The 126,915-nt window shown below is 56.0% G+C and overlaps 2 protein-coding genes across 6 annotated transcripts; one reads left to right on the top strand and one right to left on the bottom strand.

The window, feature by feature from the left end:
• The first annotated feature begins 265 nt into the window (after window positions 1-265).
• Window positions 266-28,723, top strand: MAP3K14 (mitogen-activated protein kinase kinase kinase 14). Of its 2 annotated transcripts, none has more exons than XM_044999553.1 (16): window positions 266-319; window positions 8,134-8,406; window positions 9,350-9,419; window positions 12,033-12,243; window positions 12,341-12,916; window positions 13,918-14,055; window positions 17,472-17,601; window positions 18,368-18,499; window positions 18,915-19,019; window positions 19,202-19,365; window positions 19,801-19,951; window positions 22,809-23,150; window positions 24,432-24,538; window positions 24,892-25,036; window positions 25,560-25,660; window positions 26,499-28,723. In XM_044999553.1, exons 2-16 carry the CDS (start codon window positions 8,154-8,156, stop codon window positions 26,661-26,663), a joined length of 2,790 nt encoding a protein of 929 aa, XP_044855488.1. In that variant the 5' UTR covers window positions 266-319; window positions 8,134-8,153; the 3' UTR covers window positions 26,664-28,723. The 2 variants fall into 2 exon arrangements, with proteins under 2 accessions (XP_044855488.1, XP_044855489.1); XM_044999554.1 differs by lacking the exon at window positions 266-319 and adding an exon at window positions 3,694-3,824.
• A 9,497-nt stretch (window positions 28,724-38,220) lies between these two features.
• Window positions 38,221-100,287, bottom strand: FMNL1 (formin like 1). 4 transcript variants are annotated; one of them, XM_044999549.1, is made up of 26 exons: window positions 100,057-100,287; window positions 76,488-76,571; window positions 70,092-70,175; window positions 68,519-68,592; window positions 66,861-66,944; window positions 64,742-64,882; window positions 61,669-61,777; window positions 60,558-60,634; window positions 60,026-60,119; window positions 54,721-54,795; window positions 53,376-53,486; window positions 52,584-52,733; window positions 51,942-52,043; window positions 51,245-51,491; window positions 50,397-50,723; window positions 49,605-49,729; window positions 49,027-49,229; window positions 47,325-47,559; window positions 46,015-46,083; window positions 45,450-45,530; window positions 43,354-43,483; window positions 42,989-43,152; window positions 42,475-42,576; window positions 41,997-42,086; window positions 41,484-41,607; window positions 38,222-39,983 (listed from the first exon to the last, which is right to left on the bottom strand). In XM_044999549.1, exons 1-26 carry the CDS (start codon window positions 100,207-100,209, stop codon window positions 39,880-39,882), a joined length of 3,339 nt encoding a protein of 1,112 aa, XP_044855484.1. In that variant the 5' UTR covers window positions 100,210-100,287; the 3' UTR covers window positions 38,222-39,879. The 4 variants fall into 4 exon arrangements, with proteins under 4 accessions (XP_044855485.1, XP_044855484.1, XP_044855486.1 ...); XM_044999550.1 differs by lacking the exon at window positions 64,742-64,882 and having other exon boundaries at window positions 38,221-39,983; XM_044999551.1 differs by lacking the exons at window positions 76,488-76,571; window positions 100,057-100,287 and adding an exon at window positions 72,081-72,135 and having other exon boundaries at window positions 38,223-39,983.
• Between the last annotated feature and the right edge of the window lie 26,628 nt (window positions 100,288-126,915).

The raw sequence follows: 126,915 nt of genomic DNA, 5'->3' as shown, positions 1-126,915 counted from the left end.
TGGGCCTCGTAGCGCCAGGGGGCGGGAGCGGTCATCGCTTCCGAACCGGCGGAGTGGGGCTAGAAGAAGTGGGCGCGCTGATTGGTTCCTGGGCTGGAGGGGGCGTGACTAGGAGGCGGGGCCGGGCGGCTGGGCGGGGCCGCATCAGAGAAGGGGCGTGGGCAGCAGGCTATAATCCGCGGCTATTGGGCGGCAGGCCTGGGGGCGTGGCCAGGCAGGTGCCGTGGCAGATACGGCCCCCGGCCCCGAACTTCTCAGGCGCCGTGGAGGGAGCCTGAGGGGCCGCGCCGCGCTCGAGGCCCCCGCGCGGACCGGAGCGGTAGGTGAGCACGGAGCGTGCCGGCCGCCGGGCCCCTCCCCCCGCGGCGCGGCCCCGTGACTCCCCCGGCCGGGCGGGGGCCCCGCCGCTCCCCCCTCAGCACCCAGCGGCCGGGCCGGGCCGGGCCCCGCCAGGCGGCCAGGTCCTGCCCAGGCGGGGCGCTTCCCTCGGGCCCCGCGCCCCGCCTCGGGGAGCCCAGCGCTCGCTGCCCGCGGGGGCGGGGGCCGCCGCCTGGCTGGCGTGAGGGGCCCCGGGCCCGCGCAGCTTCCCGAGCGGTTCCTCCCCGCCGGGCGGGCGGGCGGGCGCACGCTGCCGTCGGGAAGTCCGCCCGCTGGCCGGCCGGCGCCTGCAGGGGGCGCTGGTTCCCCACGCGGCTTGCGGGGCCGTGGCGGGGGGGCCATGCGGGTGGCCGGGCTGTGAAATGGGGGGCTCGGGGCAGGGCTCCCCGCAAGGGCGGGTGTCCTAGTTACCGCGCCGCCGGCTGGAGACCAAGGCAAGGAACCGTAGCGGCCCCGTGTCAGTCTTCGTGATCAGGCTCCCAGCCTTAGAATATTGAGTTCAGTCTGTTCAACATGCTAAACAGCAAAACCGCGGTTAAAGTAACTCGCTTGTATAAAAAAAAAAGTTCCTATACCAGAAATCCGAGCTGTTTCCTGTAATAAACTGACTTCCTCAGTTTGAACCCTCGGTCGGGAAGCGTCAGCAAAGGCTGTTTGATTGAACTTGGTAAATTAAACTCTCTCTTATTTTAGTCTGTTACAATTTGACATGAATGGCTTTGCCAGTGATCTCTGATATCCAGAATGTTTTGAGAGTAACAGCAAAACATCAACTTCGTTCAGTGGGGTGCTGAAAGAGTGGCAGATACCTAATAGCTCTGAAATTTGTGTGTATGTATTTATTTAGTCAAGGTATATATAGCTGAATGTTGTTCTGTTCCTTTGGAATCCACCCCTGTGTTGTCCAACCCTAAACACCTTCACATTTATTATCAACTTTATGTGAAATATTTTTAGCAAATGAACAATTGTTTCATGAAACATTCTTTGGGAGGGGGAAGCATAGTATTCCTAAGTGATCTCATTGACTAATATATATTTTCATTCTACAAATACTGGAGCCTTGAATTCAATTGAACCTGCTCTTTCTTTTCCATGTGTTCTGGTGAGAGCTTCAGATGAGGTCGAAAGAGACATTTTTAGCTTAGATGGTATTTTTCTACTAGTGAGCAGACTTTCCCTTTTGATTTTTGAAATACCTTGCTTCCTGCCTGCTCTCTGCTTTTCACAGCAAAGAAACACACTCCTAATAAATTAGGAGATTAAATTGCAGACTTTGCTGTTTTGATTGGGAGTTGTTAGGTGCAGATCTACAAAAGCTATCCTTTACAATGGGGAGGAGAGAATGAGGCAGAGACCTTGAGATCAGCCAATCAAAATATACAAGTGAATAAGATCTGAAGTTCAGTTTAACTGTCTGTTTACTCACCACTCATTATCTGACCATATCACTTCTCTTTAAAACAACTTTTTTTGACAAAAGGTTAAAATACTACTTTGCTGATTAATAAGTCACTGGTGCGGTTGATTTCAGATGCTTCCTGTCTGCTTCATCTTAATATCAGTTAAGCTGGAAACATACATGCGCTACCATGCACGAATTGAAAGTGGCAGCATGAAATTGGTGTCCATAAACAACTTGCAAATTGCTTTTTAAATCGGATTTCTGAGCCCTCATACAAGTGATATTTCCTCTTTGTCTATGCACAGTGTGAGTCTGCATATGGATGTCTCCAAATCCTAATTTCAAATTAATCTGAGCATCAAAAGTGCTATAAATTTTTATATTAACATTTAACTCTCTTAAATCTAATGGCTGTGCAATTATAACTGACAGCTCAGTCAAAAAAATTGAGCTACTAAGTGACAGCTGTCACAAGAAGCCCAGTCTCTGAATAGTATACTGTTACTTTAATCTTTTTAGTAGCAACAGCTATGTAAATGGCTCTCAATCTAAAAGTTGAAATTGTAGATACTATACATCTTTTCAATATATCTGTTTGACTAATAGTATTTTTCTCAGATTGGACGGTGAAACTAAATGAGTCAGTTTGACTTTCTGGGTCTCATTCACCATTATGATGTTGTGTTTGGGTTCACAAGATTAAAGGGGAATATTTAAATGACGTTTATATGGAAATGGTTTGATCTCTACTAAGTTTAGTAAAATCATGTAAGTGAAAGCTGATTTCCTGTGATATTACAAAATATGTCATGTAAGGGTCTGGGGGAGAAGTAGCATGGTTGGTGTAGATGGGACCAAACCATTTTAGTGTGTCTTCTGGCATTGGATTTTACAATATTTATAATATTTGGTGACACTTTCGTCCTGTCTACACAGAAAACATTGAATTATTGTAATACTGCAAAAAAAACAGGAGTACTTGTGGCACCTTAAAGACTAACAAATTTATTTTAGCATGAGCTTTCGTGAGCTAAAGCTCACTTCTTCGGATGCATAGAATGGAACACACAGACAGGAGATATTTATACATACAGAGAACATGAAAAGGTGGAAGTATGCATACCAAGTTTTTTGTAGTGTAGATAGGACCTAGATGGGATTGTCCCTTTTAAATACCATCTTATTTTAAGCTGGGGCTATAATATTAGCAAATAAGCTTGCCTAAGAAGTGACTTTTAAAAAAAATGAGGTTAGGATGTTGTGTTGGATTACTGGATCATGAAGGTTGATGGAGATGTACAAACAACTAAACGTCATTGAAAATAAAACCTTGTCTAGATTGCTTACTAAATTAATAATTGCAGCTTCTGTGAGAGTTGTTTGCAAAGCATTTTGTAAATATTAACTCAACTAACGTGAATGAAATGGGTAAACATGAAGGTATGTCACATTTGGGCAAATAGCTTTTGCTAATCTCATCCTATTTCAATAATATGGAAAGAATGTCATTCAGAGGTAGTTTGGGCCCTAGACGTACACGTGTGTGTGTGTGTGGTGGTGGGGGAATTAAAGAGAGACATGTTTAAGCATTTTTAAAAATTCACTGAAGTTTTAAATCCCAACAAATATTTCCCTGCAGCATTGTAGTGGTGCATGACCCTACTGTTTCTTATTACTATTCTAGTTCATTAGTCACTCTGAAGTGTAAAAAGTAAGCAGTATAAATGACACAAACTTACATTTTGAAAACTTTTGGGGCTTAATTGAAGATATTAACATGAGGAAAGCTGTTTTAATATGACTCTTCTAGCCTGATGATAATTCATTAGAATACACTGTTTTGCATAGGAGCACTTGCCAATCCATTATGGACCAATTAACCTTCTCTGGTGCTTATAGATACACTTGTCTGTGGAAGGAGAAGTGTAGTGCAAGAAGTGGGGGAAACCTTCTGTGGAAGGATAACAAGTCATTTAACCCACGCTGCTTTCAGCCATCAAACACCAAGTCTCTGCACAAAGCCTACATTTAACTCCATCAGGTACCCAAGATTTCCAGAAATCATCTTTTTGCGGATACCTTAAAATTGCGATAAATTGTGGAGGGAATGTTCTTTGTGTTCTAAATATTTCTTTAATCAATTCTGGGACAAACTGAAACTTCCTCGTGCTGACTCTGCTAGTTAACAAACAACCCCAGAGCTATGCTGCCATAATATGGCTTGAACTGACAAGGAAAAAACAGAACTATCTTAATTTCAATTTCATTGAAACATGGGCAGTGGAGGAGGTCTATGTATACCAGCCAAATGGAGGAAGGAAAAGATGGCAGAAAAACATTTCTAAGCTTTAAAGAAGGCCTAATAAACTTTTAAGAACTGTCAGAGTTGATAATGCACTTTTTACATGATGGAATTGGCATCTTGTAGTTCTGTAAGAAATTCTCAGCTTCACAGAATATAGACTGCTCTAAGGTTTTTCTCTGGGCCTATAACTGACCTATAACTTTCCACAAGTGCTGTTCTCCTTGTGGAAGCTATGATGTAGGTAAGAGATCATACAGGCTCAAGTATCTTTTTTACCATCATGTTGTCTAACTTCTCAGACATTTGAGAGTTGGACTACTCTTTGCTTCCTCAGTTGCTGCCTGTGGTGGGAGTACACTTGTTGGGAATTAGAGGTCCCAAAAACCCCTCAGTCTAGGGGATGGGAACGTAGCATTCCCTGTTGGTGTGATGTGTAAATTCCTGGCTCCATCCTGTAGTTGTGAACCTTCATTTTTGGTAGCCAGGTATAGGTCAGCAAAGTAATGTTGCTAAGACTTTAATTGCATGTTCTAATAAACCAAAAGCAGCTTATGGGTGACCTGAGTTAAATGCATTGCTCATAAAACTCATGTCCCAGAGGCAGCTATTTATTTCAAACAATGTCAGTCTGAAACAGTTGTTGAACATTGTAGCTATACATTTCTTCTAATAGCCTTAGATTTTTTTTTAAAGTAGCCCTCTTAAATGTATAAATTGACTTAAGGCAGAACTCCCAAATGGCAAAATATAAGTTGCCTGACTGCCCTGACAAAATGCTGACTAGAACCCTTCCAAAATAGCAATTGGCAGGGGAGATTTGGTCTTAACAGCAACTGATTAGGAGCAGATATAATGTGCTTTAGACTTTCAGACTTTGAAATACTCTGATCTGCTTCACCCTTGTCCAGCTATAAATCTAGCTCTTGTATAAAGTTTTTATTTAAAATCACAGTGAAAGTGTGCTTGTCTGAAGAGACAAAGTCCCTGCCCCAAAGAGCTTCCAATCGAAGTAGACAATGTTCAGACAAAGAACTGGAGTGGATGAGTGGTGCATCAAAAAAGCGCAGTGATCAAGGCTGGGGTTTTAATGGAGCTGAAGGGATTTGAGCACATTGTTCCCTTTGAACTTCAGTGGCATTTGGGTGCCTAATTCCTTTAGGCTCTGTGTGTGAGGTTATTTGGGGAAAGAGCCCCTGAAGCCATCAGACCAATGGCTGTACGTCTTCAGTAGTGCTGTACGGTAATTTTCAGTTTGCTGCTCCTGTGAGGGAAGGTAGGCTATGGCTATGTCTTTGCTGCCAAAAAAGGTGTGGCTTTTACAGTGAGATAACTGATGCATGTTAGCTATCTCACTGTAAGATCTTAAAGGAGACAAGGTGCAGTTAGTTTTTTAACTACGATGGAGCTAAGTGAGGTCAACTGCAGATAGGTGGTATAGCATTTGCCTCTCCTAACTCTGTTGCTCCGTGGCTGCCTCCCTCTGGTTTTCTTCTTTTTCATGGGCCTGTTTTTTCAGAGCAAGTCTTCTTGGTCAGGCAGGGAAGAAATCTGGAAGTGTTTTAAATTTAGCTTAATCCTTGAGGTTTGAAATTAAAGAAGCAATTTCATTAATGAAACTGGGAACCCCTGGCTTAACTGCAGAATATAGTCATAATAAATGTTGCATTTCTGTATCATTTTTCTTTCTCACCAGCTAGAGTATGTATTGACCGCCTCATGAGAATGTGATTGCTGCTGCAGTGGTAGGGTGTCAGCCTGATGGATAACCAGCAATGCAGCCCCATAATGGGGAGCCCTGGAACAAACTTCTTGTGAATAGTGCTATGAAATCTTGAATGTCTGTTCAGAGCCCACAGGACCTTGGCCCAGATCCTCAAAGGTATTTAGGCACCTAACTCCCATTGATTTCAATTAGTTAGGTGCCAAAATACCTTTTCTGTAAAATCTAACTGAAAAAAGCTGTATGCCAAGACGTGGTAAATGCCTGCAACCAAATCAGTAAGAGTTGTGGATACTTGGCACCTTTTGGGATTAACACCTCCAATTGTGCGTGGAACAGAGTTTACATATGTGGGAAGGGCAGAATCTCCTCTGCGGGGATTGGAACCTGTGGTTCCAGAGAATGTTGTGGTTATAAACATGATGGCCAGTCCTTTTTATTCAATCTCCCATTTCCAACTCTGTACCTGTGAGAATTCCCACAATTTAGTTGTCCTTAATTGGAAACTGAAATGAGCATTACAGTATAATTTGAGGTAACAGGTAAACTCATCCAAATTTATTTTTTACTCCTTCACAGCCCCATTGACTCGAATCACTTGTTGACTCTACAGTGTATTTAATAAAGAGCCTTGTTTATACTAGCTACCTGGGATTCCTATTGTTAAGACTGGTATTCCTCCTTTTTAATTTACACACAAAATAAGTCTTCCTTGCACTGACTTTAAGTGTCAGTATATCTGTGTGATTCCCTTCCATTTCAAGGGAACCAGAAGTTGATGTGATGGTTCAGTCTCCCTAAATGTATTTAACAAAACTGAGGTGCAGTTTTTGGGAATGATACTGATGTTTTAGCTTGTAGTTTTTGGGGGATAGGGTTCAGATATATCCCTGGGTCTTGGGAGGGTGAGGGGAAGGTAAGGGGAGAGTCTGAAGTAAGCTTATTACAAATTAGGAGAATGTGAATTCGAAACTAGCTCTGAACTTGTCTACTAGGTCACTGGTGGCTTGAGTCAGTTGTTTGGCAGGCTGACTCTCTGCTGCTCCGGGAAATTAGTTCACAGCACTTGGACTTGACATTATTTATAAAGAGGCAGAGGGGAGTTAGTGTAGTGAGAAGGATTCTGTCACCAGCACATCTTTCTCACAGCAGCTGTTCTGTGTTCAATTAGCCTCTGAATGTGGTCGTTGTTGACTTATCTTATATACCTGCCAGGCTGTTAGGTGGCTTATTTGCTAACCACACAAAAGTATGTGCACTTGGGTCCAAACGATTCGTTTCTTTCCTAAGGTGGCCCTTTAGGCATGGATCCTGAGAGGTCCTAAGCACCCTTAGTGCTCGTTTGAGGATCATACCTGCAGTCACCAGGGGCAAGTTTAGATTAAGTTCTGTTACCCCAGGCAGCGACCAGCAGAAGCAGAGTCTGAGCTCTGTGTGATACTCAATAAGCTGATGAGCATGCACTTGGGATAGTCCTGAGTTTCTGCTTTTACTGGTTTTATTTCAAACATCACCTTTCCCTGTCTTACATTTTGTGGAGGGGGTGGCATGGGACTTGTATTCATCTGTCTACACTTACTGTAGGAATCTGCATTTTCACAAGCTGTTTAATAAAAGAAGCATTTGCTTTAAGATCTTGCTTTTACTGGTGGAGGGATTGGAATGAGGAAATGACTCATGACAGGCAAGGAATAGCTAGAACATACTTTCCTCTTTAATATACAAAACCCAACAAACTAAAACTCCCACCCCCTCCAAAACAAGCCAACCACTCTTAACACAAAAACTGTAAGAGGAAAAATTCAAAGATGGTAGGGAGTGCAGGGCAGAGAACAGCCGGGAATATTGACCATTTCAAAGATACAGGTTGTAAGGGGATGTGCAGAGAATATGGAAGCTGCAGATCCATCTGATAAATCATTCAGGAAACAGTGGAGATGAGTGACCATTCCCTCTTTAAAAGGATGTGGCTTTTAAATGATAATACTTGATTACTGTTTGTAGTTAGGCCACATGAATATGAAATGAAGGAAAAATCTTCAGTCTTATCCTAGATTAGTCTCTTCTCTTTCTTTTTAGTACCCAAAATAATGTTCGTTATTTAGATCTGATCTAGTGGTAAGAGCAGGGGACTGGGACCCAGGATGCCAGAGTTCTATTCACTGCTCCCAGGTTGTTCTGTGAGACCTGAGGGAACATATGGTGCCACCAAAATTTAAGTTATCCCTTGCTTCATGTGGATGTTCAAACTTAATTGTTTGAGACTCTTGAGTGAAAGAATCTACAGAAGGATAAAATATTATAACAAGGGTTGTTTTTATGCAGTGTCTTTGTGAACCTATGAAATGGCCGTGATGGAAATTGCATGCCAAGGAGCTCCTGACCCCACCATCGGGCACCAAAAGGAGCTTTCTGCTACTAAAGGGCTGGGTGAAACAGTGAGTGAGAAGCAGAGCAGTGTTTGCAAAGTAGAAGATTCGGAGAAAGTTGCCTTCCACAGTCAATGGAAAATCCTGAAAGATGTGATCACCAAAGGAACAGCAAAAGAAGAGACGGAAGGGGGTTCTGCATCCATTTCCATCATCGCCCAGGCTGAATGTAAGTTGCACAGTGTGATGCTTTCTGTTGAGGGGAGTAGGTAGTGCAGTGGGGCATTTCACCAGCTTTGCATCTCTGGAGAGCTGGGTTCAAATCTGTCTTTGTGACTGCAGGCAGGGTGAATTTGGTGATCACTTTCCAGTTCCCATTTAGCCAGATCACCAAACCTTTGATTATTGTGACAGTCTCTGCTGAATAAAGGCCAAGTAATGGAATAGCAGGGTTGTTACAGGCCATGACTAAGGGGTATTCTCAGAGCTGCAAAAGGTTGCTCCTATAGCAGCACCTACTCACACTATAGTCCCAAGCCAGGGCCATTGGTCCCTGATTTTAAGACCAGCAATGAACATTCTATGGCAGAAAGTCCTGAATTTCTTGAGAAAATTCCAGGAGATGCAAGTGGAGGAAAGAACTGGAGGGAAGATTCCTAGTGTTTGGGGGAGTGTTTGATGTCAGAAAAAATACTGTCATAACCAAGGATCCTAGTGTTCCATGATGACCCCCTCTCTCTCCCCCTCCCCCCCTTCTCCAATTAAAAAACAGATACAAATCTGTGTGAGTGGGGGAGTGGTTGGTGGTTTTTTTTCTTAAGATTAAAATGAAATCTGTCAGCAGGAACCCTGATGCCCAGAGCTGTCAGTGTTAATTGCCCATATTCCTGTGTGCACACTGATGGTGCAGGGTTCTACTATAGATGCTTTTTATTTATTTTTTTCAGAAAATGTAAAAACGAAATTTTCTGTAAAAATGCAAATTCTGTATTTTTCTGTGGTAAACTGATTTCTAAGATCCCTGGTCATGACCAATATGGTGGCTTATTTTCCTGGATTACTGTTTGGTTCAGCAAGATGTTACCACCATCTCCTTGTTCCGACACTTTCTGCCATCAGTGGAGACTGTCTGGTATTTAAGCTTTATGGTGATCTTGTTTTCTCTCATACAGGTGAGAACAGCCAGGAGTTCAGCCCCACCTTTTCAGAGAGGCCTTTCATAGCTGATAGTAAACGTTACAGGTGAGAGGCCTTTAAAATAAAGTTATATATCCATGTAGTATTTACTGGTCTCACATCACTCTACTTCAGTGGTGCCCCTTTATATACTGCTACAGTTTATTTAAAGAAACTCTGTTTAGAATTGATTAACTCTTTTTTTCCTAAGGAGTGTGGGGAACTTGCAACGCTTTTTTACCCAGGTAACTTTCCCAACCTCTTTGTTTGCATCACATCCTGTCCTGTGACATGCTGCCCCACAAAGCATGTTGAGGGATGTGTATTTTGCTATCTTGCAGTCATCCTTGCAGGACCGCCCAGAAGATTCCGGGGGCCTGGGGTCTTCGGCAGCGGGTCCAGGAACGGAAGGGCCCCCCGCTGCTGAAGTGCCCCGAAGACCCACGGCGGGGACCCCCACCACCGAAGTGCAGCCCAGTCTTCGGTGGTAATTCGGCGGCGGGGGGGGGCCCCCACCGCGGGTCTTCGGGGCACTTCGGCTGCGGGTCCCGGAACGGAAGGGCCCCCACCGCCGAATTACTGCTGAAGACCGAGCTGAACTTCGGCGGCGGGTCCTGCTTCGGCGGTAATTCGCCAGTGGGGGGTCCTTCTGCCCCGGAGCGGAAGGACCCCCCGCCGGTGAAGACCAGGAGCGAAGAAGCTCCTGGGCCCGGCCCCGCAAGTGTTTTCCGGGCCCCCCGGAGTGAGTGAAGGACCCCGCTCCAGGGGCCCTGAAAAACTCTCGTGGGGGGCCCCTGTGGGGCCTGGGGCAAATTTGCCCCTCTCACCCCCCCACCTCTGGGCGGCCCTGCATCCTTGTTTGTTCCTAGAATCTTGATTCTTTCCCAGTGAACATTTACACCACAATCACCCTGAGGTGGAAGCTGAAAGACCCTTTCAGTTTAGGTCCATGTGTTGGAGGAACAAAGTTCATGGTAAGGGACATCTTTCAGTCTTCTCTGACTGAAGAATGTCTCTTCAGCCAGGTTCATGCATCCTTCCCCACGTCTTTCTCTGGAAAGCTGTGGGAGGCTGGATTGACTGGTGGGGGCAATGATGGCAGCAGGAGCGGGTCTGCATCCTGTTCCCTAGAAACAGCAGCGGGAAGAGCAAGGCGGGAGGAGAAGGACCCACACCTATAAGTCTGGTGTTGCAGGACTCAGTAGCAGTGCCAGGAATCCAGAGAGAGGGACAGAAAAGAAGGGTGGCAGGGAAAGGCAGGAGAGGGAAATCGAAGGGCAGTGACCAGCAGCCACAGGAGTGGGAAGTGGAACTTTGGGGCCCTTCTGCCTTGGCTGGGATGGGGAGCAGCAGCGGCTTAATGGGGAGCTTGGAAGCAGAGCTCAGTGCTGATGGTGTCAGCGAAAAGAGTTGTTGCTCTGGAGTAAGAGATGGTGGGGCTTGATTACCTGTGGCCAATCAGGCATAAGCTTCCTCATTTTCAGCAAGTGCCCAGCTTTCTCCTAGCCCTGCAGAACACGTTCCAGTCTGGATTGCTTTGATATGGGTTTAAGGGCACCACAGACCAGATGAAAGCTTCCAGGGGAGTGGATCTGATTCACGGGGCTGTAAGCTTGACACTTCTGTTTTATACCCACTGCTGCCTTCCACTGGTACAGTAGATGTTTTCCTCTATGCCAGCAACTGTTGAAAAAGTGCAAATTATGCAGTCACATCATGTAATCCCTTAAGTGTGTAAGAAGTACAATAAAACATGCACAGTGCTTAGTGCTACCATCTTGTCATGAGCGTAGCACTCACAACCCAGCTGCTAAATCAGCTAAAAGTGCAGTGATAGAGATTTCTGGGAATGATTGAAAAAGCTGTGGAAAAACTCTACGGGTACTGCATAAAGAGTAATAAGGGCAGATGGCTACAATGCTTGGACCAATACATGATACTTGCCTAAAATTGGAAATTCTTCATGTGAGAAGCAGTCTCGCCTCTTCTCCTGCCACTGCTGGTTCCAGGGAACAGGACACAGACCTGTTAGATGAAAACAAACCACTTCTGATGGCCGGTGACTAATGAATGACTAATAAAGTAAATATTTGTCTTCTGAAAGATAAATCTCTGGGTGGTGCTGGTTTGCATAGTTTTACTAGGAAAGCATAGCTATCTTAGTTTTACTGTAGCAGTCATCACAGACTAGAGGTTTTTTGGCTTAAATTTTGACTACTCTGTTAAACAATTGGTCCAGATCCTTTCTTTAACTCTTACATTTTAAAAAGCAAATTTAAAGGTCTTTGTTCTAAGCACACTTACAGATTTCTTTTAATTAAGATAGATCATGAACTTAATAATTAAACATACATGCAATACACAGTTAGTCTGTGCCAATAAAGCAACTTGCCAATGATTTTTACTGCCAGTGGCTCCAGTAGTCTCCCCTCCAGGGCCTTGCTAAATACACTGACAGTGTCTTCTAGTGGGCCCAGTGCTGTCTACCGTCTTTCACGATGTCTTTGTCCTGTGTAATGCTAAATATGCTCCTGCATTTGTAACTTCCCTACTGAGAAAGCAGTATTGGTAATGTCCATTCCTGTCTCATTTGGTTTCATTGGCAGTGGTCAGCCAGGGAAGATGTGCTCCTGTTGTTTTGTCTCATTAAAATGTGTCCTTTGCTTTTCTTGTTGGTAGTCGGTCAGACAGTCTTGATCAAATCCCGAACAATGTGGCCCATGCTACCGAAGGGAAAATGGCACCAGCCTGCTGGAGGGCAAGGCATCGCGGTAAAGGCAAGAAGAAACGTCGCAAGAAAAGATCCAGGGTCAGAATACAAACACTGGCCTCTGCTAAGCAAGGGCCCAGAACTCCAGAACAGGAAAGTTGTACACCGATCCCAGTCCAGGTGAGAGAGACAAGCTCAGCCTCATGGGTTGGGAAGGGAAATCATAGGATTAATATAATTAGAGTTCCTGCCTAACTCTCTTCCTCTTGTGTTCCAGGAGGATGAAACGCACCAAAACACTCTCTTCAGTAACAGCTCCTGTTTTTCAGAACCTTGCAAGGACTCAATTTGTGATCAGATACCATTTGAGAAACCTAGAAAAGTTCTACTCACAGGCAAACTCCATTCGCTAAGGAACCTGCACAGACCAGAACTGCACAAGTTGATAAGCCCAGTACAGTGCCTGAACCATGTTTGGAAGCTACACTGTCAGGGTGATTTTGTGCCTCAGCCAGAGACCCTCCATCCCTTCCCTTACAGTCCTCTTTGTGCCATGAAACATAATCCTCTGGAGATTAATCTCCTCGATGATCGGGCCTGTGTGAATGGTGAGCGTCACTTTTCTGGCCTAAGCTTAGAATGCAGCTTCCCAAAATGTGTCAGCCCGTCCCTGGAAACCAACTTGGACAAACTTTCTGTGGAAGAATATTTGGTGGATGCTCTTAAGGGGAGCGTGAGTCTCGGTGAGCCGCAGAACTTAGCCAGCCTGGCCAAGACGTGGAGAGGAGGCGGTCTGGATTTGAAGGAGCAGTTTCAAGAGACAGATGACAATGAGGGGGTGCTGCTTACTGAGGTGATACTTTTGGACTAGTACTTGGGCCGACATGGTGGCAGGCAGTGCGCCCGTCTCTGTTTAATAGGACTGTGAATTTACACATCTAAATGCCTCTTAGTGATGCAGAGAAAAGACTCCAGTAGAGTTAACTCGGAGATTGTCATATCTGTAGTGCTTAAATTCACACACACACTCTATGGGAGAATTTACATCAATACTCTAACTCTTGCAATCTGCAATGTCCTTCATAGTTCCATGTAGCTTAAAATGCCTCAGTGAGAGCCATCAACAGCTCAGTATAGTGGGTGTTTATAGTAGGAAGAAGTTTGGCACATAGCCAGTCTTCAAAGATTTCTTTTGTTTAATTTTTCAATGGTAAAGGGGCCACATGGGTGAATGGGTCAAGCTTTTATTTGCCATAGGCAATTTGCAGTTTATTTTGAATCCAGTAGTCAGAGGGTTGATAAGCTGCACCTGCAAGATTTTTTTTCCCTTGCGCCTGCAGACCCCACTCTTGTTCCACATACCAGCAAGCTGAGTGATTATACAGCTAAATACCCATTGCATAGGCAGGGCTTCCTGGGACAATGGAAGCACATGTAAATTGTGCAGGCACAAAATATCCACCTACTTCAACTTCTGGATCTTGTTGCACTAGCAGTTACAGCAGTGTCCAGTTGCATTGCTCAGCCTGTGGAAAGGACAGCCTTTAAAAGATGGACTAGTTGTTGTTTAGAAATCTTTAGGTCTCCAGGGGATGGCTCATTTTCTCGTTGGGATGGAGGGATAGTCATTTTGACCCAGTGACCCAAGAAATCTAGAGGGAGGGGAGGGCTTGTTGAAGGCAATAATTGAAAATCCCATCTCAGAGGTACTTCTGAGTGATTCTGGGACCCTTAACTCTTCTAGTTTATTTTGAAAATCCTCGCTCTTTGCTCTCCTTCTTAGACTTGACACAGCAGATTGGCAGCCATGTTCCTGCATGCTTGCTTCATCTTGTCTTTACTTCTGATCCTTAGAAACTAAAGCCAGTGGACTATGAATACCGGGAAGAGGTTCACTGGACCAAGTGCCAGGACTCTCTGGGTGTTGGCTCTTTTGGGGAAGTCTACAAAATAGAGGACAAACAGACGGGATTTCAGTGTGCTGCCAAAAAGGTAACTTAAGAAAACAGAGGAAAGCTTGATATGCCCAATAAAAGAAGGGCCAAAGAAAGTAAAAGCTGGGTCTGTTTTCATTCCAACTCCCAAGAACTACAGGTGTCTCTCTTATGAGAGTCAGTGCTATTGAAGCTGTGCATCCAAGGGCAAACTGGTGTTTCCATACAAATGCTTTGCAAACAGAACTTTTGTCTGTGATAAGGTGAGGGAGCCTGTATTTCAGTGTCAGATACAGTCGTCTGTCCACCTTCACAGCGCTCTGTGAGGTGCCTTTGTTACTGTGTGAGCTGAGAGAAGTTATGTGCACTCTGGGTAATCTTAAAGATCAGAAGTATGTTTTTAGCTGCTGCATGAATCTAGCTGTATTCTTAGTGTGTCCAAAAGCAAAGAGCGAAAGGTTAGATGCTCCTTCCTATACTGGATGAGTGTATACTGGAGAAATGTGTGGCTGCTTGTACCCTAAAAGAGCGTTAATTTTTAAAGCATTTTCTTGGCATTATCATTTACATATTATGTTTAAACAGTGCCTGTAAAGTGTAGTGAATTTGTATTATAGGCTCTGCAAGGGAACTATACTTGTCCAGGATCCTACGTGGTCCAGCATGTTTTAGATATTGTATAGTAAGTCAGATGTTTTCATGAAATGTTGCTTGATGCATATAGAACTTGGGAGTTTCTTTGAAGATTTGTCTTAGCTATGCCCCCGCTTTTGTAGGTAGGTATATTAATACAAGTTGCGTTCTCTCACAATCTCACTACATAGTCCTCTAGATATCAGAGTGCATGTGCTTTCTGGTGGCTGTTAAAGATACTTTTCCTCCCTATATTACTCTAGTCAAGAGTGTGGGAGGTAACTGAACTTTTTAGAAAGTTTTGGGTTCAGAATCCTTTGGAGTATGTATTTTGACTTTTTTTAAAAACTGTTTTTCTGCTATAAATAAATAAATCTCAACTTGACTGATTACCTGGTGGAAACAAACAAGCAAAAATATATTAACCAAGTTGAAAAAATGATACATCTGATCTCTTCTCATATGTTTCACTTGTGAGCTGTGCAGGAGAGAGAGAGTTAATACGAACCAGAAAATGTTGCAAATTTTAGTATTGAAGTGATACCTAGTACATCTTAAAAAATACACACACAATGACTTATGGCCATTACATGAGCAAGTTATGCCAATGTCATAACATACAAAATCGCTTCATTTGAGTTAATTATCTACCTGGCAAACGCATGCACTCAGATAATTTTGCTACAGGATTATTGTCCTAGTTCAGGGGTGGGCAAACTATGACCCACGGGCCAGATCTGGCCCCTCAGGGCTTTGCACCTGGCCCGCACCACTGCCAGCACCATGTCCCTGCGGGGGGCAGAGGGCTCCATGCATTGCCCTTGCCTCCAGGCACCGCCCCCACAGTTCCCATTGGCCGGGAATGGAACCGTGGCCAATGGGAGCTTTCGGGGGAGGTACCTGGAGGCATAGCAAGGGTAGCACATGCAGAGCCCTCTGCGCCCCCGTCCCCCAGGGGCCACAGCGCTTCCTGGAGTGGTGTGGGGCTGGGGACAGGGCAGGCATGCAGGGACCCTGCCCTGGCCCCAGTGCGTGCTGCTGCCACCCTGGAGCCACTTGAGGTAAGCGGGGCCGGAGCCAGAACCCCTCCTGTACTCCACCCCCCAACCCCTTGCCCTGAGCTTCCTGCTGCACCCCAACCCCCTGCCCTGAGCCCCTTTGTACACCCCACCCCTCCTCTGCTCCAATCCCTTGCTCTGAGCCCCTTCCTGCACACCGCACCCCAATCCCCTGCCCTGGCCCTGCACACTATTTCCCCACCCAGATGTGGCCCTTGGTCCAAAAAGTTTGCCCTCCCCTGTCCTAGTTGCTACAGGGTAAAATTTTCAAAAATGCTGGTCACTTTTGAAAATGGGATTTAAGTGTTTGAAAATGTTACCCATAAGCTTCAGAAGGTAGCTGTGTAGATGAAGGAATAGATTTCTGACGAACGCATTTCTTCATAGGCAAAAAAAGCTGGATTTTAAACAGCAATTAAGAAATATGAAGATCCAAGTTATGATGCTTTAAAGTCACTAATGTGGAAACAGGGCTGGCTCCAGGCACCATCAAAGGAAGCAGGTGCTTGGGGCGGCCAATGGAAAGGGGTGGCATGTCTGGGTCTTCGGTGGCGGGTCCCTCAGTCCCTCTTGGAACGAAGGACCTGCCGCTGAATTGCTGCCAAAGAATGAAGCGGCGCGGTAGGGCTGCTGCTGATTGCGGCTTTCCCCCCCGCCCCACACTTGGGTGGCAAAAAAGCTGGAGCTGGCCCTGTGTGGAAATGAGGTGCAATGCCTGGCTTGCCTGAAATTAACGCCACCTCTGTTTTTAAGGGACTTGAGGTACCTACCCATGTCTTACCAAACTTGATTTGGCAGCTGGCTTTTAAATTCTTGAGATTGAACCAAACTAGCTATGGCTGGGATCACTGACAACAATGAAACATGATGCATCCTTTTCCCACCAGTCTCCAAATGAGTCATGGCTTCCTTCTTGTCTTCAGCAGTGTCTAGTTTTGTTTTGTTTGGCCTACTGATGTGAATCAACTTTCTACTTAGTTTTTCTTGTGTAGCATAGCTGCTGCCTAAAGAGATGGTGATAAATAGAGCAGATTACTGTACATGGGCATAGAAAGAGAACTTGAAATCAAGTCTGTTTCAAAAAATTACTTACAAGTTATTCTAGGTGCTACACCTCCCTGGTTTTTCCTCTCCTTTGTGACTTACAATCACATTTTCCTGGCATTTATAAAAATGTTTTCTGCCTGTTGTATGAAAGACCAGCACAAACAGGGATACTGACTACAGTGTGTGCTATCAAATGTACAGAGCAAACTGACAAGTAGATTGACAGGAAATTTTCCTCTAGTTTGAGCAATGTGATGGACTAGATAAACGTTCAGACTGAAGGGTGTGTGAAGTTACCAGTTTCCCTTTTAAACAAGACACAACTAGAGCTGATTTTTATCTTCCTTCCGAAATGTTATTCTCTGCCATAATCTGGAGAGGAGGCATTCTGGGGAGAGGGCACTGAAGCCTGAGCTGTGTTTTCTGGCCATTTTTAAAATGCTGTGTAGCTTTGAGTGCTAGGGATTCTTGTAGTGCATTTTTCTTGTTCAAAAGTGTCTGCCTCAAAATACCTAGTACTGTCTGTTGTACTCTGTCGCTAAAGTCCAGTTGGCCCTGGCTGTGGAACAGAAAGGTGGTAATCCGTTCTAGTGCACAGAGAGAGTGCATTTGGCCAGAATTTTGAGTGGTGCTGTCCCATGTGTGGCGGGAAGAGGGGAGGGTGTTGGTACAGACCTAGCGGAGCTGTTGGAATCCAACATCTTGACTCTCCAGTTTTTCTTCTGCGGTTCTCCAGGTGCAAGTCGAACACTTTCGTGCAGAAGAGTTGACGACATGTGCTGGAGTAACAAGTCCCAAAGTTGTCCCTTTGTATGGAGCCGTGAAGGAAGGTCCTTGGGTTACTATCTTCATGGAGCTAATGGAGGGTAAGGAAGATGGAAGCACCCTTGTAACCGTCAAACGAAGTGGGCATTGATGTCCTCATTGTCCCTCTTCTCTTCTCCCCCCCCCCCCCCCCCAGCCACCATTTTAGATGTTTTTATCCCTTTGGCATTCTGGATTTTCTCTGGAGTTGATTTCTTGGGGGAGGGGGGTTGGCGGTGGTGGCAGGTCATAGAAATGAACATCTATTTTGAGTGATCCTCTCACTTCTGGATTTATAGTTCTAAAACTAGAAAGCCAATAGAATTCCTCCAAGCCTATAACTAAAGCAAGCACCTGTCTGCTTTGATGCTACAGTGTTTGCTACTGAGACCAAAGCTGTGAAGTGAATCTCTCTGATCTCATGCAATACACTGGTATGGAGCAGGGAGTATGTGTTGAACCTTATACTTCCCTTGCACACGGCTCCTCTTCTCAACCAGGGGCCACAGAAAGCACAGCCTCTTCAGGGCTCAGTTGATGACCAGAGGGGACTGGATGGGGTTGGTCCTGTCAGATTGATGATTGGTTGCTGTGAGGCCACTGAGTTATGTGAGACCAAAGTAAGGAACTTGAAAAATTTAGGTTACCTTGGACAGCAAGAACTCTGGGAATAAATAACAGGAACTTTCCTATTTGTGGGAGACAAATGTCACCCCTCTGATCTTACGGCTTTCTCTGGCCCTAGCAGAAAGGGAGGAGTGTTGAAGCTTCTGAGGAATACTGGACAGATACAAGACTGAAATGTGTGCACTCTGAATTCTCTCATAGGTGGCTCACTAGGCCAGCTGATTAAACAAAGTGGCTACTTGCCAGAGGATCGAGCCCTCCGTTACCTGGGTCAAGCATTAGAGGGTCTGGAGTATCTTCATGCTCACCACATTCTGCATGGAGATGTCAAAGGTAGGGTTCCGTGTAAAGCCCCCTATTACTCCTCTTCCTCTTAACATCTGACAACAGGCTCCTCCTAATTCCAGATGGCTGCTGGGTGGCTCAGTGGGTTAGTGCACTAGCCTTTCAGGCGCTGCACATTCAGTTAGAAGTGGTGAGTATGGTAAGCTCAACTAATTCCTCTCTACCCCTCCGTCTGGCATGACTGCTTGGGGAGGCCCAGCCCTGGAGTAGAGGGGACTCTGCAGGCGGTGCATGGCATTATGCCTTGCTCTAGCTGCTGGTATCTGCTTACTTTTGTGAGCATGGGAAGAGTCCTAGCTTTGGGCTCAACAAGGACTTTGGCTCCTGGCTTTGGCTTCAGCTGCTTTTGCACAGGGCTGACCTCAATGACTAGGAAATTGATTTTACGCCTTTTCACTGGCAGCGGACAACGTGCTCTTATCCAGTGATGGAAGCCGGGCTCTCCTCTGCGACTTCGGCCACTCTGCTCGCCTTCATCCCGATGGCTTGGGGAAGTGCTTGGTGACAGGTAAGGTTCTGCCATGGTTCTCTATTGTCCCTTGGGGAGCCAAGTTGCTTTGTAAGCCGTAGCTCTGTGTGAAAGTTTTGGGCACCTGTGGGCTGCGTTTGGCTCCTGGATCACATTTTGATGACTTCTTAGTGCACACAGCAGGTCTGATGGCAATCTCTGAGTTTGACTTGTGTCCCTAGGGTGCTACATGCCTGGCACAGAGACTCACATGGCTCCAGAGGTAGTAATGGGAAAACGCTGTGACTCAAAGGTGGATGTCTGGAGCAGCTGCTGCATGATGCTGCACATGCTCAATGGGTGTCATCCTTGGACCCGGTATTACAACCACCCTCTTTGCTTAAAGGTGAGTGACCAACGTATGCTGTGCCAGAAATCCAGAGTGACGAACAAACTCTGATTTATATCTAGCAAGCTGGAGTGAGCTACAGGGATAAAGCCTGAAAGGTGCGAATAGGGGACTAGAAGGTGGTGGTGGTGGTGGTCTTAATTTAGGAACCGCTTGCTTATGTTACTTGTGTGCAGGAACAAAATAGGGCCAACTAGCTTCTTCCTGTTTTTCCTGTGCTCATCATTGAGCTGCACGTTCGTAACTATTTGTCGAATGAATTGTTACCAGGCCTCTGATCCTGATTCCGTGCTTTTTAAGCCATGGCATCAAGAGACACAGATAAGTGGTGGATGTGGCCAGCTTAGGGGAGAACTTGTCTCGTTTGGAAGCAGACTGGAATGCACGTTCATTCAGTTTAACCTCTTTCCCTTGCTGCTTTGTGTGATACAGATAGTCAAAGAGCCGCCTCCGTTGAGGGAAATCCCACCTTCCTGTAACCGTTCCACTGTCGAGATCATTAAAGCAGGGCTAGAGAAGGAGCCACTTAAAAGAGCTTCTGCGGCTGAGTTGAAGACTAAGGCTGACATAGCTCTGCAGGAGGGTAAGAACGTCCTGCTTCTAAGGTCATGCTCGTCAGGGGCGGCAGGTTATATGGGCTCGTGGTGCCCGAGCACCAGGAATATTCAAGGCTGGGGGCTGTGCTCCACCAATATTTGGAGCTGGGTTTCTCCTCCGGCCCTGCCTGGAGCGGGCCCTGCCCCCCGCCTCAGAGTTTCCCTGCCTGAAAAAAACCAGCCCCTGTCCCTCCCTTGCTTGTGCTGCCGGCATCCTGCCACCACTTCTGCCTAAGGCTATAAACAGCAGCGGGGCAGACTGTTAGAGCACCTCAGGGGGGGAGGAGGCATGCATGTGCTTGGGAGCCCCCTCTCCCGTCCCCTAGCACCCACCTGGAGGAGACGCCGGGGGACTTCCGGCCAGGAGATGGACATCTGGGGTGGACCTCACTCACCTGAGCAGCTGCTGGGGCTTTGGTGAGGTTTGACCCTGTGATCCACCCCTCCCCCCCGCAGCCCCCACTCCTGCCCCACGCTGGGCAAGGGGCAACCCCATCCCCAGTGAGGCTAGGGTGAGGAGCAGCAGGCTGCAGCAGGGGAGGAAGGAAGCCACCTGTGATGGTAGTCCCACCCCCCCAGCACCCACCCACCCACCACAGGGGAGATGGGGGCTTCCTAGACCTGAGCAGCTGGGGCTTAGGTGAGTTTTGAGACACCCTCCCCTCCCCCCCCAGCCACCACCCTACAGCCCCCACTCCTGCCCCACGCTGGGCAAGGGGCAGCCCCATCCCCAGTGAGGCTAGGGTGAGGGGCAGCAGCAGGGGAGGCCACATGTGATGGCAACCTCCCCCCTCGGTACCCACCATAGGGGAGGTGAGTGGGCTTTCTGGACCTGAGAGGTTCTAGGAGCATGTGCAGTGACCGTGGTGCAGAGTGAGTGTGCTGCCGGGCGGGGGAAAAGGAGGGGTTCCTCCCCTGGAGCTTGCTGCTGCCAGTGGTGGGGGTGGGGGGGGAGTCCTCTCTGGCCCTAGCCCTGGGGCAGCCCCCAGCACCCCAACCCTGAGCACCCTCCTGCACTGTGAACCCCTCATCCCCAGCCCCACCCCAGAGCCCTCACCTGAGGGGAAAAACATGCAACTTAAATTTGGTGGTCAGTTTGGAGTATCATTGTGTTTAGTATAATACTTGATTATTTTACACCCTTTAAAGTATATAACTAGTCGTATACAGGTGTTACGAATGTTAATGTTTTCTCTGAATACTGTCTGGGTGCCTCAGTTTCCCCTATGCATTTCTCAAGGATCTAGATGGTGGGATAAGGGGGTGTGATGCCATCTGCACAGAGAATGACCGAAACCCTGACTCAGGCAACTGATGGCTTGGGCTGCTCTCCTGCAAGGTGCCAACCGAAGATGTTTGTTCTCCAAGAGATCAGGTGGCCTCCTAATGCCTGGAAAAGAGACACAGGCCAGAGGAGGGAGTGTCAGTGCCTGTGCGGACTTCCGGGAAGCGCATGGTGTGGAAGGGGATGCTGAGATTCTTTGGAACTACTCCATACAAAGCCAGTCAGGACTCTGGGGGAGCCTCCTCTTTCTGAGCAGACTGTCTCCAGGGCAAGAAGCTTACACCTTCCTGGGTCTGACCTCGGAGCATTCAGCCCTTCCACACCGTGCGCTTTCCGCAGCGAGTCTGCCCAGGCAGATCCTGGGGCAACCAGAGGTCCCTGCACCCCAACTCTGCAGTCAGACGTGACTCTCAGCCAGCCAGTAAAACAGAAGGATTATTAGACGACAGGAACACAGTCTAAAACAGAGCTTGCAGGTACAGAAAACAGGACCCCTCAGTCAGGTCCATCTTCGGGGGTGGGGAGCCCAGACCCAAGTTCTTGGCCTCTCCCTATTTCCCCAGCCAGCTCAAAACTGACACTCCCTCCTCTGGCCTTTGTGTCTCTTCTGGACAAGGAGGCCACCTGATCTTTGTCCCCAACACCTTCAGTTGGCACCTTGCAGGGGAAACTGACGCACCCACACAATATTCAGAGAAAACATTAAGAACATTCCCACTTTGTCACAACAGGTGCTACAAAATATAATACCGTATATTGAAGCAGGCAAGTGCTGCTTCTGACTTTCCACTTTTAATTGACCCTTGTAATCTTGTGGTGCCAATGCGTTGTAGCTTCATTTTATATCGGCTTACAGGGCAGGAGCAGGGGGGCACCACCATTTTGGGCACTACCAAAAATTATACAAACCTGCCGCCTATGATGCTCGTTCATTACTAAGTACAACGGGTAAGAAACCAGCCACTCCTGGAACATGCTGCTTGCGATGCAAAGCCTTCCCACATGCAAGTAATGTACAGAATGACTCCTGTTGATGCTGCCTTGCTGCTCCTCGTGTATGCGCAAAACACTTACGTCCCATGGGGTTGGACGGGGGCCTCTAGATTACCCTGTTTGTATAAATCACCAAGAAAGGAGTCATGATAGCACTATTTTGAGCACCGTCATGCGCTCTTGCATCCCTCTTCATTGTTGGAAGCAGATGTTGGGCTCTCTGTGAGGCTAATGTTAGCACGAGCCAAGGCTGTGGTAGACAAACCGAGAGCCCCATGTGTCTGCCACTATCCAACGGCAAACAGCTGGTGTTTGGTATATAGCAAATCTGAAAATAGTGTTTGTCACATCCCTAAATAAAACCTGTCCATATGCTAATGTTCCTTCTTTGAGACTCTCATCGATCCCCTGGAGAGTTTGTAATCTGCCAGGAACTGATTTACAGGAAAGTTACAGGCTTCATCTTTTGAAGCCCTTGGGTATTCCACAGCAAGATACAGTGCTGCCCGCTTGAGAAGCATGCTGCATTTCTCTAGAACAGTCCTGTATGTGCCTTTGTTTTGTAGTGGGAGATGTGAAGAACCCCTGGAGAGAATACAGAGAACCTAGATGCTTATCTTTGGATGAAAAAAACAATCCGCACACCTCCCTGTCCCCAACAGTCAGCCTGATTTCTGAGACTCTGGCTAGCCCTGGGTCAGCTCCTTGCCTATCCCAAAGCCTGCAGCCACCATCTCTGGAGCTGACCGAGAAGACTGGGGTAACTCCTTGGAATCTGTGCAAGGAGTTACCTAGGGTCTGTGAGCCACTTTCCCTCTCCTCCCTGGCTCCTGTCCCCACCAAGAGCAGCAGCTCCACGGAACGGGCAACAACTATCTCGGAACAGGAGCTTCAGCAGCTGGAAATAGGTAACCTGGAGACTGGCTCTCTACTGTTAACAGAGCTTGGGGTGTGATGCTGCTGCTCCTGTTTTCTGGCTTTCGTTAGAGTCGCTCTCTTTGGTGCCCAGAAATGGCCCTTTTCCAAGAACAGGGAAAACTCCATTTGTTACACCTCCAAAATTATCAAGATGAGTGGTTCTCAGTCACTAATGTGCATCAGAACTGGTGTTGTGGGATTCTGAGACTGATGCTTCTAGGTTCCCTGGCCTCCTGAAGGGCCTTGCCGCTTCTCAGCCCCGTTCAGTTGCAGAGCCTAACCTCTACTGAAAATTTGCACATGCCCCAGATAGAGTGTGGGCTCTAACTTGTGGAGACCTTCTGGCTGCATCAAACCCCATTCTTATGTTGGATGAAGCATAATTGATGGGAACTGTGGGAAAAACTGACTAGTGCAGCCAAGATCTGTCTGGTAAACTGGTGAACTTCCTGGAGAAGTAAATGTGGGAAGTGCATCTCCTGTGTCCAGCGGCCAAGTAGCTTGATTTCCAGTGTCTCGGAAAGTTCAGCAGGAGCACTTGTCAAGTTTGTCCTTTCCATTGCCCAGAATAACACTAATATGCTCTCTCCTGATGTAGACAGGCATCTTCTTTCACTTAATGAATGAGCTGGAAAGCTGCAGGAATAGTATTTGAATAATCTGAAGTCCTTAAATATAACACAATCTTGGCAAGTTCCTGTCAGATGCAGTAGGGCACTATTAATGCATAATGCTCCTCTCTAGTAGATAAGGAAATTCTGTTTGATATTTGCTTGATACCACAAAGTGGGGATTAGCATTTGTGGGGCCCTGTGCTCAGATCATTAGCCCAGTATTCCTGCAGCCTTATGAGCGCTGGATACTTCAGGGCAAGGGATTACAGGGACTAGGACCTGTCTTGAATTCCAGCTTGGCTACGAGTTCTCTAGACACAAAGCAGGAGGATCCGGGGTGGGTGTCTTGTGATCAGAGTACTGAGCTGGACTGCTGGGTGCCATTCCTGGCTCTTGGCTTGGCAAGTGATGTGTAAGTCATTTCCCTGCTCTGTGCCTAAGTTTCCACCCCCTTTACAGTGGGCACAATAGTACCTACCTCCCAGGGAAGTTGAGGGTAATGTAATGTGATATTTGTAAAGAGCTTGTGTTTCTTTACTTTAAACCCTGAAGGAAGGGTACTATTTATTAATTACAGCAAAAGGGAGAGGGGTCGGGGAGGCGTGGGATCAGAACAATTGCAAATCTCTCTCCATTTCCTCTCCCTTTTGCTTTTAGAGTTGTTTTTGAACAGTCTGTCGCAGCCGTACTCTCTGGAGGAGCAGGAGCAAATGCTCTCATGTCTCAGCATTGACAGCCCGCTCATGTCTGATGCCAGTGAGAAGGTGAATAAACAACCACACAGCACCACTGCTGGGATCTATGAGAGGCATCTGCCTCCTGATGTAAAACAGGAGGTACAGTGTCTCCAGCAGTGGAGACATAGCTGTACGGCCCCTGGCAGATGTGCTGCCTTTACTGTTACCTCTGGGTCAATCTGTGGGTGGCCTAGGGCCTGTTCTGTGGAGGGGATTCTCCCTTCTTTGGACACAGGAAGGTGGGTGCTGGTGAAATGTTCTTCAGCATGCTCGCACTATGGTTTAATAGTAACAATCCTACGGTGCTGTACTGGCAAATTGCATGGCCCTTATATATGCAGCATCAGGGAAGTGAGCTGTGTGTGCGGTTACTTTTTCAGAACTCTCTGAAGGCCTCTCAGAGCCTGAGGGACACCATGAGCTCTGGGGTTCACTCCTGGAACAGCCAGACCGATGGACAGAGCTTCAGCTGGAACAACCTGCTGTATCGCAGTCGGCACACAGACACCCCCAGCTATTTCAATGGTGAGTCTATTTGGGTCTCCAAATCTCGATGTAAATGGGCTGGACACAGCTACTCCATATCTAGATGGGGAGGGGGTGATTCAGTAGCCACTGTGCATGAGTAGCAGTTTTTTCCAAGTTTTCTCTCCCCGTTGGAACAAAGGAACCATCCCCGGGAGGTGGGAGAGGGTCTTGCTAAGCCTGTGACATTTCATCTGGTAAAAAGCACACGAGTGTCAGAGAGGCTGTGCCCACAGCTCCTGGTGAGTTCATGGGGTGCCCCGGCCCTTGATGAGCGAGGCAGCCAGAGGAAAAACTGCTGAATGCCTGGCTTCAAGGGGTGCGGGTCTGTGCCTCGGACGCGTTTTCAGTGCCTCTGGGCTCTTGGACTGGGCGCATGAGACACTTAGTGGGAAAAACCCGTACCTCAGGCTCCTACCAGGGCATTGGACGCTGACTGATCTCCTTTAGAACAACTCGTACATTGGTGGAGTTAGTCTCGTGTTCCAAGCCTGCAGTAGAAGTAAATGACTCTCTGTTTCAGGAGTGAAAATCCAGATCCAGTTGCTAAGTGGAGAAAATCTTCATATCCGAGAGTTCCACAGGACCAAGGTGGGAGAGGTTGCTACTGGGATAAGCAGCCAGGTGAGGAGCGGGCAGAAGGCTGTGGTTCAGACGGGGGCTGCTGGGCCATCGCATGCTGGAGGGCAGCTAGTGGTGGCTTGGGGGTTAATGAGCTAGGCCACTTACACACCCTCTTGACTTAGGTGTAGTGCTCTTAGACAGACAGTGCTGAGAGAGGGTTGAGTTGTTCTGACTTCTGGGCTCTTTCTCTCTGACTGGAAACGTTACTGGATTTCTAGGGAAATTAGAATCCTGCTCGCATGGAAGAGGCACGTAGTGAATGTCAGCTAGAGACAATGGCTGCACATAGGTTTATAATGGCCCTGAGGGAGTGTTGTCAACTTCCAGGGTAAATACTGGGCTGCCTCAGCTGGAGACTGCAAGGTGTGAGGGAAGGCAGGTACCAATATCACAGGATTGTGAGGCTGTTGATCTTAAAACGCTGTGACCTTCTCAGCATAAAGGGGCTGTAGAAGTGTAAAGGATTTGTACCGTTGGAGGTGTACCCGTTTGGGATAAGCCGTTCCCTTAAGGATCACAAAGCAAAGAGGTCCAGCTAAAGAGAAAAGGCCATAGGAGTCAAAACTAACCCAGCCACCCCAGTTAATCACTAGCTAGCAGTAGGCACTAAACTGTGTGTGGAAATCCAGCTGCAAGATAAATACCAACTATATTGGGCTTCTGAAATGGTCTATCACCGGGGGAGAATTAGGACATGATCCCTGCCAAGCATGAACCCCTTTCTCCTTGCACTTTCCGTTAATCAGAACGCTGTTAGCCAGCTAGAGCCTTGCTCTCCTGCACTGAGTGAGACTTGGATTGCCAAGTGCCACTCAGCTTTGTTTGCTCTGGTTCACAGATACCAGCCTCTGCGTTCAGCCTTGTTACAAAGGAAGGTCAACCTGTTCGCTATGACATGGAGGTTCCTGACGCTGGTATAGAGCTGCAGTGCACCCTTGCTCCTGACTGCAGTTCCGGTTGGACCTGGAGAGTCAAGCATGGTCAGCTGGAGAATAGACCATGAGGCTCTTGGTCGTGGAGGTCACTTCCTCATGTTGAAGCATGGAATTACAGAAGCCCACAACCAGCTTTGCCTGATAAGCGTCAAATGTAGCTATTGCTGTTTCCTACAGAACTAGGATTCAGGGTTCAGCTACTCCCTGCTTTAGTGCATCAACGCCTGGCTGCTTGGTCTGGATTCAGTCTCTAGGCAGGCGCTGTCTAGAGCGAGGGCTGTGGACATGCTGCGATTGAATGCAGCAGAGGAACAGGGCGGTGCTACTGTGCATCAGCACTTTCCAGGAGAGTGCTGGACACACCAATTGCTCACAACTCCGCCATGAAGTCAGTCGATGTTGCACTCGCTAGAGGAAGGAAGCTAGGGATCGTGAGTGTAGTAGTATGGTGGGTGAGGAGGTGGCAAGCTCCTTTCTTGGTGGGGGGGGAAGTTCTGTCTCTAAGTTTTGAATAGCATCACTGCCTTAAGATTAGAGCAGTGGAGGAAAATAGAAGCTGTAACTGGCTGGGTTTAAGGGTTGTGATCAAATCCTTGTGTTTCCGGTTTCCCTTCCCAGCAGCACTCTGTTTTTTGAGGTTGCAGCTTCTAATCAGGAAAGGAGTAGGGCTGCTTTCCATTCACCTCTGATTGCAACATCTCCTCTGTAGTTCTGCTCCACAGAGACCTTGCATTATCCCACTTTCATTATTGTAAACAATATGTATCAAGGAAGGGAATACATGGTCTGGAGGCTTGAGAGTTGAGCTCCTGGGTTCTGTTCCCAGCTTTGCCACTGATGTGCTGTGCCTTGACTAACCTTTTTGAGAGTCAGTTTGTCCATACGCTGGATAGAATACGGGTGGGAGGAATAGCAGCTAGATTTAACCCCTATGGAGCACGTCAACATCAGTGAATGACAGGTACTGCATAAGTCCTCTGTTAGAGCCATGGCTAAGTATCATAGATTAGATCATAGATTATTAGGGTTGGAAGGGACCTCAGGAGATCATCTAGTCCAACCCCCTGCTCAAAGCAGGATCAATCCCCAAATGGCCCCCTCAAGGATTGAACTCACAACCCTGGGTTTAGCAGGCCAATGCTCAAACCACTGAGCTATCCCTCCCCCCTGTACTGTAAGGAAGTAAGTAAGTCTGTCATTATCCCCATTTTACAGATCAGAAATCTGAGGCAAGAGCAAAGCAGTGACTTGGCCAAAACCACACTCTGAATGTATGGCAGAGCAGGGACTAGACGTTCCTGACTCAGCCAGTGCTTTGTCTACAGACCATGTTGCAAATTATAGTGAAACTTGCAAGTAATGCTGGGCTAAAGTACAGTTCTCCTGCGCCTTTATTAGAAGCTGCAAGCACATTAAGCCTCTAATCTCCAGTGGTCTCTTGCATGATTAACGTTTCTGGCTGTTACATGATCAAAAATCCTGAATCAGAAAATCAAAGCTCTTGAAAATGTGAATTCCAAGATGAGTGGAACTTTCGTATCACTACACTGGTGCTCAGTGTAGTGATATTTCTATACTTGTTTCATCCCAAAATACTTAAACTAGAGAGAGTATATATCTGTTGTAGCTGAAAGCAGCCAGCTTGGGCATCTAGCAGTAACTGGCTAGCAAATAACACAGGGCATTCCCACAGAGAGGGGAGACTTGCATTCCATTACACTTCTGTCGCCCTTTTTAAGAACGCAGCCCCGACGTAAACTAGGGAGCTGCAGTATTGCCTGTCACCCCAAAGGTTGCTTATGCCTAAGGCTCTGTGTTTGTCACGAAAGTGACTGATTCTGTGACTTCTACAATGGCTGGTGCGCCTGGCCTGGGGGCCACCTGAGCAGCTTGGGTAGCCCCTGGACCAGGCACACTGGCTGCTGCTGGGGCAGTCTCAGGCCCCCCTGTCCCCCAGCAGCAGGAGTTCGGGTGTGGGGGGTGCTCCCTGGAAAGGCAACAGCAACTCCCCTCCGTCCGCTTCTATCTCCACATGCTGCCTCCACCTGCAGGCCAATGGGAGCTGTAGAACCCAGGGCTTGGGGTGGAGCGGAGGCAGCACATGGAGCCAGGAGCTGGGTAGGGAGCCCTCCTGAGCCGAGCCGAGCTGTGCTTCCCTCCACTCACCCCCGTTGTAGTCAGGGGTAGATAGTAAAAGTCATGGACAGGTCACGGGCCTGAATTTTTGTTTACTGCCTATGACCTGTCCATGGCTTTTACTAAAAATATCTGTGACTCAGCCGTACCCTTACTCATGCCTACTGTTCTGTCACTTAGCCCTGGCCTACACTTGAGGGGGGGATTGATCTAAGTTAAGCAACTTCAGCTACGTGAATAACGTGGCTGAAGTCGATGTACTTAATCTACTTACCGTGGTGTCTTCACTGTGGTAAGTCGACGGCTGATGCTCTCCTGTCGACTCCACCCACGCCTCTTGCTCTGGTGGAGTACTGGAGTCACCAGCAGAGCGCTCAGTGGTCGATTATTGCGTCTAGTCTAGAAGTGATAAATTAACCCCCACTGGATTGATCGCTGCCCGTCTCCAGCGGGTAATGTAGACAAGCCCTTAAAGATTCTCATTCTGGTATATAAGAGGGGACACTACATAATTTTGCCAGTTTCTCCTTAGTAACTTCCACCTCTTTTTAACCAGTTGGTGTCAAACTCTGCTAAACACTAGAGCACAATGCAGCAGCCCTCAATGTTTGAAGAGCTAGTGAGCTCTACATTTTACTTATAGCATTAATGCTGCCCTTTTTATGCTAGGAACTTATCTGAACGATGAGTAAAAGTGTAAACCCTTGTGAATCCAGGTAGGCAGGATGTGTATATCCTCCTGCGCTTTGGCAGGCCAGCATTAGCCAGTATCTCTGCCCCACGTATCTCGTCCACCTTAAATCCGACGTTGTTCTCTTCACTGTAGCCTCGTATCACTTGCACCCAACTTCCGTGTGACAGATGCCCATTTGTCAGCTGAGCAGCCCTCTAATCTCCAGCTGACAGTGTGGACTTTCATTACTGGTACCACCAGCCACTCGCCTTCCTTACTGTGCTTGGAGTGTGGATCTGCTCTGTAAACTGACTTCATAAGGTGCCTGAGGGCACCATGTTTGTCTCAACGATTCCAGATCAAGTTTGCCTCACAAGTAAGAGATGGCTTTCCAGCTCAGACTCGGCTTTCCAGCTCAGACTCGGCTTTCCAGCTCAGACTCGGCTTTCCAGCTCAGACTCGGCTTTCCAGCTCAGACTCAACTCTTGTTGCCAATGACAATCTGCTGGTGCAGCTTGGTTAAATGTTCTGTTGCTGCTTGAGCCAGGTGAGATTCCAGCTCCCTCCCCCTGCGGCTGGATGGCTCTGCAGTGCTAATAGGAGTACAAGGTGGGGGAAAGCTTTTGTCGCTGGAATCAGCGGATGACTGATGCATGCAGTTGCCTGAGTAAGAAGGTGCTGCTTGTTATTACCTGTCACTGTCCAGTGAAGAACCACAGCTTAGGGAATAGAGGATGAAGGAAAAGCGAGAGCGGTGGCACATACCGCTCCCTCCTGAAAGGGTCTAGGCAAAACTATGCCACTGAAAACAAAACAAGAAGCACCCAGCACCCTAACAGCGTCTACTTGGAGGGGTGGAAGCTGCCCTGTTTTCCATAGGGTTGAATTGTTTGTTGTACATGGAGACACTTTACAAAACTGAGAGTTTTTAAAAAAAAATATAAATTCAGCTGCAGGTTGACCTGTCAATGAAAAGAATAAAGCTCTTTGTTCTGGTGGCCTGTGTAACTGGATTTGTCGGGTTCCTTTGCTCTGCTGCTGCACTGTCAGCGGGTTCCTGCAGGACATCACCTGATCTGGTTACAGAAAAGTGGCTTGCAAACAGCTCCACCCCCTTCCCATCCCACCAGGGACCTGCTCATCAGTTTCAGAAAGGGAAGTTCTTGGGAGGGGGGAAGTGGCCTAAGCTTAAAACCAGCCCAAGTCCCTAGCACCTGTTGGGTCATTGCTGCAGCCCTAGCCTCGATTGCAGGCTAGTCAAGCATTCTAGTGTTCCTGGGTGAGTGGAGGTGGCTGCTGAGAGGAACCTGGAGGGGAGTGATGTGAGGAGGAGGGAAAAGCTAGGCTGGGGATCTTGAAGAATGCTCTGGCAGGGAGGTGGAGTTTAGCTGTGGAATTGGGGAAAGCCCTGTGCTTGAGATGTCTGAACGTAGGCTGGACGAGACCCTGGTAACCAGACTGTGGGGCCAGTCCTCTGCCAGGGCGGGGCAAGGTGAGCCACAGGAGGGCTTCTCGTTCTGTCACAGCTGCAGAAGCCTTCCCAGGGTTGAGAATCTGCATCAGTTGGAGCCTCCTCCCTTGAAACCCAGGTTATTCATTCTGCTCCAGGGGCCATGTTCTAGGCTGCTGGACACCAAAGCAAAGACTCCAACCATCAGCGTATGAGGCTTTTTAAAATATACAGGGATAGCCTGGGCTGTTTGAATATTCCCTCAGTCTGGGATATCTGCACAGGGCGTGAATGGGGCAGGAGCAGGAATGTTTGCAGGAGCTCCTGATAGAGATTTCCCCCCTTCCCCTCAACTGTGTTCTCCCAGAATAACTCTCCTGGTGCCATAACTCCAGCTGCTGTAGAATGGCCGGTAATGCTGACAGAGCGTCACCACTGCAGTGTGAGTGGGGGGGGGTGCATGGTGTGTAGATGGACTTAACCTACTAGCTCAAAGCTAATGTGTGTGACAATCATGATGAAGCTGCAGCAGCTGTGTGAATACATGTGCAGGGTCCTGGGCTGGTGGGCCTTGCCCCTGTTGCCAGGGCTTCATTGCTATTGTTACTCAAGCTCGCTGGGTCAAAGCTGACTTGGGTATGTCTGTACATGCTCCACTCCCACTTCCTGCGTGCAGTGTAGACACACCCCGGGGGGGTGAAGGTGTGTCAGCAGTGCACAATATTCTGCAGCAGGCTGGCAGGTGGCACTGCACCAGTTCTGCAATCCCACCTCCTGATTACGGTGCAGACTTCCCTTAAAGCACCTACATGAAGTGTGAGCTGAGAACTTCACTGCCCGTTTGTATCACAGGATCACTGAGGGAGCAGTGTCAGCCTCCAGCTAGGGGAGGTGTCAGGCTGGCCGAAAGTGAAGTTGCCTCTGTAAGTGTTTATAAATCACTTCAGGCCATAAATTGGCTGTGACAAGGCTGCACTGAAAGCAACTTCCAGGCACTGAACACTAGGCTTATAGACGACCTGTCCAACTAAGCAACCTGTGAGGCCAATTCTCCTTTAAGGCCTGGTCTACACTAGGAGTTTGTCGAATTTAGCAGTGTTAATTCGACTTAACCGTGCACCCGTCCACACCAGGAAGCTAATTAGTTTGACCTAGAGGGCTCTTTAGTTCGAATTCTGTACTCCTCCCCGATGAGGGGAGTAGTGCTAAATTCGACATGGCTATGTCGAATTAGGCTAGGTGTGGACGGAAATCGACCTTAGTAGCTCCGGGAGCTATCCCACAGTGCAGCACTCTGTTGACGCTCTGGACAGCAGTCCGAGCTTGGATGTTCTGACCAGCCATACAGGAAATGCCCAGGGAAAATTTGACACGCTCTGGTGCCTTGTGGATGTTCTGCAGGACCGCAGGCAGGAGGACAGAGCCCCCCTGAACTGTATTTGCAACCACCCTCCCCCGCCACAAAGTCCCAAAGCCCCCTCACCCAAAGTAACAAGAAGGAGGGGTGACAGGGGCTGTGAAAACTGTCACTGCACCCCTGCAGAGTGCACAAATACAAGAAGGCTCTTGTTCCCTAAATGTTGAGAAGTCCTTCCCTTCCTGGCTCGCCGAAGCCCCAATCCCAGTTTCATCCCCTAACTGTGTAGTTGATTATTAAAAGTAGTTTGCTAATTACTATTTCCATCAAGTTTTTCTACAGAAGACTGGCTGTGAAAGGGGGGGGAGGGGTTGTTAATTGCATAGGACAGTCACCTTTACCAGGGTACAGACACAGGGGCAGGATCAGCAGCAGGTCACACACACAGTGCAGTCAGTAGGCACCCTGGTCGGTCTGGGAGGTGTTTTCCATGTTCTGTGTGGGTGGGGGGTATGTGACTTTGTGGCATGGGAGGGTGGTTACAGAACTTATGCAGTGGTCCTTGTCCCGGACCGCAGAGCCATGCAGCAGGGGAATCTGTAACCGTCCTCCCCTGCCACAAGGTCACATAGTCCCTGCACACAGAGTCCCAAAAAGGAGGGATGGCAGGCTCTGTTGAAACAACCAGTCCAGCACTGCAGACCGCTCTAGGAGCAGGAGCCTATCATTCCTCGAGTGTAGAAGCGGTGTTAACATCACTGCACACCCTACCCACCACAGTCTGCGTCCCTGTTTCAACCCTTTAACGTGAATTCATTAATAAAGAAAACGTTGTTAATTAACAATGTTCCATTAACTTTATTTTTAAATGTGTGTTGGAAGGGGGGAAACGTGGTGAACGGGGTATGTAACCGCAGAAGAAAGTCAACAGTAACTGAAGCAGGGGCAGGTTCAGCTTCTCTGTAAAGAAACTGAACAGTCACAGGTTACCCTGCTCCCTGAGGAACCTAGCTTTCAAAGCCTCCCGGATGCACAGCGCTTCCCGCTGGGCTCTTCTAATTGCACGGGTGTCTGGCTGAGCATAATCAGCAGCCAGGCGATTTGCCTCAACCTCCCATCCCGCCATAAAGGTCTCCCCCTTGCTCTCACAGAGATTGTGGAGCACACAGCAAGCTGCAATAACAATGGGGATATTGGTTTCGCTGAGATCCGAGCGAGTCAGTAAGCTCCTCCATCTCCCCTTGAGACGTCCGAAAGCACGTTGAATGATGACAGTTACCCAAGACCACCCTCGACACATTTTTCCCCCCAGCATGCATTGTGGGGAAATCCCAGAATTCAAATGGACAGCGGGGACTGCGGGAACTGTGGGATAGCTTCCCACAGTGCACCGCTTCCAATGTCGATGCTTGCCCCGTTAGTGTGGACTCACAAAGTCGAATTAGTGTCCTTAGTGTGGACACACAAATTCGACTTTGTAAGGTCGATTCCACAAATTCGAATTAAGTTAAATCGAACTAATCTGGTAGTGTAGACATACCCTAAGTGAGCGTGTACATAGACTCCTGCAGTGCACTGTATGTGCACCTGATACTGTTGAGCACTTTGGGTGCATAGACCCCCTTCTGGGGGAGCATAGATGTGCCCAACACTGCTCAAAGAACGGATACTGCACAGGTAAGTAACCACTTTGATCAATGGCTGAGATGAGAGGAAAAGGGGTTGCTCCTACCAACCTGAGCAGCAGACTTTGAGACCACTTCCAGTCAGCGCACACGCTAATCCCTAAACAATCTGGATTGCGTTCAAAGTTAGCTCTGAGCAGTCAGCAACCTGCTGGTTCAGTCCACTGGTTCTGCCTGTTGGTTGCTCGCTGATTGTGCATCTAGGACAGGCCTGCACAACATGCGGCCTGCGGAGCCTCACTGTGCGGCCCGCGGGGGGATTCTGAATCCCCCGCACACGGCGCTCTGCGGGCAGCCCAGAGCCCTTTGAATCCCAGCCGTGGCCGGGAATCAAAAGGCTCTGGGTTGCTCGCAGCCGCGGGGAGCCCAGAGCCCTTTAAATCTCAGCCGCGGCCGGGAGTCAGAGAGTTCTGGGCCGCCCACAGTGGAAGGCAGCCCAGAGCCCTTTGAATCCTGGCCCGCGGCTGCTGATTGCCCCCTCCACGGACCCCTGCCCTATCTAACACAGCTGGTCCTTGTCTCCTGATATCCCTCTCCCAGGACCCCACCCCCTATCTAAATGCCACTGCTCCTTGTCCCCTGATTGCCCCCTCCCGAGATCCCTGCCCCATCTAAGCCTCCCTTCTCCTTGTCCCCAACTGCCCCCTCCTGAGATCCCCCCCAACTTCCCCTCATGACCTCACCCCCTACCTGTCCCCTGATGAACTCCTGGGACTCCCATGCCTATCCAACTGCTGCCTGTCCCCTGACTGCCCCCCTGAACCTCTGCCCCATCCAACCCTCCCTGTCCCTTGACTGCCCCCCGGAACCCCCTACCCCTTCTCCCACCCCCAGCCCCCTTACCGTGCCACTCAGACCAGCGTGTCTGGCTCCCTGCAGCTCCAGACACGCTGCTGCCATGCTCCCCCGTGGAGCCCACAGGCCCCCCCCCCCCCAGCACCTGCCTTCCAGATTTGAACACCTCAGGATTCAGGAGTGCTCAAGCTCGGTTTGGGCAGCTGTTACTTCATTTCTCCCAAATCAAATATACTGATCCACTGTAACTTGCTGTAGAAAAAGCAGGATAAAATTGAGCAAGAAATGCTTATTAGCACTGGAATTGCTATTTTCAACAGCCATTGCCTTTTTGTTTGTTTAAGGAAGACAGTGCTATTGCATTGGCAAATTCCCCATAGAAAGAAAGAGTGGAACAAAAGAATAATAAAGGCACCTCAACTTTTCCTCATTTATGGAGGACAGTCTTATAATATGCACCCAGATCTCCTCCAATCACACAAGCTGAAAATTGTTCCACTTTACTGCAGCTCTGTAACCATATGGGAACCAATCCTGTCTGTGTTTGTGCACATCCAAAATTCCTGCTGAATGACCCGCCCTGGGAGCGTTACCAGTGACCCAGGGCTGGGGCAGCAGGAGGTGGGGGGGCACTGGTGGGGGGGAGCCCGGGGCTGGGGCAGCAGCAGGGTGGGGGGAGGCACTGGTGGGGAGGAAAGGGGGAAGCCCAGTGCTTGGGTGGCAGGGGGTGTGGGTGGGGGGAGAGCCCAGGATTGGGGCAGCAGGGGGGTACAGGGGGGAGCCCAGGGCTGTGACAGGGGGCAGCCAAATTTTTTTTTTGTTTGGGGCAGCAAAAACCCTAGAGCCGGCCCTGCCGGGTTCCTCCAGCCGCCGGAGCCCTGAGCCCTTCAATTTGCCCCGGAGGGCTCCCAGCCACCTCTTCAGCTGGGAGCCCCTGGTTGATTTAAAATAAAGTATCACCTCCCCACCCCCACCCTTCCTTTTTGGCCCGCAGCTGTTTTGGTGGAGCGGCGCTGGGGAAGGAGGGTTTGTTTCCACAGGGCTGGACGGCCCTGGGGTGGGGTGTGTCTGCGGGGCCGGGAGGTTTCGGCCCTTGGCTGTTTTCTTTGGAGGAATGTGGCCCTCGCCGCTTTACGAGTTGTGCAGGCCTGGGCTAGGAGCATGTTGTGTTCCTTGCTCAGGCCAGTAGCGGAAGCCTGAAGAGGGGAGGGGGTCAGGCACCAGATGGCACTTACCTCAAGCAACTCCCAGAAGCAATGGCGCAGCCCCCCCCCCCCTCCGGAACGTGGAGGTGTGGCCAGGCAGCTCTGCATGCTAACCTGTCCGTAGGCACCGCCCCTGCAGCTCCCATTGGCCGTTGGTCCCGGCCCGTGGGAGCTGCAGGGGTGGCACTTGGGGGGGGGGCAGCATGCAGAGCCCCTTGGCTGCCTCTACATGTAGGAGCCAGTGAGGCCGTGCTGTTGCTACTGCTGCTTCCAGGAGCCACATGGAGCAGGACTGGAGGGCCAAACTGGGGCAAGCCCTGGACCCTGCTCCTCGGCAGGACCTCGAGGGCTGGATTGAAATGTCTGAAGGGCTGGATGTGGCCCTTGGGCTGTAGTTTCCCCACCCTGATCTATCCAGTGGTCCAGTTCCCTGGAAGCTGCTTTTCACCTCCATTGGGCAGGGGAGGGAGCGCTCAGTGGTTTGAGCATCGGCCTGCAAAACCCAAGGGTGTGAGTTCAATCCTTGGGTGGGCACTTAGGGAACTAGGGTGTAAAAAAAAAAAAGAAGTCAGGGGATTGGTCCTGCTTTGAGCAGGGGGTGGGACTAGATGATCTCCTGAGGTCCCTTCCAACCCTGAGGTTCTCTGATATGATTCTATGTGCCCATGGGTGGAGGCTACAGCCGTGCTGGCATTTCCTACTAGCAGTGTAGATTTTCTACAACTCTTTGAACACTTTGGTTGTAGCCTAAACCAGAGGTTTGGTGTCTTTTATATTTTTTATTTAATGTCCTTTAACTCCTCCTGCTAAATGGCTGGGATGGTGGACGATAGATGCTTAGTGGAGCAGTCACTGTCCTGCCTTCTACCAGCTTCCAATGGAAATATCTAATATGGGCCTGGCTGTGCAGTGAAAGCAGGTTAACTGCAGTGCCTGGCCCATGAGTGAGGGGTGGGCATAGCTGCGACAGTGCCTAGGCCACAATCAAAACCAAGTCATTGTGCAGCGGAAAGAGGTTTCACGTCTTCCTCTGATGAGTGCAGGGTGAGTCCCCCCCAGGGTTATGCTGTTTGAACAATAAACTGAGCACCTCTCCTGCAGCCGCATACAAATTCAGGCTTCTGTTTGTCCTACACGTGGCCGTCGGCCCTTATGGCACAGCTGAGGGGGTAACACGGTTCCTTCTGGGGGGCTGGAGAGGAGGCTCTGCTGCACCAGGAGAAACTGGGACCTAGGACTAGACGGGACCTCCTGGATCACTGTGTGTAGATCCCTATTGCAAGCAACCGTCACAAGCTCACCAAGCTCCATCTTCAGTTGATAAGCCTGAGCTTTTACGCACAGAATGTATCCGCTCAAGGGAAAAGCTAATGGCTGGGGGCTGAGTCCTTTGGATGCATGCAAGCCTAGCCAAAGGATTTCTGTTAAATTTTGATACAGAAAGGCAACGTCGAAGAGAAACCACCTCTGAAGTCGCGCTAGACTTTTGCTTTGACTCAGAGCTCTTGCTTAGCGCTGGGGCCAGCAGGTGCCGAATTCCAAGCGTCAAACTCCATGAGCTAAGTAACCAGGTTCAGGATGTACAGACCTTTGATGGGTGCAAACCCCCTGGTGCGTACCTGGTACCCCGGGTTCTGCTGTTGGGAGCTGCTGTGTTTGTAATTCAGAAGAGCAGTGGTAGGAGCATAACTGCCCAGCAGGGGAAGGTTATAATCACACGGAAGACGTGAAATTGGCACTGGCCTGTAACTTAGCTGAACTGAAGAGAAGGGAAACAATGGCCTAAGGATCAGGACAGGAGCTGCCTGGGTGTGAGGGCCCTAGTGTCTGGGACATTTACAACTAGACTGGGCCAGCAGGGCACTGGGCTGGGCAGCAGGAGGCCTGGGGCTGAACACTGGCCCTGCTGATGACCTGAGGCAGGGCACGTCTTCCCTCCTTGCTCTTGGTGGTTTGGGGCAAGACTGACCGCTGGAGGGGTGGTGCCCAGCACGCTCTAAGGCCATACAGCAGCTGAGGCGGATAAATTGCTGGGTTCTCAAACTGCTCCCACCCTGCCAGCAGCTCCCCTCCAGCCTGGAGGTCTCAGCTCCCCCGGTAACTGCAGGAATCACTTCTGTGGGAAGGTGTCGCCGCGGTACTGCTCAGCGGCGGCCGAGGAGTGCGCTCAGCGCCGAGCGAGTGATGCTCTCCCTGCACTGCCCCAGGCTTTGCCTTAAGCTCCATGCTCGGGATTGTAGCTTCTCCCTGCTGCTGTTTCACTCCCTGGAGAGACGGGGGGGGGATATCTTCTCTGCTGGCCCAGCGGCGGGGGTGACGGATGGGTTTGAGCGCACAGAGCTCCAGGCTGTCAGCTCAACACCACCACCCCCATGGGCCCAACCTCCTACCCCAGCCCTGCACGCACCAAGGGATGGAGGCGCCGTTTCACACGCTGGCCGAGGAGGCCGCACGGGAGCAGCCAGGCACTGGCGCCGTAGTGGGTTTATTAGCAGTTCGGCGCTGGATTAAACCAGGCCTCCCAGCCAGGATATAAAAATAATGTCTACAAAGGAGCAGGGCCTGGTTCTTCAAGGCATAGTATAAGTTACACATTCATTCCCCCCTCCCACCCCCTACCCCCGCGTTGTGATGAGCGGCTGGGAGTGATACCAAGCAGTTGGCATTTTGCCTCTTAATTACAGCAGGAAGCGCCCACAGCGCTGGCCGGGCACGAGCCCCGGCAGCTGTGAGCCCTGAGCCAGGGCGCGGGAAGGGGGCTAGCACAGTGGTAAACGCCCCTTGGAACGAAGAGCTCTGCTGTGCCAGCAGGCGCCTCTCCTCCAGCAAGCAGGGGCCTGCGCCAGGCCAGCAGCGAATGGGTCTGAGGCGTGAGCCGCGGGGCGGGGGAGCTGCAGCACCCAGGCCTCGCTGGAGCTGGCTGCGGGTTACACGCTGCGCCCGGGGTTGCTGCAGCTGGCCAGGGCCACGTGCCTGCGCTGCAGCCAGGATGGCACAGCTGGCAATAGGGGCACCCGTGCAGCCAGCTGTGTGCGCTTAGGGCTTTGCTAGACGTGCCCAGGCCAGTTGGTCGGACTGTCACTCATTGCCTGGGCAAGGCTTAGCCGTACAAGGGGCTCCAGCCCGGCCCAGGGCATTGCGGGCACTCGGTCTGAGCTGCGGCACCAGCCCAGCCTTGGGGGGTTGCAGCTGTTATGGGGAAAGGGTGACACCTTGTGGTGACATGAGGAAGAGTGATGCTCTGCCCCTGTTGATTGAGCCTCCCTGGTTCCTGGGGATGAGAGAGGGGCTGCTCCCATGATCCAAGTGAGACTCTTGGGGACAGAGGTGCATATGTAAGACAAAGCCCCTCGGAGCAGGACGGCTGGTCAACCTCCTCCCACCTGCCAGCCAAGAGGGTCTGTGCTCTCCCTGCCCTGTAGGCCCCCCTGGGCGCTCTGTCCTCACGACCGCTCAGAACAGGGCAGGGAGCAAAGCAGTGTCACGGCCTAGTCGGGGGCTGGGGTCGGGGTCAGCTCCCCCGCAGCAGGAGGCGGCCAGTCAGGCCAGGGGAGGGGAGGTCACAGGACAAGATGCAGCCCATGGACTGTACCCGCCAAGCCAGACAGTGGCTGCCAGGCCCCAGGAAGGCAGGGCTAGAACAGACCACAACGCACAGCTGCCACACGCACAACATCCCCCTCCCCCCCCCGCCAGTGACTTGGCGGCTGCCTGGCCGGGGGGAGAGCCCTGTGCCAGACGTGCAGGGGGCAGGGCTGGTTTGCGGGGGAAGGGTGTGCATGGCACCAGCTGGCGCTCGGAGCAGTTAAGCGGCTGGAAGCTGCGAGCAGGGATTCTCCCACTGGTGTGAGAGTCCTTGGTTCAGGCCAGTGGCCATGGTGGCCCAGTCCCCGTGGGTCACATCCACCCCGTCTCCCCTGGCGGGGCAGAGCGGCACTGCTGCCTGGCCTCCTCTAGGCAGGGCCTCGCTGTAGGCGGGCCGGTCACAGCGAGATGTCAGAGGTCACCTGGAGGCTCTGCCCAGCGGGTCGTTTCTTGGCGCTGGACCGGCCGGTGTCGCCGCGCCTGTACGGCTGGTTCCGCAGACCTGTGCCCAGAGAAAACAGAGCCTGGTTGGAGCCTGGCCAGCAAGGGGGAACCACGCAGCCCTTTGCACCTGCCCTGAGGGGGTGAGAGCAACTCCCCTCACTGGTGCCTGTCACCCCCAGCAGATGCCGTGCAGCCGCTGCTGGCTGTGGGGTGGGAGGGGCCTTTCCCATCCAGCCGGCACGGGAGGAAGCGGAGCGCCAGGAGCCGGGGACATGGCCTCCCACTGCAACGCCTGCCCAGCCCGCTGGGCCTCCCCGTTCTGTGCTGGCGCCAAGGGAAGCACGCTGCCTCCTGGCACCCGCAGCTTGTCTAGGCTCTGCCGTCCCCACACGGACCAGGCCCAACCCTGCTGAGCCTGAGCGCAAACGAGATCAAAGCAGCGTGGGCAGGGGAGTGACGGACAGGCGGACGTGAGCCCCCGGCCGACTCGCGTGCGGGCAGGGGATTGGGGCAGCCGAAAAGCGTCGTCCTGCCTGAAGCGCCCCCAGCTCAAGGGGAACAGGCTGAATTCCCAGCAGGCGCGTGCACCGGAATCTGCTCCCCCAGCCAAGGCCGGCCCAGGCACCCAGCTCCCCAGGCAGGCGTTACCTAGCGCTACAGGGGGCTCTCCTCACTGACGCTGGCCTCGCACAAGAGCCGGGACGAGCGCTTGCCTGTCCGGGCTGTGAAAGGAACTGTCTTCAGCGCTGAGCAGAGCGATCCGCCAGAGGCAGCAGAAGGGGGGGCAGAGAGAGAGAGAGCAGGAGAGAGCAGCAGCAGGAGGTGAGGCCAAGGAGGTGAGAGACAGACCGAGGTGCATGGAGAGAGCTCAGCCCTGGCCAGCGGCCGCTGCATCGCTGCGTCGAGCCCCCCCCGGGGGGGATGACTTGAGCCTGCCCCCTCAGCTGCTGGGCAGGACAGTTCAGCCCAAGCCCAGGGGATGGCTCCACTGTTGGCACAGTCCAGGGAGATTTGGGGGGCTGGAGATCCAGGGGCGTTACAGAAAGGCAGCAGGGAGCCCCCAGGCAGAGAGACTCAGTCCCGGCCCGGGCCGCTCTTTGCACACACTCATGCACTGCCAGCTACCAGTGCCTAGCACCAGCCCGCTGCACAGATGGGGGGACCCATCCCCCGAGAGGATGCAGCTCGCCCCAAGCACGGCAGGAACAGAGCCTGGGAGTCCTGACAGCTGCTCCCTGCTCCAGCTACGGCAGCCCACTGGTACCTCCCAGGTCTCCACCACCCCGAGCCCCAGGGGAGGGGACAGCAGGGGATGGTGCCTTGGGAAGCGAGGCCGGAGCACGGCCCTGGGATTGGCAGCTGGCTGCAGCAATGGTGTGTGCCACATGGCAGGTGTGGGAACGGGGGCGGGGGTTAGTGGTCATGTGACCAAAGAAAACTCATCACAGATCTTTCTGGTACCCACCTGGCCAGGCCCCGGATCTGCACCAGTGGCTACGGTTAGTTCCCTTGGGCGTCAGGCTGTGGGTTCACGCCTGGGAGACCCCGCTGGTCTTACCTGAAATAATATCCTCAATGGCACCATCTCCTCCCTCGTAAATGAGGGGCTCCTTCACCAGCTGCTTCTTCTTCAGCTCAGCGATCATGTCCATCTGCTGGCGCTTGGCCTTGGGGACAGGAGACTGCGGTAGCCACCGTGGAAAGGAGAGAAGTTAGTGCCCTCAGCCACCCGGCCCCTCACAGACAGGGTCTCCTTCTTCGATAGGAGGAGACCCCAAAGCACTTCACCCACCACAGAACTGCAGCCACCTCTGGGGTGGAGCACGGCAGCCGTGTACCAGCACATGGCAATGCTACACTCCGGCTTATGAGAGGAAGTGAAGAAGAATCCAATGGCCAGGGGAGGTTTTAGGGAGGCAGAACGTGGGAGCTGGCATGAGGCTGGCTCTGACACCCCCCCTCCTGGGAAAGGCACCCCAGGCTCCGGAACAAGCACGTGGGACAGGTGCCTGGTGTCATGGCTGTGGGATGAAGCGGCGCCCAGCTCGGGGGGTTGCAGCTTTGCTCGTACCTTTGGCTCCGGCTTGCTGGGGGAATTGGACTCCACTTCTTTGGCAGCTGCTTCCTCTTTCCTCCACAGCTCGATGTCGTGCTCCACTTTCTTGGGAGGAGAACGGTGTGGGTACTGGTCAGAGGGGCTGGGGCTCTCCACCCCACCGCCCTGGAGGCAGACCCACCCCGCCTCCTGCCTGCCAGGGATCGCAGCAGAGGAGCTTGCAAAGCCTGTCTGGAACTGGGGGGCCAGTCTTTGGGCAGACCCTGCTCGAGCCGGCACATGGCCTCTGAGTGCCATGGGGCTCTGTGCCCATCCCTCATGGATCCCAGACCCAGTCTGCCCAGCTAACACGCCCTGCATCAGTGGGGCCACTGGGTCCTTGCTGGCGTAGGCCAAAGCCGATTCCCAGGGCTGCTGCCATCCTCTTGCCGTGGTCGCCCCACGGGCTGCAGGGCAGCGTGGCCTCTCCCCCCGGCCCCTGGGGCCCCTTTACCTTATAGGCCTTGACGAAGCGCACAAAGATGGGGAAGAACATGGTGGGGGGGCTGGTCTTGGGGTTCTCGCCGAAGTACTCCACAGCTGACTCATAGGCCTCCTGCCGGCAGGGGGGACCCGTTAGCGCAGCCACCCCCAGGTAGATTCCCGGGCCGGGGTCCTGGAGGCCCCACTCCCATCTCCCTGCTCCCAGGCTGGCATCCTGCTCTGTCTAGGGGTGCACGGCACTACCCAGGAACGCTGCCTGCTTCCCACCCCCACCCCCTCAGCGTGCCCCCGACCCCATTGGAAGCCTGCTCCAGAGGCAGAGCCCCCCCAGCAACCCCAACCGAGCCCTCCCCCTGCTCCGCCAACAGGCCCCGGCCTTCCAGCCAGGTCCCCTTCTGGGCCAAGCGCGCCCTCCGCTCGGCCCCCACACCAGAGCATCAGCCCCCCGCCCACCCCACTAGGCAGACTCGGTCCCGCTCCCTCGCCAGAGCATCGGCCCCCCCGGCCTGGGGCGACCCACCTACCTGGGCGGTCTTGCTGTCAGTCTGCAGCTTCTCCATCACCTCCGTGTTGGCCTTGAGGAAGTCCTTGAGCACCTGGCTGTCGTCCTGCCGCAGGAACTCCTTGCGGGTCAGCTCCATGCCCCGCTGCAGGGCCCTCATGTCCTGCAACACGCTGTCCAGGGACACTGGGCGGGAGAGGAGAACGGCGCGTCAGGGCTGCAGGGCCTGGGCTGCCCTGAGCTCCCAGCCCTCCCTTCAGGGCCCGGCTCCTCCGACAGGCTTCACGCAGCCCTGTCCGGAGCAGGGACTCGGCCTCCAGCTCCACTCCCCAGGGCTCGGGCCTGGCCCCGCCTGCGGGCACCCGGAGCCCCCGCCATGCCCGCTACCTGAGCCCGCCTTGTCCAGGAAGTGCAGCTCGGTGTGGAAGCCCGTCAGCTCCGGGTACTTCTCCAGGATCACCCGCACGATGTAGTGCAGCAGCGTCTGCTTCCGGTTCGTTGACTTCATCTCCAGCAGCTGGGGGACGGCAGAGTCAGGCTGGGGCCGTGCCCAGGTGGCCACCCGCAGAACCGGCACCCAGCCGCCAGCCCCCTGCCGCCTCCACGTGCCCGTACCCAGCTGCCACCGTCTGCCCCGTAGTGTCCCCCCCGCCCATACCCAGCCCCCACCCTCCCCCCCCACCCCATACCCAGCCGCCCCCCACCTCATACCCAGTCACCACCCTCTGCCCCCAGCCTATACCCAGCCGCCCCCCACCTCATACCCAGCCGCCCCCCGTCGCCCCCCACCTCATACCCAGCCCCCACCCTCCTCCCCCCCACCCCATACCCAGCCGCCCCCCACCTCATACCCAGTCACCACCCTCTGCCCCCTCGGGTCCCCCCCACCCATACCCAGCCGCTCCCCTCTGCCCCCCCATACCCAGCCGCCCCCCTCCGCCCCCCACCTCATACCCAGCCCCCACCCTCTGCCCCCTCGGGTCCCCCCCACCCATACCCAGCCGCCCCCCTCTGCCCCCCCATACCCAGCCGCCCCCCACCCCATACCCAGCCGCCACCCTCCGCCCCCTAGTTTCCCCCCACCCATACCCAGCCGCTCCCCTCTGCCCCCCCATACCCAGCCGCCCCCCTCTGCCCCCTAGTGTCCCCCCGCCCATACCCAGCCACCACCCTCCGCCTCCTACCTCATACCCAGCTGCCCCCCCTCCACCCCCCCATACCCAGCCCCCACCCTCCGCCCCCCCATACCCAGCCGCCCCCATCTGCCCCCTAGTGTCCCCCCCACCCATACCCAGCCGCCCCCCTCCGCCCCCTGCCTCATATTCAGCCGCCCCCCTCCTTATACCCAGCTGCCAACGTCTGCCCCGTAGTGTCTCCCCCGCCCATACCCAGCCACCACTCTCCGCCTCCTACCCCGTACCCAGCTGCCCCCCTCCTCATACCCAGCCGCCCCCCTTCGCCCCCCACCTCATTCTAGGTCACCACCCTCTGCCCCCAGCCTATACCCAGCCGCCCCCCACCCCATACCCAGCCGCCCCCCTCCTCATACCCAGCCGTCCCCCTTCGCCCCCCACCTCATACCCAGTCACCACCCTCTGCCCCCAGCCTATACCCAGCCGCCCCCCGCCCCATACCCAGCCGCCCCCCTCCGCCCCATACCCAGCCACCCCCCTCCTCATACCCAGCCGCCCCCCTTTGCCCCCCACCTCATACCCAGCCACCACCCCCCGCCCGCCTCCCCATACCCAGCTGCCCCCCTCCACCCCCTGCCCCATACCCAGCCACCCCCCTTCGCTCCCCACTTCATACCCAGCCACCACCCTCCGCCCCCCCATACCCAGCCGCCCCCATCTGCCCCCTAGTGTCCCCCCCACCCATACCCAGCCACCACCCTCTGCCTCCTACCCCATACCCAGCTGCCCCCCTCCGCCCCCCTATACCCAGCTGCCCCCCCACCCCCCCATACCCAGCCACCCCCCTCTGCCCCCTTGTGTCCCCCCTGCCCATACCCAGCCGCCACCGTCCGCCCCCCGCCTCATACCCAGCCTCTGCTCCCTGCCACCCCCCAGTGCCCATACCCAGCCACCACCCCCGAGCCTGCCAACCCCCCAGAGCCCACACCCAGCCAGCACCGCTCACCCCCTACCAACCTCCTGCTCCCTTCAGTTCCCAGCTGCCACTGTCCACCTCCTGCTAGTGCCCCCAGTGCCCACACCCAGCCAGCCGCAGCCCTCCCTGGCATGATCTCCTCTCACTGTTCATGCCCTGGCAGTGAAAGCAGACTCTGCAGACCCTCTGATCTAGTGCTGGATTTCCTCACCGGGGGCAGACCTGGCTGACAGAGTCAGGAGCCCCCAGATGCCAGCTCCCCACTCCCCCAGCGCGAGACCCCCGCCCGCCTTGTCCGGTCACAGCAGGACTATCAGGACTCCTGTCCCCAAGGACCTGTGGGCCGAGGGGGGCCCTTCTCCCCAACAACCTACCGCATCGAGGCTCTGCAGCCGGAAGCCGTAGGCCGCTCCACGCTTGCTGCTGTTCATGTAGTTCCCGAAGGCCAGGACGATCTGCAGAGAGATGGCTGCTAACAATCACCAGGCAGGGGCAGCGCCGGGCAGCTCTGCCAGGCTGTGGCTCCCATGGGCAGCCGGGGCCCAGGGCGCCCATCCCTGTTAGCCAGCCAGTGGGGGCACCCCCTGGAGTGGGGAAGTGGCCTGGGCACGGGGCAGGAAGGCACCGAAACTCATCCCAGATACCCAGCCGGGCAGCTCCGGACACCAGCCAACTGGCTGCAGGATGCCTGGGGGAGTCTTTGCACCCAGCCCCTCCCCCCCAGCCTAGCCTGGACCCTCCCCCCAGCCCAGCCCCTGCCCCGCAGCCAACACAGGAGCCCAGCCCAGCCCAGCCTGGGCCCTCCCCGTCCAGCCCAGCCCCTGCCCCTAAAGAGCAGCCCCCCTGCCCCGCAGGAGCTTCTGAGCAAGCCCAGCCCAGGCACTGGAACCCCCCTCCCCGCGGGGGCTGCTCCCCGTGGGGTCGGCCCCAGCCCCTCACCTCCAGGATGTTGCGGAGCTTGGTCGAGGACTTGAGGGACATGGAGGCGGCGATGATGGCGTTGAGTTGCTGCCGGCAGAGGGAGAGGCAGGTGAGAGGGGCCAGCAAGGCACAGCCTGGCTCCAAAGCGCCTGCAGAGACTGCTTCCCGCTCAGCCAAACCACCCCTCCCCCATCAGCACAAGCCCCCCCCGCAGGAGTCTCCCCAGGCATCCCCACCAGGGAGCCCCCAACAGTACCCAGAGCTGGGCGCCGAGCCCTGCCCCAAACAAGGGTCCCACCCACCCTGCACGCACCGTCACACGGGCCCCAGTGCTTCCAGACAGCCACCACCACTCGGCCTGGGCTCTGGACCCACTCACCCCAAGGCCCTGGCCTGACCTGCAGCCCCTGCCACCCCAGCCCTGGGCTCCCCCGGCTTGGCCGCTGTCACGGAGTGGGGGGAGTCGGGGCCCGGCCCCCCCGGCCTCCTGCGATTCACCGGGACTCTCAGCCAGCCGGGAAAGCAGGTGGTTTATTTAGACGACAGGACCACAGTCCCAGAGAGGCCTTGCCGGTACAGACAACAGGACCCCCCAGTTAGGTCCATCTTGGGGGGCAGGGAGGCCAGAGCCGCATTGGAAAACCAGAGCCCCATCTGGGCTCCCCTCCATTTCCCAGCCAGCTCCAAACTGAAACTCCCTCCAGCCTCTCACTCAGCCTCCCCCCGGCTCCTCCCCCAGCCTTTGTCCAGATTCCCCGGGCAGAGGTGTCACCTGGCCTCCACCCCCCTCCTGGTTCTCATGTCACGTGCTCAGGTCTCCTCCCTCAAGGACAGTCTCCCATCCCCAATGCAGCCAGTCCCAGCCAAACTCCCCTGCAACCTTCCCAGGCCAACACTCCCCACTCAGCATTCAAAGACCACGTCAAGAACATTCCCAGTTCCTCCCGGCCGCCCCGGCCCTGGGCTCTCCCACCCCATGGCTCAGTTGAGGCACCACCGTCCTGGCGGGTTGCCCTCCTCACTATCCCAGCCCTGGGGGTGAGCTGCCCATGCAGACGTCCCCCAGTGCACAGGGCGGCTCTGAACTAGCTTGAGATGTACCAAGGCAGTTCCCTGATCCCCCAGCCTTTCTGCCCGTGATCCCCCAGCCTTTCTTTGGAGGCCTGCGGTGCTTCTCAGCATCCCCAAACCCCTGCTCCCTGATCTCGTCGAGTCCCGGAGGAGGCCCGGGCGGGAGCGTTCTGACCTCACTCCCCCTGGCCCCCGGCAGAGCCCCCGCCCGGGTCACCGCAGGTGCAGGCCAGGCGGCCGCCTGCTCTGGCCCATACCGGCATCAGGAGCTGGGCGGTGTCGCTGAAGTTGCCCAGGAACGTCATGATGTTCATGCGCTCGGCGAGGCGAGGGATTCGGCTGAATTTGATCATGAAGACGTCCTCGTCCGACAGCTCCTCCAGCGGCCGCTGCTCCTTCTCGTACTTGCGGATCAGCGTGAGCTCGTATTCGGTGGGCAGGAAGCGCTGCAGCAGCTCCAGGAAATCCAGGCTCAGGCTCTGCAAGTCGTACCTGGGGGAGGGAGGCAGCAGCGCACACGCAGCTACAGCCTCGCTCGCCGGGAACAGCCTTGGCCGCTCATCTCCTTGCCCTTCCCGCCCCGTTTGGCCTGCGGCTCTGGGTCAACCCTGTCCCGCCCGCGAGCTGCCGTCCCCACGCCCGGCTCGCCCTGAGCTCCCCTCCCCCCGGCCCTGTCACCTGGCCCATCTGTGTCTCAGCCCCTCCCCTCCCTGCTCCCCATTGACCAGTGGCTGATTCTCGCCGTGCTTCAGTGTCCTCCACCCTTGATGTCTCCGCTCCTCTCCCACCACACGCTCTGCCTTCTCAGTCCTCAAGCCTGGTCCACCCCCACAAGCCACCTTGACTCCCCTGCCTCTCCAGCGACCGTCTCCTCTCCGAGCACCTTGAACGCAGTGTCTGCAAAGGCTGGCTGCCGTTCTCGTCCCATCGCAGGGAATTCACCAGCACAGCTACCCGTGCTACAACTACCCGGTAAGTTTCCCCATGTAGACAAGCCCTTAGACCCGCTCCAGGCCATCTCTCGCCTCTCGTACGCCATCAAATCAGCAGGGCTGCCCAGAGGATTCTGGGGGCCTGGGGTCTTCAGTGGCAGGGGGCCCCCGCTTTGGTGGTAATTCAGAGGCGGGGGGGTCCTTCCGCTCCAGGACCTGCCACTGAAGTGCCCCGAAGACCCGCGGCGGGGCCCCCTGCCGCTGAATTACTGCCGAAGTGGGACCCACCGCCGAAGTGCAGCCGGGTCTTCAGCAGTAATTCAGCGGCGGGGGGCCCCCGCCATGGGTCTTCGGGACACTTCGGCGGCAGGTCCCGCTTCAGCGGTAATTCGGCGGCAGGGGGTCCTTCTGCCCCGGAGTGGAAGGACCCCCCACCGGCGAAGACCGGGAGCAGAAGAAGCTCTGGGGGCCCGGGCCTGCGAGAGTTTTCCGGGGCCCCACTTGCCCCCCCCTTTGGGCAGTCCTGCAAATCAGCTCTCACCAAAGTCTAACAGCCTCTTCCCAGCCAAAAGCCAGGGCTCCTCTCTATCCTCTTCCTCCTCAACCTCTCGACACCAGCGACAGCGACAGCTCCCTGCTTCCAATCCCGTCCTCCCTCCGCTCTCATCCCAGCCCTCTCCCGCTGTCCCTGCATTACCCTGTTCGCTGGGCCCCCCTGTCCTCTCTGTGGGCATCCCCTGCTCCTCTCACTAGGCCCTCACCTCCAAGCCAGGCTTCCAATGCCAGCCTTAGTGATGCCCAGACCCGCCTAGCCCGGCCCCCTTCCCGCAGCCCTACACCTCAGCTCAGCCTCCCAACGTCAGCTCCTGGACGTCCAGCCAGCAACTTCAGCTCAGCTGAGCTTTGGGTTCCTTCTCCCCATCCCAGACCATCACCTGGGCGTCTCCTCCCCCAGGCCCTGGCTCTGTGTCCAAGCCGTGTGCTCCTCACTAGCTCCCCCGTCTCCTGCCAGCCCCGGGGGACTCACGTCTGGATGGCCTTGCAGATGCTGTCGATGCTGAGGCCGCCCTTGCGGAGCGTGATGGCCAGGTTCTTGGCTCGGTTGGACTCGATCAGCGTCACCTTGCTGGGGGCCTTCTGAGCAGCCTTCACCTTCAGGGAGCTGATGTCTAAGCTGGGGCCCTGAGCCTTCGTCTTGAACTGCTCCTCGAAGTCGTTCATGTCCAGTTCCTGCGGGGAGGGGGGCGGAGGGGCAGAATGCAGCAGCACGGAGATGGAGAGAGGGAGGGGGAGTGCAAGGAGGGGGGGAGCCCGTTCCTCTAGGGCTGGGCCAGGTTCCTACTGGTGACATCCATGAAACTGTCCCAGCGCCAGAGAGCCCCTCTCCAGGGTGCTGAAGCGCCTCCTCCAGCCACCTTTCCCAGCACTTCCCTCCGCTGCCGCATCTCGCCTCTCTGGGCTGGGAGAGGAGGCTGGGCTGGGTGCCCCAGTTTCGCGGCACCGGGCTGCCGGTCTGGCCTGCAGGCCGTTCGGGCAGCGTCCACGCAGCACAGCTCAGAGCCAGCTCCGCCCCTCCGCCCCTCACCCAGGGCAAGGCAGCCTCACCTGCAGGACCTTCTCGTCGTTGAGCTCGTTGAAGATGGTCCCGTTGATCTGGGTGGGTTTCAGAGCCACCCAGTTGAAGATGGGCATTCTGAACTTGGTCTGAATCGGCTTCTTGATCTTGACAGCTAGCGGGGAGAGGGAGGGAGAGGAGGGGGCTGGAAAGCGTGCCAGGAGCGCCCACAGAACCAGCCTGCGGCGCCAGGACAACCGGGACCGCACAGCTCCTCCAACACCATCACAAAGCTTGCGGAAGGGTTTTCACGCCTCCATGAGAGCTAGTGCCTTGTGGGCAATCTCCTTTCCCTGGAGCCCGGCTCTGCCGCCAGAGGCAAGGCGGCAGATGGACCCATGTTCCGATCCAGTCGGCAGAAGGGCAGGGACCAGGCTAAGCGGCCACGGGTGTGATACTGAGTTAGACGGACCCGTGGTCTAATACAGGCTGGCAAGGGGGTTTCACGGCTAGGTCAGGGGGTCAGATCGGCCCCAGGTCATTTTCAGCTGAAGGCTGTTTGGAGATGGCTGTGAAGTGATGGGTGAGATCAATCTCCACATCACACCCAAACCCAGTCCCCCGGCTGGCCCAGCGGAGGCTGAGGGCTGTCAGGACCAGGGGACTAACCGTCCCTTTTGTGGTGTAACTGATGCTGGCCAAGCGACGCCTGCTCTGTGGATAACCAGGGGACCCGTCTCCCCAGGGCACCCCCGGCCCCTCTGCCCAGCGCTGTGCTCTGGCTCTCACCCTGCACACGCCATCCCACATGGACACCATCACGTCCTGGAAACTGGACTCACCTGAACTGGCTGCTGGGGTTGGGCCGCTGACCTCTCCAGCTGGCATTCCCAGGGGTGGGGGCGGAGGGGGAGGAGGGGCTGGGCCACCCTCCACCGAGAGGGGAGGAGGTGGTGGGATTTCGACCCCGGGAAGGGGCGGGGCAGGCGGAGGGGTGTCGCTCCCAGGAAGGGGTGGAGCTGGAGGGGGTGCAGAAGGTTGGGCTTGCTGCTGAGAAGGCAGGTTGGCAGAGTCAGTGTCTTCGGTGTGGGGCAGTGGGGGAGGCGGAGGAATCGTCTGGGCAGCAGCAGGGGGCGGCAGTGGGGAGCAAATGGAAGGAGATGTGAAATCTGCAAAGTAAGAGAGAGAAATGTCACCCATCCACCCTGCCAGCAATGGAGTGACTAGGCTCAGCAAGAGGCATCTGTCCCCAGCCACTGACCTGCTGAGTGACCTTTGGCAAGTCACCGTCCCCCTCTGTGCCTCGGTTTCCCCATTTGTACCGTTGGTGTATGATGCCGACCCTCCTCTGTAAAGTGCTTTCAGATGCTCAGCCGGGAGGGGCAGACAGACATATCTGTGCTTTGGGACATATCCGTGCAGCACCTGGCACGGGGCCCCGATCCCAGGAAGCGGCCCGTGTGCACCATGGGAAGAACACAGGCAGCCCGTGGGCAGCAGGGCAGCACCAGCATGAGGCTCTTGCTGTGGGGATCCGGCCCTTTGGGGGCTCTGGGGTTTGCAGCCCCAGCCGGGACAGGCCAGAGGGGACTGGGACATGGTAACCCAGTGTTCAGAGCCTCACTCCCAATGCAGGGGTCCCATCCTATTAACCCCTGCAGCCCCCAGCTACGCTGCCCACTGAAGGTACCTGGGCTGGGAGAGGCGGAGGCTTCTACGGTAACCGTGGGGACTGCTGTGGTTTCCATGACAACAGGGACAATCTCGATGGCAACGGCTCCCTCTGGCCCACGCAGGATCCGGACTAACCCTTTCTCCTCCAGCTCCTCCAGCTTCTGCTCCAAGGCCGAGGGCCGGGCCTCCGCCAGCCTCTGCTGCTGCTGCTGCTGCTGCTGCGGGGGGGAGCTGGCTTGGCTGCTGGATTCGCTGAGCCGCTCCTGGGCAGACACACACAGCACAGCGGGCATCAGTGCCGTCCCCCTCCCCGGCAGAGGGACCCGATCCCCTGTGCCTCGCGCAGGAGCCAGCAGGGACGAGCCTGCCTGAGAGATGCAGAGAGGGGCGGGGGGATCATCCACGAACAGAGAGGCACCACCTTGCCCCCCCATCTCCGGCACTGGCAGCTCGGTGCCGGGAGCCCACCTGCAGCAGGAGGCCCCAGTCCTGGCAGCGCCGCGCCGGGAGAGGAGCCGCTCGGGGAGGCTGGCAGCAGCATTGTGAGATCTCCGTGTGGGAACATCTCCCCGCTGGAACACCCACCATTCTCCAGAACCAGCCTCTCCCCGTCTCCTTGCTCCCAGACCTCCCCCACCCCGCCCGACACCTCTTTCACTGCCCTCTGCACCTTCCCACTTGGCCGCCCCCCGCCCCTTCCCCGCTGGTCTCACCCGGAGTGTCTCTACTTCACGGCGCGTCTGGCTCAGCTGTTTCTCCAGCTCCGCGATCTTGGCCATTGACTCGTTCTCCGCATCCTGGAGCTTCTCTGTGAGCTGCGAGAGGAGCCAGCATTCAGCCAGTCCCCCACGAGCGGGGCCGTGGGGTGGGCCAGGGCACAGGCTCCCAGCATGTGGAGGGAGGAGGGGAGTTGCAGATGACAGCCCCAATGCCAGGAGCAGGCGTGTGCAGCAGACCACCTCCCCTCTACCATGCTGGGAGCCCCCTGCCCAAGAGAAAAGTCCCAGTGTCCCCCCTCCAGCAGCAAGCCCAGGCCATGGGGTCAGCGCACTCAGTGCCAGGGTCAAAGCTCCTGGGCTGATAGAGCGACAGGCAGCATGGAGGCCTCGTTCCCTGGCACCTCACATTGGCCAAAAACTGGAACAGCAGGGACCAAAGCAACCAGCCCTCCTGTCCCAGAGCTGGGCGGTGCTAGGGGCATGGAGGAGCAGCCCTGGAATCCCTCCCCGCTGTCAGGTCACAGAGACACGCTGAGCACATGGCAGCGTTTTCCTGCCCATACGCAGATCAGCTCCTGCAGACGCCCTTAGCAGGAATGGCTCCTCGCTCCCTGCCTGGTGCCCCAGGGCCCTCACCTGCCCCACTTGCTCCTGGAGGTCCTCCATGTGCTCCAGCACAGCATTCTTGGTCTCTGTGTCCTCCAGCAGGGCGCCCACGTCGAAGATGTTATCCAGGTACGCCTGGATCTGCACCTGCAGCTTGTCACTCTCCGTGTAACGCAGCCTCTGTCACAAGATAGCAAGGATCCCCGTTCAAAGCCAGGCCCAGCCCAGCCCTTAACCCTACCGGGGAGTTCAGCTGAATGCGCAGCCGCCCACACCTCCTCTTCTGGGGTCTCCGCGCAGCCTCCGGAAACACCCTGCTCCTCCTCTGGAACGTGCTCTGGGGGAGAGGGAGCCAGAGGACCCCAGTCCTAGCCCAGCCCTTCTCTGTCCCAGCATTTCCAGGCTGCGTGGCCGATAGCCCAGGCTGGGATGTCACACGTGGTGCGTGCGCAGGGGCGGCTCTAGGCATTTGGCCGCCCCAAGCACGGCAGGCAGGCTGCCTTCAGCGGCTTGCCTGCGGGAGGTCCGCCGAAGCCGCGGGACCAGCGGACTCTCCGCCGGCAAGCTGCCGAAGGCAGCCTGCCTGCCGCCCTCGCGGCAACCAGCAGAGCGCCCCCCGCAGCTTGCCGCCCCAAGCACACGCTTGGCGTGCTGGGGCCTGGAGCCGCCCCTGTGCGTGCGGACGAGGCCCATTAAAGGAGATGGCTGTAGACAGAGGATGTCCCTCGTTGAGAAGACAGTGGCTAACACCTCCAGTGATGGGGGCATACAGACCAGCCCTCTCTCCCCTCCCTCAGAACTCAGTGGTCAGAGCGGCCTCACCTCCAGATACTCATCCAGCCCCAGGTGAGTGAACTCGTATTGCAGGAAGACACGGAAGTTCATGTTCTCCACCGAGTGCACCACGATGTTGATAAACTGCATGCAGGCCACCTGCCGGGGAGCCCCAGGGTTAGCACCAGAGCCTCTCCTTCCACCGGGGCAAGCGGCGGGCGGGAGGCAGCGAGATACAAGCAGAGACACTACAACCATCAGTGAGCAGCGCCAGAAGCAGCCGCCTGGCCGCCCAGTCTTGTGACCTTGCCGCTAGAGGGTCTCATGCTAGGCACATAACCCAGCGTGCACACGCATGAGACGGCGTTTCCCATTGCTAGCCCACTAATGCGGCTGCAGAGTGCTTTACGGGACCACGGTCAAGCAAGTCAGCGCAGAGAAGAGAACCCCGGCGTCCTGCCACCCGCTCCAGAACACTGTCTCCCTTAATCAGAGCCGAAGAAATCACTGATTGGTTTTGTTTGGTGGCTAAACCCAAAATAAATAAATAAATAACTCATTTTGTTTCAAACCAAAGTGGGTTTTTTTCATTTTTTTCTCAGTGAAACAAAACCCACCACAACGATGTCACTAGCGCTGAATGCAACACTCGGAATGCCGACTTGAAACACAAACGGCAACCCGGTTTGTTTAGACATTTGCTAAACCTTTCTTGCTTTCAGGCTTTTTTGTGCCTGAAACTATTCGACGTGTTTGGCCCGAATTCCGTGCCCCGAAAAAGGAATTTTATGGTGAATTTACTATTTGCCAAAAAAGTGTCACCCAGCTGTACCCTGAACACAGCCAGGCTTAGTGGGAGGAGAGGAGGGAAGACCAGAGCCAACACAGCTGCTGGACACAGGGAAAATCAAGCCTCAAAGACCCAGTCAGGGGGGCTCCTGGCATTGGAACGGCCCCCTGCTAGCTCTGAGAGAGACCCTCCAGACTTGAAGGGGCTTCGAGTGCAGTATATAAACTACTGCCCTCTAGTGGTTTGATGTCTATGCGCACTAAAAGCCCTATTACTACTGACACCAAATGGGATTCACCCGCAGTTCAGGTGGGAGAGGCCTGGGAGTGAGATTAGAGGTTCTTTCCTCAGCGTCACACACGTGTGGTTTAACAGAGGGCCGATAGCCGTGTGTGGAGCCCTGGGTGACAGGCGGAAGGAAGGGGTGCTGCAAACAGCTCTTTCCTGCACTAAGCAGATGGAAAAACCAGCCAAGTCTTCACATCACACGAGCCCCAAAGTCAGGCAGCAGCAGCACGTTATGGATGGTTTGGGGGATGGGGCAGGTGAGGGGGCTGCCTGGCCCCCGATGTCACTTCCCCCCACCTCACCCCAAATGCTCACCATGAAGTCAATGTTACTGTCCTCATTTCGGAAATACTCCATCAGCTTCTCAAAGCGATTCTTCTCTCCGCAGACCTGTGGGCAGGAGCAGAGTCCACTCAGCATGGGTGGGTTCTGTGCCATGGGCTGCTCCCTGCCCTGCAGAGAAGCCACCCAGCGAGGGAGCCGGGCCCAGACGGTGCCATCCTGCTGCCCTAGAGAGCAGTACGGTGTCTGCCCCGCTGCCAGGCACAGTCCAAAAGGGGAGTGGGAGCGTTGCCGTGCCCGGAACGTGCGTGAGTGGGACGCGAGTGTACGTGAGAGGGTGCATGTGCACGACTGAGTGTGCCAGAGCAGACACCCCGCTCCACTGGCCTCGCCCCAGTGTAACCCCACCCCTCAGCACAGCCTGTTTCAGCTCAGAGCGCAGCACACACGGCTCGGAGCCCTCGGCAGCCCGTCTTCTGTTCCAGGGCTTGCAGGACTGAGATTTTCCTGCACTCCTAGAAATGAAGCCAAAGGCAGCTGGGGCAAAAGGGGGGTGGGGTAGATTCCCCAAGGGATCTCCAGCTCCTCCCCCCGCTACGTTACTCCAGTAGGTCAAAGCCTCCCCAACGTAAGGGACCATGCGGTGCCCAGCACATGGGGCCTGCTCTCTGACCAGGCCACCAGACGCTGCAGTACAAATCCTGGATAACAACTCGGCCCGGGATGGAACTCCAATAACTGGCATCGCTCTGCCACTAGTGCCAGGCCCAGCTGACCAGACGGCTCAATAAAGCCGATGCGTTGCTGCCCCGTGGCAGCGACCCAGAGGGGGAGAGGGAGCCCTGCACGTGGCCATGGCCAGGGCACACCAGCAGGCAGCCACACGGCGATTCCTGGAATCCCAGCTGCAGAGGGATGGAAACGTTCAGTCCATTTCAGCTACTCCTGGGCAGCCCCTTCCATGAGCCCGGTGGAGGCCGGGCCAGGCCCTGGGAAGAGCCAGGATGGGGACGTGAGGGGGGGTGGGCTGGGAACTAGAGCCAGAGAGAACCGCAGGGTGCGTCTGAGTCCAGCAGCCTCCTTGGTTCACCACGGTCCTGCCCAGGCCCCTTCCCCACCAGGAGAGACGCTGCAGCTCAGAACAGGGCCCCGCGAAGGTTGGGGCCTTTGGGTCCAGCTCCAGCGCTCGGTCCTTCGCCTAACGCCCGGGCACGGCCTTGCGCTGGGCAGGACTTCTCTGGTTAGCGATGCCTGCGCCATCCTACCCGTGCAGTGCAGGGGCAGTGCCCAGGCCACAGGACACCACAGGACCTGGGCCCTGGCAGTCCTGCCCTGGCCAGAGCCAGCTGACGAGGGGAGAGAATTGGGGGGTTGTGAACAATCACCTTCCTCCAGCTGCTCCCTGGCTCTCATTTCTCCACTGTTCCCTGCAGGGATGTGAGCCCCCCATGGCCCATCCTGCAGTGCCAGCAGGGGCTCGCAGAACTCAATCAACACATTAATTAATACCAACTCCCCTCGGATCGCACCTTCCAGCTGAAGCTCACTCTCTAGGCACTGGAGCCTCACGCCCCCTTTGAGATGGGGGAGTTTTATTATTCCCATTATGCAGATGGGAAACTGAGGCACGGAGTTGGGACTGGTCAGCAGAGCCAGGAATAGAACCCAGGTGTCCTGGCTCCAAGCGCAGCCATGGCTGGGATGCAGTGATAGGAGCGAGACAGCACCGGTAGCTGCTGAAACGGCCATGCTAGCGAACTGAAACCCAAGTCACTGAGCCAATGGCGCCCCCCGTGTCACAGCCCCCACTACTGCAGACCGTGCTCCGGCTCGCTGGCCTGTCTCCAGCGTGAGGGATCAGGTGAGCTCCCCTCCATTCATCGCTCGGATGTCAGCCTGGGTTCCCGGCTCCCACCCAGCTCCCTGCTGCTGCGCCCGGGAATTCAATCCAGCCTGCAGCCCATGTCACCCAATCGGCCTCTTTGATAGAGCCCCCTTGTAGGGTTACAGCAGCAACAGAGCGACAGCTGGGGCAGCTCATTGCCAGGCACTGCCAGCCCTGCCTGAGCACCGGATCGCGGACGCTCCCCGCGCGGAACAGCCGCCACTCGCCCCAGCAGCCGCAGCGCGCGGCCCTCGGCGCGTTGGTTCTGTCCCCCGGGGAGAAGGGAGAGCAGCAAAGGGCAATCGCAGGGCACGGCCCCGGGGGCTGCCGGGCAGGACAGAGGGGCACTGGCAGCGCTAGGCTGGGGGCAGGGCTAGGCTGGGGGGCAGGGCTAGGCTGGGGGGCAGGGCTAGAAGCGGCCTGGGGCTGCCGGGCAGGACGGGGGGCGCTGGCAGTGCTAGGCGGGGGGCAGAGCTAGGCTGGGGGGCAGGGCTAGAAGTGGCCTGGGGCTGCCAGGCAGGACGGGGGGCGCTGGCAGGGCTAGGCTGGGAGCCCGGCTAGGCTGGGGGGCCAGGCGAGGCTGGGGGGCCAGGTGAGGCTGGGGGGCAGGGCTAGGCTGGGGGCAGGGCTAGGCTGGGGGCCCGGCTAGGCTGGGGGCCCGGCTAGGCTGGGGGGCAGGGCTAGAAGTGGCCTGGGGCTGCCGGGCAGGACGGGGGGCGCTGGCAGGGCTAGGCTGGGGGCAGGGCTAGGCTGGGGGCAGGGCTAGAAGCGGCCTGGGGCTGCCGGGCAGGACGGGGGGCACTGGCAGTGCTAGGCTGGGGGCAGGGCTAGGCTGGGGGCAGGGCTAGAAGTGGCCTGGGGCTGCCGGGCAGGACGGGGGGCGCTGGCAGGGCTAGGCTGGGGGCCGGGCGAGGCTGGGGGGCCGGGCGAGGCTGGGGGGGCCGGGCGAGGCTGGGGGGCCGGCTAGAAGCGGCCTGGGGCTGCCGGGCAGGACGGGGGGCGCTGGCAGGGCTAGGCTGGGGGCCGGGCTAGGCTGGGGGGCAGGGCTAGGCTGGGGGCAGGGCTAGGCTGGGGGCAGCGCTAGAAGCGGCCTGGGGCTGCCGGGCAGGACGGGGGGCGCTGGCAGGGCTAGGCTGGGGGCAGGGCTAGGCTGGGGGGCCGGCTAGAAGCGGCCTGGGGCTGCCGGGCAGGACGGGGGGCGCTGGCAGGGCTCACACACTGTACCCAGGACTCCGGCACAGCCCCTGCCCGTCGCTCTCCACCACGAGCAGCACCACACTCAGGAGCCCTCCCCTCAGTGCGCAGAGCCCTCTGGGCGGGGAGATGAGGAGGGAGCTTGGCCTTCCCCCCGAGAGGCGAATCTCCACAGCGGCGTGAAGTGCCCCCGTCCCATCCCCTGCTGCATTAGAGCCTCCCTGAGTCAGCCCAGCGGGAGGCGCCGGCGGCACCCGGGCACTAGCCACGCCTGCGAGAACTTCCCGGCTGGCAGCGCAGACCGGCACGGAGAGCCTGGCATTCCCCTCCGCGGGGGCACGGGCGGGACGTTGTGCCGTTTCAAAGGGACGACATCCCCTTCCTTCCGAGCTGCGCCGCCACGGGGCGCGGGAGTTTACAAACCCCAACAGCAAGAGGGACGTTTCAGGAGCCCAGACCAGGGACGGCAGGCGGGGGGCGGCTAAATGTGAGTGGGAGGGAAGGATTGTGGGCTGGCTCCAAGGTCATTTGGGGGAGATTTTCAGAAATGTTTAAGGGAGTTAGGAGCCTGACTCCCATTGATAGCCAATGGGACTGTGTGCCTAACTCCCCTAGGAACTTCTAAAAGACCTCCCCTTCCTGGCTGTATGGGGGCAGGGCTAGACTGGTCATGGGTGGAGATACCATGCTGGTGTAACCCACACACCTCCTGGGGGTGGGGCTGCCCCATCTAGCGGCACCACGACCGCGTGGCGAGAGAGGTGAATGACTCTGCTCCAGCCTTAGCGAACAGCCAGTCGGCTTTTAGCTCATGCTGTAGAGACTCGTGCACTAAGCTCCAGAGGCCCCCGGTTCAATCCTGCCGGCCCATGACCAGGATCTGTCGGTGTTACACTGTATCACCTGCTTTCCAGGCAAGGCCCTATGGTCAGAGCCAGGGCCAGGGAGCAGGAGACCTGAGGGCCATTCCTGGCTCTGCCACTGACTCACCATGGAGCCTTGGGTGAGTCCTTTCCCCACTCTGTGCCTCGGTTTCCCCATGTGTAGCGGGATGGGTAACCATGGCCACCCCCCATGGGGTTTACAAGAGTCAATACGTCCGTGTCTGGAAAACACCTGGAGATCGTTGGCTAGAGAAGGGCGCCGGATTGTTCCTTGCTACCCCTCAGGGCCGGCGCAGAGAGGAAGAGACGGGAAACCTTCAGTACGGCGTCCATCCGACGCCCCCGCTTGCCAGCTGGCAGCCCTGGGCAGGGAGCCACGGAGGGCAGAGGTCACATTCTGACCCCATTCCGAACGCCCGCACCTGCAGATAAGCCGCAGCCGGTGCTGGGGGCTCCCAGGAGGCAGCAATGGCAGGAGGGTTGGTTCTTGCCCTGGCACTGGCAGCAGAGACATGCCCTCCTCTGCCCATCCTTGCCCCCCGCTCTGTCTGCAGCCAGGGCATGCTGCGGTCGGGAGGCAAAACGCACAGAGCTGGGGAGGGCTGGCTGGCCTGCGGGTGCCCGCTGGGCATGGGGAAATGTCTGTGTATGCTGGGGGGGACGGGGACCGGCTCCAGGGAATGTGGGATTGCAGAGGGGAGAGGGGAGCCACTCATTGCCAAGGAGAGCCCCTCATGGGCCCAGCCCACAAGGTGTGAGGCAGGGGCTCCTCAGAGAGAGCCGTGCTCCATGATGCTCCCAGAGACCCCTCCTGGGCTCACCGCCATGCTCGGCTCAGCTCTGGCCCAGGGAGGGCCGGCCAGGTGCAGCACCCACGTCCCGACGCCTGGGGCACAAGGTGGGAGGGGAGGGGTAGCTCGGTCCTGCCCACAGCAGCGATCTGACTGGCCAGAGCCCCAGAGACGGGCTGTGGGGCGCAGGAGGCAGGGGAGGGAGGTGACTGAGCAGGGCTTTCCCAGCTCCGGATGCACAGACACAGCAAGGCGGCACCGAGGGGGCAGAACCAGGCTGCTCAATCATGGAGCATCAATTCCGCTGGCTGCCACTCGCGGCCACGTTCGTTAGTACCTGGCCTGTCTCCTCTCCTCTCCTCAGACCTGACCCAGCTGGGGATCAGACGAGGAAACTGAGGCCCCGGGAAGGGCAGGGATTTATCCGAGCTGCACTGAGCGTTGCTGTCAGAACTGGGACTAGGAGGCAGGATTTCCTGGCTCCCCCCCCTCGGCCAGGCCCCACCCACATTGCCCCCATCCTCCCCCAGGGCCAGCTGTCTCCTGGGCCCCGCCGGCTCGGACGCGATCGCTGGGGGACCCACCTCTTTGAAGTTGTCGAAGGCAGCGAGGATGATATCGTGCCCTCCTCGGACCAGGCACACGGCGGCCAGCAGCTCCAGGACGAGGGCTTTGGTCCTACAGGGAGAACACGGGGTCTGACTCCGCCCGGGGGCTGCCCCTTCTCTGCGGCACCAGCCACAAGCTGCTCGTCTTCACTCAGAAGCCCCTCCATGGCCTATGCCCCCTCCCTAGGGGCTCCCGTTCACTCCGAGGGCCGTCAGCCCCCCTGCCAGCCTCCACCGCCCATGTGCTATCCTCTCAAATGACATGTCCCGTGCTGCCCTGCGCACTGCAGGGAGCTCCCCGAAACATCAGCAAAGCTGCCTCCTGACCCTCCTTAAACCCCTCCTTTGCCGCGATTCCACAGCCAGGCCAGTGCTGACCAGCCCTGCTCGCTGCTTCCTGGTGCTCCCTGATCTGTCTGTCTGCAGCTGTCAACTCTCTGGGGCAGGGCCTGGCTTTTTGTTCTGTTTGTACAGCTCCTGGCGCAGCAGGGACCGCAGGGGAGCATACCTTGGGTTCTTGTTGTTCAGGCTCAAGGTGATCTCGTTGACACAGGCTGGATGGTTCATGACCAGGCTGAATCCAGACTGGGGGGGAGGCAGGTGTTAGCAGGTTTGGGGCGGATGCCACGCCTCGCCCTTCCCCCACATGCCCTCTGAAATGCTTGTGTGTCTTTAAGGCAGGACCAGAGGGGCACGGATCGCAGGCCCATCCCACCCAAGGTGCTGGCAAGCCCCCGGCCCCCACAGGACCCAACACACCAAGCTGAGCCAGGCCAGATACAGGGACCCCAGTGAGGAGCAGCTGATGCCATGGAGAGAGAGGAGAGAGTCCGTAGCACTCAGGGGTCTCCATTGTGGACCAGGCCCCCAGGCTCAGAGCCACAGGGACATCAGGAGGGGCCGCAGGGACGACAGCTGGGGGACACAACCGGAGGGGAGGGGAGAAAGGGGGAAGACGAGGAGGAAGGGGGGATGCTGGAGAGAGGGAGGCGGGGGAGAGCAGGAATGTGGCTGTTCAGTCACGTTCACGTTTCAGGCCCCACCCGGCGGGACTGACCCTCTGGTCAGCACAGCCCACCCTGGAACCACCCCCCCGGGGTGCTGGGTGGAACCTGCCCTCAGCCCCAACCCTCAGCTGGGAGGTCACTGGCCTGGGCTGGGGATGAATCAAACAGCTCAGTGCCCAAGGGGCAGGCGAGAAGCCCCCAGCACCATCTGAGCTCCCGGGACTCTCTCCTGCTGGGACCCCACAGATTAAATGGAGGAGGCCGCTGGCACTGTGCCATTCTCCCGAGCCCCAGCTGGCTGGCGGAGTCCGGGCCAACGCTGGCTGGGTGATTCCCCTGGGACTGTCCCGGAGGGGCAGCACTCGGGAACAGCTGGGGACAGCGCGGCCCCGGGGGTGGCTCACAGCTGGGCAGGGAGATCACAACACCAGACACGTCTCTCCCCGGCTGGCTGCTGGGAAGGGCGAGGGGCTCCCTGCCCCCGAGTGGTGGGGCTCTGCTCTGCGGTGCCTGCACAGCCGCACGGAGCAGGCCCCAGGCCCCCGTCTCCCCCCCCCCAGGGAATTGCCGTTCTGGCGAGCGCAGTGGCTCGGGCCATCGCCTTGCCCCCACCTGGTAGTTCATGATGGCGCGCAGGCACATGATGCAGAGGTGGACGTCGTCCTTCTGGCTGATGATGCGCGAGTTCCGCAGCGCCTTCCTGCTGTGCACCGGGTTGAGTCTGGGCCAAAGGGAGAGAGCAGGTGACGCCAGGGAAAGACTCGGCAGGCAGCACAGCTCCAGAAAGCACCGGCTGGGGGCCTGGCTGGCTCCGACTGGGAACGGGGTCCCCTCTGATCCGTCCCCAGTCTGCAGCCCCAGACACCCCACCCCACGGGCTGTCTTGGCAGACAGGCCGACGACTGAGTGGGCTGGGCTCCGCCTTGAGGCTGGCCGGGGAGAGCGAAGGGCGTAGGCCCGGCCCAGTCTGCACCCTAGTGAGTTGCTGATCTCAGATGGCTGCGGGAGGCTCACCGGGGCGCATAGGAGTTCATAGGTGGCCTGGGGTTACTCTCCTGATCGCTCCAAGGGGCGCTGGAGGGATGTTGAAAGAATGTGTGGATCTGCTGGTTCAAGTGGCAGCAGCTGAAGGAGGATTACAGCCTGCAGGACAGGAGGGAGAAACAGGACTCGATGGGGACGCGCCCTCCTTGGAGGCACATGGCAGAATGGACCGGCGGGGGCTTGGCGGCCTCTCCGGGGCACAGGCAGGCGGCCAGGAGGCCTGAGTGCCCAGCACGCAGCAGCGGAGCAAGGCCAGGCCGTGCACTCAGCACCACGCTCCTCTTACAGGCTGCTAGAGGGCCCAGGGCCTGGATCTTCCTTGACTTTACCACCAGGCCCTGCCCATCACACCTCCGATCTTCGCATGCAGGGAACTCCCTTGGCCTTTCCATGGTCACATTTCAAACTATCCAGTCCCTAAGGAGGGTCCCTGCCTTGTCACTGCACCAACGGCTGCCCCCTCGCATCTCTGCCCTGCAGAGCGGATGGCACAGGCTGACACCCCCGCAGCCTCCAGGGGACCATGTACAGGCTTGAAGCCAGGAATTCTGGGTTGGCTTCCTGCGCAGTCACTGCGGGTAGCAGCCGGGTGAGCCGGGAACTCAGTAGGTCCCTATTGATTCTTAAGGGGTATTTCTGCTCTGGAAATCAGCTGGCAAAGTGCCCGGGGTGCCATGGCTATCGTCTCTCTGGTTTCCATGCCCAGCGTGCTGTGGTGAGGTGATTATTTAGCTGCCAGCCTTGCAAACACACCCGGGGGGTGGGGGGAGGCCAGGTTCTTTCCTCCTTGCACATCACCACGAGCGGCCAAGGCCCGCAGGCCAAAATAGGCCCTCGGCACCACCTGCCCACAGGGGCAATTCTACGCATGCACAAAAAGCTCCTCCCCCTGGCCAGACAGGTCCCGCAGCGCTACTGGGGTCAGACTCTGGCTCTCCCCTGCCACCCGTGGCTGGGCTGGCCCCACGGGATCAGACTCCGGCTTGCTCCCCCCATGGCTAGGCTGGTCTCACAGGACCAGTGGGGTCAGACCCACCCCACCCCCGGGACTGGGCTGGCCCACGGGGTCACAGGAGTGACAGCAGGTCTGACTGCACACACAGGAGCGTGAAGCAGCACCGTAGGACGACCTTATACATGACAAGAAACGGAACTGGGAAGCGATGCCAGAGCCTGACCCCAAGCACCAGGAACACTGGGGCAGACGGCAGCGCCGTATCTCCACCATCTCCGAGAGTGAGCCCTGGTTACCTACCGTGAGACACGGCCCGAGGGAAGCGTGCAAAAGAAGCCTGTGGTTAGAATGTGGGAGGGGAACGGGTATGCACAGAGCCGCGTGAGGTGAGCGGGCTTGGAACTAGAACTGTCTCTCATCAACCTGGATCAGAACCAGGCAGATTCAGCCTGGGCGTGGGCGGGTCCAGCTCCTCAACGTCCACTTTTAACATTTCACCTTGTTTTCACACCCACAAGATTTTGACCTATTGTCCTTTTAGGCCTCCCAATCCTACCCTGTGCTGGCATCCTGATGGGGAAACTGAGGCACAGGTCACATGGTGAGTCAGGAGCAGAGTCGGGGAGGAGGGATGTTTTAGTGGTCAGGGCACTAAGTTAAATTCCCTGCTCTGCTACAGACCTTGTGTGTGACCTTGGGCAAATCGCTTAGTCTCGCTATGCCTGAGCTGGGTGAAATGGGGACAATGGCACTTCCCTTTCCCTGGGGGTGCTGAGGAGAAATACGTTAGAAGAGGCCAGTGGTAACAGATAAGTAGTTACGATAATTTCTCAGGGACAGAACCTGGATTCCTGGCACTAAGTCCCCTGCATTAGACGGCCCGTGCTTCCTGGGGCCGGGGCTGGGGTGTAATTCAGGTACAGCTGTTCTCTGGGTCACCAAGCTCCGTGTTTATCAGTTTAGGGGAAAGTTATTAGAGACCCCCCACCCCAGATTATCATTTACACACACTTGGCCTTCTGGCCAACATCAGATCAGTGCAGTTTCTGGTGGTCCTCTAGTGGCTATAGCCCTGACCCTGCCGTGCAAGCATCATGCAGCCACAGCCAACACACTCAGAACTCGAGGAATGGGGCTGGGCAGTTATTTCTTGGTGGTGGTGGTTTTTCTTAAATTTATTTTTATTTTAACTGTGAAAATTTTCAAATGGCTCCATTATTCCCTGACCCTCACCAAGCCATTAGCCTCAGTAATATCCTGCAGCATGGAGTGCCCCGAGTTAAATATATGGTATGCAAAAAAGGAAAGATGGCGGGGAGAGGGGCGGGTTCCTCAGCCCAGCAACTCCAGGCTGTACTGACTCCAGATGGGCAGCGTGTCAGCGCCAGAGCAACTGAGACAAAGCTGTGTGTGTCACGAGTCGTAAGAGGCCACAGTGCAATGGTGCCACGGGCGCTCCCACAAGGGGGGCTGATGTTCTGTTGGGTGCAGGGATGTAATTCTTCCCCACTGGGAGCTGGGCGCCTCCGTCCTGGCCCAGGGCAGAATCAGGCCCACGAGCTGCAGCCTGTTTGCTTGGCCAGAAGAACCCAGCCCGGAGCTGCCCACTGGCAATGGCCTCTCCGCCGGTACCTCTGAGCAGGGCGGGAGTGCTGACGGGTGTCCCATGCTGGCTGCGTGTGTTACCTGATAGTCAGGTTCCTCGCTTTGGAGGAGCCCTGTGTGGGGGACGAGGAGTTGCTCTTGCTGAGGTCCTCCATGGATCTGTCCGGGGACTTGCCCTTGTCAGAGCCCGGGCTCCCGTTATCTGCGCTCTCCATATTGTACCTGGAGCCACACACGTGAAGACAGACGTGTGAGTCAGCAGAATATAGCGAGGCCTCATATGAGGCCGCAGGATCCCGGCCAGTGGTGGGGGAAGGGCAGACCCAGCGACAGAGCACAGTGAGAGGAGGTCCCCCTGCCTAGGGATCTCGCGGCTCCTCGGCAGAGGCCCCCACAACTCGAGCCGGGGGGGGGGGGGTGAGACTGCCCAGCCCAGCCCAGCCCAGCTCTCACTCCTCTGGGACTGCAGAGACTGGCCCACACCAGCTTGCTCCCCAGCCGGCCTCCAGCCCAACGCTACCACTCAGCCGGCCAGAGCCACACTTAGCCACACACGCCTCAGGGCAGGTTCTGCTGCCACCACGGCCCTGCATGGCCCACACGTGCCCCCAGGGACCAGCAACGCCCCCACGGATGGTTCCGCGGAGGAGGTGCCCTGTCACCCCGCACGCAGACCATGCGGGCCCAGGGGTCTGAGGTCAGGGAGGTTTAACCATCCGTCCCAGGTGGGTTAATCACGGAACAGCAACCAGCCCTGGGCGCCAGGGCCGGCCCTGAGGCAGCAGGTTGAGGGAGTGGAGACGGACGGGCTTTTAGGGAGATCTCGGCAAGCGGCAGAAATTTCAGCACCCAGGACAGGGACGGACAAGGGGATGGGGAGGGGCGACATTTGTTAAGGGTTTTCATAGCTTTTAAGGCCAGATAGAATCATCTAAGTCTGTCCTCCCGCCTAGCACAGGCCACAGACCCTCCCCCAGGGGTGCCAGCGCGTCTGAGCTGGAGCATGTTTCTCAGCCTTTGCCGGTTGGCAACCCCGTCTGTGAAGCCAAAATCTGTGCAGCCCCCCTCAGTGTGTACCACAGAACGGTCTCAGTGCCAGCCATGCTCAGCCCACCCTGAACCTCGGCAGGGGGCTGGCCCATGCGGTGCCGTCTAGCCCAGCGGGTCTGTGAGCTGGGCATGTTCCCAGAGGCGGGCACGGCACACGTGACCCTGAAGGCTCGGGGTGTGTGAGGGGAGGGGGATGAGACTCTGCTTTAGATGGTACCAAGGTGCCTGGCCACCCCCAATGGCTTGCGCAGAGCTGTCAGGAGACGGCCAGTCTTGATCTAAACACTCCCAGGGATGGAGAATTTACCCTGTCCCCAGGGAGGCTGGTTAATCACCCTCCCTGTGAGCAACTGGCACCTCCTTTCTAGTCGGCTTCAGCTCCCAGCCCTTGGGTCTCATTCTGCCTGGCTCCTCTGCCCTCAGAAACCTGCTCCTGGTGAAACGGAGCCGAGGGAGCCCCGCTCGCACACCCCAGATCCCGCTGGCCTCCCATGGAGAGCTGGGGCCCGAGCCCTGATGTCGCAGGGGCCCGGCTCGTGTGGCCCCTCCCCTCCCATGCCCAGGCCAGGACAGGCAGCTACAGCTGTCGTGTGTGTGGGAAAGTCGCTTCTGGGAAGGGCACGTGAAGATCAAGCTTCTTTTAATGAAAGACGACAGGGCAGAGCCACCAGCACCCCGGTGGGCCCCAGTCTGGCACCTGTGGGCTAGCCAGTGTGCTGCCCCCCGCCTGGAAGCTGCCCGCGGCTGCTAGGGGCTGGCGCGCCCTGCTGCCAGGGGGCACAGACTGGTGCACTAGCAGGTATGGGCGGCCCCAGACCGTGGCTCTTGGCCCTGCCCTCCGGGGAGGCTGGTTTCAGGGACTCGGTCCCAACGAGCCGTAAAGAAAGCCAAGGGGCCGCCTCCCCCCGCTCACAAGCTGCTAGTGAGGGACGCAGAGGCCGTCTAGCCAAGTGGCCGAGGTTCAGACCAGGGCCTGTTAACGCAGGAGCAGGGATCTCATGAGCATGGCGCTCAGGCAGGTCTCCTACATTAGTCACAGGCCCGACTCGTGTGCTTACAGCTCGGCACAGCAGCGCTGGTCTGACGCGGGGCCAACCCGTCCCAGCGCCCTCCCCTCCCCGGCGGGGCGCAGGGCTCAGCAGCAACTTACGTGACGGCGCACTGGGCGAAGGCGAGGTATTCCAGCAGAACGTCCAGCCCCTTGTTCTCCTCGTTCAGGAACTCCTGCACCCAGCTGGGGGAGAGGAGGTGCGTTAGCCAGGGAGATCAGGCAGGGACGGCCCAGCTGCACCCCCATCCTCACGCCCGTTTCTCTTTTCTTCCCTTTGCTTCCTTTCTAGAGCGTCTCTCCCCTCCCGTCGGGCCGGAGCGGCCCAGCCCTGTGGCTACCCCTGCTCAGACTGAACCCAGCTGTAACGGGGAGCCCAGGGGCAGCTCTGCACGAGCCAGTGGGCAGGGGCCGAGTGGGCTGGACGCACGCTGGCTCTGCCCCCCTCACACACTAGCCACAGCCCTGGGATTAAGTAATCTGCTCCCTTCCTAGAGCTGTGCGGGGACTCGCCCAAGGCCAGGCAGGGTGTCTGTGGCAAGGCTGGGAATGGCCCTCAGGTTTCCTAAGTCTCAGAGCCCAATGCCTGAACCCCCAGACCCACCTTCCTGCTCTCCCAGAAACCCCTCCGCTTGTCTCCTGCTTGGCTGCCGTCACCCCCACCCCATCCATGCTCCTCTGCCCACGCCACGGGTAGAAGGCAGGCACCTGCTCTCCACAGGACCTGCTCACAGGCGCCTCCAACTGCCTCCATCGCTCTGAGACGCGACTGGCTTTGGGCCAGGCCCCAGATGGCACCGGGCAGCCCCAGCCCCACGATCAGGGAGGGGCACTGCTCATCTGCTTTTGCCCCATGCTCAGATGACAGTATGGATGTTCCAGATCAGTGCTGGGTCCCAGTGGGTTTGCCCCAGCGCACGGGGGTAGATTTAGCATTAGACATACTCCAGGTCACCCTGGCAGCGCAGCCACTGGGCTGGCCAGGCCTCAGTGCCCATTCCCACCCAGCCTGGGTCTGGTCCTGAGAGCCTGTCACACGCTGCACTCCAGGTAACTTCAGAGAGGCTTCTGCACAAAGCATGGGGCCACAGAAGTGCCAGTGTGGACACAAGAACAAAGGGATATAAACTGCCCATCAACAAGGTTAGGTTTGAAATGAGGCAACGCTTTCTAACCAGCAGAGGAGGGAAGGTCCCATCTCCACCCAGACTTGCACCTGTTCTGGATCTTCCATGATCCAGGTATGGCTGGTAGACAGCCAGGGGCCCATGAAAGCCTCACCACCAAAGTCATGAGATTGTCACAGTGGGATGGTAGCACTGAGGCAAACTCAGTGGGGCCATCCCTAGTTCCCCACCGTGCTCACCCCTCCCAGACACGGCACGACCATTATGGCATCTGAAAGCCAAGCAGAGGAGAGCCGCACATGGCGCATGGCAGGAATGCATCACTAACGGGTCTTGAGCCAGGGACCTTTGTACTCAAAAAAACAGCACCTCTGCTGCTGGAGTCAAAGCAGACCTCCGGCTAGCATTGATAGCAGCTCCGCCTCCTTGCAGGCCTGCAGTGATTAGCAGGCAAGAGTGTAACACCCCTTGTCTGCACACCCAGTCGGCACAGCCGCCAATTAAAACGCAGACCTGCACAAGCACAAGCCCTATCACCATAGTTGAGTCACTTGCAGGCTGGGAGCGGCCGCTAGAGGGAGACAGTCATCTGCACGAACCCTGGACGTTAGCACGTGATCCATAGATACTCACCGGATATAGTTGGTCCTCAGCGAGATCTCCAGCTCTCGGAGCACCTGTGTGGACTCCTGCACTCGCCTCTTAAACTGCGTTTCGAAAAAGCAAAGGGGCGTTAGACAGATCTGCAACATCACTGGCCAGGCCGCAGCCTCATTTCTCGTTTACCACCTGTGTTAACTCCAGATAACCTCCAGAGCAGCGATTCCCAACGTTACTGGTCCACGGACCACCCTCGGAGACCAGCTGCTTGCCTTCCCTCAGGCCAGCATCTCCTTTCTGCGCACAGTTATTTTAGGCCTTAACAGACTTAAGTATTTACAGAGTCAAAGTGAAATAAGTTTCAAATGTGGCTGGTGGAGATCTGCCTGGGGGAAACTAGAAGACAAGGCATTTTGGCTGGGGGTGCCTGGGGGAGGGCTACGGGACGTGAGGTTTAGAGGGGGTTGGACATTTTGTGACTCAATGGTTTTTCATCAGAAAATGCCGACCTGTTAAATCCCAAACTTTGCACAGGAACGTCCCAGTTTCCATTAAACTTCTGTAAGGAAGGTTCCTCAGGCCCAGGATGGAATTTTGAGTCAAAATGAGAGAGACGCAGCCCCAGTCTTGAACAGCCTGACTCAGAACAGGCCCTGGGACCTGGAGCCTGGGGCTGTCACATCCCAGGGGAGTGCCCTGACCTCAGGTTATTCTGGGATGGACGGGGGGGGGTGTCTCTCTGAGGTTTTTCCACACAAAAAACTTCAAAAAATTGCAGTTTCATCTCGATGCAGAGCAGGAAAGTTCTTGAAATCAGGAAAAGTGGTGTGAGCTGGGAATCCCACTTCCCGCCAGCTGTAAGGAGGTTAGGCTGCGGGGAGGGGCGCTGGTGGGGCGTGAGGGAGTGGGCACGTAAAGGGCAGGGAGGGACAGGGAGCTGGGGGAGCCTTGGCTGGAAATGAGGGGGCCTCACCTGGCATCAGGCAGCTCCAGCTCCGATTCACCCTGCCCATTTCCTCTGCCCTGGTCCCTGGACTAAACGCCTTCCTCGCAGCCAAGGGATTCCACAGCCTTTCTCCTAAGGGCTGTGCTGTGACTCAGCCCACCAGTATCCAGCTGCCAGCCCCGCTCCAGGGAGCCTCCTTTGCTCCCCCACGTGGGCCCCACTGAGCCTTGGGGGCTGTGCTGTGACTCAGGCAGGCTCCCCAGTCTCTCTTCTGGGTCCCAGCCCAGGGAACCTCTCTCCTGGGCCGCTGCGCCCCTGTAATTCTGCTCTCGCTCTCCTCCCGGGAGCCAGCCAGCCAGGAGCTGGACACCTGCCCCCAAGCTCCAGCTAGGCCGCTGCCCCCTGAATACCAGTGTCCTCGAAGGGCTCATGGCATGAAGAGGGGTTGTCTGGTCCAGGCTCCCCTCCCCCCTACAGAGGACAGACCCCCCTGCTACCGGGCACCACTTCCGACAGCTCCTGTGCCCTGGGGGTGCACGTACCCCCGTTCGGGGACCTCAGCGCTCGACCGCGGCACGAAAGCTAAGGGGCAGCAAAGGAGAGGGGAGAATAAAAGGGGGAGGATAATAGCGCCATGGCAATCAGCCCATCGGAGGTCACCTTTCTGCTGACTCCGCCCGTATCCACGTAGCTCTTCAGTTTCTGGATGTAGGCAGAGGGGGGGTTCTTGACCTGGAACCGTTCCTGCGAGGAGGGGGGAGAAGGGAGCTTCCTCAGACGCTGGAGGAGAACACGCAGCCCTGAGCACTGGCGCAATGTGTGCGCACCCGGGTGAGCACCCACGCGAGAGCGGGACGCGGAGGAGACTGCAGGGGTCTGAGCTGTGCATGAGATACAGCTGCATGGGGCAGGGAGAGAGACTCGCTCTTCGGAAGGGACCCGCTGCCCAGGTCGCCTGCCCCCGGGCACTAGCCAGACGGGGAGTCGGTGGCTTTACAGAGAAAGGACGTTTGCCAGGATCCGGCAGGATTTCCATGCAGAGTGGGAGCAAGTGAAGCGGCCTGGCTCAGACAGACACCGGTCATCACGCAGTGCTGTGGGCATGGGGGTGGGGGAGTGCCACAGGGACCCTCCCCAGCTCAGAAGCTACAGCAGCTGCCTGTGACAGCCCTGCAGTCCCCTGCCCCAGACCACACCACCGCACTCTCTAGTCCAGTCTCCTGTCTCGCCACCTCCAACTGTCAGTCCTGCCCAGCCAAGGACGAGCAGTGCCCAGAGCTGGATGCTCTGTAACCCCCCCGGCCACGCCTATTATAGAGCCCCACACCTTCCTATTCCCCGCCAACCCAGGGGCTCAAAGCTCTTTACACGCTGTCACGGAGTGTGGGGGAGTCGGGGCCCTGCACCCCCGGCCTCCTGTGATTCACCAGGACAGGAAAGCAGAAGGTTTATTTAGACAACAGGAACACAGGTTTTACAGGCACAGATAACAGGATCCTCCCCAGTTAGGTCCATCTGGGGGTCCCAGGAGCATCAAAGCCCCCTTGGGGGGTCAGAGCCCTGTCTGGGCTCCCCTCCATTCCCCAGCCAGCTCCTGAAACTCCTCTCACTCCCCAGCCTTTGTCCAGCTTCCCAGGCAGAGGTGTCACCTGGCCTCTCCCCCTTCCTGGGTTCTCACGTTACATGCTCAGGCCTCCTCTCTACAGCCAGTCTCCCATCCCCCAATGCAGATCGCCCCCCTCAGCATTCACAGACCACAGTAAGAGCAGTCCCAGTTCGTCACACACGCCCTCCTCCATTCAGCTGCACACGCCCTGACCATGAGCTAGGTGAATATTATCCCTATTTTACAAAGTAGAGAAATTAAAGGACTTGCCAAAGGACAAGTTTGTGTCAGCGGTGGGATTAGAACCCGTATCTCCTGATGTCCAGTCCTGTGCATAACCCCAGAGCAGCTTCCTCATCCCATGATATAGCACCAGGCTGCCTTCCTCCCCCGTATGGCCCAGCTCTGGGCCTTCCTCCTCCATGGGGCACGGCGCTGGGCCTGCCTCCACCCCCCCCCCAAGGGCACGGTGCTGGGCCTGCCTCCTCTCCCCACTCCAGGCACAGCGCTGGGCCTGCCTCCCCCCTCCCCCCACCCAGGCACAGCGTTGGGCCTACCTCCCCCCTTCCCCGGGCACAGCGTTGGGCCTACCTCCCCCCTTCCCCCCCACCCCGGGCACAGCGCTGGGCCTGCCTCCCCCCTCCCCCCCACCCCGGGCACAGCGCTGGGCCTGCCTCCCCCCCTCCCCCCCACCCCGGGCACAGCGCTGGGCCTACCTCCCCCCTTCCCCCCCACCCCGGGCACAGCGCTGGGCCTGCCTCCCCCCTTCCCCCCCACCCCGGGCACAGCGCTGGGCCTGCCTCTCCCCCGCCCCCCGCGCACAGCGCTAGGCCTGCCTCTCCCCCACCCCCCGCGCACAGCGCTGGGCCTGCCTCCACCCGCAGTAGAAGATTGTGCAAGAGGGACTGTTGCCTGACACCAGCTGGTGAGCAGAGGGCCCATCAATCCGCCGCTATCAGTGTCACTGCAGATACTGGGCACACAGATGTTAACTCATTTGAAGAAGCTGCTTGTCCTAGGGCCGGTCGACACTGAAAACGTACCGGGGCCTAGTTCTGCCTCTGGGGCGTGACAAATCCACACTGCTGAGCGAGATCGCTATGGCGACCTAACCCCGGAGCAGACCGCGCTAGGTCCACAGAGGGTTCTTCCACGTACCGAGCTACCGCCCCTCCCTCGGGGAGGTGGATTAACTACAGTCAGGCCATGTTGACACCACAAAATTACATCGGCATCCAGCCACTGCGGTTAGTAAATTGCTTGTGCGTTGCACTTGGCTCCTTGGGTGCACAACCTCCCCAGTAGCGCTTGGACATCACTGTGGGGCATTATGGGACAGCTCCTGAAAGCCGGCACCTGTCCATGTAAGCAACAGAATCAGCACTGTCACTGTGTCCACCTAAGTACAGCAGCCATGACGCTCCACCGCTCGGGGAAGTGGTGTTACTAAACCGGCATAGAGAAGCACTTACATCAGCAGGACCCACAGTTAAGCGCAGACGCTTCCATGGTTAGGTTGACGCAAGGCAGCTTACGTCATCCTAACCATGTGCCTAGGCAGCACCTCTGCAGAAAAGGACCTGGGGGTTACAGTGGACGAGAAGCTGGATATGAGTCAGCAGTGTGCCCTCGTTGCCAAGACGGCTAACGGCATATTGGGCTGTATTAGTAGATCGAGGGAAGTGATTATTCCCCTCTATTCAACACTGGTGAGGCCACATCAGGAGTATTGAGTCCAGTTTTGGTCCCCCCACTACAGAAGGGATGTGGACAAATTGGAAAGAGTCCAGTGGAGGGCAACAAAAATGATTAGGGGGCTGGAGCACATGACTTATGAGGAGCGGCTGAGGGAACTGGGATTGTTTAGCCTGCAGAAGAGAAGAATGAGGGGGGATTTGATAGCTGCTTTCAACTACCTGAAAGGGGGTTCCAAAGAGGATGGATCTAGACTGTTCTCAGTGGTAGCAGATGACAGAACAAGGAGTAATGGTCTCAAGTTGCAGTGGGGGAGGTTGTAGAACTGATGAATGAAATTGTTTTTAATTGTTCACTTTATTAATGTAACTTCATAAGTAAAGTTGTATGAATGAAACAACATTCATTCATAAAACCGGTTTCCCCAGTAACTGGCTAATTGACCATTAAGATGCTTGTTAAGAGCCATAGCTGTTCAGCCAGTTGCCGTTGTAAGTTTCACGGTCAATCCAGTTCCTGCTTAAATCACTAAGACTTGCACTGTTTCAGTATTGTAACTTCTGCTCACTGTTTGCCATTCACTACACTTGTCTACACGGTAACTCAAACTCCATTTTAAAACGCTCACTCCATTTTGTAAAAGCTTGCTGCAGCCTTCAGTTTTGCAAAACTCGGCTATAATCTTATTAGTTTAGTTTAGATGTGTGACTGAGGTATGTATGAATGATGGAATTCCGGCACCAGCCTGTCCTGATGAAATAAAGTTCAAACACCAACGGCTGAAGATGCGGACAAGAGCCCTAACAAAGTGTGAAGAGTCCACCCTAAAAAGGTACAATAGAAGGAAGATCAAAGCCAGGTCCGAGGCTGAAAGTCCCGTCTGCAATTGACAGGTGATCAATCACCAAACCCAGAGGCAGTGTGACACAGCAAGACCTATAGACTCTGGATTCAAACTGAAGCCTACAAAATGATGGGCGAGATGGAAGGCTTTGGAGGGTAACATTCTGCTGCCAACATGGGAGAGCAGACCCAGCCCTTCCTTGTGCCCGGCTTTCCTGGCCAGTTAGCCGCCATGAGCTACGAACCCAAGCTGCGAAATCAAGCCATGAACTCAAGCTATGTCCGGGACTGGTGACTATGCAGCAACTGCAGAACATCTGATGTGTAAATGTGCATGTGTGGATGTGTGTGTGTGTGTCTAGGTATTAGATATTAGTTATTGGTCATAAATCAAATTGTGTTATCATAATAAATGTGGCATCTTAGTCTTGCCCCCTGAAACGATCCTGTATAGTTTTGTCTACATAACAAGGTCTAGGTTGGATATTAGCAAACACTATTTCCCTAGGAGGGAAAGCACTTTATTAATGTAAAGTGAAGCACTGGAATGGGTTCCCTAGGGAGGTGGTGGAATCTCCTTCCTTAGAGGTTTTTAAGGCCAGGCTTGACAAAGCCCTGGCTGGGATGATTTAGTTGGGGTTGGTCCTGCTTTGAGCAGGGGGATGGACTAGATGACCTCCTGAGGTCCCTTCCAGCCCTGAGATTCTATGTAGACCAGGCCTGACGGGAGAGCCCCTCCCGTTACTGTCGACACTGCAGCACTACCACCCTTCGTAACAGAGACGTATGTTTCTCTAATGATGATCCATCTATGGGGCTTGAAAGGGGACCACTGGATTTAAAAGCATGAGCCGCTACTGCATGAGCCACACTGCGCTGGCCTGGGTTAGGCATCGAGATCCCCTTTCATCCAAATGCCTCAGGACTTCTCCTTCCTGGTACATCGATGGGGTAACTGAGGCAAAGGGAAGGGAAGTGATTGTAGCAGAGCAGGACAGTCCTGGGGACAGAGGCTGCACACGGAGGTTTGAAAACAGGCTCTTCAATCCAGCAGAGGCAGGTGTAACACGATCCAATGGCGGGAAGTTGAAGCCAGACAAATTTACACTGGAAATAAGGTATCAGTTTTTAGCAGCGAGGGTAACTAATCGTTGGAACAACTTTGCAAGGTGGATTCTCCAATCCTGACAATTGTTAAATCAAGTTGGGACGTTTTTCTAACAGACCTGCCCTGAGGATCACTGTGGGGCAGGTGTCTGGCCTGTGCGATCCAGGGGATCAGACTGGATGGTCCCTTCCGGCTTTGGGATTAGGAATGCACAAGCCCCCTCCGAGATGCTGGACTCCTGGCAGCCTCGCAGGGCTCCACTGAAGGGCAGGAGATGCCTGTGCCCAGTCAGAGCCAGAATCAGGGCCCTGAGGCTCTGGCCATGGAACATGCCAAGAAGAGCCTGCTCTGGGCAGTGTGCCCAGCTGGCACCATCTCCTCAGGGAGCGCACGGCCCAGCTGGCCCAGCAAGCTCCGGTCAGACTCAGGTCCCCGGACCACAGGCAGGCTAGAGGGGTGATGACACTCATTGTCCCTGGGCAGCCCTGGGACCCCGGAGCAGAGCTCTGGGCTAGGGCCAGGAATGCCTGTGCTGGGTGAGCCCCTAGCCCATGGCCCCCATTGATCCAGAGTGCACAGACTCGAGTCTCCATGGCCCACCCAGCCTGTGGCCTCTCCTCTGGGCCTGCCATCAGCCAAAGCTGCTTTGTCATTCCCTCCATGTCCCCCGGGAGCAGGAGCCACATTAACTGCTCATCAGAACCAACAAGGCAGCCCTGGGATGGCAATGCCCAGCGGCCACTGCCAACCTGAGTCAGCCTGCGGCCTTGCTGCTCAAAAGCTCAGCATCCCCCCCGGCCCCCGAGCCCCAACCCCCAAACCTGAGGGTTTCACTCAACACGGACCCCCAAAAGCAAAATCTGGAGTCACCAGAACCCCTGAACTAACAAGCAAGCGCAGAGGCTGACTGGTTAAAACATCCAGCCCCTAGCAAAAACTACCAGCCCCTCCCCCTTCCCCAGGGAGGCAGTCGCTCCAGTGAGATGCATCAATTACAGGGTTTTCTGAGGCATCTGATCTTTCACCAGTTTCTAATAATACTCAGCACTTCCACGGCATCTGCAGCCTCAAAGCGCTTGGCAGGCATTAAGGGCCCGATCCGGCAGGCCCCCCACCCCTCTCTGAGCTGGATAAGAACTAGTGCACACACGTGCCCAGTCCCTGCCCCCTCCTGAAGGCCTCCCAGCACCACCGCCGAGCGAGAGGATCGACCCGGCTTTCTTTGCAGCTCACCAGGAAAAGGCTACTGGGCAGAGGCCTCTGGCAGAAAGCCCATCCCTGCAGTGAAGTGAATCTTTCTGTTGATAAGGAACTGACTGAGTGTGGGTGCAGAGATGACAGAAGGGGAGAGAAATGACTCATGGAGGAAATGCTGGGATTAGCCTCCTTGGCTTCAGAGGATTCAGCCCATCAGATTCCTCTGCAGGCACCTCCAGTGACTGCAAAGGGCTGGCAGGGAGCCGGCCCTCGGACCACCCCAGCTGGGAGCAGAGGCTGCCGGGCCACTCGCAACATCGGTGGGCTGAAGCAATGAGCGTGACTTCTCCCCGCTCTGGCCCCGCTGCCGTGAGTCATGCTGCAAAGCATCAGACTGAAAGCCTGTGATCAGGTACCAACCTGAGCAATACAGGAAGGGGCCAGGGGGAAGTGTCTGGGTGTGAGTTTCCTGCCGTGAGTGTTGTGTAGCAGTGGGTAATGGAGGGCGCTGCATCTCTTGCAGCAGGTGCTAGGGTGGCCATGGGGGGTGGCGCCTGGGTGCCCGCAGCTCCTGGCGACTTCCCTGGATTGGGCACCTCAGTCTCACCTGGTCACAGATCAGCTCCCACTTCTTCTCGCTGTCGTACTGGCTAAGCAGCTTCATCTTGTCGGGCGGCAAGTTCATGGAATCCTGCAGGGGAGACAGACGGGGATGAGACAGGAGAGGGTTACATCCCAGCTGCCATGACCATGAGGGAAGCAGAGCCCCGGGTGGGGAGGGCTGAGTCTAGCCATCCGTCTGTTTAGGCCCAACCTGGACAATGCAGGGTCCCTTGCACCCCAGGTATCTGGGTGATGTCACCCCATCTTCCTCCAGTGCCCTGGACCCAAGGGGCTGGGCTCAGGTCTCCACCCTCCTACCAGCATTGCATCCCCGCCCCCCCAGCCCACCCTTCCACCTCCAAGGACGGAGCCCCTGAGCTCCAGCTCCATGTCAGGAAGTGGTTGGGTTGCTCCGTCACCAACCAGAGCTGCCAGGACTGGTCAGGTCTCGGAGAGACAGACTCCCAGCTCAGCACAACCCTGGCACAGACACAGACAGTCTGTCCTGGACAGGTGGAGACCTCCAACATCCACTCTAGTGTCTGGCTGCAGAACGAGAGGCTTCAGCCTATAGTGTCCTGAGGACTCCCCACTCCAGTGCTCCTCACCACCAACCCAGGAGCTTCCTCCCCCTCGGGATTTGCACTGCACATGGCGCTGGGGGGGGGACGGGGACAGGGCAGAACCCCAGGAACTTGCTCAGTGCTGCGGTGATGCCTGTGCAGCACACAAGGATCAATAAAGCCAAGTTGAGTTTCAGTGCAATGATTTAAGCTCCTCATCACCAGTTGACAAGCCCAGACTCCCACTGATGGCGTGTTTTAACTGGGGGCCTCCGGATGCTTTAGAATCAGCTGCTCACGCCTCACAGCTTGGCCCTGCCTGGTGGGTCAGTATCGTTCTCTCTCATTTTATGAACGGGGAAACTGAGGCACGGATGGGGGATGTGATTTGCCCAAGTCCATACAGGGAGCGACTGAGTGGGGTGTAGAACCCAGGAGTCCTGGCTCCCAGCCCCCAGCTGCATTAAATGCGGTTACCGCTCTCCCTCCGAGAGACCACGTGGGAGCCGTGTGCAGTCGCGTGATTGGTCTCAGCCCATGAAATCAGTGTCTGTTTAGAGGCATGAGCTCAGCGGCAGGATGTTGTGCGCTGCGGTGTTCCCAGCACTGATGTTGCTCAAGCTCCTTCCTGCTTCCCCATCCCATGGCAGTCGGTTTGGGCCCGATCTGGAGAGATGGGGAGCCAGCGAGAGCCCTGGGCAGCTCAGCCTGTCCCGGGATCGGTAGGGTGACCAGATGTCCCGATTTTATAGGCACAGTCCCGATTTTGGGGTCTTTTTCTTATATAGGCTCCTATTACCCCCCACCCCCTGTCCCGATTTTTCACATTTGCTGTCTGGTCACCCTAGGGATCGGGCCCCTCGTGTGGGCACAAACGGTTGGCTTCTCCAGAGGCTGCCCTCGCGTCGCGTGTGCAGCAACAGGACGTGACGTCACTTCCCCTTGCCAAACAGGTAGCACAGGGGACTTCACTTCTCCTTCTGCTCGGCTGTGCTGGGGGAGGGGGAGGGCCTGAGGCAGTTACACGAGTCGCAGCTCGCTCACTGAGCGCCGGTGCCGGGACCCAGCGAGGAAGCCACCAGGCCAAAGTCCTCTCCCTTCCAGCACAGGGCCCCATTGAGCCTACAGCTCCCAGCAGGCCATGCTCCACCCTGGCCTCCAAGATGGAGCCCAAGCACACAGACCTGCCTGCCCTGGGATTTCTGGAGCTCCCGGGGCAGCCTGCCAGGACTCAGGGGTGGCAATGGGGCTGCATGAAAGGAGCCCCGAGGGACACTAACCGGGGACGGGGGCCTGATCCTGCTCGAGAGATGAAGCCCAGCAGTTCCCCACAGACACTGAATGCAGAGTGTGGGTTATTTTCCTGGTTCTAAAGAAAATCGTCACTTTTCCCCCCAAAAAGCAAGGACCCGGGAGCTAAGGCCCAGGGAGGGGCAGCTGTCAGCTGGGAGGAAAAGCTCCATTGCCCATTGAAGGCAGGAACAATGACACATGGTGCTCATGGGATGCACCTCCATCATGCGATGAGCTGGCAGGTGTTTATGTAAACCAGTGCCCTCTACTGGATGGACTGAGAACTGCTCCACTGAGGGTCATAGACCCTACACTGCTAACAGGGATTCTCCTTTAGCCCAAAGGCTCAAGGCTTGTGCTTTGCAAGCAGGAGGATCTGAGTACTAGCCCAACCAATGCAATGACTCTGAGTGGTGACAGTGACAGCTGTGAGGTGCCTGGAGATTTCTCACAGTGCTAAAAGTGGAGGGCAGCCAACACTCATGGCATTTCACACAAATTAGCTTGAGCCATCAGGCTACCAGGCTGCAAAGCCTGGGCAACATGAACACAACATCCTAGGAGCCCAGATAATGAGAAACAAGAGAGGAAACATGTTCCCAGAGGGATTTGGGCTCAAAACCAAAACTGCTCGAGAATAAAGAAAAGAGCCTTGGCTCACTTGAGAGGAGCGCGTCCAGGAGGAGACCTGCCAAGCCAGATGCACTCACGGAGCGGAAATCTCACCATCCGCTAACTGCACTTCAGTGCCCTTGTGGTGCATTCGGGATGAATGAGGCTGTCAGAGGCGATTGAGAGGAGACAAGATTCTGCCAAGGACACGGAGCCACCTCAGGAGAGGGCTCAGGGATTCTCCAGCAGCGGGGAAACCCACGGCAGAAAGGCATCCCAGGGCCTGGGGAGAACCTTGCTCCAGGCACAGCTGGGGTTAGGCGGGTCCCACTGGATCCAGCTCACTCCCATCTGTGCTGGCTCATTCGGTCCCTTTGCTTTGGAAACACTGGGGTGAGCATGTGGCGGGGGCCCTCCTCCCTCCCGCAGCCATGCAGAGCCGAGCTGAGCTGAGCGGGAGGCTAAAATTAGGCTGCGAGGCTAGAAACAGAAATAGCCACGGAGACAATCAACAGCCCCGGCGCTCGGTGCCTGGGCGCTGAGCAGGATCGTGCTCCTATTGCGAGCAGCCAGCTGAGAGCCAAGCTGCACCTGCGGTGGGTGTTCTCCCAGGAACGGGCCCCGTTCCCACGGCACCCACTGCCAGAGGTGATGTGGGTTCTGGGCACGGTGCCACCTGGTGCCCAGGAACCACTGGGCACAAGGGCAAGTGCAGCATGTCAGATGGTCTGTTAACTAACAGCACAGAGCTCTCCGGGTAGGCAGGGCTGCCTTCGGCTTCCCCGGACATCACACACAACCGCCCTCACCTACGCGCCGCGTTGAACGGCTCAGGCGCTCATGGACAATGGGCCGTTTCCCAGCGTGGAGCAGCCCTGGCAGGACGATCTTGGGGCTAAAGCACCGGGCTGGGAGCCAGAACTCCTGTCTCCAACGAGTCACTTCCTCTCCCTCTCTGTAAAGCAGATACCCTGATGGGGGAGATTTACACATCACAGCCCAGGCTGGGAGAGCCTGGCACGGGAGGGGCTGGCAGGGGTGGGGCTTTCGCTCCAGCAGAGAGACAGCAATGCCACCCGCCCATCGTACCCTCTCTCGTTAACATCCTTGACCAAGGAGAGATGCTGGGTGCCACCCCCCAGCGGTGGCTAATGCAGCTGGGCAGACCCCTGCCGTTTCACCAGTACCAGGGAAGGCAGGTCAATAGGACCTTAAACCAACGTGAGGGCCTCACGGACACGGGGCAGCTCTGAACCTGAGCACCTGGTTCCTGTCCCAAGGGAGCCATCTTCCTAATTGTCCTAATTCCTGCCCTGGCTTCGTGCCCAGCCCCCCACCCCACTCTGCTGGGGCCAGGATCCCTAACTCCCAACCATTCAGGGAGCCCCCTCTGGCCTCCTCCCCATTTCCAGGACATCTGGGGGCTCCATTCAGGCTGTAAGAGCCCAGCTGGGCTCACAGGTCTGCGTTCTCCCAGCCCAGGCACAGAGCTGCCCTCCCTCGTAGGGATCGGCCAGAGATCCTCCAGGGCTTTGCTCAGCACAACTGCTGGGGGCAGCTCACGCGCTGAGCTTCACTTAGCTTCCAAAGCGCCACGGTTAATAAAGTGGAGCCTGCCCCCCCACTTGGCTCGCCCCAGGGAAAGCAACCGTCTGTGCTCCCAGAGCTCCCAGCTCTCGCTGGCCCCTGGCCCAGGCTCGGCTGCCTGGGCTACGCAGGGACTTAAAGCCCTCAGCGAACGAGATGCCGCACTGGCATCGCCACCAGGTGCCTTGTCCTGACATTCCCCAGCCCATCGCCTCAGGAGCCTCCTCAGCATGGCGGGGAGGGGGATAGCTCAGTGGTTTGAGCACTGGCCTGCGAAACCCAGGGGTGTGAGTCCAATCCTTGAGGGGGCCACTTAGGGAACTGGGGTAAAAATCTGGCTGGGGATTGGTCCTGCTTTGAGCAGGAGGTTGGACTAGATACCTCCTGAGGTCCTGGATTCCTCCCTGGTCTGGAGTTTCCATCCTGCAGGGAGCAGTCAGCACATCTGCATGCCCCCAGCTGTGCCCCCCGCCCACGCCAGCACATCTGCATGCCCCCAGCTGTGCACCCCGCCCACGCCAGCGCACCATTACAATCCTCCCCTGGGAACAGGGCCCAGCACCACGCTCTGGCTGTCCCGGCCCAGGCACATGGAGTGACAACAGGGCCAGGGGAAAGCTTCCTCAGGCAGAGTTCAGTGAACAGACTGAATCCTCCAACCTGGCCAGCCCCCTCATCAGATCTCAACAGCTCCACCCCAGTCAGTACTTGGAAGGGTGTCCCCCAGGTGGGGCTGGCACTGCTGGATGGGACATAGCCCCAAGGCTCTGACCATTTGTGATCACTAAAAATCCCACGGCACGGCACCCTGCAAGAAGGGTCAAGTGAACCCTGGTGTCCGGGCCAAGCTCCAGTCTGGCCGATTACTTCCTGCCTCCCCTAGCTCTTCCCAGCAATTTCAGTTGCATAAGGAATCCTTCTTCACTTCCTGTCCTAGACTAATGTGTTGCATTATTGTGCGCTATTAAGCAGCTGCCTATTCCACCCCAGAGGTGGCTGCATTTCAGTGCTGGGTGAAGCAATTCCTCCCCACAGCTGGCACAGTGGGCTGGGATAAAACGGGCTCTATAAATGTAGGTCCGTATTATTACGACAAACAAGGAGCTGCAATGGAGGCAATTGCCTCCACATTTGTTTTTAAACTCCAGTGAACTGACTGCCAATTAACGCGTTCGTAGGCGCTGTCTGGACATTCAATAGCTCCGGGACACAAGCCTTTGTGGCTTCCCCCAGCCTACGGGTCCAGACTCCCAGGTTCCCCTGGAGTCTTTATGCCGCATGGTCCCTCTGTTACCAGTGAACACAGTAGGACCCTTAGCTCAGCTGGGTGCTCTGGGCACCACTGCAATACAAATATAAGAGCATAAGAGTTGCCACGTGGGGTCAGACCAATGGTCCATCTAGCCCAGTATCCAGTGCCAGAGCTTCAAGGGGGATCGTACAGAACAGGGCAATTCTGGAGTGATCCACCCCTGTCTTCCACTCCCAGCATCTGGCAGCTGAAGGTTTAGAGTCATCCCGAGCATGGGGTTGCATCCCTGCCCATCCTGGCTAATACCCATCGATGGACTGATCCTCCAGGAACTTGTCTAGTTCTTTTTTAAACCCAGTTATACTTTTGGCCTTTACAACATCCCCTGGCAATGAGTTCCACAGGTTAGTTGTATGTTGTGTGAAAAAGTACTTCTTGTTGCCAGTTAGCCACTGCAATTCCCAGCTATACCGATTCCACAAATGGGCCATTGTGCACCACTTTCCCTGGTCAGAGGGACATTGGTGACTCAGCAAGGAGATGCTGGTGTAATGGCTTGAGCAGAGGAGTAAGAGCCAGCAGCGCCTACTGCGTCTCTTTCCCATACGCACGCTCAATACGGTTTGCAGCCAGGACTGGACTAAGTCATGGGGCTTATGGGCCATGGCTAGGCCCCAGGATCTCAGCTGTCACATTTCCAGCCTTTGCAGATGTAAAGAAAAAGCTTGAAAAATGTGACCTGAATGTGACTGCCTGAGTCTGCAGAGAGCCTGAAACAACCTCTCCAAAAAGCATAGACTTCCCCAATGATCTTAACTCTGAACCCTGCTGCCACTCCTGAGACAGGCAGGGCCATTGGGTGGTGATGGGGTGGCAGGGGCCCTGCAGTGGGCTGTGCCACCAAAGCCCCAGATCCCACCACCAGGAACTCTGCTCCAAATCCAGGCTCCAGCGCCTGAGCAGCTCTGTGCTGATCCGATTGGCATGCAGTCACCTGAGGTCCCACAGAGCACCTGGGGACACTGACCTAAGCCAGCTGGCTCCTTCCCGGCTGTGTTCCCTCAGCTGCCCAGGCAATTCAGCTCCGGTCAGGAGGGAGGGGCCATTTGTGATCAGAGCTGGGTTCCAATCTCAGCTCAGGCTTCCCCGGCAGCCCCACCCCAACACACACACCTCACTGCGTCAGGCAGGGAGCTGCCATCTTACTACTCTCTGCCCTGTGCCAGACACCCATGGCCTCGTATAAATAAGCTTTCCTGTTAAGGATCAGAATACTCTGCACTGCTCTAGCACTCTCATCCACTGATCTCTGGTCACCAGCATCATTAGCCCATTTTACAGATGGGGAAACCAAGGCCCAGAGAGAGGCCATGACTTGCCCCAGGTCACACAGTGAGTGGCAGAGCTGGGAACCCAGGAGTCCTCATGCCCATTGCAGGGCCCTGCCCATCAGAGCACACTGCCTACCATAGCAGCAGCAGGACGCTGCGTGTCCTACAGAGAGTGGTTTGGTCACGTTTTGAAACCTCAGGAAATGGGGCACCCCTGGGGGTGGCTGAAGACTTGGGCTGGCGCGTTTAGCTGAGCGGGAGCAGAGGAGCCTCTCCAGTCGGGTTATGCCAGCGCCTTTAGCCAGGAGCGGGTCCTGCCTGGCCAAGGGCCAAAGTCACTGACCCAGCCCAGAGGAACTGTCCCAAGGGAAGGCAGGGCAGGGTGGGAGCCGGAAGGGCAGCCTTGGACATGCTGGCAGCACCCAGTGGCCCCATGGAGATCAGGGCCCCATGGTGCCAGGCGTGGAACAGACACACGGGTACAGCTACGCAGCCTGCAAGAGTCTGCAGCAGTGGGCCTCCGAGCCAGGCTGAGCCAGGCTGAGCCAGGCTCTGGCTGACGGGCTAAGAACAGCTGCGCAGCCAGCGCCTGGAAGCCATGACTTGGCCTGGAGCTCGGGCTCTCAAGCCCCACGCCCCACGCCCCAGAGCCAGAGCCGCACCGTCCACCCAGCAATTTTCAGGGTGGCAGCACGAGCCCAGGTGTGTCAAGCCAGGCCCGGGGGCTGCTGTGCAAAGGCACCCAGAGGGACAGGCCCTGCCCCAAGCAGCTCTCAGCCTGAACTAGGGGGTCCCGATTTTATAGGGACAGTCCCGATTTTGGGGTCTTTTTCTTATATAGACTCCTATTATCTCCCCTCTCTCCCCCCCCCTGTCCCAATGTTTCACACTTGCTGTCTGGTCTCCCCAGCCTGAACAGACAAGGGCTGGGAGGGGAAACTGAGGCGGAAAGGGGGAAGGGAGTCAGCCACCATCACCCAGCAGGTCAGGACGGAGCTGGGAGCCGAACCCAAGTCTCTGAGTCCCAAGGCAGCGCCACAGTCACTAGCCTGCACCGTCTCTCCCTCGCTGGCGGCGGGATGGCGGTGAGGCTCCAGGGGTGTCAGCCAGGCCCCTCGCGCCAGCACAAAACGTGCAGGTAGATCGAGGGATGATGCAGAGACAAAGCAGCAGGCCCTGGGGGTGGGGGGAAGGGATGCAGCCAGGGGCTGCCCTGGCCCCGTCAAGCCAGCTGGCAAGTGCGCTAATCCCACCCGACTGCTCAGCGATGAGAACAGACGAGCGGGAGGGAAACGAACTATAACATGAGCCAGGGGCTGCCCACATGCCCGGGGCACCCCCCAGGGGCACCCAGAGACAGGGACGTGCCCGGGGCACCCCCCAGGGGCACCCAGAGACAGGGACGTGCCCAGGGACACCCAGAAACAGGCACATGCCCGGGGCACACCCCAGGGGCACCCAGAGACAGGGACATGCCCGGGGCACCCCCCAGGGGCACCCAGAGACAGGGACGTGCCCAGGGCACACCCCAGGGGCACCCAGAGACAGGGACGTGCCCAGGGACACCCAGAAACAGGCACATGCCCTGGGAACACACCCACGGGGACACCCAGAGACAGGGACGTGCCCAGGGCACACCCAGAAACAGGCACATGCCCTGGGAACACACCCACGGGGACACCCAGAGACAGGGACATGCCCACAGGCACCCAGAGACAGGCGCACGCCCAGGCCACCCCCAGAGGCCCCATCACACGGAAGCCGCCCATGGGCGGACACATAGCAGGCACCCGGGGGGGCAGACACAGACACAGCTCAACACCAGCCCTTCCCCAGAGGCAGCTGCACCGCCCGAGGAGCATCGCACTGCCCAGGCTTTTCTCCACAATGACATGGGCTGTTTCCTGTCACCACCTCCCGCCAGCACAGCCTGGCCTGGCAGCAGCACCCGCGGCCTGTCTGGGACCAGCTAGGCGGTGGCTGTGGGGGATCCCCCTCCCTCCCTCTTCCCAGTGCCCCCCAGGCCGGCCAGGCAGCGAGGGGCAGGAAGCAGCCGCCCTGCTGCATCCCTGGCTACCATCACGGGTGGCTTCAGCGGGTTGTGGCATGAGAAGCAGAGCGAGAAAATGCTGGGCCCCTCCCTGTGGTTTCCTGCCAAGAGACACGTGCGCTCCTGGCATCTTGGGGAGTGGGGGAGCTCCCAAGGCAGGGACCTTGAAAACAGTAAAAAGAACTAAAAAACAGAAAAACAGTAAAAGAACTAAAAAAGAGCCACCGTGGCTTAACAACCATGTAAAAGAAGCAGTGAGAGATAAAAAGACTTCCTTTAAAAAGTGGAAGTCAAATCCTAGTGAGGCAAATAGAAAGGAGCACAAACACTGCCAACTTAAGTGCAAGAGTGTAATAAGAAAAGCCAAAGAGGAGTTTGAAGAACGGCTAGCCAAAAACTCCAAAGGTAATAACAAAATGTTTTTTAAGTACATCAGAAGCAGGAAGCCTGCTAAACAACCAGTGGGGCCCCTTGATGATCAAAATACAAAAGGAGCGCTTAAAGACAATAAAGTCATTGCGGAGAAACTAAATGGATTCTTTGCTTCAGTCTTCACGGCTGAGGATGTTAGGGAGATTCCCAAACCTGAGCTGGCTTTTGTAGGTGACAAATCTGAGGAACTGTCACAGATTGAAGTGTCACTAGAGGAGGTTTTGGAATTAATTGATAAACTCAACATTAACAAGTCACCGGGACCAGATGGCATTCACCCAAGAGTTCTGAAAGAACTCAAATGTGAAGGTGCGGAACTATTAACTAAGGTTTGTAATCTATCCTTTAAATCGGCTTCGGTACCCAATGACTGGAAGTTAGCTAATGTAACGCCAATATTTAAAAAGGGTTCTAGGGGTGATCCCGGCAATTACAGACCGGTAAGTCTAACGTCGGTACCGGGCAAATTAGTTGAAACAATAGTAAAGAATAAAATTGTCAGACACATAGAAAAACATAAATTATTGAGCAGTAGTCAACATGGTTTCTGTAAAGGGAAATCGTGTCTTACTAATCTATTAGAGTTCTTTGAAGGGGTCAACAAACGTGGACAAGGGGGATCCGGTGGACATAGTGTACTTGGATTTCCAGAAAGCCTTTGACAAGGTCCCTCACCAAAGGCTCTTACGTAAATTAAGCTGTCATGGGATAAAGGGGAAGGTCCTTTCATGGATTGAGAACTGGTTAAAGGACAGGGAACAAAGGGTAGGAATTAATGGTAAATTCTCAGAATGAAGAGGGGTAACTAGTGGTGTTCCCCAAGGGTCAGTCCTCGGACCAATCCTATTCAATTTATTCATAAATGATCTGGAGAAAGGGGTAAACAGTGAGGTGGCCAAGTTTGCAGATGATACTAACTTCTCAAGATAGTTAAGACCAAAGCAGATTGTGAAGAACTTCAAAAAGATCTCACAAAACTAAGTGATTGGGCAACAAAATGGCAAATGAAATTTAATATGGATAAATGTAAAGTAATGCACATTGGAAAAAATAACCCCAACTATACATACAACATGATGGGGGCTAACTTAGCTACAACAAGTCAGGAAAAAGATCTTGGCGTCATCATGGATCGTTCTCTGAAGATGTCCACGCAGTGTGCAGAGGCGGTCAAAAAAGCAAACAGGATGTTAGGAATCATTAAAAAGGGGATAGAGAATAAGACTGAGAATATATTATTGCCCTTATATAAATCCATGGTACGCCCACATCTCGAATACTGTGTACAGATGTGATCTCCTCACCTCAAAAAAGATATTCTAGCACTAGAAAAGGTTCAGAAAAGGGCAACTAAAATGATTAGGGGTTTAGAGAGGGTCCCCATACGAGGAAAGATTAAAGAGGCTAGGACTCTTCAGCTTGGAAAAGAGAAGACTAAGGGGGGACATGATAGAGGTATATAAAATCATGAGTGATGTGGAGAAAGTGGATAAGGAAAAGTTATTTACTTATTCCCATAATACAAGAACTAGGGGTCACCAAATGAAATTAATAGGCAGCAGGTTTAAAACAAATAAAAGGAAGTTCTTCTTCACACAGCGCACAGTCAACTTGTGGAACTCCTTACCTGAGGAGGTTGTGAAGGCTAGGACTATAACAATGTTTAAAAGGGGACTGGATAAATTCATGGTGGTTAAGTCCATTAATGGCTATTAGCCAGAATGGGTAAGAATGGTGTCCCTAGCTTCTGTTCGTCAGAGGATGGAGATGGATGGCAGGAGAGAGATCACTTGATCATTGCCTGTTAGGTTCACTCCCTCTGGGGCACCTGGCATTGGCCACTGTCGGTAGACAGATACTGGGCTAGATGGACCTTTGGTCTGACCCGGTACGGCCTTTCTTATGTTCTTATGCCTTGGGATGGGGGCAGGGGGTAGAATGCAGGAGCACCTAGGGTGCCAGGGGCTGGTCGTGGGCGGGAGTCGTGGGAGTGGAGGGGACTGTGTCCAGAGTCCATCTCATGCTGATGGAGAGGCCACCGACAGGAGCGGCCCCAGTGTAGACTCCTCATGGGGGAGTCTCCAGATCCCCCCACTCTGGGGATGCTTATGGGACTAATGGGTTCCCACCCTCAGCCCCCCGTGCTGCCCTTTGGAGACACTGGAGTCTGAGGGTCCCATTGGGCTCCAGCCGCCAGCACGCCACCAAGCTACGCAAAGGGGCCTCCCTCGCCCCGGCCCATGCCCCCCCGCTGGGCCGGCTCAACAAGCCCCACACGATTCGGCACCTGCTCCTGTGCCCCTCCTCCCCCACCCCACACACACAGACGCTCCCCTGGGTTGTTTACAAACTGGGCCTGGTAACATGCCCATTAGCTCCTCCACCCTCCTGACTCTGCCTGTGCCACTGGGGCTGGTCAGTATCCAGCCGTATGGGCCCTGTGCATAGAGACTGCACAGCCCCGCTCCAGGGGCCTCCTTCCCCAGAGGCGCCTGTACTGCATGATGCAGCCAGCGCTGCACCCACCCTCCACCTGCTGCTGCCATGGCCGAGCCGGACACCAGGCAGCGCAGCCGCTGCCTGCATTATTGATGGCCCAAGGTTCGGGAGCGGATTGTTCAGCCTGGGCTCCAGGCCCCTCGCAGACAGGAGGGATGAAGTTGAGCCTCTGGCTCACCAATCGGGGGGAGAGGGGGGCTCTCCGCTCCCCCCCGAGGGGCCAAGGAGGCACCTGGCAGGGACCGTGCTGCTGCCATGGTGCCAGGCGGATTATTGGAGGGGAAGAAAGGACTCGCCCCCACTCCCAACCAGGGCTGGGCTGAGGCACTTGTTACCCACATGGGGGCTGCCCAGCGAGGAGGGGCACTCCCCAGGGGCACCCAGAGACAGGGACATGCCCAGGGCACCCCCCAGGGGCACCCAGAGACAGGGACATGCACCTGGCTAACTATCAGAGCCAAAGTGTTTAGCTGACAGAGGCTGGTGACTGGGTTCCATAAACCCGCCCAGCCAGCCCGGTGCCCGCGGCACCGAGACACGGCTAATGCCGGCCGGCACTACGCCGGCTTCTGCCTGCTACTGCAGTCCTGAGCTTCTCAGAGCCCAGAGCCACCTTCTCGGGAAGCTGCGGCCAGTCGCGCCAGGCTGTTGGCCTGCAGCCATCTCTGCACTGGGCACTGATGAAAGACCCCCACTTATTTCAGGGATTGGAGTCCAGGCTTCAGAGGCAGAAACCCAAGTGCTGCGTATCAGCCCCACAGGTGCTGTGCCAGGCACCGGGGGCAGAAGGCCAAGGGCAGTAAAGGGTTATGGCCTTGAAATGCAGGCGCCCCTGGCCTGGGCCTGCTTGGCCCCGGGTGGAGATTATGGTTCTAGCTGCCGAGAGGGGAAGGAAGCAGAGCTGGACCCGTGGCACCTGGACAGACTCGGCTGAGCACTAGGCGTGTCCTGTGTGGCTGGCTGCCTTCATTCCCTCCCCCCGGGGCTGGGGAAGTGGGAGCTGAAGGTTGGGCCTGCCTGAAAAACTGACGGATTCAGTACATTGACCCGCAACCAAACGAACCAGCCCCACTCTGGAGACTCTGCGCCCAGCACGGCAGGGACCAGCAAGGAGACAGGCCTAACTGGCTAATCACTGGGGGTTATTCATCCATCTAGGCTGATCACTGCTGGCATCTGCCATCTGTGCCATATTAACCCTCCCGGACCTGATGCCCCACCCAGGGCACAACGGCTTCTTTCTGGGGCCAGAAGTGAACAGTGCCTCTGGGGGGGAACGGCTGTCGAAGCACTTCCATTTGTACAATGCCTTTCCCTGCAAACTGAGCACAGCCCCTAGCACTGAAATGCAGCCACTGCTGAGGGCCGAGCATGGCAGCTGCTTAACACCCCAGCGTGGGGCAGGATGGCTTGGCGGGAGCATTGGGAGGATGTGCCATGGGACAGCTCTGAACAGCACCCACTGCTCAGAGCTGAGTGACTGCGAATTCCACCACGGAGGCAGGGGGATCGGTCGGGGGCCGGGGACGGTGCAGGTAGAAGTGATGGGGGAGGAAGTTAAAAGGGACAGTTTAGGCTGAGTGACGAGTGCATGGAGCCAGGGTCACTGCTGCCAAATGGGTCCAGGGAATATCACCCAGGAGATCCGGGGATTGGAGCCTCACGCTGGGAGGCAACGGGAACTGGGGCTGGGGGAGAGATCCTGCAGGGGAAGCCCCAAGAATTGCCCCGCAGGGGAAGAGAGCTGAGGATTATGTCTGGTGGAGCCGCCATTGCTTGGGGCATTTAAAACTAGCACATTACAAGAGGGGACACTCCTGCTTGGGGAGTGGGGGGAGGGGTTGGCTCCATGTGCCAACAGGCATCTCCAGCTGGAGCTTTTAGAATAGCATCACTCCACCCCAGCATGTGGGGCGGACCCACCAGAACTCAGGGGCTGCTCCTGAGGTGAGCCTGATGATCAGTGCAGGGGTTGACATGTGCCATGGGAGGGGGCTCTGCCCTGGGAAGCGAGGGGCAGGGCAGCCCCGCAGAGTCCATCTCCCCAGGTTCGGGGGGAGGAGCGGTTCAGCTGGAGCCAGTCAGAGCACAAGCAGGAAAGACGCTTCTCACACTGAGCGAGAGACGCATGAACCGCACCCAGATCTGGTGCAGAAATAAGCACCAGCCCAGCTTGTGGCTGAAAGGCAGGAGCGGCATGTTGCCCCTCACTACTAGCGGCACCATCAGAAGCTCTCAGATCCCTGCCCCTGATCAGCCCTCACAGCCACCCGGATGGAGGGAGATTGTCCCCATGGCACAGAGGGGAGAGCCAGGCCCAGAGAGGGGCAGTGACCGGCCCATGGTCACACAGAGGCCTGGCAGAGAGGAACAGAACTCAGGAGTCCTGGCCCCCAGGATCAGTGCAGTATGGCTGGAGCAATGGCTCCCACTCCTCCCTGAAGTAGGCTGAAGGCTCCAGTTGTCTCTCGACCCCCTCCAGGATCAGGCAGGAACCCGTCCTGTTCACCCCACCCTGCTGGGCCCCTGCTCTCGGGGATCCTGCACCCAGGCCCACCCAACAGATGTACTTGCAATGGCCCCACGGAGACAAGCCACTGGGGAGCGACTGCTGCACTCCCCATCCTGGGGGCTGCCATGGTGGAGACACAGACCCCTGGAGCCTACCTGGACCAGACCACTCAGAATACATGGCAGGTACAAGAGCCAGATCTTCCCTCCCCTGCAAGCTACGGTGGCACCACGGCCTAGTGGGTAGGGCCCTGGATTGGGCATCGGGAGACCTAGGTTCTATTCCAGACTGGGACACTTAGCTGCTGGGTGACCTTGGGCAAGTCCCTGCCCTCGCTGGGCCTGAGGGTCCACACCTCGGATGTGGCTGTCTGCAGCGCCCAGCACCACGGGCCCTGATCTCACTGGGGGTCTCCAGTGCTACTGGGATAGAACCCCCCCACCCTGTAGCCCTGCTGGGGGAGGGGCAGGATATGCCCACCTGCCCAGGAGAATGGGGGAGGCAGAAACAGACTCCAATTCCCCGCCCAAACTTGGAATTTGGTCAGCACATTTTCCCCCCAAGAAAGAATAAAGTGCATCCACCCTCCCCCGCCTCCCCCCAAACTGGCCAAGCCACTCCTGAGGCCCACATGCTCTCACGGCACTCAGCTGGGTTGGGGGCCCCAGCACCCCACAGGGCTGGGCGCAAGGAAAGCCAGGCCTTAGCTGAGCAGCCTCTGTGCCTCAACCCCACTGACCCCGTCTGAGGAGCAGGGCCGGTCGCCTTGCCCCAGGGCAGCAGTGCTATTGGCTCAGGGTTGATACCAGCCTCACCCGGCAGCAGAGCCCTGCCTGCCTCCCGCCCCGCCTGCCTCCCGGCCTCAGGACCAGCTCCTCAGTGCAGCGCCAGGTGGCTCCAACTCAGTAAGTTGTTCAGATCAGAGCTGCCCCCACTGTGTGGTAACGTCACGCAGAGCCAGGCAGCCCCTGGCCCAGGCCGGGCTGACCAGTGTAGGCTTCCAAAAGCCAAGGCCACTGACTCTGCTCCTTGGATCAGGTCTCCATCCCCTGCAAGGTGAGACTCCAGGGGCTGGAAGCGAGCAGGTCCCCAGGCTTGGAACATTCCCCCCTCCCACACGCAGCACCAGCTATGGGGTCTCCTCGGCCCTCCTGGGCTCCTGATGCCAGAACGAGACCAGAAAAGCACCCAAGCACCCGTCACTCACGCTCCACAAGGAGTTGCTAAGGCACTTGAGGCTGCTTAACATATTGCTGTGACTGAGCAGCCGCCTGCTGCTCCCAGCTCTATTTTAAGAGCAAGCAGCAGCTTCCCTCTGCACATGGAGTAAATCTGGTTGCTCAGCCACCCTCGCGTCCCAGCCTCTCAAACACCCTCCCACTCACCCCCCACATCCCCAGCGGCTCCAGGCCCTCGCTCTCTGTCGCTGCGTCACCGGCCATGGAGAGCCCGCCCAGGCAGCCGGCAGAGAGCGCGTGCGGCCCGCAGGTCAGGGCGTGGCGGCGCACGGCTCTACGGCACGGGGAGGCCGGAGGAGGCAGGGACAGTGACATCGCCAGGCAGATTCCGGTGCTGGGGAGTATGGCCAGGGAAAGGCTGCCAAGCAGCAGGAGCTCTTTCCACCCCAACCCCCTCCAGAGCAGGATTGTACAGAGGAGCAGGTAGTTTTAACCTGTTCGACAACTTGTGGGCTTGGTAGGAGGGGGATCCGCAGAGCTCAGCCCCAGCGTGGCTCACACTGCTCAGCTGCAGAGAATGGCAGGAACGGGCCACGGCCTGGGCCGGAGAAGAGAATCGTTGCGTGTGATGCCAGAAGGGATCGTCACACTCACTGAGTCTGGCCTCCCACATAACACAGACCAGAGAACCTCACCCAGGGATTTCTGCACCAGCCCACAAGGTCTGGCTGAGCCAGAGCGGGTCTGTGAGACAGACACACCCAATGATGTAAAGGCTCCAGGCCCCAGAATCCTCCGTCAGTTGTTCTAATGGTTATTTACTGCCAATATTAACAAATTCTGCCTTATTTCTAATCGGATTTTCTCTAATTTCAGCTCCCCGCCGCTGGATCTCGTTATGCTTTTGTCTGCTAGAGTAAAGAGCCCTCTGCTATCAGAAATCTTCTCCACACCTAGGGACTTGTAGACCATGATTCTGTCACCTCTTAACCGTAACTAAATACACTGAGCTTCCTCGGTTTCTCTCCCTAAAGCCGGGCTGCAGGTCTCTTCTCGGCAATTTGTCAACATCCCTTTTGTAGGGCAGACACCAGCCCTGGACACAGCAGCCAGGAACAGTCACCCCAATGCCACACGCTGCGGCATTCACTCCCTTAGACCTGGCCTGCACCTGGAACAGCTTGTCCTAGTGGAGACACGGCTTAGGCTGATCCCTGAAAGAATAAGCCACCCTGGGAGAAGGACTTTTTGCCCTGTCTTGTGAGTGTGATTTACGTTCTTTGTTCCTGGGAGTCTGACCTTCCACCTACCTGCATTAGGACACATGTGCATGAGGCCGTCCAGATCACTCTGTACAAGTGACCTGTCCCCAGCATTGCTTACCACTCCCTCAGCGTGTCTCAGCTGCAGACTTTACCAGCAATGGTTACAGTTTGTTCCAGATCATCCATACAGACAGAGAATAGCAATGGGCCAAGCACAGATCCCTGTGGGTGCCCACTGGAAACCCCCTGCTGGATGACGATTCCCCATTAACGATTCCTTTTTGAGAGCTATCAGTTGCCAGCTTTTAATCCGTTCAACATGTGCTGCACCGATTTTGTACCGTGCTCATTTTTTAGTTAGACTGCGGCCAGAGTCTCCCAGAGAGCTCCCCCAGGGCCAGCTTTTCCAGAGTGCTCAGCTCCCATTTCATGTACCAGAATAAGAGCCAGTTTTTCAGAAGAGCAGAGCACAGTGGGCTCGGAGCTCTGTGGAGAATCTGGCCCCAGATGTGGGTGCTGAGCACTTGGAAACCTCGCCCTGGACTCTTGAGAACCTGAGCCCAGCTGGGCCACTGGTTGGACCAGTGTGGTGGGCATAGGAGGCCAGACGAGGTGGACCAGTGATAAGCTCCCCCCTCAGCCTTCCCGGCCTGTGCACAAGCCACACAGCCGAATTCTGAATGGAGCTGTTGCGAGGGAGGGGTCATGTGACCTCACCAGCCCAGCTGAAAATTCATTCAGCTATTTTTGGATGGGCCTGCCTGCAGCCCCTGCTCACATTCACCTCCCTCCAGCTTTGGCCTCAATTCCCAGCTCCATCTCTTCCTGACCCTCTCCCCGCCTCTCTCAGGGCCTGTGGAAAAGCACCTGGGCTTGCAGGGCACTGGGGAATTCTAGCAAACGGCCACTGGAAAAGCTGCACCAGTGGGAATCCCTCCCAAATCTGGACCGAGGGCACGTCCACGTGGAGAAGCTGATGGGTAACGCTGCAGCAGAGTAACTCTGTGTGGACACTTCTCCAAAAGAAAAGAGATTTTATTCCAGATTAGACCAGCTTGATTCCGTTCACACAGGGGAGTTCTAGAGGAACAACTATTCTGCTAGAGCGATTCCAGCAGGACTCCCCATGTAGACAAGGCTTTAATAATCAAGGATAAAAAGCACTGACTGGAGCCAGGAATCCCCCTGCAATGCCAGCCCGGGGCTCTCCCCGCCCCACAGCTCAGCCAGTGCCCGTCAATCCCAACCCGCAGCCTCCTGCTATCCCATCCCCAGCTCTGCCAAAGTACCTCCTTCCTGCCTTACAGTCTCTCCTCTGGTACCCCCGTCCTCAGTCCCTCACCACAGTTCAGCCTGCCCCTCAGCCACCTCCCCCCGGCAGGACCCCCGGCATCGCCAGGCCTGGCGTCTCCTGAGCACAGGTTTCCATTCATGCCGCACTGTGTGACTGTGACCTCGTCCCTTGCTGGGTGTCTGTGATGCGACTGTTCTGTGGGGACAGGCGGTTCCTCATCCCCTGCCCTGGAGGGCCAGAGCTTTGCTTTTTGGCAGGTCCCTACCGTTCGACCTGTAGCCCTCTGAATGGGTAAAACATAATCCTCAGCATTGCAACTCTGAGAAATGACAACTCCTGCTGCACAGCTCACAGGGCGACTGCCAAGGGGCAGTCCCCAGGAAGGGACTTAACACCCCAGAGGATGCCCAGGATAGACAGGGATGGCAGAGCTTTGTCCTCAGTGATGTCCAATGGCATGAGAAGGATTCAGAAACTCACCCGCTGGTAACCTCAGCCCGGTTGCAGTCCAAGTCTCTGGGGGTGAAAGGCTAATGCATTAGGCTGAAACAGCCACAGGCTTGACCCACCCCGCAAAATCTCTCTCTGTCCAACCAAAGGCCTGGCTGGTTCTAGTTTATGGAGGGGATGGTATGATGGGATAGCCTAATTTTGGCAATTAATCTTTGATTATCAGCAGGTAAATATGCCCAGTGGTCTGTGATGGGCTGTTAGGTGGGGTGGGATCTGAGTTACTACGGAGAATTCTTTCCTGGGTGCTGGCTGGTGAGTCTTGCCCACATGCTCAGGGTTTAACTGATCACCATATTTGGGGTCGGGAAGGAATTTTCCTCCAGGGCAGATTGGCAGAGGCCCTGGAGGTTTTTCGCCTTCCTCTGCAGCATGGGGCACGGGTCACTTGCTGGAGGATTCTCTGCAGTTTGAGGTCTTCAAACCACGATTTGAGGACTTCAATAACTCAGCTATAGGTTAGGGGTTTGTTACAGGAGTGGGTGGGTGAGATTCTGTGGCCTGTGTTGTGCAGGAGGTCAGACTAGATGATCATAATGGTCCCTTCTGACCTTAAAGTCTATGAGTCTAGTCCATGGGAACTTGCCTGGGGCTGCAGGGCCATCCCAGCTGCCTGCAAAGCACAGCCCAGCCAAGCCCCAACGTTTTCGCTTTGCTGATGCAGCTACAGCTCTCGGGAGCTGGGGGAGAGCCATGGGATGGTATGCACATGCATTGCACCCACAGTGCACTGCACTGCACTCTCGTGAATAAACTTTGATCTAACCAGCATGCAGGCCCCTGCAATGCTGAGGGTTATGTTTTACCCACCAACTCGCCAGTACAGAGAAGTGTTTAGAGAGAGCATTGAAAGTTCACAAGCAGATTTAGACCAGGCCCCAATTCCTGCATGCCTAGCAAAAACCACCCCTATGCTCGGAGCATGCTCAGTGAGAGTAACTGGCATGGGGGAGTCCATGGGAAGGAGGAAGAGAGATTGGGACATCAGCAATGTTTCACAAGAGGCAGAGTTCCCATGTTACTGCAGGCAGGCACCCTGCTGCGAACTCCCTCTTGCAGAGCTAGGCTTAGGGTCCTGGAGGTGGGATGGGACTAAGACGTGCTGTTCTAATAATGCTACTTTGCTCTTCTCGTCGCCTTTCAGCCCAGGGTCTCAAACCGCTTCACCTGCATTCAGTCAGCCTGACAATGTCCCCACCTTCCGTATGGGGAAACAGAGGCAGACTTGCCCATGGACACCCAGCCAGGGAGTAACAGAACCCAGAAATCCTGACTCCCAGTCACCTGCTGTAACCAGCAGACCATGCTCAGCCTGGGAGCACACTGTAGATGTGAATCATCCTATCCTCATGAAGCCCCTGCCTCACCCCAAGTGGTATATAACCTAGAAACATAGAACCACAGAAATTCAACCACCCCTGCAATGGAAGGCAAAGTTTGAACAACGAACCCAGGCCAACCCCCCTCCCCCCGCCTCCTCCACCACCCACCCACGTACACAACTGCATAGAACCCATGTATCTAGAGCACATGTAGCAGATACAGGTGGACACTGCTGATGTTAGAGCCTGTGTTCCAGGCAAGGCAGGCATTTCAGTGCCACCCCGTCCTGCAATTGGTGTAAGAGACAGCAAAGTCTTGAGAAGAATGTATCAGCCTTGACCTGAGCTTTCCTAGCCAGCAGCAGAGGGAAACCAATATGATCCTTGTCAGTTTAAGGACTGCTCAGTGCCGAACAGCGATAGTGAAAACTGACCAGAGTCTTGTCAGCTGTGCTGGGCTCAATCCTAAGAACATCCCATGGGGCACTGCCTGGGTGGCACCAGGGCCTCGTGTGGAATCTTTGCTGTGTGTCTGTAACACCCGGGAACTTTGTATTTTTACAGCGAAAGCTGCAGGACCTGAGAGCCGAGCCCCCTTCTCTCGCCAGGGGCAGCAAGGCAGTGGCTCTTTCCAGGCTTACAGAGAGCAGTAAACTCCAGCTGCCCACGTTTACTGGTCCCACTGAACTGCGTGGCTAACCCCTCCCCCAGCCGCTGGGAGGTGCACAGACATGGCTTCTTTAAAAGGCAGCTCAAAACACGACCCTGCCAGGGGCCTTCCTAGGCTGTAGCTGAAGCGGGAGTTCTAGGCTCCCGGGGCAAGATTCCCTGGCTGACCTGCGCAGGGGGTCAGATGAGATGATCATAATGGCCCCACCAGGCCCCCAAATCCATGACACTGTGAAGAGGCTATTAAGGGAAACGCCCGCAGAGCAAAGAGGAAAGCTCCCGTTCGTAGGCTCTGGTTAACGGGCAGGAAACGAAGGGTCATGCTGAACGGCTGCTCCGCAGAACAAGGGAAGTGACCAGGAGCTCAGGACTGGACCATCCAATTTGCTGTGTATATGGAGCGCACCGAGGATGATACAAAGTCATGTGGGCTAGTGGGGCTGGTCTTCGCTCGGAGCTCAAAGCACTGTACAACAATCGCTGAATGAAGTCGCACAGCCCTGCTGGGAGGAAGCTTATCCCCATGCTACAGATAGGGAAACTGGGGCTCAGGAAGGGAAAAGGACTTGCCCAGGGCCACGCAGCAAGCCAGTGGCAGATGCAGGAATAGAGCCCAGTTTACCTCATTCCCAGCCCCGTGACCTCACCACAAGACCATGCACCCAACCCCATGATGGAGGAGACTGAGAGAAATGCCAAGTGGCCGTGAACGTACTGAAGGACTTGGCAGAAAGACAGGAGGTGAAAGGGCCAGTTTAGGGGACTGTTTAAAGTACCTCTCACCAGGTGTCGGCAGTAGGTGCAGTGCAGGGATTACACAGTAGAAGCACTATCGCTTTAACATGTTTAGCACACGCCTTAGTCCCAGCAACTGTACAGGCAAGACCAAGAGTCTGAGGAGCTTGGAAAAGAGATGACGTAGGGGGAGGGGGGGGGACACATGATCGAGGTCTATAAAATCATGACTGGTGTAGAGAAAGTAAAAAAGGAAGCGTTATTTACTCCTTCTCATAACACAAGAACTAGGGGTCACCAAATGAAATAAATAGGCAGCAGGTTTAAAACAAACACAAGAAAGTATTTTTTCACGCAACGCTCTGTCAACCTGTGGAACTCCTTGCCAGAGGGTGTTGTGAAGGCCAAGACTATACCAGGGTTCAAAAGGAAGCTAGATAAATTCATGGAGGATAGATCCATCGATGGCTATTAGCCAGGATGGGCAGGGATGGTGTCCCTAGCCTCTGTTTGCCAGAAGCTGGGATTGGGTGACAAGGGATGGATCACTCGATGATAACCTGTCTGTTCATTCCCTTTGGGGCACCTGCCATTGGCCACTGTCAGAGGACAGGATACTGGGCTAGATGGACCTTTGGTCCGACCCAGTATGGCCGTTCTTATGAAATCCCATTTCCAAAAGGGACGTAGGCACTCAGGAGCTTAGCCTCCCTTATGCACTTGTGAAAACGTTACCCCAAATCTTGTTATAACTTGCTCAAACGCCACGTGCAGTGGCAAACTGATGGACACTGATCTTGGGAGAGCCCCTGAGAGCTGAGTTAGGACTGAATGAGGCAGGGAAATGAGGCAGGGAAGGAATCAGGAGCAGCAGGTGAAAACAAACAAATAGGCTCCTCGAATGGGATAAAGGGGGGAAAATGCAATTCACGATATAGTGTAATTACGGACTCTTCACTTAAGCCAGGAGTGGATCCCAACCTGCAGCTCTGTGCCCAGGAGTCATTAGCTCCTGCTGAGCTAGAGCAGAGGCTGAGAAAGGCCTAGGAGAAGGAGAGCAAAGCTGGTGACCAGGATGGAAAGGGGGGGGGGTCCTCTAAAACAAGGAATTTCAAAATCAAATATTGTTTAGCATGGAAACCAGTAGCATTAGAGAGGGTTTGACTGAGGTGTTGAAGATTTCAAAGAGCTCTAGTGACTGTGAAAGCTGGATTGTTCCCTTCTGTTTGTGCCTGTCCCATAACTGGATTGGGGGTGGGTGAAGCCACTCAATTGAACAACAAATTGAAGCAGCATATAAACAACTTGCGGAATTCCTTGCTGCAGGAGGGCAGAGAGTCAAATCCGAGCCTAGATTTAAAACAAGGATGGACCCCAAATACCAAAGACGCACAAGCCATACAACTGAAGGACACAAACTGACGGCTGCAGAGGTCGGGAAGGAACGGTTCACCTCCTCTGGGGTGCACTGCACAGGGGCTGAGTGCATTACACCCACACACGCTTTCACTGGACTATCAGGAACTGGCTGCTGCCAAAGGCAGGATCGCGCATTAGCTGGACCAATGATGCAATCTGGCAAACGACAGTTTCCAAAACATCTAAATTCTAGGCGGTGCCAGGAGAGGGCCAAGCACTAAATATCTGGGTTAGAATTTAACCCCTTCCCCCCAGGTCTGTCTCCCAACAATCCCGAAGGTCAAGGCACTGAATCAAATTACAAATCAAAAGTCGAGGGAAGTGACGTGTCCCAACCTCACTGCTCCTGCCCGGGGGTTCCCCTGGCCAACGCCCGTCCATTTTAAACTGACATTGTGACCCAGCCAGTCTCTCTTTTTTGAAAGCAGAGAGAGATCTGCTTCCGTTTGCAGGCCCAGGCCCAGCTAGCCAGGCAGCCGAGATAACGGTCATGTTGCAAGAACACAGGAGTGAAAAGTTACAGTGCCGACATAGCTCAGGGCGGGCACGTGGCTGGGTGGGCGTGCAGTGGGGTCCCCTCAGAGACGCCTCGATATCAGACGGGTTTTCTCTTGCTCTCTCACACACAACTTCTCCGGGAGGCCAGATATTTCCTCCCCAGGGGCGAGAGGCCAAGAAGCATCACCCACCAGCTTCCGAGAGGGAGCAGGTCTTGGTGACCTTCTCGCTGGGCACAGGACCGTCACGCTTGGATAGAAATGGGGGCCAGGCCGGCCAGTCCCGTGTGCTGGCCCCACCGCCCCGGTGACTTGGACACCCTGGGGCCTGCCGCCTTGAGCCCCTCCCTGCTCCAAGGGGCAATTCCTGAAAGTTGTCTCACAGGCCAGCCAGAGGGGGAAGGTTACAGGCCCCCCCGGGGGCGCTGCAGCCCCAGACATCCTCTGGCAGTTAAACAACAGATGCTGTCACTGCACGTTGCTCCCCCAGAGACCCACCGGGGGCTGCTGGGAATGGAGCGGGGCGGGCGGTCCTGGGGGCGCGGTGACTTACCAGCACATGGGTGAATCGTTCCTCCAGCTCCCCCGCGCTGGGCATGGGCTGCTTCGGGGGCGCGGGCTGCTTGGCGGGCAGAGCTGTGGCTGGTGCCTGAGTCCTGGTCTCCTTCGGCGGAGCCTGGTCCATGCTGCCGGCCGCGTTGCCCATCCTGCAGCTCCTGCCCAGCCCGGAAAGCTGCTTCCAGGCTCCCAGATCCAGATCGGAGAGGAGGAAGAGTCCGAAAGGAGGAAACTTTCCTCCCCAAGCGCGAGGGGCCAGCTCAGAGCCCCCCGCCTGCACCCACGAGGGGGGGTCCCAGGAGCTCTCCGCGCGCCCCCCCGCAATCAGCACCGGGCGCCGGGCGCGGCGGCTCCCCCGCGGGGCTCCATCTCCGCGCGGCTCCCAGGGGCGAACCTGCGGCGTCCCATCGGCCCGGGCAGCCCTGGCGCGGCGCGGCTCGGCTCGGCGCGGCGCGTCCCTCGGCGACTGCAGCAGGCGCGGGCTGGGCTGGGCTGGGCCGGGCCGGGCCGGGCTGGGGGAGGAAGTCAGGGCGCAGCAGCAGCTGCAGCGGCTGCGGTTCCGCGGTGCGCGCTGTGCAGGAAGCGAAGCTGCAGCCGGGGCTGGTGTTTTTATATCGCGGCTATTTGTAACTTCGGGTGTCTCTGCCCCCCCCGCCCCACCGCGGCCCAAGGGGACTAGGGGGAGCGGGGGGGCGGCGGCCGAGCGCCCGGCGCTGCCCGGGCCATGGCCGGGGGAGGCAGGGCCCAGGCACCTGCTGGAAGGGGCTCTCGGAGGAGCGGGAGTGAGGGGGCTTCGGGGTCCCAAAGCCCCACCGCTTCCAGCCGAGGAGCGAAGGCGAATCCGGATTCAGCCGCTCGCCTCGAGTCCCGGGAGGAGCGTGGCCTGGTTCCGCCCCGGGCTGGGGGGCCACTTTCAGCAGCTCAGTGAGCGCCCAGCAGCCCCCTGCTCAGGGAGCTGGGACCAAACCACCTCAGCCCCCCGCAGCCCCCGGTTGAGCCTGCTGGGTCAGGGGCTGCTCCCTGGGTTCAGGGCACCAGGCCTGGGGGGCAGGAGGGGCTGATGCCAGGAGCTCCCGTTGACCCCAAGCAGCAAGGAATTGCAGCCAGGTCTGAGTGCGAGGCCCCTGCTTCTGCTGGCGAATTGTCAGCTCCCGGCCTAGGGTGGCCTGGGACCCTCGCTCGTTTTCACCTTCGCTTCCCACGGGCAAACTTTCCTTCGCCGCCTGAAGGTCTCCAGGAAAAGGGGGACGGAAACAAGCAGCCCAGTGAGGCAGGTCGCTGGCACTGGAGGCATTTCCAGGGTGGGTAGCCAGGCTCCAGGGGTGCTGCTCTCAGTGCACCCCAGACAGTGTCTCAAATGAAGCACCACAGTTAGTGCCCAGCTGCTGGCCCTGCGGCTTACGTGACTTGCCTGGCACCACCTGCCTTAAGCAAACCATTATCCTGCCTCTGCCTGCAGGCCCTGCCGTGTCCTCCACCCACCTTCCAACTTCTCCAGCTGGTGTGGCAGGGATCCTGCACAGAGCTTTCCTGGACAAACCTCCTTGAATTACGTGTCTGTATCCTTGTGGGCTGGGGATTGTAGGTCATTTCATGGGGGAGGGGGACCGCAGCCCTCTAGGAACTAAGAGTGTGTGTGGGGGGTAGGCCCAGTCACTCAGGAGAGGTGTCACACCCTGGAGAGACTCTCGCATCTACTGGGTCAGACTGGATTCTCCAGAGACCAGGGCCGGCATTAGGGGGTAACAAGCAGGGCAGCTGGCCGGGGCCCCTTGCCAGAGGGGGCCCCATGAAGCTAAGTTACACGGTGTCTGCAGAGTCCCTGGGGTAAATGCAATGTGGGTACGACAGTCATTTCATCTCTAAAAGAGGAAAGGAATCACACTACAGCCGAGTTCCCAAACACCCAGGGGGCGAGCGGTGACACCAGGCAGCTCAGGCTTTAGCGGGGTGGGGGCCTGCTCCTTAGTCTCCACCCCTGGACTTCAGTGAGTAATGCTGGTCCTGCCGGAGACCAGCCGGCACAGAAAGGACTGTTGGCTAAATGGCCGTTTTCCTGAGCCAGCAAGCGGACAGGACCTTCTGTCCTAGGGCCCCCAGTCCTTCCTTGCACAGGCTGGAACGACTCTGGCCTACGAGGCCCCACAAGACTGAGGGTGCTTGTTCTGAGCTGGGGCTGTTATGAACTTGTAACCCCAGAAACCCCCTCGGTGGGGTCTGAGGGACTGACTCCTGCCGAGCCTGTGGGTGCGGTGATCCTGGTGAGCTGCTTAGCATGCGGGCAGGTTCTTTTCTCGTTTTGAATCCGGTTTCTCTGGGATCTCTGACCTTAAGAATAAATGGGCTTCCCTAGAAAGGCTGGTGGTTGTTTAACTGGGGCAACTCCACCATTTACGGTCTCTGAGGAGAAAAGGAAAAGCAGCCGGCGTGGGCGGCCCAGCCACGTAGGCAGGGAGCCAGGCAGTCTGGAAATACCCCAGTCGGGTCTTTGCCCGAGAGAGCTGGTGGCTGAGGAGCTGGGATTTCGCAGTGGGTGCCATGGCTGGCCCATGGGGGGAATATGGGTGCATTGCCCTGAACTGTAAAAAGAGTCTCATTCACTCCTCCCCTGAGCGCTGTCACTCGAGGGAGGATCCGGTGCAAAACAGACAGATTGCAGCACACGGCTGGTCCAGTGGTTATGGTGCTAACCTGGCGCTCAGGAGATGGGCGTTCCGGTCCCTGCTCTGCTGGGGGATCCTTGGGCAAATCCCTGCCTCTCCGTTCCCCACCTGTAAGCCGGTGCTGCTTGGGAAGTACCGTCTCCCAGGGGTGCTGAAAGGCTGAATGTGTGAGACTGGCAGGGGGCAGAGAGGTACCTAAGGGGTAGGGTAGGAGGCACCCCAAGTCCTGGCAATTCCTGACTTTGGGGCGCTTGACTCTGCCATTTAAAGAACATTCCTTTCGTTAAATATCTTTGTATTTAATCCTGTAGGTTTTCTTGTAAAAAAGACAAATGTCAAAGCAAATGGGGTTACATGCAACCCCCGCATCAGACAGCAGCAGGGTTTGAACCCGAACCTTCAGCACTGCTCAAGCTACCAACAGGAAACAGCTGTTACCTTGGGGATGGGTGGCTGGGGCCATTGGCCAGCTCTTGGGGTAACCGAGCATCCCTTTTTCTCTCTCCTTCCCTCCCTCAACTTTGGGGGAGCTCCTGCCAACACTGGGTTGAAAATGCAAGTGCTGGAAGGGGGGTGATGATTTCAAAAGGATGTATGGGCAGTGGAAGCATGTGACCGTGAGAAGCAGGCAGGGGAAAAGGAGAGCCAGTGAAGGAGAAATAGATCTAAGGAACAGGTTCGAAGGTCTGGAGAATGAGGAAGGGGTACAGCAGGTGGTAGCTGACGGTGGTAGGGCAAGGAAGAAGAGAATAGCGGCTAGTCCAATACAAAGAGGGGAGGAGTCGATGGAGACAGCGCCAACCTTGGGCCCCGGGAGGATGCAGGATGGCTTAAGGGGGACTACAAGGGAGGATAGGAATGGATGGAGCTTGCCACCAGGGGGAACGGGGGATAGGTTAGCAGACCGCACTGTCACCAGGCAAAGGCAGGTCTACGTGATTGGGGATTCCATACTGAGAAGGTTGGACAGGCCTGTGACCAGGGCTGATCCAGAGAACAGAAGGGTGTGCTGTCTACCGGGCGCTAAAATACGGGATGTGGACCTGCAGTTGAAAAGGATCCTAAAAGGAGCAGGTAAGAACCCGTTGATCATCCTTCATGTAGGAACGAATGACACGGCTAGATTCTCGCTAGAGAGGATCAAGGGAGACTATGCCAGGCTGGGTAAGACGCTCAAGGAAATTGAGGCTCAGGTGATCTTCAGTGGGATTCTACCTGTCCCTAGGGAAGGGCGACAAAGGGGTGACAGGATTGTGATGATAAATAGTTGGCTCAGGGAGTGGTGCTATAAGGAGGGCTTTGGGATGTATGGGCACTGGGAGGCTTTCGGGGACAGAGAACTGTTCTCACGGGATGGGCTCCACCTGAGTAGGGAGGGAAATAGACTTCTAGGAGGGAGGCTGGCTCATCTGATCAAAAGAGCTTTAAACTAGGTATTGGGGGGAGACGGTTGGGAGATGTCCAGGCACTCTCCACGCCAAATTTAAACATTGAGAGGGAGGACAAGAGGATAAGAACGGATATAGCCAGAGGGAGGGGTTTGGACATAAGGAAGAGGAGGGGGATGGATACTAGACCAATAGGTCATACTGGTGGTACTGTGTCCCTACCAAATTGGGTAACAAAGGTGAGAGAAGCCAAACAGCAAAAATTAGGATGTTTGTTCACCAATGCGAGAAGCCTAGGTAACAAAGTGGAGGAATTGGAGCTCCTGGTCCGAGAATTGAAACCGGATATCGTAGGAATAACCGAAACATGGTGGAACGGTAGTCAAGACTGGAGTACAGGTATGGAAGGGTATGTGCTGTTTAGGAAAGACCGAAACAAAGGTAAAGGTGGGGGAGTAGCATTGTATGTCAATAATGAGGTAAACTGTAATGAAATAACTAGTAATGGAATGGATAATATGGAGTCTGTTTGGGCAATGGTCACATTAGGGAAGAAAACTATTAGAGCCTCCCCTGGGATAGTGATTGGGGTGTGCTATAGACCGCCGGGATCTAGCCTGGATATGGATAGAGAACTCTCTAATGTTTTTAAGGAGGTAAATACTAATAGGAACTGTATGATCATGGGAGACTTTAACTTCCCGGATATAGATTGGGGAACAAATGCTAGTAATAATAATAGGGCTCAGCTTTTCCTAGATGTGATAGCTGATGAATTCCTTCATCAAGTAGTAGCTGAACCGACGAGGGGGGATGCCATTTTAGATTTGGTTTTGGTGAGTAGTGAGGACCTTGTTGAGGAAATGGTTGTAGGGGACAACCTTGGCTCAAGTGATCATGAGCTAATTCGGTTCAAAATAAATGGAAGGATAAACAAAATTGCATCTGAGACTAAGGTTTACGATTTTAAAAGGGCTAACTTTACTAAATTAAGGCGACTAGTTAGGTAAGTGGATTGGACTAACATATTTAGGGATCTAAAGGCGGAAGACGCCTGGGAATATTTCAGGTTGAAGTTGCAGGAGCTGTCAGAGGCCTGTATCCCGAGAAAGGGAAAACGGTCCTTAGGTAGCAGTTTTAGACCGAGCTGGATGAGCAAGCGTCTCAGAGGGGTGATTAAGAAAAAACAGAAAGCGTACAAGGAGTGGAAGATGGGAGGGATCAGCAAAGAAACCTACCTTATTGAGGTAAGAGGGTGTAGGGATGCAGTGAGAAAGGCCAAAAGCCGGGTAGAGATGGACCTTGCGAAGGGAATTAAAACCAATAGTAAAAGGTTTTTTAGCCATATAAATAGGAAGAAAACCAAGAAAGAAGAAGTGGGACCACTTAAAACTGTAAACGGAGTGGAGATTAAGGATAAGCTAGGCATGGCACAATATCTAAACGAATATTTTGCCTTGGTCTTTAATGAGGCTAATGAAGGGCTAAGGAATAGTGGCAGAGTGACTGATGGGAATGAAGGTGCGGGGTTGGAAATTACAGTATCCGAGGTAGAAGCCAAACTTGAACAGCTTAACGGTAGTAAATCAGGCGGCCCGGATAATCTTCATCCTAGAATATTAAAGGAATTGGCGAGTGAAATTGCAAGCCCGTTAACGATAATTTTTAACGAATCTCTAAACTCGGGGGTTGTACCGTTTGACTGGAGATTAGCTAATATAGTTCCTATTTTCAAGAAGGGGAAAAAAAGTGACCCGGGTAACTACAGGCCTGTTAGTTTAACATCTGTAGTATGTAAAGTCATGGAAAAAATATTAAAGGAGAGAGTAGTTACGGACCTTGAGGTCAATGGCAATTGGGACAAATTACAACATGGTTTTACGAAAGGTAGATCGTGCCAAACCAACCTGATCTCCTTCTTTGAGAAAGTAACAGATTTTTTAGACAAGGGAAATGCGATGGATCTAATATATCTAGATTTCAGTAAGGCGTTTGATACGGTACCGCATGAAGAATTACTGGTTAAATTGGAAAAGATGGGGATCGAAATGAAAATCCAGAGGTGGATAAGGAACTGGTTAAAGGGGAGACTGCAGAGGGTCGTATTGAAGGGTGATCTGTCGGGTTGGAGGGAGGTTACCAGTGGAGTTCCTCAAGGTTCGGTTTTGGGTCCGATCTTATTCAATCTATTTATCACTGACCTCAGAACCAAAAGTAGGAGTGGGCTGATAAAGTTTGCGGATGACACGAAGTTGGGAGGTATTGCCAATTCGGAGAAGGATCGGGATATCCTCCAGGGAGATTTGGATGACCTTGTAAACTGGAGTATTAGTAATAGGATGAAATTCAATAGTGAGAAGTGTAAGGTTATGCATTTAGGGATGACTAACAAGAATTTTAGTTATAAGCTGGGGACGCACCAGTTGGAAGTAACGGAAGAGGAGAAGGACCTAGGAGTCCTGGTTGATCGTAGGATGACTATGAGTAGGCAATGTGATGTGGCCATTAAAAAAGCTAATGCGGTCTTGGGATGCATTAGGCGAGGTATTTCTAGTAGAGATAAGGAGGTGCTAGTCCCGTTATACAAGGTGTTGGTGAGACTTCATTTGGAGTATTGTGTGCAGTTTTGGTCTCCCATGTTTAAGAAGGATGAATTCAAACTGGAACGGGTACAAAGAAGGGCCACTAGAATGATCCGAGGAATGGAAAGCCTGTCGTATGAAAGGAGACTTGAGGAGCTCGGTTTGTTTTCCTTAACCAAAAGAAGGATAAGAGGAGATATGATTGCACTCTTTAAATATATCAGAGGGATAAATACCAGGGAAGGAGAGGAATTATTTCAGCTCAGTACTAATGTGGACACGAGAACAAATGGATATAAATTGGCAGTCGGGAAGTTTAGGCTTGAAATTAGACGAAGGTTTCTAACCATCAGGGGAGTGAAATTCTGGAACAGCCTACCGAGGGAAACAGTAGGGGCGAAGGACCTCTCTGGCTTTAAGATTAAGCTTGATAAGTTTATGGAGGGAATGGTTTGATAGGATAACGTGATTTAGTCAATAGGTCAATAACGTGCGACCACTGGTAATTAGTACCAAGGGTCAGTGTTGGGATATTGAAAGTCTTTTTCCTGAGTGTCTGGCTGGAGAGTCTTGCCCGCATGCTCGGGGTTCAGCTGATCGCCATATTTGGGGTCGGGAAGGAATTTTCCTCCAGGGTAGATTGGCAGTGGCCCTGGAGGTTTTTCGCCTTCCTCCGCAGCATGGGGCAGGGGTCGCTTGCTGGAGGATTATCTGCTACTTGAAGTCTTTAAATCAGGATTTGGGGACTTCAACAGCTGAGTCAAGGGAGAGAATTATATCAGGAGTGGGTGGATCAGCTTTTGTGGCCTGCATCTTGCGGGAGGTCAGACTAGATGATCATAATGGTCCCTTCTGATCTTAAGTTCTATGATTCTATGATCTCAGCAAACCCAGAGCAGAATTTCAGGGGAGAAAGAAAAGGCACTTTTCAGACCCCCCCCCCCCGGGGCTTTCTCCCTCCTTGATTTCAGAGGTTTGCTGCAAAGAGCACAGCTATGAGAGCGTCGCAGGTGAAGATTGCAGGAATCTCTTCTCGTGGAAAATGTTAGGCTCCCAGCGCCTGTATAATTACAGATGTACTTGGAGGCACCCGTAGAGATCGGGTTCCCGTTGTGCCAGGCGCGATACAAACCCACAGAGAGACAGTCCCTGCCTCAAAGAGCTGAACAGATGAGACGAAGAGGGGGAAAGGAAGGGACTTGCCCAAGGTCACCCAGCACAGTTAGGTCTCCTGTAGCCCAGTCTCGTGCCCAACACCCTAGGGCAGGCGCTAGCTAATGGAGCAATTCCTTTCGCTCCAGTGCTAGAGGCCTCTGCTTTGAAGCCGAAGCTCCAGCTAGGGCTGATGGAGCACGGGGGGCAGGGAGCCCAGCGCTCCAGCAAGGCTGGCGGTGGGCCCCAGAGGCGGCGGCGTGGCCCCAGAGGCGGCGGCGTGGCCCCAGAGGCGGCGTGGCCCCAGGGCCGGCGTGGCCCCAGGGCCGGCGTGGCCGCTGCACAGTGCAGTCTCTCTGGGGAGCCGGCCACAGGCTGCTGAGCAGAGGTCAGGGGATGTGTGAGCTAAGGGAAGTTCCCTCCCGCCGAGCCCAGAGGGCGAGAAGCCAAGAAGACCATTTCTTGCATCCTCTCTGGGCTCATGGGCCGACCCAGCTTTCCAGCTCGTGCAGCGTCTCTGCACGCGGCCCATCTCCCTCGCCCTGTGGCCGGAGATGGTTTCTGAACCTGGCCGCGATCCCAAGTGGAGGAGCAGGGAATGTTTTATTTCACCCCCCCGACATTTACAGGCTATTAGCTGCCTTCCCTTGCCTGCCATTTCCAGGCAGTGCTGTGCAGCCTGGCGCCTGGGAGCACCCAGAACCTCTGCAGGAGGGGCCGGGGAGCAGGGGAAACGGAGCGCTCAGCGCTGGGAGGGAGTGTCTGTCTGCTAGTGGCTCGAGCAGGGGACTGGGACTCCTGGGTTCCCCGCCATTGTGCTGTCAGACTGAGCAGGTCATTTCCCCTGGGCGCGCAGAGGTGTCTCCATTGGTAAGTGCAGGCTGATGGCGACTCCCCCTGCCCCAGGGAGGGTTAATGGGTGTTTGCAAAGAGTTCCGTGTCGGAAAGTCACTTCTAGAAACACAACTTCTTACAGTGGCAGGCTGCAAATGTGCAGGGCGCAGCAGCCAGGGGACGGGAACAGGCTAACCCGGCCTGGCAGGGGTCACAGCCCCTGAGAGGAGCACAAACAGGTGTCAGGGGCTTGCAACCTATAAATAATAAACCGATGTTCCTTGTAAGCTGCGCGGCCGCGCAGGCAGGCGGGGAGAGGCACCCCTCCCCCAGCCCAGCCCCCCCCCGAGCTTCCAGGGAGAGAGGCACCTCCCACCAGCCCGGCCCAGGCCCACCGGAGCTGCCACAGCTGGGGAGAGACGCCTCTCACCTGGCCCCAAGCTGCTGTGGCCAGAGAGGGATGTGGGGGAGTCCTCTCTCCCCACTGCAGCCCTGGGGCAGCCTGCATCCCGAACCCCTCATCCCCAGCCCCACTCCAGAGCCCACCCCCCCGCACCCCAACCCTCCGTCCCAGGCCTGAGCCCCCTCCCACACTCCGGACCCCTCGGTCCCACCCCCACCACATGAATTTTGTTACGTGCACTGGTATGAAGGTGTCAAGTATCAGAGGGGAGCCATGTTAGTCTGGATCTGTAAAAGCAGCAAAGAGTCCTGTGGCACCTTATAGACTAACAGACGTATTGGAGCGTGAGCTTTCATGGGTGAATCCCCATTTCGTCGGATGCATGTAGTGGAAATTTCCAGAGGCAGGTAGAGGTTGCTGGATTTCCACTCCATCCGGCTAAATGCAGTGCCTTGCGTGGTGTGAAGTGTCAGAGGTGTAGCCGTATGAAGGTGAGGTGTCACACAGGGTCGTGTCACACATCACCCCACACTGGTGCACATAACAAAATCCATTCTGCACAGCGGTGGGAAAAATTAGAGGGACGCTGGTTGTAACTACACTTCCCTTCCTCCACTGTGGAATGGTTCCAGATCCCAGGGTGGGATGGAAAAGCTCCTCCAGGCTGGCAGGCACCGTGCCCCTTACTCCTCACCCCGCCCTGACGGTCGCTAGCTCTTCAAGAGGAAGCTGTTTCCTCAGTAGCTCTCAAAGGTGCTCGGTGCCATGAGCCCCGGGTCTTGGATGGGGAAAGCTGAGACCCAGCAAGTGGGGGGTGACTTACCCAAGGTTCCCCAGCAGACATGGGCCAGGACTAGAACCCAGGTCTCTGGAGTCCCACTCCCAGCTTTGTGCACTGGCCACTAGCCCACAGTTCAGGTCCTCTGGGGCCTTGGAGCCTGGCCCTCAAGTAATTTTACTCCCAGCTAATTAATGAAGACACAAGCAATTACTGTCAGTGAGGGGGCTGCAGCACTGGCGCCCCCTGGAGGAGCTGAGGCAGCACAAAAGCAGGGTACGAGTGTAACGACTCTGGGCAATCAACCCCAGGGGCCGGGGCTGGCAAGTCAAAAGCTGCCGTTGATTTTGGGAGTCTTGGTTTTTGGCTGCCGAGCTTGAGACCCCATGAGCTGGGTCAGCCCAGAACTCAAGGCCTCTGGCCCAGCATTTCTGGGGGCCAGTTTGTCACGCCAGGGGAGCTAAGACTTGATATTGCTACAGTCAGAGAATCAGCAGGACTGCAGGCTCCTTGGGGAAGGGACCATCCTTTGGCTCTGGGTCTGTGCAGCGTTTGGCCCCAGGGCATCTGGGGCCACAACTGGAGCCAGGCACCAAGAGATAGACCAGGGGTCGGCGACCTGTCAGAAGTGCTGGGCCGAGTCTTCTTTTATTCACTCTGATTTAGGGTTTCGCGGGCCAGTCATACATGTTAAGGTTCTTAGAAGGTCTCTTTCTCTAAGTCTATAATATAGAACTAAACTATTGTTGTATGTAAAGTAACTAAGGTTTTTAAAAAGTTTAAGAAGCTTCATTTAAAATTAAATTAAAATGCAGAACCCTCAGACCGGTGGCCAGGACCTGGACAGTGTGAGTGCCACTGAAAATCAGCTTGTGTGCCGCCTTCGGCACCCGTGCCATAGGTTGCCTACCCCTGAGATAGATCCTCATTAACCATCATCATAACTCAAAACCCCCTTTAACAACCAACCAGCCCCCTTTCAGCCTCTTTTTATCCATCATCAAAAAGCCCAAAGAGGCACAAGGCCAGTGTGTTTCAACTCCTTTGCAGGTCACTAGCTCGGCATGGTGCATGGCCCCCCCCAGCGTTCGCAGGAGCCGCCCTCCTGCCGGTCAGGATTCAGGCCAAGGGGCATTTTGAAAGCCCTCGCTGCATTCTCCTCCCCTCTGCCCTACGCTGCGTCATTCCGCCCCCAATCACACGTTTTCCTAGGGCACCATTCCCCTGGGTGCCCCTGGGGCAGGAGATCTAGAGAGTCAGCTGGTGGCTGATGCAGTGATACAGGAAACTCTTGTGCATGGGACCAAGGAGAATTCAGGACCGGCAAGGGGCTAGTGAGGACTTTGGGGTGTCCAGCGAGATCCCCATTCCCACTGGCCCCAAAACACCACAAGCCTGGTTCTGGTGGCATCCTCACCAGTGCAACGTGGGTGTCGCCTGCTACCAGCTCAGCCTGGGCAGCGCTTGCACTGGTGCAGAGGGTGGCACAGAGTGCAGGGCAATGGTGAGGCAGGCCCCAGATTTGGGTAGGGGAATCACTAACTTCCCTGTGTGATTTTCAGTGGACGAGGATGCTGCTTTCTCCACGATAAAGGCAGGATTTCCTCTGCTGAGGCAGGAGTACAGAGGGGGGCCTCTTCTGGGCTTGCACTTTGCCAGACTAAGGGCAGTGCACCAGGAGGCCAAGTGCCAGGCCTAGTTTGCACCTTAATGGGGCACATTGTAGCCACTCAGAGGCTCATTTCCATGCGTAGTGAAGGCAACATACCAGGGGTGGCCAAACTACAGGTAAAGTGCAGCTTGCAGAGTCCCCCTTCCCATTTTCCACCTACCAGATTGGGGTGGCAGGAACTAATGGCTTCAGCCCTGCGGGAGGCACCTGTTGGGGCTTAGGGCTTCAGCAGGACAAGGGCTGAAGCTAGGGTGATCAGACAGCAAGTGTGAAAAATCGGGACAAGGTGGGGGGTAATAGGAGCCTATATAAGAAAAAGCCCCAAATATCAGGACTGTCCCTATAAAATCGGGATCTCGGTCACCCTAGCTGAAGCCCTGAGCCCCAGCAAACGGGCCCCACAGGGCTGACGCCCCCAAGCCCAGCAAACGCGCCCGGCTGTCGAACTTCTGAAGACTGTCGTATGCAGCTCAGAGGGTCAGTAAGTTTGGCCACCCTGCAATATAAAGCTTTGGAAGGGACAGAAACCCCCCTGCTCCAGGGCTCAAGCTGAGCACTAGGGAGCAGGGTGAGAAAGCGACTTTCCTGGGGGAAGGCTCTCCCATAAGTGCTGGATGTGGGGTTCTTGCCCCTTCCTCTGAAGCAGCTGGTGCTGGCAGCTCGCAGAGACGGGACACTGGACCCCTGCTCAGCCCGGCAATGCCCTTGTAAAGTGCTTGGACCAGCAGGGTCAGATTCTGCTCTCGCTTACCCGGGTGTTAATCTGGAGTCTCTCCACTGAGTGACTCTGTACTGACCGCTGTGTAAATGCGCTCAGCGCCTGGCGCTATTCCCCCTGCGGTGGGAGAAAAAAGCCACACTGCCCACGCTGCAACCCTCTGCCCCCCAACTCCTTCCACGCCCCCTTCCTGCCCGAGCCGGGCAGAGCCGGGCTGACTCCGGTGCTGGCACAGCGCAGGCCAGAGCCCTGGCGAGAGGACAGTGCGGTGGGGTCTTGCTGCCCCCTGCTGGGCCCGTGGACAGTGAACAGCTAAGCAAGCCCTGAAGACTGGCGCCAGGCAGCTCTGGTTGTAATACACGGGGCCGGTCTCTGCTCAGCGGGTCTGGGCTGGCTGCACGAGCCGAACGGCGGTGGCAGAGCCTTTCCAGAGGGCGTCACCCCCCTTAGCAGTGTGTGGGCAGGGAAACCCTGGGAACAAGGGCACAGCAGCGTGCGTGGCTCTGAAGGGCGGCGTCCGGGGAGTCACAACACACCAGCTCCAAGGACACATTCCCTGACCACACGCGTCATTCACGCAGCGTCACGGGTGCCCGGTGCCGGCCATCCCCAGACCGGCAAGTTCAGCAAAACTCAAATATTCAAACCAGGAACTCGAGTGAAGCTAAACCTTAGCTGTGCCCCCCGGGGCTGGCACTAGCTGCTGGGAAGCCTCCGCTCGTGGCACTCACTGGGTTGGGTGTAGCTGTGCTGAACGGTGATTGTGAACTGAGGCGATGTGGAAGGGCCATGCCCGGGTGGGGGGTGCCCCCTCCCTGACCCTGTGCGTGTGATCAAAAGAAAGAGGGGTGCATGTGCCTCAGGAGAGCCAGCGTGCCCCTGTTCAGAGCTGCGCTGTGTGTGGGGGGGCACCGGGATTTTCCTGCCGTGGGGCTTGTCAGCAGTGCGGTGGGAGAGGCGCGAGGTCTGGGGGTTTGACGGAGGGCAAGTGGCAGTACAGTGTTAGGGGCCGTTGTGTGCAGGAGGGCGAAGGGAGGGGTAGCAGCTGTGGTGGTCCTTCCACGCAGTCGCGTGTGCATGGGGGGGCTGCAGGTCGCTCCTGTCCAGTACAAAGGCAGCGGGAGTATGTGTGGGTCGCAGTGGAGCAGCTCTCAAAGCAGGCGGGGGGCTTGGGATACCAGGGGGGCAGAGGCAGGAGCAAACTGGAGATTGGAACCACGAGGCAGCCAGGAGGCAGCCAGGTCAGGCGACCCAGAGATCAGAGCAGGAGCAGGGGGGAATCCCAGTTGCAAGGACAACTTCCTGATGCTGTGCTGGGTTTACAGCGAGCCAGTCAGGACCCCCAGCATCCTGCCCGTCAGGGTCCAGGAGTGGGGTGCTCTGGTGGGGTTCAGCTGCCGCCCTCGTGGCTGTTAACAGGTTGGAGCTGACTGGTACTTACGTGCCCTGTGGCCGAGGATTCAAGACCTGTGGTTTCTGGCAGGAGCAGCAAAAGCTTCTTAAAGGGGGGTGCTACCGAACTCAAAGTGTGGCCCTGCATCACCCCTTCTCCCCTGCCCTGAGCCCTGCCTGCATCCCTGACGGCTGGTAAAACGTGCTGGGGCCATGGCCTCCTGGCATGTGGCTGCCTGGTTTGGCCAGAGACTTCGCTGAATTTTGGCTCATCATAAATCTGATCATTGCAAAAATTGTCCACTAACCCTCCAAGCGCCCCAAGGAAGCAAGGGGAGTTCCCACTGAGCCGAAGAGGGGGTGAGTATTTTCTTCCCCAGCTTGCAGGGAGGGTAGGACGAGAGGGGTCAGTAACCTGGGGCAAGTCTGCTAACGTCTTCCTCGTCACTGAACGTGCTTGTCTTGTTCTTCTCCCTTCTAATAAAGACACCGGGATGGGGGTGGTGGAGACTGGCTTTGCTGAGAGACTGGCCCTGACTCATTTTCCTTTGCTCCTTCCCATCTTTGCCATGGCAGGGATGGGCCCCAGCGCAGAACCTCAGATCCGAACAGCTTGCGCTTTGGCACAGCTGAACCAGTGTTCAAAGTGCCCGGGCCTGCTCTGTTTGAGAGAAGGACGGTTTGTCCTGCTGGCAAAGGGAGGGGTTTGCCCTGGACACGTCAATCTGCCTGGTAATTCTTCTGCCTGTGTTTGTATGTGGAAAGTTTGGAAGTAAGAAACAGGCAGGGCCCTTCGGCTTCAGGTTTTGCTGATTTATTTGTTAATTGAAAATTTCCCAGATTTTACAAAAGCTATTGGGGCGGGGGGGGATTTTCACCCAAATTGCAGCCTCCTCAAGTACATGTAAATAGTGACTGCTGAGGAAATCCAATGCATCCCATTCGCTGGAGGTGTGTATGTTCATAAGTTAGTCAGTGTAACTGTGAGGTGGAAGGCAGCCAGTGGAAATTGTGCATGTATCTGTACATCAATATTCGAGGCCTCAAATAAGGGGTATGGAGCTCCCAGGACCCGGCTCCTTGCTCCAGAAGGAGAGTTGGAGGCCCAGGAACCCAGGCAGATCTGGTTACCGAGCTGCCATCTCTCCTCCCAGAGGCGGGAGCTGGGTCTGGATGCCGGGGCTGGGGGGATCTCCCTGGAAGGGGAGATGGTGGCTCAGGAACCTGAGCAGACCACAGGTGGAGCCTCCCCCCACACCCAGCTCCTCGCGCTGGAAGGAGAGGTGGCAGCCCAGGTAACTGAGCCGCCAGGTCTCCTTCCAGAGCGGGGCCAGAAGCAGAAGAGGTGGAGGAGGCATGTGAGGAGATGGCGCCCTCGCTTTCTCCATCTCTTCTGCTCCAGGAGGAGAGATGGCGGCTCCATGAACTGGGCCCTCCAGGTTCCTGAGCCGCTTGCTCCTCCGGTGGGAGGGAGCCTGGCCTGGGTGTTAGCACCCTAACACCACCAGCCCGTCAGCCACCCAGGCACCCTCCTCTGGGCTAGGCCAGCCCTGTCCTCCCCTTGCAGGCTAAGAAGAAACGCACCCCAGTCCCTTCGAATCGTTCCCCGTGATATCCAGCCCCTGACACTGGCTACTCGCAGAAATCCCAGCTCCCAAAGCAGCAGTGGGCCCCTGTTTACCAGCTTCCCTTTAACCCCCGCTGGGTCACACACAGCACTTCTAGGAAAACAGAAGGGGGTGTATTTATTTAAGAAAGACTGGAGAGTTCACTAGAAACAAGAGGGTGTGGTGGAAACAAAGGGTTACGATACAAAACAAAATGCAAACCTCAGCTACACTCATGAATACTTCCCTTTCTTTTAGCGAATAAAGTAGTTCCCCCCCCCCGCCCCCAAGTTCAGTGTGGTGCAGAGCAGGCTGGCTTCACAGGCACCAGGATCCAAGTTTTCATAAGAACATCCCTGTCCCTCCAGATGGCTCCTCAGTGAATGTATCCAGAGTGCCTCTCCCCACCCTGTTATACAGAAACAGGTTTTTGTCTCTGTTTGTAGGCTGGGTGATCCCCTGTCTGTTGTACTGCTCCTTTTTTATCTCCAAGTGGTGTCAATTGTTCGCTCTTGTCTCTGATGGGTTTCCATTGAAAGCGTTGGGATGGAAGAAGACTAGACAATTGAGCCTTGCATTACATCACCAGCTAACTAAGGAGGGGTGACCACTCCCTCCTGCATGAAAGGGCCATCGCCAGGACTGATCATCCCCTGGGGACTAACTTTTACTCCAAATCCATAAAGCACATTCCCTATAGGGACATTATTCCTCAGCTATTGCCCGTACACACAGCTCACAGTGCTCATGACTAAGGTTAAGATTTTATCACCGTTATTTTTAGTAAATGTCACAGACGGGTCACAGGCAATGGACAATAAACAAAAATTAGTGGAAGCCCACGACCCGTCTGTGACTTTTACTAAAAATAATGCGGGGGGGGGGGGAGAGCTGACGGGGGATGACTGAAGCCTGAGCCCTGCGGGGTGGGGGGGAATGGGGGAGTATGAGAGTCTGAGCCTCACTGCAGGAGGAGGGGGGCTCCAGCACCCACCGCCATGTCAGCTGATGGCTCCAGCTGACAGCATTCACCGCTGCCCCAGCAGCTCGGTGATCTGGGGCCTCTGCCACCCACAGAAGCACAGAGCTCCAGGGTGCCTGCCGCCCATGGCAGCTCGGAGCTCCAAGGCCCTCGCTGGCTGACAGCTCCGTCCTGCTGCCCCATGCATGGTGCTGAAGCTGAAGGGACAACATCACAGAGATCTCTGAAAGTCACGGAATTCGCGCCTTCCATGGCCTCTGTGACAAAATCTTATCCTTAATCGTGAATCTTGACATGTTACTAACTTTCTATCTCATAGACTTTAAGGCCAGAAGAGACCATCGCGATCATCTATTCTGACCTCCTGCACAGCGCAGGCCACAGAACCTCACCCACCCACTTCCGAAATAGACCCCTGGCCTCTGGCTGAGTTACCAACATCCTCCAATCATGGTTTAAATACTTCATGTTACACTTCGGGCTGATGGTGCACCAGCACTGGGGCTCCCCTACTACAAGCTGAAATCACTAGGATCTGAAATCACTAGGATCTGTGTTAACTAGTGGGGGCGGGGGGCTGAAGATATATCGCTAAGTGGCTGGCAGGGCAGAGCAGTTTGCAGGACGGCTGGTGGAGTGGCTGGCAGGGCAGAGCAGTTTGCGGGACGGCTGGTGGAGTGGCTGGCAGGGCAGAGCAGTTTGCGGGACGGCTGGTGGAGCGGCTGGCAGGGCAGAGCAGTTCGCGGGACGGCTGGTGGAGCGGCTGGCAGGGCAGAGCAGTTCGCGGGACGGCTGGTGGAGTGGCTGGCAGGGCAGAGCAGTTTGCGGGATGGCTGGTGGAGTGGCTGGCAGGGCAGAGCAGTTTGCGGGACGGCTGGTGGAGTGGCTGGCAGGGCAGAGCAGTTTGCGGGACGGCTGGTGGAGCGGCTGGCAGGGCAGAGCAGTTCGCGGGACGGCTGGTGGAGTGGCTGGCAGGGCAGAGCAGTTTGCAGGATGGCTGGTGGAGCGGCTGGCAGGGCAGAGCAGTTCGCGGGACGGCTGGTGGAGTGGCTGGCAGGGCAGAGCAGTTTGCAGGATGGCTGGTGGAGTGGCTGGCAGGGCAGAGCAGTTTGCGGGACGGCTGGTGGAGCGGCTGGCAGGGCAGAGCAGTTTGCAGGACGGCTGGTGGAGTGGCTGGCAGGGCAGAGCAGTTTGCGGGAGGGCTGGGGGAGCAGTGCAGCTGGTGGAGTGGAGCCGCTTGCGGTGAAGGCTGCAGCAGAACCCCACAGAGATTCAGGGCAGTCGGCCTTGGACCACGTAAGGTTCCCCTTAACACCCCGGGCCTCCCCCATTTCCACCCAGGCTGGGAGGGTAAAACTCTGCAGATAAACTTTTGAACTCGGGGGCTGCACTGACCAGGGACAGAGACTTTGGGGGTGTTGGACTTTGGGGACTTTGGGTGATTCTTGGATTGCTGGACTCAAGAGCCAAAGGGAAAGGACATGGCCCAGTTTGCTGGGGTGGGTCTTTGCTCATGGTTTGGTCTATGAACCCTAAGTGTGGTGTTTTCCCAATTTAACGCTGATGTCGTTTACCTCATGTTATTACAGATTTTCTGCTACACCGAGACTGTGCTTGCGAGAGGGGAAGTATTGCCTCTTGGAGGCGCCCAGGGGTGTGTGTAAGATTTTCCCAGGTCACTGGGTGGGGGCTCAAGCTGATTTTGTGTTACATTGTTGGGAGGAGACCCCTGCGTACTGAACCTGGCCCAGTCTGCTATTAATTTACACATCAAATCCACCATTTACACTTCTTTAAAGCTACAAGTGCCCCATGCTGCAGAGGAAGGTGAAACCCCCCCAGGGTCTCCGCCAATTTGACCTGCAGGGAAATTCCTTCCCGACCCCAAATATGGTGATCAGTTAGACCCCGAGCATGTGGGCAAGACCCAGCAGCCAGACACCTGGGAAAGAATTTGCTGCAGTAACTCAGAGCCCTCCCCAGCTAGTGTTCCATCACTGGCTGGTGGAGATATTTGCTACTGGCAGTCGCCGATGGGCCACAGGCCATTGTCAGCAGCCTCATCATCCCAGCCCCTCCATAAACTTGTCAAGCTCAGTCTTGAAGCCAGTTAGGTTTTTTGCCCCCACTGCTCCCCTTGGGAGGCTGCTCCTGAACTTCACTCCTCTGATGGTTAGAAACCTTCGCCTAGTTTCAAACCTAAGCTTCCTGATGACCAGTTTATAGCCATGTCTTCTTGTGTCCACATTGGCCCTTAACTTAACTCCTCTCCCTTCCTGGTATTTGTCCCTCTGATGTATTTATAGAGAGTGATCAGATCTCCCCTCAGCCTTTGGTTGGTTAGGCTAACCTAGCCAAGCACTCTGAGTCTCCTCTCCTAAGGCAGGTTTTCCATTCCTCGGATCATCCTAGTAGCCCGTCTCTGAACCTGTCCCAGTTTGAATTCATCCTTCTTAAACATGGGAGACCAGAACTGCACACAGTATTCCAGATGAGGTCTCACCAGTGCCTTGTATAACGATACTAACACCTCCTTATCGCTACTGGGAATACCTCGCCTGATGCATCCTAGGACTGCATTAGTCTTTTTCACAGTGGCATCACACTGACGGCTCATAGTCATCCTGCGATCAGTCAGTGCACCTTTCTCCTCCTCTGTTGCTTCCAACTGAGAAGTCCCCAGTTTATAGCAAAAATGCTTCTTGTTAGTCCCTAAATGCATGACCTTGCACTTTGCACAATTAAATATCATCCTATTTCTATTACTCCAGTTTTCATCCAAATCTTCTTGTGTGATATTCTGGTCTGCCTCCATATTGGCCGGTACCTCTCAACTTTGTGTCATCTGTAAATTTTATTAGCACATTCTCACTTTTTGTTTCAAGGTCATTAATAAAAAGATTAAATACGATTGGTCCCAAGACTGATCCCTGAGGAACTCCACTAGTAACCTCCCTCCAGCCTGACAGTTCACCTTTCAGTACGACCCGTTGTAGTCTCCCCTTTAATCAGTTCCTTGTCCACCTTTCAGTTCTTATATTAATCCCCATCGTGTCCGATTTAATTAATAATTTCCCCTGTGGAACTGTATCAAACGCCTTCCTGAAATGAAGGTAGATTAGATCTACTGCATTTCCTGTCTGAAAAATCCGTTATCGTCTCAAAGACGTAGAGCTGGTTGGTCTGGCACGATCCATCTTTTGTAAAACCCTGTTTTATTTTATCCCACTCACCGTTTACCTCTATGGCCTTAACAACTTTCTCTTTCAAAATGTGTTCCAGGGCCTTGCGTACAATTCCGGTCAAACTAACAAGCCTGTAACCTCCTGGATCACTTTTTTTCCTTTCCCTTTCCTAAAAATCGGAGCTATGTTAGCAATTCTCCAGCCATAGGGTACGACCCCCCAAGTTTACAGATTCATTAAAAATCACTTGCTGTTGCGCTTGCAATCTCATGTGCCAGGTCCGTTAATATTTTTGGTTGGCGATTATCTGGGGCCCCCAAAGTGAGTCTCATGAAGCGGTTTGAGTTTGACTTCCACCTCCCATGTGGTCATTTCTACTGCCACGTCCTCATTTCCATTAGCCACCCGCCTACTAAGCCTCAGCTCCTCATTCCCCTTATTAAAAACTGAGGCAAAGTATTTGTGGAGGTGTTGGGCCAGGCCTAGATTATCTTTAATCTCCACCCCGTCCTCAGTGCTTAGCCTCCCCCCATTTTCTTTCCTTGATTTCTTTTTATTTATACGGCTAAAGAGCATTTTACTGTTGGTTTTAATTCCCTTTGCAAGGCCCAGCTCTGCTTGGCTTCTGGCAGCTCTCACTTTTCCCTGCACTTTCTGAGACCTAAGAGGGAGTATTCCTTGCTGATCCTGCCCATCTTCTGTTAACGGGGTGGCTCCAGGCCCCAGCACGCCAAGCGCGTGCTTGGGGCGGCAAGCCGCGGGGGGCGCTCTGCCGGCTTCGGTGGACCTCCCGCAGGCTTCGGACCCACGGACCCTTCGCAGGCAAACCGCTGGAGGCTGCCTGCCTGCCGTGCTTGGGGCGGCAAAATCCCTAGAGCTGCCCCTGTCTGTTGACACTTTACATGAGGCCTCTCAGAGGTAAATGCCCTGCAAGCTGTATGTGTTGTAGTGAGTTTGTGTAGCGAGTCGGTGTGGTTCCCCTCCGGCCCAGCAGAGGGAGCTCCTTGCCAGACGCCCAAGTGGGCTGAGACACCACTTCCTGTCCCCGCCCCCCGGAAGTCAAGGGGCGGGACAGGAAGTATAAAAGGAAGATGCCAGAGCTCAGTCAGGAGCCAGCAGCCGCCGGGAGCAGACGTGCCGGCGGGAGCTCCTGACCGGGAGCCTTCTAGGAACCAAGGCAGCTGCCCAGACTGGCCTCCGCTTCCCCGCGCCCACTACGAGGAGGAGGAGCCGCCCGAGCCGCCCCGTGACAGGTACTGGGACCACCCGCCGGACCGCCCCTGCGCCCCCCCCGAAGAGGAGCCACCGGGGCTTTCCCGGCCCTGCTTCCCGGAGGAACCGCCGGAGCAGGCCTGGCCGGACTTTCCGGAGGCACTACCCGACCTCCCCCCAAGCCCGGACCCGGAGGAGCCGAGGACCTTTGACTGGCCCGAACCTGATCCAAGTGTGCAGGTAGGCCCCGAGGGGGATATGGAGTGTAGCCCGGGGATAGCCGACCCCTGTCAGGCTACGGACACTGAGGTCCCCATGTCAGTGTGTTGCGGTCAGGACCCCACTGACCAGCGGCCATGAGAGCCGCTAATAGGGCCCCGGGCTGGAACACAGTGGAGTGGGCGGGCCTGTGTTCCCCCTGCCCCCCCCCACTCGCGGGTGGCAGTTTCCCCCTCACCTCAGCGCTCAGGCACGGAAGCCTGCAATTGACTTTGCTGTTGCTCAGCCCCTGCTCCAGAGGCCTGAGCCTATATTGACTTTGCTGTTGCTCAGCCCCTGCTCCAGAGGCCTGAGCCTATATTGACTTTGCTGTTGCTCAGCCCCTGCTCCAGAGGCCTGAGCCTATATTGACTTTGCTGTTGCTCAGCCCCTGCTCCAGTTCCGAGAGCCTATATTGACTTTGCTGTTGCTCAGCCCCTGCTCCAGAGGCCTGAGCCTATATTGACTTTGCTGTTGCTCAGCCCCTGCTCCAGAGGCCTGAGCCTATATTGACTTTGCTGTTGCTCAGCCCCTGCTCCAGAGGCCTGAGCCCAAGGACTGCTGTCCGGCTGCCCGCCCTAACTGAGGGCCGGGGCGTATACTTAGTGACTGTGTGCCTTGTGCGGCCCCTGCCTGAGGGTCTGGACCTGGACTCATCTTGAGACTGATTGCTGTTATCCAGCCCCCTGCTCCAGAGGGTCTGGACTTCCCACGTAGAGGGGACAAGGAGCGAGTCGGTGTGGCTCCCCTCCGGCCCAGCAGGAGGGTTGAGCCCCGACGCGCCAGCTTACAGTTTGGCAAGTCTGAGATGAGTTAGTTGTTTGCAAAGAACAGGGGAGCGTCTGCCAAGGAGCCTGTGTCACAGCCGCCACCTTTCTAGCTGGAGCAGGGAGCCAGGACAGAAGGACTTGTACTTTTTTCTATTTGTTACTTTTTTTTTTCTCTTCTCCCATCCCCCAATATTAACCCCGAGATTTACCCAGCAAACTGTGATGTTAACTTTTACATCAAATTTCACCCTTTAAAAAAAATTGTAATAAACACTGAGAGATTCCTGAGAAATGTTAAGCAAAAGAAAAACCAAAACCAACGGGCCATGTGAACAGCCCATGGAGCCCTTGAGGTGTAAAGTTAATAGATCCCAAGGCCAGAAGGAACCACTGGGACCGTCCAGTCTGACTGGGCTGGAGACCTGCCCCAAAACAGCCCTGTGAGGAAGTGGGACTGTTCTTAATGTTTTCTCTGAATACGGTGTTGGTGCCTCAGTGTCCCCTAGTCAGTTCTTAAGTATCTAGGTGGTGGGATAAGGGGGTGTGATTGCTGCAGAGCAAAAGGCCAGTGCACCTAAATGCCTGGCACTCTGTTTCCTAGCAACTGATGGCCTGCCCCCCCCCCCTCTGCAAAGGTGCCAACTGAAGGTGTTGGAGACAAAGAGATCAGGTGACCTCCTGGCCCGGGAAAGGAGCTGAGCAGAGGAGGAGGGGCTGGAGGGGGTTTCAGTCTGGAGCTGGCTGGGGACGAGGAGTGAGGGCAGACGTGGGGGTCTGGCTCACTGCCCCCCGGAATGGACCCGGCTGAGGGGTCCGGTTCGCGGTACCTACAAGCTCTGTTTTAGACCCTGTTCCTGTCATCGAATAAACCTCTGTGTTACTGGCTGGCTGAGAGTCACGTCTGACTGCGAAGTGGGGGTGCAGGACCCTGTGGCTCCCCCAGGACCCCACTGGGGCGGGCTCTCTGGGGGAAGCGCACGGAGGGGCAGAGGATGCTGAATGCTCCAAGGAGAGATCCAGGAGGTGAAGACATGTGAGCTTCTTGCCCTGAAGACAGTCTGCTCCGAGGGAGAGGAGGCTCCCCAAAGTCCTGATTGGCTCTGTGGGGAGCAGTTCCAGAGCATCGTCTGGGGACTCCATGACAACTGGTGGCAGCGGTGGGATGTACTGCACCCCGTGAATGGTGCTTCTTGCAGTAAGTGACTGGGGAGCAGTAAAACAAATGGGGGATAATGAGGACCAGGCGTGCTGAAGGCTCAGAGAGGGATGGTTTCAGGGGGCAGTTAACCTCTGGGAGTGTGTGACCAGCGAGAAGGACTGTTGGAGTAACGGGGTCCCCCTGAGGACGGCAGGGAGCAGTCTCAGGGGCGGAGAAGCTTGCTGCTCGACCCTGGGAGAAAGAAGGATTTTTGCAGTAGCAGGGTTCCCCTGGGGATTGCCAGGGGCTGCAGCTCAACCCTGGCAAAGAGGTGGTGACACGAGAAGGGCTGGCACACCAGGGGTTCTTCCTGGAAACTATGGGGGAGCCAAGAGCACACAGGCCTGTGAGTCCAGAGCCACTTGGGAACGGTGAAGTGATGGCCTGTCACCATCTCCTTAAGAAGGACATTGTGATCCTGTGCACACAGAGAGGGTTACGCATGGGGAAGTTCACCAAGGCCCAGTTAATCGTGCAGTTGGAGGAGGAGAACCGCTCTGAGGAGCAGATTCCTGACCCAGATGGGGCTACAAGAGGATCTGGGAGCAGCTGGAGCAGCAGCCAGGCATCCCCGAGAGTCTGGTCCCCAACCAGACGAGGGTCTTCACGATCGGGTTCCCCATCAGGGGATCGGAGACGGATGGGATGGGAGCAGAGTCCGAGAGAGCAAGAGGACCGTGAGAGAGAGCAAGAGCCCGAGGAAAAGCTGCTGGAGAAGCAGCAGCAGCCTGGACTGGCGATGGTGGAGCAGAGAGACATAGGGGGCTGCCCAGGGGTGAGTGGGGATAGACCCCAGGCTGCCAGTTCCGCAGGGAACCTAGACACTAAATTGCTGCACCTGGTTAAGGAGGGAGGGGATGTGGATGCTCCCCATGCTGCCTTCAAGCAGGCAGGTGAGTTGAACCAGGGGAACCCTGCGGAAATGCCCCGGTATCTAGCTGCCTTGCTGGGTCCCAAGGCCATAGACGCTGTCAGCCAGATGGGTGGTGTGGTGGACAGGCTCCCGCTCCTGGCCCCGGCCTATATGTCTGCGTGGAGCCTCCTGGGCTCAGGCCCCTCGGACCCCCAGTGGGAGTGGAAGGTGGGGGTCAGTGGGGAGACCTGCCTGGAGTGGCGAAACCCTGGGACAGAGAGAACTGTTGTCAGGCCCCGGGTGGTGCAGCTGCAGATGCTGAGGGGCTGTGGGACCTGGGTGAAGGTCTCTGGGGTGAAGCCCCTTGCCCTGCCTACGGCCCAGATCCCTGTGCAGACCCAGGAGGGGTCGGGCTGGCTGGTTGTTGGGGTTCTCCAGGATATCGGCTGGGAGGCCCTGTTGGGGGGTGACTGTCTCTCTTTGGGACAGGATCCAGGCCCTGCTCCTGTAACGGCCGAGGGTTTGAATTCAAATCCAGAGAACCAATTGGCGAGGATGGAAATGGTCAGTGAAAATGCAAATGACCTGGCTGGCAGGGGGGAGGGGCTGCAGGGATCAGGATACCTGCCTGCCTGTAACCAGACCCGTGGGGCTGATCCCCAAGGGAGACGGGATGATCTGGTTTAGTGGGGATCATCGGAAGCTTAAAGCCATCACGGTGTCTGATGCTGACCCCATGCCTAGGCCTGGGGAGATTCTCGACAAGCAGAGGGGGATGGAGAACGTGGCCCTGGCAGACACTGATAACGTGCATCTTTAGCCAGATCTGGGAGGAACAGGTGTCCCAGGTGAAGCGGGGGCTGGGCTGCCTCAAGGAGGTGGGACTGACAGTAAAAGCTGGAAAGTGCAAGGTGGGGGTGGCAGAGGTGTTGTATCTGGGCCACAAGGTGGGGAGCAGCTGCCCAAGCCCAGAGCTGGCCAAGGCCAAGATGGGGGCTCGTAACCAAGAGAGCCCGAATCGCAGCCCTCCAAACTGGAGCGCTGGGAAAAGACCCAATCCCAGTTCAAAACTCCGGGGTATTGGGGTGGCAAAAGGGCTCAGGCTGCATAAACCTTCCCACATGCAGCCTGCAAGTGCCATCAAGCACAACAGACCCACAGGAGGACCTGAAACTGGACTGTCCTGGTGTAACCCCCACCAAGGAATGGGAGAGATGCTGGGGCATCCCTGGGAATGTTGGTGGGTTCGAACTTCCCCTGGTCACTGGCTGAAGTTACCTCGCTCAGTTCGGTCTCAAAGGGGGGAGAGATGTGAGGAAATGGGACTGTTCTTAATGTTTTCTCTGAATACGGTGTTGGTGCCTCAGTGTCCCCTAGGCAGTTCTAAAGTATCTAGGTGGTGGATCAGGGGGTGTGATTGCACCAGAGGAAGGGGCCAGTGCACCTAAATGCCTGACACTCTGTCTCCTAGCAACTGATGCCCTGGACCCCTCCCCTGCAAGGTGCCAACTGAAGGTGTTGGAGACAAAGAAATCAGGTGACCTCCTGGCCCGGGAAAGGAGCTGAGCAGAGGAGGAGGGGCTGGAGGGGGTTTCAGTTTGGGGCTGGCTGGGGATGAGGAGTGAAGTGCAGACGTGGGGGTCTGGCTCACTGCCCCCCAGAATGGACCCGGCCGAGGGGTCTGGTTCACGGTACCTACAAGCTCTGTTTTAGACCCTGTTCCTGTCATCGAATAAACCTCTGTGTTACTGGCTGGCTGAGAGTCACGTCTGACTGCGAAGTGGGGGGGCAGGACCCTGTGGCTTCCCCAGGACCCCGCTCACTGTGGGAAGTGCATGGAGGGGCAGAGGATGCTGAATGCTCCAAGGAGAGACCCAGGAGGTGAAGCCGTGTGAGCTTCTTGCCCTGGGGACAGTCTGCTCCAAGGGAGAGGAGACTCCCCAAAGTCCTGCCTGGCTTTGTGGGGAGCAGTTCCAGAGCATCGCCCGGGGACTCCGTGACAAGCCCCTAGAACAGATCTGGTAGGAAAAACATCCAGTTTGGATTTAAAAACGGTCTGTGATGGCAAATCCACCACGACCCTTGGGAAACTGCTCCAGTGGTTAATGACTGTTACAAATGTTCATCTTATTTCCAGTCTGAATTTCTCAAGCTGAAGCTTCCAGCCCCTGGATCGGGTTAGACTTTTTCTCCTAGACCTGGAGAGCCCGTTATTAAATATCTGTTCCCCATGCAGGTACTTACAGACCGGGACCAAGTCACCCCCAAACCGTCTCTTCCTTAACCTGACCTGGCAAGCCCTGAGGGGCTCTGTGCGGGGCAGCAGCAGGGTGTGTGGTTAGTGACTCCCATAGAACAGCCTGTCGCTCCCTGCTTCAGACACCACCAGGCTGCTTGGGTGCAAGGCTGTTTGAAAGGAGCCCTGGCCCAGAACGATTGTTCTCGCTGGTGCCGAGCGTTATCGCTGGTGCAGGCCTCGCTCGCTGGTTACGAGCTCATGGGCCGCGGGCGGGCACTTCCCTTCCCCCGGTATGAACGGTGTGACAGGCGGGGTGCTGGGAACAAGCCAGACTTGACGTGTTGGTCCTCGGCACATGATGTGGGCCAGGGTGACGAGGGCTTGTCCTCTGTTGGGGCCCATAACTGCTGATTCCAGCGGCACTGCCGGCTCCTATAAGCATGTGAAGCACTGAGTGGGTCCCGCCTTAGGGTAGCGGTAGCGTTTTCTGCACTGAGCACCGAGCCAGGCTGCTAAATGCGGAGACAAGCATCAGAGAGGGGCAGAGGGCAGGGGACTGACTCAGAGCTGAAGGGGAAATCAGGCAAAAGGGTGTGGAGCCAGCGGGCCTGGATTTCCACGGAGCTGGCTGAGGAGCTGGCCTGTCACTGCGATGGGGGGAGGGGGGGGCACTGCCCTTTAAACAGCAGCTCAGCCTGAGAGATCCAGCCAGGGAGAGAGCTGCCCCTCCCCGCCCCGAGACAGAGCTGGGGGAGAAGCGTCCCCTGAGGCGCACCCCAAAGGGTGTGAGGAGGCTGAGAAAGGGCCAGGAGCGGGAGCTCTACTCTGCAAAGGGAAGGAGAGCCTTGTGGGACAGACAGCGAGGGGGGAAACACCCCGTCCCCCCCAGAGCTGGCAATAAGGGACCGGGGGAAGGGGTGAGCGTTCCCTACGGGGGGGAGCCTCCCACTGAGACCCCCAGCCAGAGC

Source organism: Mauremys mutica, chromosome 25 (genome assembly GCF_020497125.1).
Source record: "Mauremys mutica isolate MM-2020 ecotype Southern chromosome 25, ASM2049712v1, whole genome shotgun sequence".
In the NCBI taxonomy this organism is placed as follows: Eukaryota; Metazoa; Chordata; order Testudines; family Geoemydidae; genus Mauremys; species Mauremys mutica.
This window is presented reverse-complemented; position numbering and strand designations above follow the sequence as displayed.

Coding starts and splice junctions, on each gene's coding strand:
- MAP3K14 (XM_044999553.1), top strand. CDS start 8,154: ATGGCCGTGATGGAAATTGCATGCCAAGGAGCTCCTGACCCCACCATC. Junction 18,500..18,914: donor TCTGCATGGAGATGTCAAAG/GTAGGGTTCCGT, acceptor TTTCACTGGCAG/CGGACAACGTGCTCTTATCC. Junction 24,539..24,891: donor TGTCTGATGCCAGTGAGAAG/GTGAATAAACAA, acceptor TTACTTTTTCAG/AACTCTCTGAAGGCCTCTCA.
- FMNL1 (XM_044999549.1), bottom strand. CDS start 100,209: ATGGGCAACGCGGCCGGCAGCATGGACCAGGCTCCGCCGAAGGAGACC. Junction 60,120..60,557: donor CTGAACAACAAGAACCCAAG/GTATGCTCCCCT, acceptor TTCTCCCTGTAG/GACCAAAGCCCTCGTCCTGG. Junction 42,087..42,474: donor GCTTCGTCAAGGCCTATAAG/GTAAAGGGGCCC, acceptor TCTCCTCCCAAG/AAAGTGGAGCACGACATCGA.